Source organism: Phasianus colchicus, chromosome 3, assembly GCF_987193195.1.
Source record: "Phasianus colchicus chromosome 3, bPhaCol1.hap1.1, whole genome shotgun sequence".
In the NCBI taxonomy this organism is placed as follows: domain Eukaryota; kingdom Metazoa; phylum Chordata; class Aves; order Galliformes; family Phasianidae; genus Phasianus; species Phasianus colchicus.
This window is the reverse complement of record NC_143438.1, coordinates 50,116,918-50,227,635: the sequence shown is the minus strand read 5'-3', so window position 1 is coordinate 50,227,635 and position 110,718 is coordinate 50,116,918. Positions and strand designations below refer to the sequence as shown.

Sequence of the window (110,718 nt, the reverse complement as noted above, 5' to 3'; positions counted from 1 at the left end):
TTGTTATAGTTTCCTACAACCTATAAAAACCATCTAATATGCTTCAGTGTTTTAATCTGTCAGTAATCCTCTTCACAAAAGTTGTATTTTTTCTCTGATTGATAAATTATCAATTATGTACAAGCAGTGAATTAGCTGGAATAAGAAACTTTTAATATTTGCCTTAAGCCTTTCTTAAATGACAGACCTGGAAGCACTATAGAATTAAATTAAGCATGTAAATGCAAAACAAGGAAAAGAAATACTTGTGACCATTTAATCTTGTTTGTTAAAATAGATTATTTTAATGGAAGAAATGAAAAGGTCATATCTAGATTTACCATGAAACATGCTTAATATTAACAAAGAAGATGAGCTCTTCAGGAAAAGATGCTGAAAGAAGTGAGATACCGTAGATAAGACTAATAAGAATCAGAGAAGAGAAAATTTCACACCAAATAAAAACAGGAAAGAGTGAGAATGACTTAGCTGGAAATTACTGAGTAGAAGATAGGACCAAAAAAGCTAAGTAATGGGATAACTTTTGCAAATGTTAACTTTTTTACTAATGAAAATGGCCAAGTAAAACTATGACAGGATGTTTAATATCCATGACTTTACATTATGTTAGCGATTTCAGTAGATTTTTTAAAATTTATAGTCGGTGTCACAGTCTGCCCTATTTTTTTCTTGACTGATGATCTTTTATGGAGATGTCTTTTTCTTTTTGAACCTTCAGGCTGACAGATGCCAAAGCAAATATTGCACTTACATAAGTCAAACTCTTTGTTCCGTGAGGTACAGTGCACTACAGCTTTAAACCTCATGAAACATTCAGAAGTACAGCAGGAAGGTAGAACAAAAGATCTGGGCATATACTTGTATATTGTTCTAAGCTATAAAGTTTGCTTGACTATATTGAGTTAGTAACAGCAAATGAGCTTACTGAGCACTGAGCTTAGGCACAAGAGGAGCCACATGAAACAGAAGTAAGCTTTACCTGCAAGTGCATTGTTTGGTCTGGGGAACCCAAGGCAGCATCTTGAACCACAAAACATGGTCTGATGAGGTTGGATGATCAGGGAAGCACATGCATCTCACAAGCTAGGTTTTAAAGCAAATAACATTTTAAGAATTACATAGCTGTATTAAAAGGTCATAAAGGATACCACATGCTTTCCAGAGGAATTCACTGAGGGAAAGTGGTTTTCACCAGCTCCTGGAAAACATGTTAATAAATTTTTGTGGCAAATAACATGCAAGGAAAAAAAGAATAGGCAGGCCTCTCAACAGCGTAGGGTGAACAAGCATATCAGGATTAGCATAACTGCAGCTCCCCTAGGTTTCAAGAAAAATACAGAGCTCAGCTTAGGGAGAAGCCAGTTCATTCAGCAACTAAACGCACTGCAGACAGTTACTACCTGTTAAAATTTCAAAACCTTTATAACAGCCATCACAACTGCTCTGGGACTCAGGTATTTTTCTTCCTTTTCAGATTCTTTCCCCCTCTATTTCTGAAACTTTTATTTCAACATCATTTGTACTAAAAAATAGGAATAAGACAAAAAAAAAAAAAAAAAACAGTTTCCATATGCAGTGCTGTAATCTATTTATTCATTTATGTTCCATAGCAAAAACAGTGCTGCTAAATATTTGTGAAGCATTTCAAAATGATGCCAACCATCAGAATCAGATTTTCTTTATTTCAATATGAGAATCAGATGATGGTAAATTAAGATTCTGCCTGCAACCAACAGAAGAGTTACGAAAGAGACTAAATGGGACTACGTCTCCTTTCCATCATTAGCACTGTGCAGCAAGTGTAGTCTTGTGTTTTGCTGCAAAACAGTAGCCATTTCACTGAGGAGCATCCTAGTGCTGATGAAGCTGAGCAAAAGCTGTAACACACGTTACTCTGCTAATCCCTGAACTTCGGGTGCAGATAAATCAAAATTATTGCTGTAGATGGAAACAGCATGAACAATCCTAAGTTCAGATGTCAGTTGTAACTACATGCCACGAGGTACTTTCCAAAATTTATCTATATCTATTTATCTGTGTTTAATTGTGTCAAGATTTTTTTTTTTTTTTTTTTTTTTAACATCAGTAGTTATGCCAGCTATTAGACATTTTAATTTTAAAAATTTTAAGAATGTTCTGGTGAATATTCCAACTTGGCTGGGAAAATAAACCTACAGCACAAAATTATTTTCTCCATGTGAAAAAAAAAAAAAGCAAACAACAACAAAACCAACCAAACAACAACATCAAAAACCAACCCCCCCAAAACCCACTTCTGATTGGGAACATAACAAATCAGTTTTATCAGGGTAAATGATTAATTCTTCTTCAAAAAGCAGGTTTGTGTCCTCAAAACCATTAAGTTGCAGGAGACTGTTGGTGGTGTGGTGTGCTCATTTAACTTCCACTTTCCTGTGCTTGAATATTGTCTTGCATTAAGCAGATACATGGTTTTTAGCTGATCTGCTCACCTTCCATTGGCAATTCAGAATTTGGTTCACCATTAACACATAATGAATAAAACTATGGAAATACTCAATTTCTGAATTTGAACTGTGATCTTGTTTCCTCCTTTTAGACTCATGAATGTTTCAACTAAGCTAGACTTGAAAAAATAAAAAGAACATCTGATCTTAATGCATTGTTATTTTCATGAGGAAGGAAAAAATCTTTCTACTATTTGTTTTCACCTCACCCTCCACCACTTTTTATACTTGAAGGGATAGAGATCTCACTTTAAACCTCAGGCAAATGGGAAAACTAAAACATTAGTCTAATGTCAAAAACATTAATGAAGAGCAAATTAAGCATTTAACTTCTTTACATATTTGGAAAAACATTTAGTTATTGCTCCTCCACCCTTTTTCTCTATGCTATTTTCCTAAACATCCAAGTCACAGTCACTTACCATACTGTTTTAGGATCAAATGTATGATGAAATGCACAGCAGGTCTCAAAGCATACTCACTGAAATTTGTTACTCAAGCTGAAAGCCTAGATACAGTTAATGGGAAACCCCATGTACCTGTGTTTAGGCAGGGTAAAAATTCAGATGTACCCTTTGCTCCTGGGGATTGTCTTTCAAACAGCTAAATGAATGCCTGAGAGTTGCTGGGGAAAGAAGTGTGGTGAACTGGAACAATTAACATAGTTTTCAAGATGTTCTTATTTCTTCCACTATCACAGAATCTCAAGCTGAATTTGGAAGTGATCTCTGGAGATCCTGCTCAAGCAGGGCCACCGAGAGCATTGTGTTCAGGCCCATGTCCCAGCAGCTTGCAAAGATCTTCAAGAAGGAGACTCCACAGCCTCTGCACCTTTGCCAGTGCTCCATCATCCCCACAGAAATGCTGTCAGGTGTTCAGAGCAAACCTCCTGTGCTCCAGTTTCTGACTACTGATTCTTGTTCTGTCACTAGGCATCGCTGAATAGAGCCTGGCCTCTGGCCTCTTTATACCCTCCGTTCAAGCATATATACACACTGATGAGAATTCCCCCCAAGCCTCCTCTTCTTCACACTGAACACCCTCACCTTTCTATGCCTCTTCTCACAGGTCAGATGCTTCAGATCCTTTAGGACTTCTATGGCCTACATTCTTGTCCATGTCTTTCTTGTAGTGGGGAGCCCAGAACTGGATCCAGCACTCCACTCACCAGTGGTGTTAGCGGTACTTGGCCTACTACCATTAGCTTTCTTTGCTGCAAGGACACATTACTAGCCAATATGCATTTCCCTTAAACAGTCAAAATATTTTGTTTTTCACGTCTCATGTCTAGAGTGGGAGTTCTTCAAGACACAGCAGAAATATTTACAAGCTAAAAAAATAATTTGTCATTTGATACTGAGTTTGTTTAGTATCACAGTAAAGTCCTAGATAGCTCAGCATTTTATGTATTCTCTTTTTGTCACACAATATAGTTCAGTAGTGAAAATATAGCTCTTCCAAAAAAAAAAAAAAAAAAAAAAGATTAAAAACACCAAAACAAACTACACACATTCTGGTATTTTTAATGTTATTTTTTTTTAAATACATTTTAGAGTCTGCAGTTCCTACTTGTGATTGAAACAACAGCTATGAAGGGACCACAGCATATCAGAAATGCTGTGATACAAATTACTACACGATAAAACATTCCTAGTACTTCCATTATCTTCAAAAGTAATGATAATGTGTTATAACCAATGCAAATAGCATTGGTTGCCATACACCTTCCTACATTGCTTCCAGTACGAAACATTCCCAGCAGTGTCTTACTCTATTGTAAATCAGCTGTAATCACTATAGCTCCCAGCACTATCAATCTACAGAGACACTATAAAAGTCACCTAACACTGTACAACCATATGTTAGGAGAGATTTCATATTTCAGACTGAATGCACAGGTGTCACCTGGAATAACTGCCATGAGGTTTTGTATAAAGTTTTATACTTGTTTCCTACAAAGTCATTAACACATACCTGTAAGTGGCTGGTTGCTTGTTTTTATAGTAAGTTCAGTGTCATTTTCCACCAAATTTCACAACACACTGTACAACGAAATCATTAAACCAAGTAAGTTTACCAAGCATTTTACATTTTCATAATGGAAATAAATCCAAGCATTTCTTCAAGCATTTACCTCGTGCATCATACTACATTACTTACTTCTATCTTTGATAGTGTCCTTTTGAGCTTTCCTCTTCCAAAAACTTTTATACCACTTTGCATCACAATGGCTTGTGGAGTACAGAAGGGACAGTATCTCACCACAACATGAACAAATTTACCTGCTGTAATCAATCTCAGAAAGACTTGTATACATTTCATATTGGGATTCCCCTGACATCATGCAATATGCAGTTCAGAAATCGCGTCTCTCTCAGAGATTTCCCCTCACTACTTAAAATCTCATAACAGTTCAAGATTTGATATTATATTTATGTTCCTAGATACTCTGTCAGAACAGCAGTTCTCAACTTCTTCATGCCACACACCTTTTTCTTTAAATAGGAAACTGAGCTATTCTGTTTGCTAAAACAACAACTGATACAGAGCTAGGAGGACAGACATTTTGAAACTCTTTAACACTGTCCCGTGAGCAACACTTGAAGAAATTCAAATTCTCTTTATGAGAGAAGCATTCTGAGTAAGCAGGATGTAGAATACTTCACTAAGCAATGCAGAGCTATATTTAGGATTTTACAAACGCCATGGTTGATTTCTTTACATCTGGTTTTAAAAGTGTTAATTGGATTTTCCTCAAAAGGAATTCAAAACTTGTTTCAGTTTCACTGACATATAAATTACTATTGCTGAATTGAAGTGTGTCTGTGCAGTTTGATGTGCAAAGCTGGTTTCTATTGTTTAAACCATTGTATTTTCTTGCAATACCTCGTAAATAAATAATTGTAGTGATTCAAGGATTGTTTTGCCTTCTCTGAAGTTTAATAAAACCAAATAATTAAAATAATAAAATAGCATAAGTATAGTAAAACCCTAGCATTAGTTCTTTTACAAGGAAATCAAATGGCAGGCAGAAGTTTCACCCGAGTTTACGGAGAAGCTGATTACAGACATTTCCACCCATACCATTACTTCATCAATCAACTGTTGCCCAATTGCCAACACACCACTGCCAATCCTGTGGTCAAAGTTCCATCAACATCTTTGCAAATTACAATGAGATGAAGAGAATGTTCCTTGAACTATTTACAGTGGAACAAGTACATGGATCTTTTTCATATTTACAACACTGTAATTATTAAAGCAGTTGTTCGATTCTGTAAATTCTCAGCTTTTCTGGGGCTCATTCCTTGACCTATTTAATGTCTATCTCCATGCCCCAAAATTCTTGTCCAGTGAGCTAAAAACTCCTTTGAGGTATTACGGTAGCTCATGAGAGCAGTGTTCTGTGTTTTGGTCTAAGTTCATTACAGATGAAAGAAATCCACAGGACAGGGAAAAAGCAGATGGTGGCTAGGACTTCTCTGCTTTCTTGCTCTTGGGAATCAAGCAGAGAACATGAACTGTAATCCAATTAACTACAACTCTGATGCAAAAAATAGAGAATAAAAAGAAACTACAAAATGTTTCCAGCAGTACAGAGCACCAAAAACAAGGTGTGATAGGCACAGCACAATACAAAACAATAGAAAATTATAAAACAAAAATGCTACCACTTGCATCACTAAGTTAGCCCTGCTACTCACCCTGGGGAAAAAAATAAATAAAAACAACCATGTAGTAAGTAAGAAAGGAAGAAAGAAGGAATTAGTATTTCTCCTTACCTTTTGCCTGTAACTGCCAGGAGATAACGGTAACACGAAGAATAGCTACTACCTGACTTATGAAAGGTAATGATGTAAAAGCTAACTTCCTCCACAAAGTTTCATAAGTAAAGACAACATGAAGTGCTTATTTACTTGTCAACACTAGCAGCTATATTAAAGCCATCAGTGGCTTTAAGATGCTTTGGAAAAGGGCAAAAATATCAACATTGATAAAACTAGAATATTAACAAGAAAAACATGCATTAACACTATCCACTTGGAAACAAAGACAGGCCAGTACGTATGTGAAGGTCACTATTTAACTTTCTGTTTTTTTATTTCACTGATGGCCAGAGATAGCAAGAAATTCATGAAGTACACAGAAACATAAAGACAACTTGTGTAAGATTTTAAAGGATCATTGTGCCCTTCAGTCCTTTGCCTCAAAGTAAACATGATCTTTGATTTTTAACATACAAGTGTATGTTTGTGTATGTTGCGTATACATACAAGTATATGTATATAGGTCTGTCTAGGGAGTTTTAATCCATTTTACAGGGAATTTTTCCAGATTTACACACAACAAAGAACAGAGAGTATTAAAATATGTTGACTTACTATCTTTCTTCCGCCTCTTGTCCTACTAAGAACAAAAGATACCTGTATCATAATGTTCAATAGAATTAAACCTAGGCGTTCTGAATAGGTGGACATTGCTTCTGTCTGTGGTGGAGAGATCAATCTGTTGCAGCAGCTTTCAGTCACCTATGCCACAAAAGTTATCAATCCATGGGTCCAGACACTAAAGCTGGATTATCTCTATTGCTACAGTAGTTTATGGCATCCTTTCATTCAGCCTAAGTAGTCCTCCCCCAGGCAATGCCTGATCCACAGTCAGGAATAGTTAGATAGAATACAGATGGTGGATTCCAGAGATAAGGAGAGCCTGGTACAAAAGCATGCTCTTGGGGACAGAAATTGGCTGTTGGCAGTCTTGTTCAGTAATGAAGATGAACCCCATGAGCTCATGCACTATAAGAGCCTTCAGCAGCCAATAGGCAAAAAGCCAGCCATGAAGTTACTCCAGTAAATTCAAGTGGTAAATAATTTGAGCACAAAGTATAGGCTGTAGCCAGGTGTGACCACTCCTTTAGTGCCAGAGTGCTTCCTAAACCCTACCTCAGTCTGCCTTCTTTTAATAATAATTAATAAAATAATAGTCTTCGACACTGCTGCCATGAGTAATCAATACACTCAAGAGTTTCCATGTAGTTGGTCTAGAAACTTAAGTATAATCACCCAAATTAGTTCTCTCACTATTCTTTCCACTGGCACAGCTGCACCTCCAAAAGGGTGATCTTTTCGTTTACATTCTACATTCAAGGAAGCCTGCACCATGTGTCCCAGTCCTGCTCACTTAAGTTGTGAAACCCATGATCAAGAGCAAGGTATGACTCAAAATCCACTAGCACAAAACCTCTTGCAATATCTTAGCTGCTTTTGCATCCCTTCAAATACAGTTTGCATGAGAATTTTCAGCATCTACAAAGAAAAGTTTCTATAAAAAGCAACAAGTGAACAAAAGAATCACAAAGAAACAAATTTCAGAATCTACTTATTGTTTGCTGTGTGAACAAGCTGCCATTTCTTGAGGAGAGCATCAAGCTTTGTTGATCTTCTACAACTATTCATATATCTTTGCTGTAGCTTATTATAAATTTATTTCCAAATCCAAATACAGTTCCCTAGCTCACTTGAATTTTCTAATCCTGCTGGTTTTTCATTCAGAATTCATCATCCACCTTTTAAAGAAATGCATTGACTACCCAAACACTTTTATTGCACAGAAGAGATTGTCCATTTAGTCCATTTATGCATGTACATATATAATTGACACCTTCCAAAACTGTTAGGTACAATCCAGGACTGCCACTACTATCAAAATCCACAATCAAGACAGACATACCCAAAGGTCTACAGCCAGTGCTTTATGGCCAACACCATGAAGAGGTTGACCAGTACTAGCATCCCATAAAATTAAGATGCTGGCTCAATATACAGACAAAAAAACTCACAGAATTGAAAAGGCTAAATATGGAAGTTCACCACAGAGCTATTAATTTCTCATATACCAACAGATTATTTTTTATGATCAGCAATTAATTTGTAGATAGCATTCCAGTTGAGCAAATCCACTCAAGTCACACAGAAATAACAGAGGTAGAATTGGTAACCATTCCCTGTTAAAATCACAGAGACTACAGAAATTAAAGCTTAACCAAGTTATCCTTTAACAGGACCTCAGGCACAGATGTAAACAAATTCAAAGGAGCATCTCAGATGGTTGCAATCAATCAGCCCACTGCAGGTGTTGTACTGGTCTTCAACATCAGAAACTATCAATGTATCTACTAGTTTTCATTTCACTTTGGCTGTTCATGGAGCCCTCTTCTGAAAAAGATTTTATTGTTGTTTTTAAGTTTACAGTTTCAGCTCAACTTTTTTATACAGGAATTTTATTTGCATTATCACTTCTGGCTTACGCAAGAAAGCTCTCAGATAGATCTATACACAAGGAACAGATATGTTTGTTGATGCTCTTTAAAATAGCTAGTATTTTCTTGTGAAAACCAGTTTTTAAAGTCATACAAAGACAATTTAAACTGACTTCCTCTTTTTACAGATAAAAATAGAAGCAACTGATTTGTTTTCAATACTAAGGATCACCTGAAGCTTTTACACAGAAGACAAAAAGTGTTCAACTGCTTACCTGCAAGAGTTGCAACGTTGTATGAGATGTATTCAGTTGTTTCTGGATCCTTAAGAGATAGTTTATGGTGCTATAGATCGCCAGTCTAGCATTAGCTGACAATGTAAGAGGATGCTAAAGAAATCATGATGATTATTTTATTAGTTAAGAATAAGTCAAAATTCAAGAAGCAAATTATTGTAATGATTTCTTTAAGTCAAAAACTGCTGTAAAAGCAATACAGGTGAAGACTGAAACACAAATTTTAAAGGACATGTAGAAGTAACTTTGTCATTCTGAGAAATTTTAAATAAAATTCATAAACATAAAAGTTTTTTGTTGTTGTTGTTCGTTTGTTTTTAAGTTTAGTGAAAGTTCACTTACGGAATTAAATATGGACGTAGACCCTCAAAGAACACATTAAAAATATCAGGCTCCCTAATGTACCACACATCATGTTTTTTGTATTGTACCACTTCTTCCACCCCACTGCACCACAAAACTGGGCTGGCAGAATCACACAGAATGGCCTGGGTTGGAAGGGACCTCAAGGATCATGAATCCCCAACCCCCCTGCCACATGCAAGGCACCAACCTCCTCATTTAATGCTAGACCAAGCTGCCCAGGGCCCCATTCAACCTGGCCTTAAACATCTCCAGGGATGGGGCATCCACAACCTCTCTGGGCAGCCTCACCACTCTCATAGTAAAGAACTTCCCCCCAACATCCAACATAAGTCTTCCCTCCCTCAACTTAAAACCATTTCCCCTCATCCTGCTGTTATCTACCCTTTCAAAGAGTTGATTCCCCTCTCCTCTGTAGGTTCTCTTTAGGTACTGAAATGCTGCAGTGAGGTCACCCCGCAGCCTTCATTTCTCCAGGCTGAACAAGCCCAGCTCCCTCAGCCTGTCTTCATAGGGGAGGTGCTCCAGCCCTCTGATCATCTTTGTGTCCCTCCTCTGGACCCTCTCCAAAGCTCTCTGTCCTTCTTGTACTGGGGGCTCCAAACCTGGACGCAGTACTCCAGATGGGGCCTCACAAGAGCAGCGTAGAGGGGGACAATCACCTCCCTGTCCCTGCTGGCCACCCCTCTTCTAATGGAGCCCAGGATACCATTTGCTTTCCGAGCTGTAGGGCACACTGCTGGCTCATGTTAAGCTTTTCATTCATCAAGACCCCCAGGTTCTTCTCTGCTCTCCAGAACTGCTCCTTCCAGTTTGCATAGATTCCTCTGGCCCAAATGCAAAACCTTGCACTTTCCTGTGTTAACCTCATTAGGTTCACCAGGCCCACCTTTCAAGTCTGTTGAGGTCCCTCTGAATGGCATCCCTTTCTTCCACCATACCAACTGCACCACTCAGCTTGGTGTCATCAGAAAACTTGCTGAGGGTGCACTCGATTCCATCATCGATGTCATTGTTAAACAGCACATAAAGATGTTAAAGTAGCACCATTACAGCATGTAACAAGAGAGAGTTGCTGAGGTACATCCTTTTTCTTCTTCATTACAAACTACTCTAGAATATCCAAGGCAGAATTTCACATTTTAATTTGCCTAAAAGTAAAGCCAGTTGAAGAGGTGTATAATTTCCCAATTTCCTATTCAGTTATCCACTCACTGGCATAGTTCTTCATCCTCCCATTCTTTTGCAAATCTGCCTGCTTGTGAGGCCATTGAAAATACCGGATTTCCAAAATTAAAACATACATTTAAAAAAAAAATTGACTCATTTTGCTGAGCCAATTATTATAAACAGACAAAAATTTCTCCTGTCCCTTGGAATACCCTTCCAGGGGAGTAACTTGGTCAGTATCAGCCAACCTAAAATCACACCACTGTCAAGAGAGTAAATTTCCCCAACTCCTGTCCCTAACTGCACCTTCTTGTCCCCCTATGCCAGGAAAAGCTGTTCTGCAGCTGTAGACCCAACTCATAACTGATTGTTTTTTTACAATCTGAGTTTAGTTTTCATCTGTTTTGAAAGCAAGCTAAGAGGAGTGTTTCACATCCTGATAGCACCACCTAACTGGAGATTGCCAAAAAGCAAAAAGCAGCAGTTCTATTCTTCCCAACCAATTCTATATATACAGTCTATATATACAGCTTCCCCTGAACTAGACTTAACAACCATGAAATTTTTTTTATTATTATTATTTTTTTTTAAATGAATTGTAGATTTTGATGTATGATTGAGTTTTCTTCAGTAGCAGCTTGCATGCATGGTATTAAAATTTGCTGTAACATCAAAATGCAGTCTCAGTGAGCGATAGCAATGGTTTAGCCACTAAAAATGAGAGTTCCAAACTTCTTCCCTCACTCTCTTACCCTCACAGAGTTAGGAAGATTTCAGTCAACTCACAAGGAATCAGTTAAGCACCAGAGGCAGCACCAGGGAGTGCCTAGCTTAGAGCTGACACAGGAGGAAAAAGTGGCACGCAGGTGTGGGAGAGTGCAGGCTTACCTAAGTCAGTGTTATACAAGTTCCCTGTGTCTGAGCTGTCTCTTGCCCAGCCTGATTGAGACACTAGTGGAAAACATTTATTCTCAGCTTATTTTACTGCTGGTCTCACTTCTAGCCTGACTTACCATGCCTTAGTCAAGCAGCAAAGTCACTTCGATTATGACAGTAGGAGAGCATAGCCTTTGTCTTGCAGCAGCAACTAGCTACAACCACACAGTTTAGAAGTCCTATGAAACTTTACCTGATTAGCTTTGCTAATCAGTTTGCTGAGTTTCCATGCAGTCTTCCCTGCATTCAATCCTCATCTGAAGAAATACAATATCTAGGGAAACAAATATTCACAGGGATTACTTCATATATCGTGCAGGTGTTTCATAAATGAGAGGGTGTATGGGAATTGCTGAGTCACGGCCTGAACCTCTGATTAGTCACCTGAGGCGAGCAATGAGTCAGCCCTGGGAGCACAGCTGAAAGCAATTCACCTGTGCTGCAGGAAGGGGTGGAGCCTGGCTCCACCTCTCCTAGACCCATTTAAGAGCTGACTACCAGTGGGGAAGGATCTCTCTCTTCAGAAGATCCATTCCACTGGAGTTTCCTGAGCAAGTCCACAAGATGGGTAAGCATCCTATTTATTCTCTTTGTCTTGCTGTGCTTAACTCTCTTGCTTATTTTGTTACTATAACATCTTAATATTATTTGATTGTATAATATTCCTTTATATAATTTTCATTGCTTATACACTTAGCCAGGCAGGCAAGCTGAATATACTAAAACTTACACTATGTCCTTTCTTTGGAATTTCTGTAAATGGTTCAAGGGGGGGAATACTACCCCCCCTAGATAAAATGATTCCAGGGCAGATCCCAGGATTTGTGGGATCCCCTTATTATGAACTGGCAGTTATCATTGAAAAATGAGGTCCCCTATGTGTTGTGGGAAACATCTCCCCATATTGCCTAGCAGATTACTTTCAGGGACTAGGCGAAGATAAATTTTCTTACAAGAGAAAGGCAATTTGCTGCTTCTACAGTGGTATGGTCACTATTAAATGCTTTAAATAATGCTGAAATGAGGAATAATACATTAGTGAATGAAAATGAACTTTTGAAAGATCGTATTGAAAAATTAAAACAGGAACTTGGCATGTTAACAGGAAAAAAAAAAACCAATTCTATATCTTCCAATAGGTTAAGTTCGTAATATTTCAATAAACGATGACCAGGCTCCTGAATCAACAGACTGTGTTGATCAGGAAAATAAACAATCTAAATCAGATCTTGAATCTCCAATTTTGACGGATGCACTAGAAGTCTGTCCTGTTATAACTCAAAAAACAAAAAAGGTACAGGACAGACTGGTAGGGGTGCCACCTGATCAGTGGCCCCCTGCTCAGACCCACTTGCAAGTAACAGCCCGGCCATACATGGCAACAGAACTGATGGACTTAGTACAGTGATTTAGGCAGAAACCTAGAGAAAGTGTGCCAGCTTAGTTATTAAGATTGTGGGATTCTGGGACAGAAAGTGTTCTGGTGAATGGCCTGGAAATAGCCAAATTGGCCACTATGACTGTCCATCCTGCTCTCAGACAGAGGTTATATGCAGGTAATCAATAGAATGGTTAATGGCGGCCTGCCGTATGGTATGGCCCAATAAATCTGATATTCTTTTACATACAGGGATGTGGTCCTCCATGGAGGACCTTCAAAATTATATCCATGAACTAGGTGTAAGGGAAGCAATTCATGAGGACACATTTGATGGCCTGGATCTGGTCAAATTCTCAGCAGGGATGAGAGACCTAATTTTACAACAAGCTCCCTCCCATCTGTACAGTACTCTGGTCTCCATATTAAATCCCCTAATGGCCTCAGAAGCAGTTGTCCAGCAGGCTGCCAGTCAGTGGCCGACCTAGGAGAAACAACGCCTGCGGAATAGGCGCAACATTCGGTCACTAGAAGAAGCCGAGGTCTTGCTGGTGACTAAAACCAAAATGCCGGCTACTCGAGCTCCTCAATCAGGACCCATAAGGGTCTCCCGAAAACAAATGTTTAATGATTTAATTTGGGCTGGGGTCCAATTTGCTAAGATTGACTGCCAGCCCAACCATATCCTTCTCCAACTGTGGAAACAACTAAAGGACAACCAAATATTTCAGACCCACCCTAAGAAACCAAGGGTAAGGGTTATAGAGAGAATGCCAACAATGACATGGAACTTAGAAGATTTCATTGTTCCTAATAGGGAAAAAAAGCTGCCTCAGGTGTCTTGGGCTACAATGCCTGAGCCACCAGAAGCAAAAGAATTGGACATAGCTCAATTCATGGCGTGACGAGGGATGTTAGTCCCCCTAGGGCCTCCAGATGGGACCGAAGGCCCTACGTAGAATTAACGATTTATTGGTCCTGAAAAAATATTCAAAGAGCTATGGCATTAGTGGACACTGGAGCAGAAACATCAATTATTTATGGAGATCCAACCAAATTTGATGGAGACAGAGTGGTGATTGGTGGTTTTGGGGGACAGACTCTTCCTGTCACCCAAACATGGTTGAAACTGTGGGTTGGGCATCTCCCACCCTAGGAGTATATGGTATCTATTGCCCCAGTCCAGGAGTACATCTTGGGCATAGATATTCTATGGGGTCTGGCTCTCCAGACAACTGTGAGGGAGTTCAGACTTCGACAGATGTATCAGTATCAGTGCAGTGCAGGCAATATTAAGAGGCCATGCAAAACATGGGTCTATTTGCCTGCTGAAACCACACCAGGTTACTAATGTAAGACAGTACAGACTCCTGGGTGGGCAAGATGAAATATCGAGAACGGTGCAGGAATTAGAAAAAGTGGGCATTATAAGACCTGCTCACAGCCATATAATTCCCCCATATGGCCAGTGCGGAAGTCGGATGGCATGTGGAGAATGACAGTAGATTACAGAGAATTAAATAAGGTCATGCCGCCTATTCATGCGGCCGTACCCAATATTGCCTCCCTAATCGATACATTGAGTAGGGAGATAAAAACCTATCATTGTGTCCTAGATTTAGCAAATGCGTTCTTCAGTATCCCAATTGCTGAGGAATTGCAAGATCAATTTGTGTTTATGTGGGGAGGCAGGCAGTGGACCTTTCAGGTCCTGCCACAGGTGCATTCACCAATGTATTGTCACAATCTAGTGGTGTGTGACCTGGCTGATTGGAAAAAACCTGATGATGTTAACCTATATCATTATATTGATGATCTCCTGCTGACATCCGACTCACTGGAGGCAGTAGGGCAGGTGGCAGATTCATTAACCGCCTGTTTACAACAGAGGGGATAGGCTATAAATCCCCAAAAGGTGCAAGGTCCGGGCCTGTCTGTAAAATTCCTGGGGCTGGTTTGGTCAGGAAAGACTAAAGTACTACCCAGTGCTGTCATAGATAAGGTTCAGGCGTTCCCAGTCCCTACAACATTGAAGCAGCTGCAAGAGTTTCTAGGTATATTGGGTTACTGGCGTTCCTTTATACCTCACCTAGCGCAGCTGCTAAGGCCACTGTACAGACTCACAAAAAAGGGGCAGCTATGGGATGGGGAAAACAGAACAGGCTGCTTTCCAACAGACAAAACTGGCAGTTAAACAAGCCCAGGCATTGGGTATATTTGATCCTACCCTCCCAGCTGAGTTGGATGTTCATGTTACTCGAGATGGTTTTGGTCGGGGCCTGTGGCAATGCCAGAGTTCTGTTCGGACCCCCATTGGTTTTTGGTCTCAGGTCTGGCATGGAGCAGAAGAAAGATATAGTATAATTGAAAAACAGTTATTGGCTGCCTATTCAGCATTACAGGCAGTAGAGCCAATAACCCAGATGGCTGAAGTTGTTATAGTTAAGACCACTCTGCCGATTCAGGGGTGGGTGAAAGATCTGACCCACCTTCCTAAGACAGGGGTGGCCCAAGCACAAACAGTGGCACGATGGGTCGCCTACCTCAGCCAAAGGAGCAGTCTGTCTTCATCACCCTTAAAAGAAGAACTTCAGAAGATCCTAGGCCCAGTGACCTATCATTGTGATGCACCAAAAGAAACACTGGTCGCTTCACTAGAGAAGAGTCCTGTTCAGGAGGGGAAATATCCTATCCCTGAAGATGCCTGGTATACAGATGGGTCCAGCAAGGGCAACCCGAGCAAGTGGAGAGCAATAGCATACCATCCTTTGAATGAGACAGTCTGGTTTGACGAGGGGGATGGTCAGAGCAGCCAATGGGCAGAACTGCGAGCCGTGTGGATGGTTATAACCAAGGAACCCGGTGATGGTATTCTGAATATCTGTACAGATAGTTGGGCTGTGTATGAGGGGCTCATTCTTTGGATTGCACAGTGGGTCACCCAGGAATGGACCATCCACGCCTGACCAATCTGGGGCAAAGATGTGGTTAGACACATGGTACAGTCAAACACAGGACTATACGTGTCTACCATGTTTCTGGTCATCAGCCCCTACAGTCACCAGGAAATGATGAAGCTGACACGCTGGCCCGAGTTTGATAGATTGAGAATTCACCATCTGAGAACATCGCCCATTGGTTACATCAGAAGCTACGGTATGCAGGACAAAAGACAATGTGGGCAGCTGCTAAAGCATGGGGACTGCCCATACAGCTACCTGACATCATCCAGACATGCCAGGATTGGGATGCTTGCTCTAAGATGAGACTGAGATCATTGCCTGAAACAACAGCCCATCTTGCTAGAGGACACAACCCTCTCCAGCGATGGCAGGTCGATTACATTGGGCCCCTTCCTCGGTCTGAGGGGGTGAGATATGCCCTGACCTGCGTCAACACTGCAAGTGGGGCTACTGCAGGCCTACCCAGTACTGAAAGCAAATCAGGCATATACCATCAAGGCACTGACTAAACTGATGTCTGCCTATGGGACATCTCAAGTCATCGAGAGCAACCAAGGGACTCATTTTACTGGTGCAATGATACAGCGCTGGGCAGAAGAAAAAACAACATCGAATGGCGATTCCACCTGCCATATAATCCAACGGGGGCAGGCCTCATTGAATGTTATAATGGTATTCTTAAGGCTGCCCTGAAGACAGACTCCCAGTCCCTGCAGGGGTGGATGAAAAGACTGTATGAAACCTTGCGGGACCTGAATGAAAGACCCCGAGATGGCAGACCCAGTGCCCTGAGAATGCTACGGACAACATAGGCCACCCTGCTTAGGATCCAAATTAGGGGCACTGATTATCAGGTAAGACCCCAGATTGGTAATGAAAATAATCCTCTGCTCCCTGCCCCTGAGAACTTAGAACCAGGCACCCATAGAATAAAATGGCCTTGGAAGGTGCAGGTAGGACCCAGGTGGTGTGGCCTACTTGCACCTTGGGGGAGATTGTTGGAGGTGGGAGGCTCAGTAGTTCCTCCAGTAATAGGTACGTGGCCTACTGATATCACAGAATCACAGAATCACAGAATGACCTGGGTTGGAGGGGACCTCAAGGATCATGTAGTTCCAACCCCCCTGCCTAGCAGGGCCACCAAACATACACCTTTACTAGATCAGGTTGCCCAGAGCCTCGTCCAACCTGGTCTTGAACACCTCCAAGGACGGGGCATCCACAACATCCCTGGGCAGCCTGTTCCAGGACCTAACCACCCTCCTAGTAAAAAACTTCCCCCTAACATCCAACCTAAATCTTCCCTCTTTTAACTTAAAACCATTTCCCCGTGTCCTGCTATTATCAGCCCTTATGAAGAGTTTACTCCCCTCCTGGGAGTAAGTTCCCTTCAGATATTGAAAGGCTGCAATGAGGTCGCCCCGCAACCTTCTCTTCTCCAGGCTGAACAAACCCAACTCCCTCAGCCTGTCCTCATAGGGGAGGTGCTCCAGCCCCCTGATCATCTTCGTGGCCCTCCTCTGGACCCTTTCCAAAATCTCCATGTCTTTTTTGTACTGAGGGCTCCACACCTGAACACAGTACTCCAGATGGGGCCTCACAAGAGCAGAGTAGAGAGGGACAATCACCTCCCTATCCCTGCTGACCACCCCTCTCCTGATGGAGCCCAGGATCCCATTTGCTTTCCGGGCTGCCAGAGCGCACTGCTGGCTCATGTTAAGTTTCTCATCTATCAGGACCCCTAGGTCTTTCTCTGCCGAGCTGCTCTCAAGGACAACTCCCCCCAGCCTGTACAGGTGCCTGGGGTTCTTCCGGCCCAAGTGCAAAACCTTGCACTTTGCCTTATTGAACCTCATTAGGTTCACCCGAGCCCAGCTTTCCAGCCTGTCAAGGTCCCTCTGAATGGCCTCCCTTCCCTCCACCGTATCGACTGCACCACTCAGCTTGGTGTCATCAGCAAACTTGCTGAGGGTGCACTCCATTCCCTCATCGATGTCATTAATAAAGATGTTAAAGAGCACCGGTCCCAAGACAGACCCTTGAGGGACACCGCTCGTTACCGGCCTCCACCTGGACATAGAGCCATTGACCACCACCCTCTGTCTGCGGCCTTTCAACCAATTGCTTATCCATCTAGTTGTCCACCCGTCAAATCCACTTCCCTCCAGTTTGGAGATGAGGATGTGATGGGGGACCATGTCAAAGGCCTTGCTCAGGTCCAGGTAAATGACATCAGTTGCCTTCCCTTCGTCCACCAATGCCGTCACTCCATCATAGAAGGCCACAAGATTAGTTAAGCATGACCTTCCCCTGGTGAAGCCATGCTGGCTATCTAGGATCACGTGCTCGTTCTTTATGTGATCAAGCATATTATATATTGTGGTCAACACTCCAATCTTCATTACTAATGCCCCATTGTGTCCCTATGGCAGATCAGGACACCTCCTTTGGTGCCTCACATAGTTATGCAGCCACAGATATCTGGCCAGAAGGTGGGGTACAGGCAGCCGGGACGTGCCCCAGTACAAGCGGAAGTGTTGACCCAGGATAGAAATACAGCCTGTATCTTGCCCTGGAGGGCAGACCTTCCCCTCCTGGTACCCCTGAAACATCTGTATTACTCCCTGTGAGTCTTCGAGCCTTCAGGATCACCAGAAGGAATTAAATGCCATCAAAGCGTTCCAGTGTTACAGTCAGATCACGTGCAACACCTGGTGATGGCCTATATGGGACTGATGGAACATAAGATGGACCTGCATCTGATGACCGCATGTCTCTAGTAACTTCATCGAGCACTGGCCCATACAAGAATATCAATGTTCACCATTTGTCACTTGTCTTGAATTGTACCAACATGTGTCACGATGGAAATTGTATAAGCGTCGTGATATAGTGGGTCTCTGTATTAGGAAAAGCTTACCCATTAGTCAACCTGATCACTGGTTCATGCTGTGAAGGGGTGGAATGTATGGGAACTGCTGAGTCATGGCCTGAACCTCTGATTAATCACCTGAGGTGAGCAAGAAATCAGCCCTGGGAGCACAGGTGAAAGCAATTCACCTGTGCTGCAGGAAGGAGTGGAGCCCAGCTCCACCTCTCCTAGACCCATTTAAGAGCTGACTACCAGTGGGGAAGGATCTCTCTCTTCAGAAGATCCACTCCACTGGAGTTTCCTGAGCAAGCCTACGAGATGGGTAAGCATCCTATTTATTCTCTTTGTCTCGCTGTGTCTAACTCTCTTATTTCATTATGATAACATCTTAATATTATTTGATTGTATAATATTCCTTTATATAATTTTCATTGATTATACAGAGGGAAATATCAAGAAGTAGTTCCTAGGGCAGAAGAGGAGGACAACAACACAGACTCAAGCCCAAACTTATTTTTAGATTCTCAGTGGGATGATATTTCCAGTGTTATCCCAGTTTTCTCTGCTGAATTTATTCCCTGGGTTTGCCTTTCTCCACCTCTTCCCCTCAGTCTGCTTATTGCAGTTGCAGCCAGTCCAGAGCTGCTTCTGTTCTCCAACAGGCTTGTTCAGGCTGATGAGATGCAAACAGACCTAAGATGTTTTTAAAAAAATAACAAGAGATCAACAAATTTTAAAGATCAAAACATTTTGCACAGGTCTCATACGAATCCTTCTGATACTCTTAGATCAGTTATGTAGGAACTCAAGGTCCTTTCCAATCCCTGACATGACTCTGATTTCCTAATATCAAGCTCCCAAACCACAGTGTCCATCTCCACAATGCTCTTCACAAGAGCAGCCTTTAAAGGTGTTTTTCGTATCACAAACCTGCAACAGAACATATTGTAGAGTAATAAAACCAGGAACAATACCTGCAAAGGTCAAACAGACATGGTCATCAAGAGTATACATTTTTCTTACAATCCTTTTCTTCTGAAGGATGTTGACAGATAATGTGTGCATCCAACACAGCTGTATCCAGCACTAAATTTCCAAGCTATTATATCAGAATAAAGGCATTGTTCTAATTTTCAATATTAACTTATTATTTTGAGGTGGTATAATACTAAGCCTTTTCACAATGATCTAGACATACAGTTCTGTGAAGGCTGTGTCATCCTCACCAAGCAATAAATAGTAATGTCTGGGATCTGTTAGGAAGGAAAAAACATACATTGTAGTAAGCATAACAGCAGAAACTTGCAAAGTTGCAAAACTTGTGGTTTACAAAGTCAATACAGATGCAGCCCCAGAACAAAACTCTTACAAAGTAGAAGATAAAGGAAATGAGGTGGTTACAGACACATGAGTGCGGGGAGATAAAGACAGCACAGATCAGTGTGATAACCAGTGTTCTCAGTGTGATAACCAGTGTTCTCAGTGTACTATGTGCTTATCTGCAATCATGCTACACTGATCTAAAAGTTAATTGCTGACAAAGAAGGGCAACTCTGCTCAATTCTTGTGCCCCTGTAATTGCCTTCACTTACTTTGACACTGAAACGCATCTACTCCTAGTTTGTGAAATACAACAGGCATAAAACTACTCATAAAAAAAACAATTGTTTTTCTGATATTTTAGCTTCCAACTCATTACAAGATCAGATGAGTAACAGTGATGGCACAATAGACAAAGTGGGAACAAGTGAGTGTAGAGTGGCTGTAGGAAAAAAATTGCTTTTGAGAATAACTAGCTGTGAGGTTTACTTTGCTACAGAATAATGCCAAATCACGGCTTAAGTGCTGTCCCTGGTTTCATGGGTATTTCAGCAGGGAACAGTTTTGAAGGTAGACAGTGATGTACTGCAGACATTTATGAGAAGCTCCTTCCACTCATGTTCATAGAAAAAAACCAAACACCACCACATGAGGACTGCAGCTTTGAAAATTTCTAAGAAAGACTAATGGAGAGGATGCTAGAGTCAACAGCTGATAAGAAGATAAAGTTGATAAAGAGCATAAAGTTTTTTTTAGTGGTTGATTTGAACCTTAGTATTTCCCCTCATAAAACTTTTTTTCTTAGAAGATACAAATCTATAAATTCTGGAAATTTTGAGCAGTGCTTTGTCAATGAGCTGAAGAAAATAAATGAATGACAGTGACCAGTGATTAACTCACGATTTTGAGCTGAAAGTCTCAAGCATGACTGAAATAGCATATAAGCTTCCCTTTCCCTTTCTTCGCTTTCTCAAAATCTGTTTGTATGCACTACCCGCTTTTCGTAGAGCTGACCCTTCTCAGCACTTTTTGGTGGGCCTGTTCCTGCAAGCACACAGGAAGGTCCTCCTGGGCAGGCAGGAGGACAGCTTGCACACCAGGGCAATACCCAAACAGTTTTTCCTCACTGGGATGTGAGGAAACAGCCTCAAGTTGTACTAGGGAGGTTTAGATTAGATGTTAGGAAGAATTTCTTCATGAAAGGAAATATGGAAGGCAAAATATTGCCTAACCAATACATATTTTATATATATACATCTGTACAGTAACACAGAATGGAGACATTACTACTTCAAACAACCATTCCCTGTTTCTGCACAGTCTATGTTAGAAATTTGGACTAGGTAAAGGAAACATTTCAAAATATCTTAGTCTTTTTTGGCTCTTGAAAATACATACCTACTCTGTTTGCACTGATGATGGAACTACTCAATACAGAAAGCTATAAATGAGCAAGCTTTCAAAGAAAACATGATTTAGCCTCCAGTGAGTCCTGTGCCTTACATAGTCCTAGTGACTAAATTACTAGTCGTGTATGAAATACAGAAACGGGGCCAAAGGGAAACAGAGCCCCTTCTGGAAGGATGAATACCACGGTACAAACAATGATGCAATATGTCTTCAACATAAGTTTATCTTTGTTTCTTCTAAAATATTATAATTTTTTTAAAATTTATAATTATAAAATTATTAAAAATTATAAACATGAATATTCTGCATCTCTTCTCATTCCACTCTAAGAGTGAAATGTATATGCAGTGTATGTAAGAAGTGTTAAAGACCCTCACCTTGCAACTGGATCAACAGTCATAATAATTTTATCCTTGAAAATACTTGGAACATAGAAAAAAAGCAAGCAGCAACCAGACATTAAAAGTGGAGAACAATAAATGTACATTCAATACAACAAGTTTTCAGTTAGTGTGTATTTTCCCAAATTGGTTTCAAGCACAATAATACTCACAGATGTTATTTACAGGAATCTAAGTATACTGTTTTTTTGCTGTGTTTTGTTGTCACTGAGGTGCTGTATAGCAGAAATTACACTGCTGGTTATTAAGAGTGACAAGATTTTCCCTGTAATCTATTTTTGGACAAATAAAACTGTATTCCCTGATTTGTATTTTGTTGTATAATTTATTGCTTTTTATTTACCAAAAGAATTAGTCTTGAAGAGCTTCTGATAAGATACATGGCGAGTTTGAGAAATCTTACATATAGAAAGTGAAAAAACACTGTTTTAAATGACAATGCTATTTTTCTTCTATAATTTAAAGAGCAATATAGAGAGGTTATAAAAAATGAGCTGAGATAAGAGAACAAAAACAAATGCTGTTTATGTGAGACCACAGCAGAAAAGGAGTATGGAACTCTGCCCTGGGATGGACAAGGAGTCAACTCAATTATATTTGCCCAAAACTAGATTAGAGACAGTGTTGTCACCATTAATAACCAATGGTGCCATTTCTCTTATACAGCACCTCAATGACAACAAGTGGTGCAGAAAAGCACTAGTGAACTTGTTCTGTGTGTCTGTATTCATTTGGGAAGTACAACTAGTGCTCTACTCTTCACCAGTACAGCCTCACCTTGAGCACTGTGTGCAGTTTTAGGCATCACAATATAGGAAAGATATAAAACTATTAGACAGCATCCAAAGGAGGGCTACATAGATGTGAAGGATCTAGAGAGCAAGGTGTATGAGGAACAGCTGAGGTCCATGGGTTTGTTTGGCCCCAAGCAGAGGAGGCTGAGAGGAGGCTATGTTGTGGCCTGCAGCTCCAGTGCTGAGCTCTGCTCTACGGTGATTGTGACAGGGCCTGAGGGAATGGCATAGAGCTGCATCAGGAGAGGGTCAGGTAGGGGTTAGGAAAAGTTTCATCACCAGATGTCGGTAGGCTGCCCAGGGCAGTGGTCACAGCCCCAAGCTGCTGGGGTTTAAGGGGTGTTTGGACAATGGACAAATGATTTGAATTTTGGGTGGTCCAGTGTGGAGCCAGGAGTTCGGTCCCATCCAACTTGGGATATTCTATGGTTCTATGATTCTATGATCATACGTAGAAGGCCTTCTTCAGACAGTTGGTAGAAGTCTCACATTTGCTCTGATCCTCACGGAGGACTTTAGTGCTCCTGCTGCCTGATGGTGGTGCAACACAACAAAGCACAAGCCACGCAAAAGGCTTGGGAAGCACACTGATGACAAATCTCTAAAAAAGATGATCAAAGAGCCAACAAGGAGAGGTACTTGCTGAACACGTACAAATGAGGAAGGATTTGTCAGGAATGGGAACATCCTGGACAGGTTTGGCTGCATTGACCATGAGATGCTGGAATCCTGGAAGGATGGAACAAAGCAAAAAGCAGGATTACAACCAAGATTTTAGGAGAATCTGGATTGATCAAGGACCTACCTGAAAGACTCCCCTGGAATATGGTTCTAGATAGAGGAGGGATCTATGAGAGATGGCCAATTTTCAAAGATCAGCTCCTCTAAACTCAATAATGGTCCACCTTGACAAGCACAAGACTGAGCAAGGAGGCCTGCAGAGATAAACAAGGAATTCCTAATAGAATTCAAATATAAAAATAGTTGAAGCAAGGACAGAGGAGGAATCTTGGAAGAATATACACACATCTGAGTATGCAGGGAATGAGTTAGGAAAGCCAAAGTCAACCTGGAGTTTAATCTGGTGTGGGATGTGAACACAAGAAAGACTTCATGAGTTTATCAGGAACAAAAAGAAAACCAGGAAAAATGTGAGCCCAGTGCTGAATGGGGCAGCAGCCTTGTGACAGTGGACACCATAAAAGCTGAAGTATTCAGTATGTTCTCTGCCTCAGTCTTTAAGACCAGCTTTCAGAAACAGCCACTCTTAGAGACATGGGATATTCTGGAGCAAGGACAGCTTGGTGGAAGAGGATTAGGGAATATTTAAACAAAATAAACAACATAAGTCCATGGGGCCTGATGGGAGGCACCCATCATCAAGAAGGACAAGAATGGTCAAATATGAACATCATTAAATTCAGCACTGGGAAGTGCAAAGTACTTCACCTCAATAAGGATAACCACATGTATCAGTACACGCTAGGGGCCAACTGGCTGGAAAGCAGCCCAGCATGAAAGGATGCGGGGATCTAGGTGGACAAGGTGAGTGCGAGTCAGCAATATGCCCTTTTGGCAAAGAACAAGAGCATCCTGGGCAGTACTGGAAAAACTGACAGAGGAATGAGGGAGGTCTTAATTAGGTCATGAGATTACTCCTTCTTCAGAGAAAGAAAACTACACGTGATTTAATTATTTTTCTGTATTCCTTCATCAAGTGGTTGATTAGAATCCCAGTGACAAGGCAGAAGTACTATCCTGTAGCTGCACAGTCTGCTTTCTGCTTTGCTTCTGACATTCAAAAAAAATGAAGAAATCAGGAACTATAGTACTTTGTTTCCATGTTCTAAAATAAAATATTAACATCTAAGAATTCTTGAGGAATTTTCAGCTCCAAAGAGGCTTAGATAAGATGTTCTGCTATTTTTTATTTATAGCATACATTCCTACTAGCTGGAGATTCCCTTTTGAAGAATAAAAGCAGGACACAGAAAGATCTTCTCTATTCAGCTGCTGCACTTACTCCCACTAGTGCAAACTACTGAACATGATGCGAGTGCCCTTATTCTAAATATTTACATTTTCAGACTAAGATGACAGACACTAAAATAAAAATTTAGCATTGCATTGATTTTTTGTGTTTTTGTTATTGCCCCACTGGAACACAGCAGAGCCACCAATATAATTGTAGTGTGCAATGCTATCTGAGTAATCCACTTTTTATCAAAATGTAGAGGCTTGCATTTCAGGTGCTACTTATTAATATTCTATACAATGCCAGGGCAAAAAACAAATGGCAAAATTTAAAGTATCAAACAAGAAGCTGAAAGAATTAATTCAAGACAAATTTACCATTAGTGCAATCCCTTTTAGGAAGCAAGAAAACTATAATCCACCCTCACATGAATATCGCCAAATTTTGATAACATTACTGCTTATCAAATAGAATCTAAATCATTTTTGAGACTCTGCCATTTAAACAGACAGACGCTAGCTCCATTTCCAGCAACATCAACACCCATGGAGACTGGGGATGTAGGAAATCCCACTAAAGTCATGAGGTGACACCAAGTTCAGTTGGTAAAGAAACACTAAACCAACAGTAATTCTTCCTTCTGCTGTCTTCCATCTTCATCTATCAAAATAAAGTGCTTACTTGGGATTTGCTGTAACTGTTACCTGATTGTGTTGCTGATGTTACAAAACACACACAGAAACACCCTGATGTGCCCTAAAAAAAAAAGGCAGTAATTCAACCTATCATCCTACTAGCAGATGGTTCAGACTTATCTTAGTAGAGTAAGGAAAGTGTTTTTTTTTTGCACAAAATGCACAAAATATAGTTCTATCACCAATATGTTAAAGGCTTTGAGAAAAATTAACCTCAGGAATTATTCTCAGGAAACATTCTCAACTGAGATCTTTAGTCAAGCAAGTCTAAGTAGACAAAGCTACCATAACATTTTTTGCTGTCCTTTGTCTTGTGACTATCTCAGTAAACATCAATTATGAAATCTGAGATTTAAAAAATAATGATTCAGCATTCTCTATTGGCCTGCTCATGGAAGGGCATGTCAGCTAATTCCTTCTCTCACCTTTACTTTCTATTCCAGAGAATGTACAGGAATTCAGGCAATACTGCCAGAAAACATAGCTAGAAACTGGAGATAGCTTACAATTTTTTTTACCCTCAGAATTGTTTAAAGTGTGGATCATTGCAAACATTGCATGTTTCCCAGAAACTAACTGAAACGCGATTCCTCTTGTGATGAGGAATTTTGACTTAGTCCTGAAAAGACTAAGTCCACTCTACTTTTATTCCCTTCACTTTCTTTCTCAAGGAACAAAATGTTAATACTTTCCAGACTCCAGACTTGGGGCCTGTATCTTTACCTACTACTTACCATTAAAAAGTATGAATTGGAAGCATGGGAAAAAGAATCTTTTGGAAAGGGGCCCATCTTTCCCTGTGTTCTTCTATCTCATAAGAAATAAAGAATACTCAAATGCACATTGTATAACCAAAGAATATTAAGATAGTGTATAATCAAGGAAAATTGTATAAAGGAACATCGTATAATCAAATAATATTAAGATGTTATAATAATGAAACAAACAAGAGAGTTAAGCAAAGCAAGACAAAGAGAATAGATAGGATACTTACCCATATCGTGGGCTCACTCAGGAAACTCCAGGAGTGGATCTTCAGAGAAGAGATCCTTCCCTGCTGGTAGTCAGCTCTTAAATGGGTCAGCTCTTAAATGGAGCCAGGCTCCACCCCTTCCTGCAGCACAGGTGAATTGCTTTCACCTGTGCTCCCAGGGCTGACTCATTGCTCACCTCAGGTGATCAATCAGAGGTTCAGGCCGAGACTCAGCAGTTCCCATACACACACAAACAAAAAGGGTAATACATTGATGAAAATTAGAACAGAAGTGGAAGAAACATCTGATTGAAATGTATTTGTATTTGAGGCTCTTGGTGATGATCTAGATTTATGCATCTAAATTACAATTAAATAATGTTAAAGTTGTGAGTAACTCACAAGAGCAAATAAATATGCAATTAAAGAGAAAATATACCATATGTCCTTTGATATCTAGGCATATTGCAGTGCATTAAGAAAGTCATAAAAGAGACACCCTGTTGTGGTTATGTGTTCTGAGACATGTGGCACACTTCCATTGTAGCTATCTATTTCCTTACTTGTATGCGTCTGTGCCATTATTTACATGTTGTTTTTTAAAGTAGAGCCGTGGAGTCTTTTTCCAATGTATCTTTAGATCTGTTGCTATTTATGAATATAGAAGTCCAACATTTTAAAAATAGGAAGGAAAAACCATCCCAAAGAGAAGGGAAATAAATTGATTTAATTTAACTACCTGACAAAACTAGGAAAAAGATGTGGTTTTAATTATTAGGAATGAATGATCTTACACACATATCGGTTGAATTCTATATACCAATCTCCCATATTTTGTGTGGAAATAGGAAGGCACTCAAAAGTTTTTCATATTTAATTTGGACTATTTTTGCAAAATACAATGGCCAGATACTTTGTTCATTTTATGGTTTCTCATCTGTAGAATCTCATAAGCCTATTTTTTCTCCTCTACTCATCATCAAGATGAAAATGTGGGAGAATATGGAGCAACATTTAGATCTTCAAAGCAGTACTTCTATGGCTGACACATAAGCATTATTTTCTCCAATACTGCCATCACCAAGATACCCCTATGCAGAATGTTCTGCAGACAGCAGCTGGGTGAACAGAGAATGAGAGCAAGATAAGTTATACTTGTAAGAAAACATTTTGCTGAGTTCTTGGTGTTTAGTGTATTTCATGAGAACGCTTACTGTCCAGTTAATGAAGGGGCCTGCTGCCTTGGACACATTCACACACCTCACCAGCTCCTAAGAGCCATGAGTATACTTCTGCTAAAGAGTGAAGTCCTTGTTTTTCTACTTGCAGCTAGCTAAGAGATGGCACTTTCTACAGCTATCTTGCATTCTTCATTTCTAGAGGGCTGGAGGACCTGTCCTATGAAGATAGGTTGAGGGATCTGGGCTTGTCTAGCTTGGAGAAGAGGAGGCTTTGGGGAGACCTCATTGTGGCCTTCCAGTACTTGATGGGAGCTTATAAAGCCGGAGGGAGATTGATGTTTTACATGGTCTGATAACAATAGCACAAGGGGGAACAGTTTAAACTAAAAAAGAGGAGATTTAGGTTAGATGTCAGGGGGAAGATTTTCACTCAGAGGTTGGTGAGGCGCTGGCACAGCTACCCAGACAGTCTGTGGGTGCCCCATCCCTGGAGGCGCTCAAGGCCAGGTTGGATGGGGCACTGGGCAGCTGAGCTGCTGGATGGCAGCCCTGCCCATGGCATGGGGTGGGACTGGGTGGGCTTTGAGGTCCCTTCCAACCTTGTGATTCATTCTAAGGATTGCTCACTGTTTGTAACTTAAAAAAACCTCATCAGCTTAAGCAAAACTGTTGTGATTGAGCTCACTCAAAGAGCACAGGATGGTAACCATGAGTCACCGTGATAGCTATCAACTTGAGCAGAACAGGTTTCTTTAATCTCCTCACTTTTGCTGCGCTACCAGTACGGTAGCCACGATGACGGTAAAGCGTGTGGGAGACGGAGGAAAATACCCTGTTAGTACAAACGGGGGCTGGGAAAGGAGCCAGCAGGCCCCACACAGCCGAGCCGCGCGCACGCAGCAACAGCCGCTCCCCAGCAACTTCTTTTTTCGTTCCTCCACCTGTCAGTTCAGGCAGCGCTCCGAGGCGCCGCTCCCCGCCCCGCCGGCAGAGCGGGCTGCCCGGGCGCAACCAACTGCCGCCACGCGGGGAGCGGCGCAGCTCCGCGTAACGCGACAGCCGCCCGCTCCCACCTCCCCCTCTGCCGGCCGTACCACTTCACCGCCCGTCCGGCGCTGAGCAGAGCGGGGTCGGAACGTACCAACGCCGCGACAAAGAGGGGGGCGGCCGAGGAGGTCGGCGTGGCGCGGGGCGGCCGCGTTCGAACGGCGCGACCCGCTCTCGGCCCCGATGCTTCGGCCAAGATCCTGGAAGCGCCCGGCCTTCCTCGTGGCTCCCTTCTCGCTGTTTAAAAGCTCCGGGAGGAGCTCCCGGCCCGCTTTAGCCCTTCCCCGGCGGGAGCGGGCTGTGCCGCCCCGCCCCGCCCCCCGCGCAGCTCCGTTCCCGGATCGCGGCCGCCTCCCGCCGCCGCGGGGTGCGCGTGAGCGGGCGGGTGCGGGTTGGGCCCTGCTGGCGGCAGCGGCGCGACATGTCGGTGGCGTTCGCGGCCCCCCGGCAGCGGGGGAAGGGCGAGATCACGCCGGCCGCCATCCAGAAGGTGAGGGAGCGCCCGGGGCTTCGCGCCTCGAGGGGACTACGGGGCGGAGCGAGGCTGAGGCCTCGGTGCGGTGCCGTGTAGGGCTGCGGGCCCGGCCGCGCTGATGGGGGCCGTGCGAGGCCGTCGGGGAAAACGAGCCGGGCCCGGCGTAACTGCGGGCTCCGCGGGGCGGGTGCTGGGGCCGCCGCAAAGTAAGGCCTTCTCCCGCTCTGCCCCTCCTCTGAAGCTTAAGGGAAGCGCTATGGCCGGCGGCCGTGACGGGGCTGCTGCGGGAGGGAGCAGCGAGAGGGAAGCGTGCCTGGGGTGCGTTCTGACCTCGGTATGCCGTGCTGGCGGAGTGAGGGAGTGTGCTTCGGTTCAGCGCTGTGCTGTGGGACTTAACCGTACGCCCTCGCTGTCACCAGCACAACTCTTGCTCTGAAATCTCTCCCACTCGTGATGGCAAGCTCCTCGTGCGGGAGCTCGTCAGATGCAATCGGCTTCTGGCTTAGGAAGGAACGTGGGTGTCGGCAGGGAGGGTGTTGCGGGCTCAGGGCGTCGCGGAAGACCTGGGGCTACGGTGTAGCCTTACACAGTAGCACAGCAGTCTGTGCTTCAGAAGTGAGGGTGGGAAATGCGTACCCACCGGGTAGAAAGCTGTCTGCAGGCTGCAGGTCGCTGACCTGGTGTTGAGAATGTAGACAGTTAGGTTTTTTTTGTGTTGTAGTCAAGCCACTAAGTCGGTGTTAGTGTACTGGCACAACTCTGCTATAGCTGAAGTTGGAGAATCTTTGTAACTGGCTCGTGTAAGTGTTCAGAAGTCTTGGAGGTGTCTTCATCCGGCTAGAAACGAGGCTATCTTGTGATGGCAGGTATCTGTAACTTCTTCATAGAACTTCTTCGGTTTTCCATCAGCAACAGCTGATAAAGATGGTATCAAACAGTGCCTTCAGTCCTGTCAGGCATACTGTTGTATTCTTTCTTGTTTGTTTTCCCTTGCTTTCCTCTTAGCTTTATTTATTTATTTTCCTCAAAGATGTCCAGCCTGTATGGCAGCAGTGAGGAGAACAACCATCTTGCTGGCACTTCCAAATTCTACCTGTATTGTAGAATGGCTTAGATTACAAGGGACCTTAAAGCCCACCCAGTCCCACCCTGTACCATGGGCAGGGCTAACACCCAGCAGCTCAGCTGCCTAGGGCCCCATCCAACCTGCCTTTGAGCACCTCCAGGGATGGGGCACCACAGCTTACATGGGCAGCTTGTTCAGTACCTCACCACCCCAGGTGCTGCCTTTCTCTAGACAGTTGGAGACTTTAAGAAGAGCCTTCATTCAAGGCTTCCCTTACTAGTACTCTATATACTGTATAAATTGCACTAATTGCTTTTTCCCCAGGTCTTTTTCTGTTGAATTTGGCCACTACATTTCCTTAACACTTGATGTTAGCATATACGAAGTGTGCTAGTGTAGGAGTGTCCAGGATCCTCTTAGGTGTGTGCTAATGTAGTTCTGCTTAGTGTCAGGAGTTCAGAAACTTGGGATATTGTGGTTCTGTCTGTGGTTCCTACTTAAGGATGGTGTTTCCATGTACAGCAATTTTGGGCAAGAATAATTTCTCACTGATTGTTCTACTGTATTTTGGTGCATTGCTTGTTTGAATTTAGGAAGACTAAACTGTTTGTTTTCATCTTATCTGGATGTAAATCATTAGTGGACTAGGTTATAAGGTTTATGACCTTCTTTGGTGGTGGATTAGTCAAAAGGAATTTTAAAAAGTTGTCTTTTTTTTAAATTTTTTTGGTAGAATTTGCTGAAGTTGGATTCCTAGGGAAGTGAAAGTGATGTAATTACAGTGCTTGTGTTTCCCTTGTAGAATCATAAACCTGTCTAATCTCAACCAAGTTCAAACTTGAGATGTTTTGGTGTACGGAAGAAGGGAAGAGCCTTGAAGATGTTTAAGATTGTATTAGCTTTGTGAAATTCAGTAGCTGAATGTCATGTCCAAAACGTAAGGGGAAGGAAGAGGTGACCAGATTTGCAGATTTAAGATGTGGTAGTTGGTAGCCTGCAAGGATCTAAACCAGTCTTCCACTGAGAAGAACCAAGAAATTGATGTAATATTTTCCATTTAGCTGAGCAGACTTGGGTAACTTGGTTGGTAGTTCAGACTTGTCATGGTTTTACTTAACTCCTGTCTGATCAGAGCGCAAATGAGGGGATTAAAACAAAGACATAAGCGTGAGGATGTGCAACTCTACGAAACCAGGCTGTATGTTTTTTCCTGTTTGTTAGTGTGGAACATCTTTCTTTCCCATACTTCCTGCAGAAGGCTATGAGACTAACAATTTCCCATGGTTTTAGAACTTTATTTTCCCCAGAAAAGTAATTAGCATATGTTCATATTCCCAGACACTTCTGAAATATTGTCTGTTGTGGCAGTTAAACTGTGTTTTAAGAGCATGTAATTACACAGAACATTTATAATGTAAATATGGCCTAACTTTTCAATGCATTTCCTTGAAACAGTCTTGTCTGTTTCTATCAATTAACCATTACAATGCCTTTTATTATTGAACTGTTGACTTCGGAGGGAGAAGAAAAATTTATGCCCCGAGTTTTCAAGTTTGTTCTTCACTTGAGATTACATGAAAACTCAGAATACTTCCCATAAACTTCTTGTAGATGGAATATAGGTATTTAAATAGTAAATGTAATATAATATGTAGAATATAATTATACATAATATGTATAAAATGTAAATGTAGTTATAATAGTGACTTAAAACCCTTGTACCAAAACCTGTAAAACTTGGGAGGAAGAGCAAAAGGATGTAAGTAATTGGTTGAAGTAGGGCTTTCTGGAATATTAATTTTGTTTGTTTTAAAAAAAGAAATCAAAATTTGAGAATATCCAGACTCATAATTGTCTTCACTTATTTTTTTTCCCATGAAGAATGTTACACTTACCTGAGACTTCTTTATTGTTTCAGATGCTGGATGAAAATAACCATCTTATTCAGTGTATAATGGACTACCAAAACAAAGGAAAGACATCTGAATGCTCTCAGTAAGACATTAATCCAAATCTACTGTGGACCGGGTGAATTTCCATCTAGATCAGTTGATTTATTTAGCTCACCTTGAAAGAGAACCACGCTGAGAAGATTAGAAAAAATATTGCTGCAAATAATGTGGATAATTTTTTTCTTTGCTGTGTAACTATCACTTCCATCACTGAAACATTGCAACTTGAGTACTGCAAGTTGATAGCATAATGACAAAAAAAAAAAAATGGGGACTGTGTAACTGAGAGATCTACCTGTGTGTTGTAATTACAGTTTGGGAAGGAGGCAGTTTTCTTCTCAGACCTCTCAAAATGATGCAGTATTTCTGCTGTTTACCACTTGCCCTAGAACAAACAAACTCCACCTTAAGTTTGGCTTGCCAGAATATACCATGTAAACCTGTTGTCTAGTGGGGTTTCTGGAGGGTGAGACAGCTGTGGACCTGGTCAGATATTCCTCCATGTGATGACAGATAGGTTATCACAGTGTGGCTGTTGAGGCCCTTTCTAAGAGGCTGGTAATCTGGGGGGAAAGCTGGGGTGACAAATGGTAGGTATTTTTGTTTCAGGGGATTACTTCTATTGATATGAGTAGAGTGTAGCACACAGTTACTATATTAAGCTGTATGCAAGCCTGTAGTTACGTGCTTGTACTCTGCTCCTGCTTACAAGGTTGTTCATTTGACTCTGGGCTGGATGTTGATACTCTAGAGTCTGGTTCTACAGCAGAAAAAAATTCAACAGCAGACATTCAAATCTCAGGGTCCTGATGGAATGTTTATGCTGTTCTTGGTCATGATTCATATTGATATGATACCTTGCATCTAGGGATATGAGAGCTCTCTTTCCCTAGCGTTTCTGTTGGAAATAACATCAAACAAACACTCATACTCTAAATGCCTCCTAGTGACTTTGCTTAGGGTAGGAAGTGAAACAGTTGAGGTCACCATGTTTTAGATTTAATTTGCAGTACAGAAACTGTAGAGGACAAGCCAGCCTTGGCAGAGAAATTGGGAAAGGTCGGTCAATAGGGAGATGTGAGGAAAGGATGTAGGATTTCTAATAATGGTACTCTTGTAAGTTGTTGGATGTTGTTTCTTGACACGTGTAGAGTTAAATTCCAGATTGTCACTGTGACTTAAGGCCTCTTTTCCTTTGTTTGTTTTGGTAGATACCAGCAGATGCTACACACAAACTTGGTTTATCTAGCTACTATAGCTGACTCCAACCAGAACATGCAGTCTCTGCTACCAGCAGTAAGTACAAAGTAGCATAAAACCAAGGTACTAGGTGTAATTTGGATTCATGGGGAGGGGGAGATGTTTGAAAAACTGTCCAAATAGTCTGCAATTTACTACGCAGTGAATACAAGATGGAATGTCTCTTCATGTCATATTTGAAGTCTCGTTAGCTCACTGCTTATATTATGCTCACAATCTGAGTTATTTAACTGAAGGCTTATAAACTGGGATTAAACATGCTGTGCATGCAGGTTGTCTGGTTTGGCTTATAGATGAGTTTGTTTTTTCTCAACTAAGAAATCTCCTGATGTGGCTCTTGATCAGCTCCTACAACAGTACTCTCTTTTTCCCCCTACGTCAGAGAAAAGTGAGGTGTTTAGTTTTATTTTACTTCTTGTTTTCTGCTAGAATATTATCCATTCTTGAGCCTTCATGGAATGGGGTTGGGTAAATATCAGCTTTGAGGTACTTTAGGTGAGTCTCTTAAATTCTTTCCTTCTCTCCTTTGTCACAAAGCAACCTGTATGCCTTATTGATTGTGCTAACGTGTGAGAAATAAGGTTGTGTGGGCTTATCTTGAAACACTGCATAGGTTTAGAATTGAAGCATTTGTTGGATAATACTTGCTTCTTTTAAAAAATCTGTATTTTCTCTGAATCTGTATTGCTGAACTTTTTATTTCATAAGATACCACCAGTTTTTCCCCTATTTTTTTTTTGTTTATACAGTGGCAAGGAAAGATGCAATAAGCATTAAAATAACTTGCTATCTGGTTGTAGTTCTGTGTTAATAGGAAAGCTCTGGGAGTTCACTGCAAGTAACACAAGGAAGTTCTTTTGTTTTTTAGTCATAAGACTTTTCTTGAATTAATATAGTCTTGATTCATTTCTGTAATATGAAGCTAAAAAGAATGTCTATAAAACAGCCATTCCTAGATACTAGTTCTTACCAACTGAAATTGAATTACTTTTTCTTTGGTCTCTGGAGAAGTGTTCTCCAATCATTGCTACTAGCAAAGCATCTTTTCAAGTTGGTACCTAGAGGACTATAGAAATGGTGCTTCATTATGTCCAACCTGTTGTGCCTATAGAGGCTTCTCTTTATAAATCCAAGCTTGTAGCTGTGGGGGAAGGGAAGGAAACCTTTAAGAGGGCTGTGTATGTTACTCATCTAATATGGTCTTGGAGGCTTAATTCATATCCTGGTTCTGATGACAACTGGAAATGAATTTGACCTTATTCTAGTCCCTTGTGCACAGCCCTGTTGAGTGTGGTGACATTCTCTTCTTAAGGAAAAAGTGAGGATAGGGCCATGAAAGGTTTTCGCAGACCAGGACTGAAGTGCATTTCTGCTCCTCAATGTAAGGAATATTTTTCAGCAATGACAAAATAGTACAGTGTTTTTTCTCCTTTGAATAACTGGATAGGGAATACAAAGGTAATACAAAGTTAAGTTTAGATGTTCAGTCTTAGTGAAGTGTAGACATTTTCACCTACCAAGTAAAATCTTTGAAGATTTGCTTGAAATGGGATAACTTAATCGGATTAGAACAACTTTTTGTTGAAGTTTTTGGGAAAATCATTCTTTAAACAATCTATCTTTCCAGTGAATTTTAGCCAGCAGCATTTGGATACGTGTGAGCTACTGCTTGTTTAATATAAGATAAATTTCTTCAAGCTTGCTTCATTTAATTTTCACTTAAGATCTAAGGAAGCTTATGAAGTGTTATGTTTCAGTTCACCACACTTCTGTGGCAGCATTTGAACAGTCTTTCTAAAATTCAAGTTTTGTAGCTGACACCAATGAAAGTTGAAGGAAGACAATGTGAATGCTTTTTTTTAAAGTAGTAGAATATAAAAATTTCATGGTATTGCTGTTGCAGTAGCTTCTCATATAATTTAAGAGGGCTAGCCTCTGGGCAACTTCTGAAGTTAGGTTGTATCTGATCTGTTCCCATCTGGAGGATCATCCTCCTAGTAAGCTACATTTCTTTTGTTATTTGAATTTTATCTTGTTCTCATTTTAATCAAATACGCTCTCATAATTTCAGAACTTAATATTTACTTGCTATAACATATTTTGTGTGTCAACATTGCTGCTTTTAAAATGAGCAGAAGTCCTAAATGACTAGATTCATGAAAACTTAATGCTGGGTCCAAGTTGTTTTGCCTTGTAACTTCATTTTATCCTCTCTTAGTTGTCTGTGGATTTAACATTTCAGTATTACTTGAGAAAAATGTTTGCACTGTGTTCTTTTTCACACTTTGCCTGGACTGTTAAAGGTAGTTACTGCCTTTTCCCTGCCTTTTGTATTGAACAGATTGGATTTTATTTAAAAATGATGAAAAGCTGCTTTGCTCCTTGACTGTCTTCCAGAATGCACTATTGTAATAGAATGATTGTATGTCTTTTCTAAAATGAGCTTGATATTGCATGCAAGGAACAAGATAAGTCTTAATGTTAAGCAAAATTACAGTGAACCAATCATGTTGCACAGAGAAATGCTTTGAAGGGCCTGGATGTAAGGAAGAGTAACAGATGAAGTAAGCATTGCGGGCTGTGAGTAAAGAGAGCAGGAAAGACTTTAAAGCTCCGATGTCGTAATAAAGTTCTCATTGAATATTATACAACAGAAACATTTATGGTGCATGACTTCTGTTACAAGACAGCTTCCTGCACATCAGAATACAAAGGAAATGTGAGGTTAATTCTCTTGAGTTGACGAGCCACAGCAATGTCAAAAGCAGTGTTGCTCAGGGTAGTGTCTTCTGAACAGGATGGGAGTGGTGGCTAAGTCTGCTGTTGATGCAACCTTTTGTTGCCTCTTACTAAGTTTACAGGTGATTTCCTTGGGCAGCAATGGAAAATCTGTTTACCATCATTGGGTAAGCTTCCCCAAAAGAGCTTGTGTTGTGTTCCTTGCTTTACACATGTATTTGGTTTCCTTTGCTCTAAGTTTAAGGGAAGTAACAGGGAAATACTGGTGTCCTTGAAATGCAGAGAACAAAGATGCAATTAAAGGTCATTACTAAGGGTCTAAGACAACCCCCGCCCCAAAATAGTGGTGTGCATAGAAGTAATGTGTCCTGAACCACGTGATATCTAGCTACATCTTGCTCTCTCCAACCTTTATTTTAGTTCTTATGTTTTCTTGAGAGAATGGCATTAAAAGTTATTGCCAACTGTTGAATGAAAATAGACTTACCTGCTCAGGCCTTTTTCCTCTCCTGTCCTACTGCTTTTTACCAGGAATTCATAACAGAGCAACTCATGATGATAACTTTTCTGAAAGAAAGAGAGGGAAAGTTTTGTTCTACATGCGTGTGCATGTTAGTGGTTTTTATAACCACAGATACAGAGATCTACAGAAATTATTAGATAGGGAACTTTCTTTTTAGACACAAAAGTTTCTCATATGCAGTGCAGTTTGCATTCAGCCAGTACACAGAGCTCTTGATTTCTGTGCATACTTCCGGATTGTGATGAAAAGGAAGGCTAATGATTTTTTTTACTAACTTTCTTATAAAAGTGAGTTAACTCCTCTAGCAAACCAAATTCTGTGCATGTAGTGACTTGCAAGAAAGCTCAGTGCTTGAGTTACAGGAAAATGTATACATATCATTAATTTTTTTTCTTGGTATCATAGTATTGAGAAGTTCATTAATAAAATTAATAAAGTGATTTTTTTTCTTGCTTGAGAAATTTTCTTAAAAATAAAGCTGCTTCTAGGACTTGTGTGATTCTTCCATCTGTTTTTCACAATGTAGCTCTGTCTTGTCACAGTCCAAATTATTATTTTTACTAAATAGTTCTAATATAAAATGGTGGGTTTTTTTAAATAAACATACATTGTCAATAAAAACTGAAATGCTGCTTGCTTCCAAGGAAACAGAACAAGAGGTAAAAATTAAGTAACACTACCAGCACCTGACTAAACTCTTCCTCAAGCTTCACAGATTTGCAAATTGACTTTGAGTGGAAGGGACCCCAGACTTTCTTATTGGGAGATAGTTGGTTTTTTTTAATAGTTAAGAGTGCAGGTGGCTGAAAGGGAGACTACACTTCAGTACTTTTCAGATGGGTGCTATTCAATCTATGCATCTAATATACTTGGGGATGTTATTAGCTTACAGAAACAAAGTGGAGACCTAAGAAATACTAGTGCTTTGAAGTTGCTGAGTATGCTTTTTTTTTTAAAGTATCCTTCATTCTGGACATAAAATTGACCTTAAATAGATGCTCATTAGGAAAAAAAAAAAAGATACCATCCATAACAATTTTAATATCTTAAAGTAAAATCTACAAGTGCAACTGAAGTTCCTAAGGGTGAAAGGGATACTGAATTAATGAGACATGTGTCCAGTTATACAATAAATGTTTGAGACAGTCTAGTCTCTATTGTATGATAGTGGAAAATCTGTTAGTGGTGTTTTCTTTCCTCACTAGCACTACTGGCATCAGTCTTTGAACTTTGGGCTTTATTCTTTGCATAGTGAATGATAGGATTAAATAATTTTCAAAATAGAGACTGTAAGCAGTAAGCGTGTTATTCTGGATGAGCCTTTCAGAACATAAGTCCATGAAGAACTCAAGTTCAATTGTGAATTGAATTAATAGGCAACAGGGTGTAAAAGAAAGATTCAGTGTTTCCTGTCATGAGGCAAGTGAGTTATTGGTTGGAAGTGGAGCATGAATTTTGGAGAAAAATCACTCCTATTAAATGTTTAAAAAATATTTTTCAAAAATACAGTAATTCTGAGAATACTTTTTGAAAGACAAACCCTAGATAGGAGGTGATGATAGGAACAGTAATCAAGCTAAAAATCTCTGAAAAAAGGAGGAATCGTGTGGCATTTGTATTCTTTATACTTTGCAGATACACTCCAAGGAGTATTTCTGTCAGTGTTTGTGCTCTTTAAAACAAAAAAATTAGATGCTTCTGTTTGGTGTGAAGTTTCACATTAGAGTGAAAACAGTTTCCCAAACTGTTCTTTGAATGAGAGGCAACCTGAGCAACTCTGTTTGGCATAGATAAATTAAGCTTTGTGTTCTGTGTTGTTACTAGAAGTTATCAAGCTAGTGGAAATCTTGAATTGGTAATAGCTAACTTATTTGTGTCAACAGCCTCCTTAAAGAGAGTTGTTAGTTCATCTAATTCTTTTTGTAACTCTCAAAAAATATTTGCTGTTTTGTGAACCAAAGGTGTAAGTGGTATGACCCCTTTGATGATGTCTGTACTCTCTAGTAAGGCTGTCTTCATTAAGGAATGAAAAATTTGGGAAATTTAGGCTTATTTTGAAGTATCACAATTCTAGTAATTCAGCACTGTCCCTTTGTTTGCATGATTTTGGAGACTAAATGCTTTCAGTGGAATGGCAAAAGAGATTTTTCCTGAAGTGATACAGTATTATGGGTCTGTTAGAGATGAGATGTAATTGTTCATCGCTGCCAGTAGCCTAGTTCTTAGGCATGACTGTAATAACCAGCCATAAACACAGTCTGCTGTGATCTAGCTGTATGAGCCTTACAAAGAGGTCTGGTGTGTCTGCATCAGTTAATTGACTTTGCTCCATTGCCAGCACATAGTATCTGTTTCCATTTTCTTCACGTGAGGTTTTGGATGTTTTTGACCCCTGCACGAACACTGATTGCATATGTTCATCACATGTAAAAACATGGTTGTGGGATATTAGGCAAAAGAATTAGTTTTACAAATAATCAGATTTTATTCTATTTATTTTACTCAATACATGGAAGAACACAACTAAGAACCTTCTATTTATGAGGAGGAAGTCTTGTAAAACTATCAGTATTACAAGTTTGTTAGAAAACTTATGAGCCAAAGAGTCAGATTTCCTGTAGCATGGGTTTGGTGAGCTGTTCCTCACCTGCTTGGTTTGTTGACTTTCTGTAACAACAAATCTGTAAGTTGGGCTATATCTTTTGGGGCCAGTAGAATCATCCTTCTTAAGCAAAAGCAAATTATATGCAATACATTTCTAAAAGAATTCTCAGATTGTGGATCCCTATCTTACCCACTTTCCTAGGAGGTTTGTTTTACTGCAGAGAGGCCTTTAACTGTAGGAAAAAGTTTTGGCTGTTGGACAAATTTCCCGTTCTATTTATCTGGTTAAGTTGATACAACCAGCACTGTACTGTCCTCAGATGCAGTTCTGCTGTATGATGTTTTACTGTTTTTGTTTGATTAATCTATCTGGAAAAATCAGTGGAATAATTATGGAAAAAGGGGGATATTCTCATTCTGAATTAGGTCAGGTTAACTACGGGACTGTGTAAGTGACTGTGTCAGCAACACCAATAGGTTAGTATCAGGAAATGGAGAGCAGCTGCAAGGAATGCCACCAGCATGTATCAGAAGTTCTTACTAGAATGTGGGGTTTTGAGATGTTACCATGTTATGGGTGGATTCATAGAGTGCTTGAAATAAGAGGATGGCTGTAGCTTCTGTAAGCTACTTTGCATGTATTGCTAATCAAGTGTGTCCACATGGGGAGCTAGTGCACCATGCACAAAAAACTACTTCTGTGGCTGATGTAGAAATCACTAAAACACGATGACCAATTTGATTGAGGTTATGCTCTAAAATGTAATTCTTGTGCTTGAAGATGTGATTTGCCTCCCTTCAGTACAATATTTGTACAATACATTTCTGTCTCAGCCCAAGACAGTTTGCTGAGAGCAAATACAGAGTACAAAGCACACTGGTAATATCAATGTTATTTGTACAGATGCAAGTCATTTTGACTGTACGGCTTTGCTGTTCCCTTAATGAAACTTACATCAGGTTCAGCAGTAGTCTTTGTGCTTTAACTGAGTTTTCTTAAGGCTTGCTAGCTGAAGTAGAGATGGAATTTTTTCCTTATGTTAATAAACACAGGTGAAACCTGTAAATATTGGACCAGGTCTTAAAGCATCTTAAAAAAAGTCATGAGATTAATGGTTATGAAACAAATCTTCTGATATAAAAAACATTTTATAGGGGAGCTACAGAGCACCTCTTAGTTTGTCTGGTCCCAGTAGCTGAAGGTTCTCTGAGCTAATGCCCATACTTAACCTATTCCTAGTCTTTCACAACAAAATCTGAATTTGTACCAGATTATTTAGCTTACGATTTAAATGATTTCTAGTTACATCAAGAGTTAAGAATTCTGTGATTACTTTTTGAGCATCAGAAGAGCTATTATTGTCTAGACAAACTATTTCAGCGTTAAATTTTCTGGTCCTTTGTATAATCAATGAATATACAGATGTTATAATTAAGAAATATACAAGAGAGTTTGGTTAAGCAGATTATTACACCAAAAAAGAATAGATATTGGGCTTACCGTTGTCCTGGGCTCCCTGGAAAACTCCAGAGAGAGATCTCCAGAAGAGATCCTTTCCTACTGGTATTCAGCTCTTAAATGGTTCTAGGAGAGGTGGAGCCAGGCTCCACCCCTGCCAGCAATAAGGTGAATTGCCTTCACCTGTGCTCCTATGGCTGACTCATTGCTCACCTCAGGTAATCAATTGGAGGTTCAGGCTGTGATTCAGCAATTCCCATGCACCCTTAAAATGGGGTTAAGGTATATTTGTACAGTGAAATAGTTTTAGGTTGTCATTTACAGTTTGAAACAATTGAAGATTCCAGTTTCCTCTAGAACAAAATGCATAATTGCTACGTTATAAAATCTTGTAACTTTTGATTCACATATTAAGTCAGAGTATTTCTGATTGTTGAAGATATTTATGTAAATTGAGACTTAGGAACTGGTTGTCATTCTAAATTTAGAATTCCTTTGCTGGTGTCACAAGTACTTCCAATAATGATACAAATTACATCTGTAATTTACTTTGCAGTTTAGATACAGTTGTAGATGTTTTTTCACAGGGAAGTCTCCTCTGCCCACAAGAATTACACTTTCTGAGAATTTATAGAGTTTGCTTTTTTTTTTCTTTTTTTTCCCTTCCATTTAAGATATTCTCAGTACAAGAATACTCTGCTTCTAGTAGAAGAGTCATAACCCAATTAAATGAATCTGAGCATTTTCAAATCTTGGAAATCTATTCCTTTATGATCCTATTTCCCATTCTGGCACCTAAGTATTCTGCTGTGTCATCACCACATATCAACAGGGTGCTGTTCTCTGAGGCTGGGACAGGTGCTGTGCTATTAGTGATATCCCAGAGTACCTCCTGGGATAGGATATTTTGCTTTGCAGAAAATGGTATTTGAGAGCTGAAAACAAAGGTGATCGATTGAATCCTGAGTTAGAGCTCCTGTTAGAAAGATTAGAAGACTTTTATATTGGTGCTGCATGTAGCTTGTAATTGTTATTCTGAGAGAATTTCAAGAAAATTGAATTTGTGGTAGTGTCCTTTAAATATCTATTGCTATGTGTATTGATTAGCGATACTTTGCTTCAGCATATGCTGAACTGTGTTTCCTGACTTGTACGTTTTTACTGCTTTAAGTTTTCTGAGTGTGTATTCCATCATTTATGATGCATAATCAAAACTTTCAACCTACTATTGGTGGTAAGAAAAATCTGGTATTTTGGCATAGGGCAGGAAAGAAATGATAGGTAGAAGTTGTACAATTCCACCATGACATGCATTTGATTTCTTGCATTTGATTTATTTTATTGCTTGAAAGAAAATTGCCAGTAAAAAGCAGATTGACTGTTGTTACGAGTTTTTGCTTTCAAATAACTTTGTAGATTTGTTTGCTGAAAACTGTCAGCTAGAATCTGGTGTTTTTTTTTCTTGTCTCTCTTTTTTAACTTATGATTGTAGGCCAGTTTCAGTCTTTCTGTAGTTTAGCTTTCCAGAATTACAACGTAGTTTAAACTTTTTGTTATGCTCTGATAAATAATAAATGCTTATGGTGTCTGTAAATTGCAGTCTGTTTTGACCCAAAAATCACTGTTTAGCAAGCGAAGCAATGTTTAATGTTTATCTTACTTCTAATTTTTTAATTTACTTTTTACCGATAGTAAAATGTTTAACATTTTCTACTTCATAATTGGAATAAAATTGGGGGAGATTTTAATTTTCATTCCTTTTTGTCACTTATTCAGAAGAATGAAGGAAGTAACCTTTCCTCTGTTTTTTTCAACTTAACAACAACATTTGGATGTGATCTTACCCAAATGACTGAATGCATAGGGTTCAAGTTGAGTCACTTTGCTTTCACAGTTTAGGTGTTTTTTTTTCTTCTTATTTTCATTTTTATTCAAGCATTTAGCTTTTGAATATTACGATTTTGTACTTCAGAAGGTCTTTATCGTGGTTACTGCATATTACCAGGGACGGTCAATTTCAAAAAAAGGCTAAGTGACCCAGGTTTACTTCCTTTTAATTAAAGATGATTTAAAAGAAGTGTTATTACCTCTGAAAGCATGGAATAACTGTGATAGAAACAGGGAAATTGCCATTTTAAAACAATTTTTTCTTCTTTTTCTTCTGTCTGCGGCAAGCAGAAAGATGCTGTAGAGGAATTTCACAGGGGAATAATTATATCTGCTGGAGACACTTCTTTTTAATTGCTATCAGGTAGTTGATTGGTTTATGACCCTGACATGAAAGCTTACAACACCCTTTAAAAATATTGTATATAATGTAACTCTGTTTCTGTCCATACATGTATGTGTAATTATCTCCAAATCCTATTTAAACCTTGTTCTGATGTCTTGTGTTGATGAATTCTTCAAGTTTATGTGATTTATACAGTGTCTCATATGTTTAATGTTATTCCTCAATTTATTGACCGTTCTCCTGGGGTTCTCTTTGTTGTTAAAACATAAATTGGATGATCTGTTTTTTCTGTAGATCATACATTAAATTGTATTTCTGACATATCCTCTTATGTTCATTTCCTTTCTCTGTAAAAATAAAAATCTGTCATTTTTGATTTGTTTCAGGTAAAAGAAATTCAAAGTCTTTAATCACCGATTGCCTGTCTTTGGAGTCCTTTTGCTTTTATAGTATCTCTTTGTGATTGCTTTCGCTGAACCAAACATATTATTATCACAAATGCCATGGCATTTTATTTCTTGTGTTTTATAAATGACTTTTGTTAAATCAAGCACTGAAAATGATCAGAAAGTAGATCTATGTATTTTGAGTGGTTTTAACGGAATTTTTCTATTTTTGCCCCACAAAACTCTCCAGGTAGTTGTCATTTTTTCCCCAGATCAGTTGCAGTGTTAGTTCTTTCAGAAGAAAGAGTGGTTCAAAATTCAGTGTAATTGTCTTAGTTTTTTTCCATTTGAATTTCACCCAGCACTATTCTACTTATTTTTTTCTTTCATAATATTGAACAGTTAATATTGCAACATCTTCAAGTGTTGGCCCTTAATATTAAATATTTTCAGGAGATCTCTGTTCCTTTATTCTTTGACCTTTGTGTATTTTCTTTTTTCTTCTCATTGGGTAGTTTCTAGTCAATGAAAGGATATATGCACATACAATATTTAGCCTAAAGGCTTTGTCAAAAAACTTGTATTAAGAAGGTTTTGTTGCATATACAACTAAATGTTTTTTATTTTTATTTTTGAAGAATTTGAATGAAGGAAAAAGACATAACTTCCCTGTATTGATGGTTTACTAGCTCATCTCTTTCATTCTTGGAATTTTATCATTCTCTATTTGGTTTCGTCAATGTTCTTGTAGCTTGAAGAGCAAGGTTCACAAATCTGATTCCTAGAATCAGTCCTACTAATTTTTATGGAAAGAGTGTAGAGTTCACTACTTTCTGGTTATTTCATGAAGTAGTTTATATTATTTTCATATAATATTATTTATTATGTAAATAATAGTTTACATTATTTTCAAGAATCTCAGAGGGATTCACACAGGCCTTTGAGCTGTTGGCATACACAGATGCTCCTCTAGATAAATTTTGAGGGCTGCACCAGAAGTAACGCCTCCTATTTAATTATGTTGGCCAGTGGCATCAGAGGCAGATGTTGGTGATATTTTTGGTTGGTAGGGATTGAACCTTTCCACCAGTATTCTGTTACATTTTGTTACTGTGTCATAGGTGGCAGCAGGGTGATCTGATGGAATGGTGTCTGACTCCAAAGTGTGTATGAAGCAAAAGTGTGTCACTGAGTTCCCCTATACAGAAGAAATGGCACCCATTGATGATGCTTGCTGAATATTTATGGAGACCAAACAGTGGATGTGAGCACAGTGAGGAGTGGGTGGTGTGTTTCATCAGTGGTGATAGCAACATGCATTAAGACAAGGCATGTTGCGGATGGCCATGCAAAGCTGTGACACCATGATATGAAGAGTGTTTTGATTGATTCATCTACATAAATTGGTGAATTATGACCAGGGAACTGTACGTGGAGCTGAATGTTGACTTCAGCTTCTTGGAAACAACAGTGGCAACCTTGGAATATTAGAAAGTTTGTGCCAGCTGGGTCCCAAGAACTCTCACACAGGAACAGAAAGAACACCATATGCAAGTTTGTCTGAACCTATTGAACCAATGCAAGGCTGAAGATGACTGTTTTGTGGATCACATCACATTGCCAGTGATGAGATCTGGTGTCACTACTGTGAGCTGGAGTCAAAACAGCAGTCCATGGAGTAATGAGATGTGAATTCCCCACTGAAAAAAAAGGTTGAAGACGCAGCCATAATTCTGTAAAGTGATGTTCTCTGTCTTCTGGGATAGGAAAGGAGCAATCTTTCTAGATTTCCTGGAACCCGAGCAAACCATCAACTCTGACCGCTCCGAGCTGAAGGCTCAAACTTATGGAGTCAGGCCACAGAAGAAGAAAGCCTTTCTCTTGCAACACAGTAACACCAGGCCCTATGGGCAACATTTTCCTAGCAACAACACCATTATAGCAGCTATGAAACAGTGGGTCACCTCCACTGGTGTAGATTTTTACGAGCAAGGCATGCAGGGTCTTGTTCATCACTGGCAAAAATGCAGGACTATTAGTGATGACTGTTGAAAAACAGTGTTTCGTAGCTGAGAATTTGCTCTGTCAAGAATGTTACTGTGCTCTTTGTAGTTATTGTAGTTTCTGTGGAAATAAATAGGAGGCATTACTTTCAGAACAACCTATGTACTTATTTACATTTTTCTTCATCTTCTTCCTTCCTCCTCCTCAGAAAAGCCTTTCTGTGATTTCCTGAGATATTTTAAAAAATATTGCAGGGAAAATAATACTTGCTTGAGCTATTTGAAAAATGTTGAGAGAATAAATCGGTGCTGTTCCCTCCTCCTTTCTCCAACAAGTGAATACATGTCTGTTACACGTGTGTATTAGAGCCATACAAAATCTCAAGTTAGAAGGGACCCACAAGGGTAATTGGGCCACCCTCTGCTCCACACAGGACCACCCAAAATTCAAATCATATTTCTGGAGGTGCTGTCCAAATGGTCTTTGAATTCCAGCAGCTTAGGGCCATGCCCACCACCCTCCAGGTGCAGAACCTTTTCCTAACCCCCAACCTGACCCTCCCCTGTTGCAGCTCCATGCTATTCCCTCAGTCCTGTTGCTGTCACCAGAGAGATCTGACTCCTGCTCAGTGCTCTCACTGCAGGTTTTGCCATTTTCAAGGCAAAAAAACAGGTTCTGCTTTACACTCAGGTATAAAGAGTTTCTCTTTTTACCATATTATGCTTTATCATGAACATCTTTATGAGTAGATTTAGTGATAAGTGGGGCTGTACTAAGTAAGGACTTGTTTTCTCGCTCTGAGTTCTTTCTGTGAAGAGAATTCGGGAAAAATCCTCCCATCATTGTCTTGCAGGAAGGAATTTTGCATGAACTTTTCAGACAGGGTGCTCAAAAGCCATGGGCCAGTGTTTTCACTGACTCAAATAATTTTTTCTTCCCCTGAAAGCATTTGGCTAAGGTGCATGAGGAGAATAGTGCAGTCTCACAGGAGATTTTAATAGGAAAACGAAACTATCTACTGGCAGTTTCTGTGCCTCCTTACATTGCCGAGTGTAGAACCTAATAGTAAATTCCCCCTTGTATTTGTTGTTTTTCTTGCTCTCCCTCTTTGAACTCTCAAGGTTATTCAGTTATTTTCCTCACAATTTCATTAGGAAATTTGCCAAAAACATCCTTTCTAGGCAGCTGTCTCTGGACCTTTGGAGGCCAGCACTAATGTGCTTCCAGTCTGTAGGGGGTGTTTGGCACAAAATTATGAACTAGGCCTTCAGTGCTTCAGGGGAGAGAGGAGAAGAGATCTCAAACATTTTACCACACCCAGGTGCAAATTTCTGCTTGTCTATGAGCATTCAGAGGCTTTCATCTCTGGTTGTACCTGCTTTGTCCTGGCACAGGGTCTGTTAACAGCAACAAATTGTTGATAGGAGAGAATTATAACAGGAGAATTATTTTTCTTTTGAGCAAACGCTGCTTTGAGGGAAAGCTTTGTGTGGGAAGGAGTAATTCTAGCAGTCTTAGGCTATTCCGATATAATTTTTTAATGAGGCATTGATTTGGTTTTTATTTATTTTAAAGCAATGCTCGAAGGTACCGTGGTGCTGCCCGCTTGCAATACTTCATGTAAAATGGATGGAAATAATAAATGTTTTGCCCAAATTAATACCGAGTTAAACACACCGGAAAAAGCAAGAAATGCTTTTCAGTGCTTTTTCATACGCCGCTTAGCGATATAGGCAACTGTCGTACCATATGTACATATAATATATTTGTCAGCCTAACTGCTTCTCTTGTTTGACTAAACTGTCTCCTTCCAGCCACCCACACAGAATATGCCTATGGGTCCAGGAGGGATGAGTCAGAGCGGCCCCCCTCCGCCCCCGCGCTCGCACAACATGTCTTCAGATGGACTGGTAGGTGGGGGCCCTCCTGCGCCACACATGCAGAACCAGATGAACGGCCAGATGCCTGGTAAGTTTTTCTCCTCTAAGACATTAACACCAGCGTTGCTTAGCAACTGGAACGACATGGGGGCTCAGGGGATACTAGATTGTTGATGACAAAACTGCTTTGAATGCCCCCGAGTACGAGCTCTCTTAGAGTTTGTTAGCTACAGAGCTACGTGACCTGTATTCAGTGTTTATCAGGCTGCCCTTGGGCTTTGATGTAGCTGACACACAGCATTCCTCTGATGAACAGAACTGGCTAAATTTAGTCTGTTTGAAACCATGCAGTACAGCTGGCTTTAGAAGGCTTACTGGGGAAAGGTATTGGCCTGTGGCTGAGTGAATGCAAATCCTTCCATAAAAAGATAATGTGAAATCATCACAAGTAAATAATTAGATAATAATAAAATAGATTCTTTTTACCCACGTTCAAAACTCACTCCATAAATATAAGGGAAAAAAATAATTAGTTCACTTTCGTACAGAAAGTCACCAGTTGCCACTAATCCTCTGTGTTCTTTATTATTGAAGACATGTTGAACAGTAAGGGATTTGTAAAGAAATAGCCTCCAGATTATTGTTCTAGGTATAAATTTTAAGTCTTTTTTATGCCAACCTGTTTTGTAATAAAAAGAAAAGTGCTTGAGAAGTCAAAAACAAAGCAGTGAAACAAGATGATAAAATTCCACATTATGTCTACCAGTACTGGCTTTGGGCTAACTATTCCCCTCAGCAGTCAGATCAGAAAGGAGGGAGTCCTGGAAAAAGCATGCTTCTTTATAGAGAGGCTGTTTTCCAGAATTTCCACTCATAAAGCCATACTGCCTCTTCGGTGAGAGTTGGCTTTCAACTTAAAATTACATTCCCAGGATTGCTTTTGTTCAGGACCCCTTTTATTTTTTTGTACGGAGGAACTTTTCATACAAAAGCTCTTCAGGGTATTGATTCTTCCAGGAAAGGAAACTGCTGTCAAAGGATCTTTGTATATTCACCTCTCACTGGTCACAAGGATAAGCTCCGTGACAATCAACACAGCTTATAACTATGCTAAACTTTAGCTAAAATATAAAGATAGCTATGGTTTCTAATTTGTGTTCAAATCTTGATAAAATGGACCCTGATAGTGGCAGCTTTTCTGAAAAGAGTAGCTTAATAGCATCAAAAGATCTTGTGAAAGAAGTAAATAATAGAAGATCTAGAGGAGAAGTCAGTTGCATCGTATGTGTTGGTCAATGTTTGTGCTTGGAAGTAGAAAGAACAGTATATGCTAGCTCCTTAAATAGGGCAGAGATATTATGGTTGAGGAGTCTTCTATCCATCTAAGAACCATCAGCTCCCATGGAGAATAGCATTGCTTCTCACAAATCAGTCTCTTTGACCCTCTAGTGTAATCATATTATTGTTATTATAATGATCTTTTCCAAGGAGAAGGATTACTAAGTCACAATGTGAGCATAATGACTTCACTGCAGAGCCACAGGGGAGGAAAGTCACTCCTTAAACACACATATTTTGTAATTAGATAGAATAAGAAAAGAGTGCTTATGAAGATATGTGAAAGGTAAATAGATTTGTTTGGGTATTCACCTAGACAAATGCTTAAAAATAGTTTCCAACTAAGCTTTAATTTAGCCCTTTCTTCCCAACATATACCTTTTTTGAATGTTTGTTCCTTCCCGTCTGTGTTTAAGGTTGTCTCTGAGGATGTGAAGATAAACAGCTTAGGATAAGGGCATCTCTAATATTGGGAAGGCATGCTAAAATTGCTTCATAGTTACACTCTAGAGAAGGGGAAAGAGAATCATCTCATTAAGTGGATATCTGAATGTTGTTTTTTCTTTAGTGTTTACTAGTTTGCCTGTTTGTGAGTCTTTTTGTATTTTGTAGACACATACTTGCAATTATTTATGTATACGTTTCTTTATAAGGCACTTAGTGTAAAATTACATAAGATGCTTTATGGTAGAAGTCAGATGCAAAACTTTAAATAGCTGAAGAGATGATCTATCCTGAAGGAGTTCAGTGCAAGACATGAGAATCCAGGGTCAAAAATCACAAGTTGCCTGGAAGAAATAAAATTTAGGCTTTTAAAATTGCTAGCTAAGGATTTCTGGTAGGCCTCATCAGAGTAGGGGCTTCCCGAGGACTGAGTATGAGTGGAAGGACAGATGGGATGATTAAAAGAAGTCTCTAGTAACAGTGCATGAACTGCTGAAAAGTTCTGCCACAGACCTCTCCCATTACCTAAAGGGCAAAGGGTGATTTTTCTTACGTCTGTGTCTGGCTAATAAAGAGCCTGAAGTACTGCTGAGACCCTTAATTGCTTCCCCTGACAGATAAGTGTCTGTATTCTCTTACTGGTGAAGACAGTCAAGGCAAGCCTTTTTTCTGCCTGTAGTGGAATTCGATGCATCTGTACCTGTGACAGATGATAGGTTTTATCTGGAAAAAAAAAAACAAAAAACAACCTTGTGTGAAGAATTCTGTTCATTGAATTTGTGATGCAGATTAAAGGTAGTGCATAGATTTGGAAGGAGATGATAAAAAGGTTCTTGCTGATGTCAAATTTTCTCCCTGATTTCTTCAGCATGTTTGATAAGTAAAAAGTTGAAAGATAAAATGAGCTGTAAGATTCTCTGACCTTTACCTTGGCAGTGGTAGGTATCCTTCCTGAATAATACGTGCTTGTACATCTCCATCAAGTTCTTCCAAATTCTTCTTTGCTTCCTAAAAATGTAGTCTCAAATGCACTTACAGGTTAGTCTCAGGACTGAGATGCTATCTATTAGCATTTGAGAGTTAACTTCAATTTCAGTTAGGTAAGATACTTATTCCACTAACTTTAGTTTAACACAGGATCTAATTAGTAAAGCATTTAAAGCAGTTACTTTAATGACAAATAGACACATCTTGTCTCGTTCATTCATATTCCTCTTTTTATGTTCATATTTCATTAAGAAAAAATAACTGTTGTGTCCTTATATGCAGGAGAACCTACTGAAGTATATTGGCAGTGATTTCTCAAATGTGTTCTTATTTATAATTTGCAAGGTTTTTTCCATACTATTATCTTAGCTTTACCCCTGTCCTTTTCCTCTAGCTCCACGCTAACAAAATTCTGGTTTTGATTCCAGAAAATACACATGCCTGATATTGCCTCTGCCCACTGTTTCTTGAGTGCTTTCTTCTGTTTTGATGCTACCCTAGACATTAAGTGTAAAATAATTTCCCTAAGGGGCTGGTTTATGTGCTCAACAACTTCTCTCTTTCTGTCTTCCCTGTTCTACTTCCTGTATTACTGTTTTTCAAAAACATATTCCACTGTGTACTTGGTGAGCTCTCTAGTATCTGCTGTAGACAATTTCTTCCTTTAAGAAGAAATTTAAAAAACAAAAACAAAACCACTTCCATGCCCTTACTTTCTGACACTAATCCTGCGTCTTCCTTTCCTTAGGAAATAAATAGAGGAAGAAGTCTTCTCGCAATCCTCTAATAGTTGTTTGTTACTACAGTCTGGAGCTTTTTTTTCACCTTAGCTTTACTTCAGCACGATGATCAGATGGTTAGCAATGATCTCCTGCCTTTCTGTTGTCTGTGTAACACAGTTAGACAGTATTGAATGGACAGTATTGCTAGCTGTTCTTTGTCATGGTCATCATCCTATTTACTGACTTTCCTGCATTTGTGGTGGATCAGTCTTTGGACAATTCAGCAATCTCTGCTTATCTTGTTTTGCAAAAGCAGTGAACCTTTATTACTCTTTTCACTTTCCTTGATAAAATAAGCTTGATTGTTTATTCCAGCAAGGAGTCTTGGAAGTGCAAGAGGACAAACATTCTTAAACGTGCTGCATTTAATAGCTTTTTTTTTAGTTTTGTAATTTGGTGCGACTGCATTTGTCTGTTGTATAATGCTTAATATAGAACCCTTTTTCTCCCCCTGCTTTTCTTTTTGAAGGACCTAACCATATGCCTATGCAAGGACCTGGACCTAACCAACTCAATATGACAAACAGTTCCATGAACATGCCTTCAAGTAGCCATGGGTCGATGGGCGGCTATAATCACTCAGTGCCATCTTCACAGAGTATGCCAGTGCAGAATCAGATGACCATGAGCCAGGGACAGCCAATGGGCAACTATGGTCCCAGACCAAACATGAACATGCAACCAAACCAAGGTAAATGACGTGCTTGTTTGCTTCTGCCAAAAAGGAGGCTTCTCACTCAGACTTTTCTTAACAGAACTTTTCTTGTGGATTTCCTTCCCTAAATGCACATGTCCCATCTTTGTAGGACTCTACATCTCAATTCTCCAATGTGCCGATGAAATTTTGTATTTGCAGACACTGTTTTCTGGTGTTTTCTGAGAAGATGGGATTAAATCTGCTTTCATAGCTTGTAAATTTGAACTACGGTTTGACTTTCCCAGACTTTACACTTCTAACTGTTATTATTGCTTGAGTTGATAAAAATATATCTGTGCTCTTCAGTCTCTTGGGTGAGTTGAAAAATTGAAGTCCTCACATCTTTGTACCTAATTAATCTTTGTTCTTTCCTGCATGCTGTTTTAGCTCAGAATATCTGTTAGTTGTAAGAAATAAAATTCAGTGGAGAGTAGAGGATTGTTCCTGGTTCTGTTTTCAGAAGATATCCTCGTGTATATAGTAAAATTCAAAACTAATTTTATATCTAGGATATTTACATAGCACAAACTGTTGACAGTATGGTCTCTGGTGAAGTGCAAGGACATCACAGAATTAAAATATTGTATTAGAGTCACAGGAGACCAAATTATTAAAATGTATGTATAGTGCTTATTTGTACGAATGTCTTCAAGTCAGCAAAAAAGTGGTATTTTCTGCTTAGTTGTTTGTTTCTACACAGAATCTAGACATACAACCCAATAGAAGACATACTGCAGAAGCAAGACTTCTGCTTACAGCGAGTGGGTTTGGGTTTTGTGTGTCGTTTTCCCTTTTCAGTCTGTATGAACTTACACAGACTTATTAGCTGACATGTACGACTTGAGGATTTTTGTCTCCTGATGCGGTAGAATATTTTTTCCTATTTTTGGGATTCTCTTTCTAGTCATTTGGAGGAAAAAAAAATACTCCAGTGATGTAGGTTCTTATCACAGTGCGGTCTTATTGGAGATGTAGGCTCCACTTCGTTACATAGATGTCATTTCTTTCCGACGTGTACAAACAGAGCAATTTGCTCTGATCTGTTTGATCATTACGTCACTGAGTGGTTCAAAACAGAAGAAAGATGAAGATGATCTGAAACCAAAAATGAGTCAAGATAAACCAGCTATTTCTGCAGCTTTCTTACCAATAGTGAAAGTGGGAAGTCTGATAAGTCTTCTGTTGCCCACATTCTTACTGACATTTTTCTTAAATTTTAATAGTAAAACCAAAAAAAGGTAGGTACGTAGCAGAGGAAACCATTACAAGTGTGAATACTTTTGACTCTCAGAACTCTCAAGTTACCTGTGTATTCTATGCAATACACAATTGAGCAATTTTGTAACCGTTGTAGGATGCTTTATAAAAGCCCTGTATATTTTGTTGAAATTTCTTAGTTGCAGGGCGTTAGCAATAAATATGCAGCTGTTTTTGTGAAGGAGCCATCAACGAAGTTGCTCCACAGGAAAAAAACTTACTTTGTGTGACTATCTTACAGTTTAGGACTAGTGATTATTCTATCTCAAAACTGTGTTCTTTACTCTTCCTTGTAATATTCCCCTGTTGTATTTTCAGTATTCTATCAAACATGGAAGTTGCTCATTAGAAGTTAAGCAGAAAAATACTTAAAAGGTTTCTGTTCTGAACAGATAATAACACTGAAGTGGCTTTTGGGAATAAAGCAGTGTCTAACCAAATTATAGGTTCAAGAAGAGCAAAATATCTTGTTAGAACATGAGCTGATATTATTGCCTGCACATAACATCACAGGAAGTCCTTCCGTCTGTTTAGGCTCATGGTTTTACATCTTATTTAAGGCTGTAATTTTTGTGGAAGCTCAACAGAAATGGAGAGTCATTTGGGAGAATGGGGTGAAAAACCGCATTCTTTAAAATATTAGTGTCGCACAAAAACATTAGTAAGTAGAGCATTTCTTGTGTAAACCATGAAATGGTTTGTGTTGGAAGAGACCTTTAACCATCAGCTAGTCCAGCACCCTTGCTTTAGAGCAAGGCTTTGAAACTGGTTCATTAGTAACAGAGAATAATTTAACAGGAAGTTTGTTTTGCTGTTTCAATGAAAATACTGTTCTAAATCAGTCAAATTTCAAGTATCAGTGAGAGAAAATGCCCTTGTGTCTGAAGTTGTGGATGCTTGTAGTGTACTGGTAGTTCAGTTTTTTGATGCAGGAATATTCCCAGACAAGTTTACTTAACGCCTTTTCTCTATCTTCTTCTCTTGTTGTATTTGTTGTGAGATTTTCTGGCAAATTAGTGGACACATTTTTGTATTTTCCCTCTCTTTATGGCTCCTAGACAGGAGGGAAAAAATAGCAGGCAAGTCTGGTGTAAGTGGTGAGATAGTAATAGATAAAAGTAGGTGGCCAAGGTCCAGTCAGGCTAAGCACAGGGACTCAGCCAAATGCAGTCACTGCAGGCTTCTGATTTAAGTGAATGAGCAGTTAGGAAATGCATCAGGATGCAATTAAAGCAAAAGGTACATTCTGCTCACAAAGAATCAAAAGTGCTTCTGGTTCTTGGTGATACCAGGCACAGTATTTGCAGGTAGACCAGCAGTCATGTATTGCTGTATGTGTGTTACAGCATGTGTATGTCAGTATGAGAAAGAAGAGTTAAACTCACACAACTAGCAAAGGGTCTCTCTAACCACACAACACCTCTTTCTTAGGAAGTATTCCAGGTACAAAAGCTGCTTTTCCTTCAGTGGCTGGCTCTTATATGAGTGCAGCCTGGCTCCACTCTGGGTCTATCCCTTCTTGTCACATGGGGAACACAGGTGCAAGCAGTGTGCTCCCTGGGCCAAGGCACAGCCCTTCACCGGGTGCTCAATCACCAGTTCAAGCTGCAACCTAACAGTTCCCCTGCAAGTTAATAAGTGCATTGTGACTTCCCGATTTCTTCGTTAGGACTGTGTGCTGCCATTGCCAGTAGAAATGAGGCAAATGTTTTGAACTTTGGTATTGCTGCTAGGAAGCATTTTTTAACCCATAATCACATTTTGCTTCTTTTCTGTTGAAAATAAGAGATTCTACTGGTTCTGTCAGTTAATAACAGCACTAACTCAATATAATGCTAAATATTCCAGAAGATAAAGTCTTAGCATGTCAAGTTGGCTATTAAAAATTAGTAGATATTTTTGACCATAGTTTTTCCCTGTATGGATTCCTGATCTGTTAAGGACTGAGTTGGATGATGAGATTATAATAGCATCTGATATCACAAGAGTGTTGTTAAAGTATTTCATTATGAAGATTTAGGCACTTTAGTTATTAATACTATAAGAAAGCCGTGAGTAAATCAATAACTCTGTCTTCAGAGCAGTATTTGAATTGGCATGGCATTTCATGCTGAAAAATTAGGAGGAAACAAAATACTGAATAGCTTTTCAGTGAATAATATCTATTGTTACTGAATGAGGCCAGGACATCTAGAAAAAAAGCCTGCTATCATTTAATAGAAGATGACACTATAATACATGAAAAGGTTTGATCTAACTTTCGAGTGTTTTTAACATAATGTTTTTTGTGTAGCTTCTAGCAAAATGTCTTCCTGTATGTACACATTTTGAGAAATATGCGGTTAGTAGGAAAAAACAAAAAAGTGCTAATTAAGGAATTGAATACTTAGTACAGAAGCCATTGTGGGATTTTCTTTTGGTCTACTCTTTGTCGATTTAAACTAGCTTTATAAAATGCTAGCCACAGAAATGTATTAAATGAGACACAGTTTTCACATAGGTGGTCAGTCTACTTACAAAAGAGTTTTAGTCGTTTTGCTCTTAAGAAGCGGAATATTCTGCGGGTGACTTATTCAGAAAGCTGCTGTAGCAGCCTGGGACATCTGCATGGAATATTGTCTACCCTTTCAGAGAGGACAGGAGGCAACAGGAGCTGATTGACTAGGGGGAAGCTTCCTTTTTTAAAATGCATTTCTGCTTTGGTATAGGAAGCTACTTATGTTGAATGCAATTCTTTAACTCTTGTCAGTTTTTGACTTTTCAGAGGGGAGGAAGAGGGGTGGCCAGCAGAGACAGGGAGGTGATTGTCCCCCTCTACTTTGCTCTAGTGAGGCCCCATCTGGAGTACTGTGTTCAGGTCAGGAGCCCCCAGTACAAGACAGAGAGCTGTTGGAGAGGGTCCAGAGGAGGGCCACAAAGATGATCAGAGGACTGGAGCACCTCCCCCTATGAAGACAGGCTGAGGGAGCTGGGCTTGTTCAGCCTGGAGAAAAGAAGGCTGCAGGGTGACCTCATTGCAGCCTTTCAGTACCTAAAGGGAGCCTACAAACAGGAGGGGAATCAACTCTTTGAAAGGGTAGATAACAGCAGGACAAGGGGAAATGGTTTTAAGTTGAGGGAGGGAGGATTTAAGTTGGATGTTGGGGGGAAGTTCTTTACAGAGAGAGTGGTGAGGTACTGGAACAGGCTGCCCAGAGAGGTTGTGGATGCCCTGTCCCTGGAGATGTTTAAGGCTAGGTTGGATGGTGCCCTGGGCAGCCTGGTCTAGTATCAAATGGGGAGGTTGGTGCCCTGCATGTGGCAGGGGGGTTGGAGATTTCATGATCCTTGAGGTCCCTTCCAACCCTGGCCATTCTGTGATTCTGTAAAATGGAAATTCCTTTTGTTTATATTGAAAAGAACTTCCACAGTCATAGATTCATAGCTCAAATGCTGTAAGAGTAAGGACCAACAAAGTAATAGTTTGACAATCTCAGAAGTGTTGTTTCTCAGATCATCTTGCTAGATCTGTTCCTGTGCTTGAAGCAAGTGCCAGACTCCCTCGGGTATTATTTAATAAGCATTATACATTGCTTGGGGTGAGGGAGCAAGACTGGTTTCCTTTTAACAGCTGAACCCTACATGAGAATGTTGTATTGACTCAGTCGCTTGTAAAAGACCAGTTGTGTAGTCTGATGCTGAGATATTTTTAATGACAGTTTCATTGATATGAATTTAGAAAAATTCCATTAAGTTTTAGAGCTCTTTGAGTTGCAGACAAATACGAACAGATCACAGAGACAGCTGACTAGGCTGGTGTGGAATCCTGTATCTCCTTTCATTGACCATAGAGTGAAAGGAGTAGAAGGATAGGAACACCAGTGTTATCTGAAATAGAAGCATATTCAGGATATAACAGATCAGGATAAAATCTTTTGTGAGGTTGAGGATCTTTTATGAATTTCTTGCTGTCTGTTCATTGCCACGGAAGAAAAGTCTGTTTGTTTCAGTACCTGAACTGCTTTACAGTAGCTTTACAGGTGCCCTGAAGCAAGCAGGACAGTCATAAAATTTTGGACATATAAGGTATTCAGGAAAAAGAAAACTGCTTCTGAATTCTGAAGTGCTGGTGTGCTACAGCTGGCTTTGTAGCATGTCTAGCTGTGGATGACACTGCAGTTCTCCTATCATGAAAAATAAGACAAACAAATGTCACAGTTCTATCATGTTTGTTCCTTAAGAGACATGAAAGGCAACAGTAGTAACTAATGGATTTTTTTTGTTGTTTACATTTCTATCTTTTTTATTTTCTTTAAATGACTCCTTAAGTGATGGATCAGTTTAGAAATAACTTTGTGGAGAAAGCAAGTGTGAAGAAGTTTCCACTGCCTTTAATTGCAGGCTGATATTAGGAGTAGCAAAAATTATCCTGTGGCATAGAGAAACTAGACTTTGTCAATAGTCTTGAGAAAAATGAAAGTTAAATTTACCCTTTGCTAGATTTCCTCACCTAGCTTTTGCAAGAATTATCAACATATATGTTTTAAAGTAAGTATTTACTGTAATTTTTTTTTAATCCTAAAGGAAAACAACAACAACAAACAAAACTTTGCTGAGGGCTGCTGCATTGCTAGGTTTATGTTTTGTTTCTCCAACAGTGGACTCCAAGGTGAGATTTAGCTCCTGGCATGGTGTGTTTTGCTAATACTCTGGATGAGAGTATCCAGTAGCTTTATTGATGCCATAAGAAGAGACTTTTTTTAGCAACAAAAAGTATTTAGTTTTGAAGACCAGAGAAACAACAGCTTGTTTTACTTTTCTATTATAGACAGCCTTTCCTTCAGCTGTTGGGTTGCAACAGCAGAGTCACTGGAGTGTAGATTCTCATTTTTCTGCTTCTCCTGCGGAAGTTTCAACTATGCTAGCAGTTATTTTTGCCCTCTTGTAGCATTTGCCATCAGTTGTTTGTGTTCCAGCAGAAGACAAGGGCTAAGCAGATGTTTTAAACTGCTAAACTTTTAAGCAGCTCATTCATCCTTAGTGCATTTCCCAAATTTATTAGGTTTATCTAGGTCCCACTTCTAGTTTGCTTTTCTTTTTTCTCTCCATTTGCTTTGTGTGTCCAACAGCTAGGTTGTTGGATTCCTTAGGTAGTTTGGTAGTTTCTTGTCAGGAAATAGCCCCAAGATTAACTTGATTTTTAAGAAGATCTGGAACCAACCTATTTTTACTTAAATGGTCACACCTTTTCTTTCTTGTGTATCAGTCCTTCTTAAACAGTGTCTGGAACAGGAGCAGGTTTTTTATTGGTAGGCACAGAAGACTATTTGAGCTGAGCAGCATCTTACAATCACAGAATCATAGAATGCCCTGAATTGAAAAGGACCATAATGATCAACTAGTTTCAACTCCCTTGCTGCATTCAAGATTGCCACACAGTAGACCACTGTGATAATGTAAGCTATTTTTGATTAAATTTTTAAATTAAATTTTACAGGGAATAGTTCAGTTTTCACCTTTTGTCTCACTTCTTTTATACATTCACTCACTCTGTAAGCATGATATAGATCTACGTTTGGCATTTTTCAAATTAGTCACATTTTTCACAGGCCCTACAATATTATTATTTCCTTGTATCTCTTTATTCAGGCTTTTCTTTCCCAAGAAAGTTTCCAGTGTATTAGCATGTGAAGGCTATCTCTTTAATATACAGAAATATTTGTAGTTTTTTGAGTTTTTACAGCCAAGTTAGTTTCTTGGAAAGCCCATAGTCAGCCCCTGTTCCTGCATATTCACAGTGGAAGCTCTATACAATATTTTCTTGCACTCTCTTTGGGCTCTGTGCAAATAAGATATTTTGTCTCCCTGAAATTAATAGTCATGATAATCATGTTTAGATCATGAACTGATGGTCTTAGGCCATTGACTTAAGCTTTGTGAAGGGGTTCTCTTGTTACAGTTGTGCCATGTAAGCATTGCATGATGAATAAATATAGCTTCATTTTAGGCCTTTCCAAAAGAAAAAGCAAATTCAAAGTTCCCCTGCCCCTCAAAACTTCTGCATTAAATGTTTTTGGTGTGTGAGATGATGGAGACCGTGGTTGTTCTCCTAGTTATCTTCGTAGTGAGAGGGAGTTGTGAACCAAACTGGAAGGAAGCCAGGCACTCAGTTATTAACACAACACACAGTCTTATACAGGGCAGTGAATTCTCATTGTGGCTCTACAAAGCGTTAATGAAGTTCTAATTTAAAAAGCAAACAGAAAACCTCTACATTGCACCATAGGGACCCAACACATTTTATCACATTGTATTGTGACTAATATTAATATTGTTAATTAACAAGCTTTCTTGAGATCTAGGAATATTATGGCAAGAAGTTTTTATTTTTTTAAAGGCTGCCTCATCTTTCTCAGTACCTCTAAGCAGAAAAGCAGTGAAACGGAATGATCTAAATTACCTCCTTATTCAGCAAATCAAAATGAAACATATTTTTAAGTGAAAAATAATTATAGTATCAAAATATAAACCTTCTTTTTAAACTTTAATATTGGAACATGGAAACTGTTACCCTGAAGAGTAGAAGCAGAACGAGATCATTTTAAGAGTGGCCAGTATTTATCTTTAGAAGAAAATTAATCTTAATGGAACTAAGGCCACTTCACTTCTCACTGAGAGATTACACACAGGGGTTTAATGGTTTTAACTAACACTTTGAATTCATACCATTAATTTGGCTTAACTTTCTCTTTGTAACCCCACACAGAGAGGACCTAAGTGTATTCCATTCCATCTGTAAACCCATTGCTGGTACTGACTGTACCTAGCTAGTTGTGTAGCACTTAGGTCTTACATAGGACTTACTAGTGCTCTAGCACCGTGTTCATATAAGAAATAATAAAAAAGAAATGCAGTAGCATAAACTAGCATACAGTACAAGTAGATGGCAGCTTTTTTCTCTTGGAATGGAGACAAGGCGTGGTTGTTCTGGTCTGATGTTTTGATTTGTTTCGATTTTTTTTTTCAGTGAGACTAATTACTTTCTCTTCTTTGTTGAGTAGTTAAATGTGCTATGTGATTTTTTTTTTTCAGTTGGCATGTTATAGAAATAGATTGTTTGAAAATTTTAGCTCCTTGTCACAATTCTTCTCATATTTTAATAGTGAAATAACTCTTCTGAGGAAGTGAAGAGGCTATTCTTTATTAAAAGTTTTATCAGCGTAACCTACATTCACATGAAATGGCTCAGTCATCATTTTCATTGCTGTATTGTGTCAGTGGGTCACTCTTTAGCTGTCTGTTTTCATTACTGGTTAGCATGACTACAGGTTTAGCCTTAACCAGGTTTTCTTGGTTGATAAAACATGGGCAGTACTTGATCTCTCTTGTTCTTTTTCTGTGGCTCATAGAAATTCTCAGAAGCTTGGTACTGAAAGATTTTTTACTAGGCTATGTGGGACTATTGTGTGGTGGTCAGAGCGTATGTTCCTGTGGGTCTTTTTGCATACTGTCTGACTCAGTTATGCAAGTAGTTTGTCTTTTCAGGCTAAATAAAATTGTTTATTTTGTGATAACAGCTTAGGTGGTTTGTTAATGGACTATTACAACAACTAAACGTGTATTAAAATTATGCTCCAAGGAGTTCATAATGTTAAATAATGTTTCCACAACTTGTCAAGGTTTCACCATCAGGTGTTCATTTACATTTTCTTTGCAGATTCTTTTTTAAACAAACATAGAAAAATGAGGAACATTTCAGTTATTTGTGTATGAGTAAAACTGTGTCTGTAGTTCAAAAAAGACATCTAGAAAGCAGTCCTATGTAGTGTGAGTTCTATTTCATAACTTGGTTACTGAATTCATTGTGTACATTTGCGTAGGTGCAGAAACAACCAATCTGCATGAAAGAACTGAAAGTAGGGACTTTTGATCTGCTTTTAAGGTGGAGTTACGGAAGACATATTTGTTATTTTTCTTTTATAGGTCCAATGATGCACCAGCAGCCTCCTTCCCAGCAGTACAACATGCCACAAGCTGGTGGCCAGCATTACCAGGGACAGCAACCACCTATGGGAATGATGGGCCAAGTTAACCAAGGCAATCACATGATGGGTCAGAGACAGATTCCTCCGTACAGACCGCCACAGCAAGGTAGGACTTCACTTCAGTGTTCTTACATTGATTTTAAATATCCATCTTTAAAATTATTTTAAGTCACTTTCTTGCTTTCCAAATCTCAGTGAAATCATTGGGTTTTCCAGTTACAGACTTTGCAGACCCTTTTTTTTGTTCCTTGTAGCAACAGGTTACTGGTATCACAGTTAAACTTGAATACAAGTGTTTGTTTTGTGTTCTTTCTGACAGAAAGTATCTGAAAATATGCATCTCATGCTGATGCAGATTCCGTTTCAATATTAAAACAATAGGTATAGAAAAAGAGTGAAGTACCTACTTGGTTCTGACTTTGCTCGGTTACAAAAAAAGGAACGGTGTTCTGCAGCCTTACTTTTTTCTTTTTTTCCTTTTTTTTTTTTCCTCCTCAGTCCTTTTAGAAAAAGAGTATCTTTATTTTTAATGCTTGGTGCTGTTATACATGTGTTCCTAAAATGATCTCAGAACTGAAGTTTGATATATATATGCTCAATGTGATGCAGCCAAACAACTGTATGTTTGTGTGTGTAAAACTATATAGAGATGTTTTTTTTTTTTTTTTTTTTTAAGTCAAAGAGATTACATATGTTGTCTGAAATACAACAATATGGGTGGGGAGTACATTCGAGAAATATTTCTCATAATAAAATCAGAAAATAGCAGGCTTTATAATAGAGAAAACAAGTTATTTACGTATTGACTGGTTGTGGTTTTTCAGGCCCACCACAGCAGTACTCAGGCCAGGAAGACTATTATGGGGACCAATACAGTCATGGTGGACAAGGTCCTCCAGAAGGCATGAACCAGCAATATTACCCTGATGGTAATCTCTCATAAATGTTGACTTTCCCATTTTCTATACCTGCCCAATATTAATGCAGATATGCCCAAAATTAGGGAATGGGGCAAGAGTAGCAATGGAATATTGTACCTCACATTTACAAAAGCTTCCAAATTCAGAATTGTTTATACAGTTTAAGTTACTATGAGTAGTTAATTTTACAATTTAGAGTATGTAATTTGTAATACTCCCATTTGAAACTATAACAACAGTTTAGTATTTCAAACTAAAAAATCTGTAATTGGTGTATCTAAAAGGAGGGCTCTTTAGTATGTCTAGTATAATTGAGATGAATTGAGTCATAACTTCATTATGAATAAAAGAGGGGGTGATATCCTTTTAATAAAGATTCTACTGAAATGGAAGAACTTGCTTAAGAAATGTGGGTTTTTTTTCTGTAAATATTCTATTTTTTTAACTTAGTGCTTAGTTTTCATGTCGCACAAATGTGTTCTTGTTGCTATTGGTATGGGCCTTCAGTGTAATTTTCACAAAGGAATGGAATGGTCCCTGCCCTGAGGATCTTGTAATTGTGAATCCTCCTTAGAAGTCCCCCCCAGGGCTTTCAAGGCAAGACCAAAACTTTGAATTGCATAAATCTGTCCTCCTGCCTCGTGGAATTTAGAGTGCTAAAGGCTATTGCATTGTGTTATAAGTTAGAAAAGTTGCAACTGACCTGTTTTTAGACTGACAGAGACTGGGAGAACAAAAATGTTGAGTCATGACTACTGTGAGAATTGTGTGTGGTACATAATGCTTTTGTAAGAAGTTCAAGGAATGTGGTAGATGTTAATGTCTTTAAAAAAAAACATACACAAAGCTAAGCAATGTAATTGTTAAAGCCATTACTCACTGCATATAAAAGGGCACAAGTTAGTTATCCGCATTTTCATTTCTATTAAATTGATTTTAAGATACAACAGGCCATGCTTATATAAGTTTACATGCGTTATTTTTGGAGATATATGTGTGAAGTTCTTTTACAGTGTGCATAATTCATAATTATTAAGCTTTCATTTTTGAACTTGCATGTTATAAATGTGAACTTTAAATGATTACAGTATATTTTCTATAGTGAAGGCAATTGGACGTTACCACTCACAGATCTGTAGCAGCACAGAGGAATTCACTGAGAATTATTCCTTCTAAAGATTCATTCTTTATTGCTACCTCTTTATCACGCTTCTATTGAAATAGAGATTGTATTATTAGACTTGTGTTAATGATTGTGTATTTTAGTAGGTTACGTCCATGAAGTGTTGTACACTTCCAGAACTAATTACAAAGACCACTTATTTTTATACTGTTTTCTCCTACACTGGCTACCTGATCTAATTTTATTCAGAATTTAAACAAAATTTCAGCTTCATTTCTTGACCAGAGTAGCAACGCAATATGGTTTTTTTTTCATCTGTAAGATGTACTTACTCTTAATGCAGCAAACAGGTGGGATGCTTACTGCATGTATTGGTTTCATAAACAGAGATAACTACTGTCTCTGAATAGAAAAGTACATTTGTAATGATTCTGCTCAGGACTGGAGGAAGAGAAAAAGTTCACTAAGGCTTGTAGGAATTATGTTTGTAGGGAAAAATCGACCTTGAGAATGTTATTTTTCTGTCACTTCAAAGCAAAGTTTAATGTAGACTGTAATTCATAACTTCATTGAGCTTTATTTGTTTTATTTCACACTGCTTTTAGCATATGCTTTCAAACTGGAGATCAGCAGAACAGGTGTTAGACAAAGTATGATAATTGCTTTCTTTGTTCATTCTAATTTAATTCAGGTTATTTACATGTGAAAGGCCTAAATGCTTTTTTTTTTTTTAAGTGAAAGATAAAGTACTTTTTTTCCCCAACAAGAATTAACAGAAGGTTAAGATCATCCTTTGCTGTGATGTTGCTAAAACTACTGCTTTAAGCTTTTTTTTTCCTGTCACATGTTAATTCAATATGAAAGAAAATCATCTTAATGAAACTTTGGCTAATACAATTGAAAAATATTTTTCATGTATATCCAGTTGAAATTTTTTTTCATTTTTCTGAAAAATGAAATATTCTTAGGGTTTTCACTCAGAGGCCATTAACGTTTCTTCCTGTCTCTTGTCGAATTGATGTAGGTCATAATGATTACGGTTATCAGCAACCGTCGTATCCTGAACAAGGCTACGATAGGCCTTATGAGGATTCCTCACAACATTACTACGAAGGAGGTATCTATATACCTTCACACACATACGCACATACATTCCCTTTCCTCCCCCACCCGCAACGGGAACAAAAATTCTTGCACAACACAACTTATACCCATGCAAAGCTCTTGTAGAATACTAGTTGCTGGCTGTCGTGAGAATTGCAGGGAACTCGAAGCATTCAGAATAATTTCTTGCAAACACCTAAAATATATAACCATAATTTGCCATTTCTAACAACAGTAAAATGACTAAAACACTTCAGAGATTTTTTTTTTTTTTAATCTCAATGGAAATTTTTATTTAAACATAAATTTGTTGGTTCAGTTCTAAATCTTTTTGTGCGTGTATATATTTTCTATAATTATAGTGCCGTTAGGAAACAGCTTGCTGATCTTGTGTAGCTAGTCTGTGCTCTGTAGCTGTCCTTAATTTTGTCTTTTTTATTTTATTTAGTATAGTCATGATCTTATGACTGTGATGTTCCAGTAAATGCAATGCTCCTTTGGCAGAGATGCTGAAAATGCTGCAGTTCAACTTTGCAAAATTGGCTTTAACTGCAGTTTGTTTGGCCGAATTCCTTCTGTTTGGTTTGAGTTTTCTTTGTTTTGTTCAGTTTTTGAAATCAATATTGCGTTTTCATTTTGTTCTTGTGTTGTTGGCTGTGCATCTTAAAAGGAAAAATATTTAATAAAGTAAGCACCTTCAGTTGTTTCTTCTTTCTCACAATCATCTTACAGGAAACTCACAGTATGGTCAGCAGCAAGATGCATATCAAGGACCACCCCAACAGCAGGGTTATCCACCACAGCAGCAGCAATATCCAGGCCAACAAGGCTATCCTGGACAACAGCAGGGTTATGGTAAGAACCTGATGGTGCAGGCAGTAATAAGAGATAATGCTCAGAGGTCCTTGTATGTTATTCCATCTTGGTTTTACTGGGTTGAAAGGCCAGGCTTGTGCAAGAAAGCTGTATGCTCTCAATTTCAATGGAGCAAAACAAGAAAGTGTAGAGAACAGGATCTGTTTGGAAGTAGATCTGTTGGCAAGCTTGGACGACATGGTTGCACGGAAAGCTGAGCAATGTCTAGATACTATTTTCAGAAGTATCTGTAATTTAGAAAAGCTCTATTCTGTCCCCTTGGTGAATACAGTCTAGAAGGCACAAAGTTGGCAAAGAGCCACTTACACCACTTCATCTCTGGACTTGGCGTTTAGAACAAAATCTTTAAAAACAACAAACAAACAAAACCTCTTTTTAAAATTCGTCCAACATAGATTAATCATTCCATTGAAATTCTTGTACTGACTAGTAAAGAAATGAGCAGTAGCATTACCTATAATGTTTTCTAAGGATTTGTCTTGCAAATGCTTGCGCTGATAGAGCAAACCATGTAATGTATGGCAGGAATGAGAAATGTGCCACAAGTTAAATGATGAATTCTTTGGATACAAGGAGAACTCCCAAACAGGAAACTTAAAGTAGTAGTATGTAATTTTTGTGCACTGTTTGCACTGTTTTGCACTGTTTTGTGATAACTATAAGTCAGCAGATAGCACTAAAAATATTGCTCTTGTTTTATTGTTGCGTATTGTAAAGCTGTATATACTTATCTTAAAAGATGCAACATCTAGAAAGAGATGTCTGAAATCTCATTACATGTATTTTAACTTTAGTTTTCTGGTAGGTTTATATGCCAAGACTTCCAGCATTGTGGGAATGCATGGAAGTCCATAGGTGACTACTGTGTAGACAAATGCCAGGTTTGCCCCAAATCCACTTATGTTGAGATAATTTTAAGGAAGATCCACTGGCATTTATAAAACTTCCTCCTTTTGGATGTTATGGAAAAAATTATAGTTCTAAAATAATGTTTGTGTGCTTACATTCTGCCAAGCTTAATATAGGAACAGAATGAAGATCAGAATGAAAGTCTATCTAGCTCTCTATTCTGATTAAGTAAAGAAATCTAATATTCTGAAAATTTAGGTTGAGAAATACTAGAACAAAAGGATGAGATATCTATGGGAGCTACTTCTTTGTAAATGCAAAAATCATGCTTTTTTAGTTTTTTTTTAAGTAAAAATAGACATTGAAGCTCCAAATTAACAGATTCCATTTCATTTTATAGGATTTATTACTGAATATTTAGAATTCAACCATAAAGTATTACCATGAATAAATAAAAGCCAAGCTTCATTTGTCAGATGAACACAGCACTTTTTAGGATATAATACCCTTGCTCGATTTAATATTTAATTGCTTTCTAATTTGCAAAAATAAATCAGCATCTCAGTCATTATTATCAATCTTTAAGATTTTCCTCCACTGTTCAAAGCAGAAGCTGCATAGTTCAAGGAGATGTGAGGCCTGAGGAGAATGGTAATACGCTAAAGAACTTGTCTTCGCTAGGTCATCTTTCTGACTGTCTCATAGATCCAAAATTACCAGAAGAGTTACAGACTGATGTGGTTTTAATGTCCAGTGCCTGTAGTTGGAACAGCCTTTTCTTGTACTGAGTCATCTTATTGATAAAACATAACTTGTTTTTTCTGATTTAAAAAAAAAAAAAAAAAAAAAAAAAAAAAAAACACCTGTTTTTTCTAAAATACTTCTCTGGAGTTACAGCTCTTCTCGAATCTGCCAGTTCTTAGCAGGTGGTGTTGAAGTATCAAGTATCTCTGAAATATACAGGACATCACATCTCCCAAGGTAGATGGGGATGAATTTAATTTTCTTTGAAAGGTGTCTTCAGTGCCTGATGGTAGTAACATACAGCTTCCATTGATTGACTGGCTTAGTCCCTGTGAACAGTGATAGAAGGTTTGTCTTGACAAAAGAGCTGCTTCCTTTTACAGCCAAAAGAGGCTGGAGCTGAAGTTCTTTTCTATCCTGTTCCTGTAAAGTTAAGGTGATGAGAGGAGGGGGATGTAGGCAGTGCCTTTTTTCTTCCCACAGTAACATTTGCCGGTTGTGACATCACATATTTTATGCATGTAACTTGCTTTCCTCTCATCCCGTTTATGATTGCCTGTTGTGATATGAGAATTGACTTTTTGGCAGTACAGCATTACTGGTCTCTTCAGAAAGTCCAAGCACTACATGCAATTGTTCATCTGGCTGTTCCTCACATAATGAAGTTGTAAACTGGAGTAGCGTACAATGAGAGAAGAGTGAGCCTCCCTAAATCATGGAAAGTGCTCTTGTTCATGATTTGTCACATCTTGCTTTTTCTCTGTTCTGAGACCTTATGTGTGGAACTGCATCTGTTGGTAATTAGGAAAAAAAAAAAAGTTGTTAATTTTCTATGGTTGGAGGAAAACAGGCATTGTCAGCTAAGGTGCTTTCTGGGGTCAGAATCAGAGAAGCATTGTCCCTGATAATGCTTTTAGATAAAAGACCTGATTTCATGGTAGAGATACTTAGCCTTGTGAAACCCAGTACTTGTACCATTTTCTTCGTGATTCTTTAAGCAGTCTTAATTTTTTCCCTTTTCTTTCTTTTTTCCATTTTAACGTTCTTCAGGTCCTTCACAGGGTGGCCCTGGACCTCAGTATCCCAATTATCCACAAGGACAAGGCCAGCAGTATGGGGGATACAGACCCACACAGCCTGGGCCACCACAGCCACCACAGCAGAGGCCTTATGGATATGACCAGGTATTCTTTCACTCAGTCAGAAAGTTGTGATTCCTACACGTTCACTGGATAATTTTGTTTTCTTGTGACATGTTAACTGATGAATTTAGGGATGTAGTCTCTCTAGCATGTGTGCACAGTTCTCAAGAGTTTATTAACAGTAGAGTTTATGCAGAAATGTTTGTCTAGAAGTGTGCTTAGTTATTCTTTTTTGAGCTTGCAAAGTTTAATGCAATTTTTCAAAGTGAGGCCCTCCAGACAATATTTGCAGACCTTAAAAATTAAGTTCACCTGTTTCATAGCTAACTATAAAATGACAGATCTGAAAGTTGAGGTTTCTAAATCTCTTAATCTCGTGCTGAATTGTTTAATTGATTTTCCCACAAACACAAATCTGGTAATCCTTGCAGCTGTAGAAGCACTTCTGCATACAGCTGAAGTCCGTCTTAATTGTATAGCTGCGTGGGGAGGTGGGAAACCATTTTTGCACAGGTTTACTCTAACAAGTAAAAAAGAATACATGAGAAAGAAATAACGTGAAAATTACCTGCTTCTTTCCCATCTCTGCTAAGATAAGTTTAAAAAAAAACAAGAATACCCCATCAAAACACTAGGCTGGAGTTGTACTGGAGGAGTCCTGTAAAAAAAAACCTGTTGTCTTACTGTTGAATGAAACATAGATTTTATTCCTATAGAACATACACAACTGTAAAAATAAAATTTTTGCAATATAAAAAGCTCAGAAATGTCATTGAAACATACAGCATTATTTTCCTTGGCATAAACAGAACTGAGCTAGCTAAATATATTTAAGATCCAGTTGAAATCTTAGTGTTTAAAAAAATCCTGATATGTCAGTAGAATAAGAATTGAAATCTTAAGAACTTTCCTTTGGAAGTGAGATTAACCCCAATTACTTGCGTTTCTAGTGGAGGACAGCTGGCTCCCTCCCTACAGAAACTGAAAAAGACAAGGAAGAAGAAACAGGCAGACTCTTTCAATGTGGTAGTTGAGAGACGCAGTTACTTTTCCTAATTATTCAAAAGATATACTAAGTACTCATGCACTAAAACAGTAACTCCCTCACGTAAAGTGTTAGCTGCATGAATATGCTTTGGTTGTGGCACATGTAGGGTCAAGGGAACTGAGTTTCAGTTTGCTGAGTTTCCTCCAACTTTCTTAGAAACGGAGGTAACAGATAACAGATAGATCTCTCTGTAGGTATGCTGTATGTGCAGTCTAAGTTTGACAGGAAAACTCAATTATAGAAGACCTCTTCACAGTTCTGTGCTAGCCATCCCAGAGGAATTCTGCTGCTTAAATTCTCCTCTGGCAGCTGTTCTGAAATTTTTCTTCCTGACTGATTGGTATATTACAATGGAAAAACTGACATTGCAACATAAAAATGAAATTGAAAGTATTGCCATATTGTGATGGTACTTAACATGAAATAGTGTTGAGACTGCACTTATGGAGGACATCCACTTCAGTAGTGCAATATTTGTTTCTGCAGACCTTGAACACTATGCTGAAGGATCCTATTAGGCTTGTAGGAGTGAAGCTTTCACTTCTGCCTTCTCTGCATTATGTGATGTTCTGTCAAAAGAAATAGAGAGAGTTGGTTAATTTTGTCAATTGGATGTACATAATAATTGATTCTTGTAAGATAAGTTTTCTAGTTGTGTTCACCAGGTTGTTCCTTGTTTTTTGAGCTACATGTATCACTCTTTTTCTGTGATTTTTGATAGATGAGCATTTTAAAGTGTCACTAAAAACAGGCTGTTCGAATTACTTGAATTTAGGTGACCTTATATTTTTAAAATACGTTTTGAAGTCTAGGTGGGCAGTAATTTCTGTCTTTCATTTTTTTGTAGTGTTCTGCAAATTTCACAGCAGTGTATTAAACTCAAAGTCATACTATTCTGATCAGATTTGATTGGTGGCTTTAAATTGATACCACGTTGCCTTAAAACACAAATGATCTTAACAGAGATGAAGCCCTGTACTCATCAACTTGGTTTGCCATTTGTTCTCATTTGTGTTCAACTTTTAATGTCATAGTTTGCTTGGAAGGAAGATCTTCTGATTTGAGCTTTTAATACGGGGAAATAGACCTTGTGGCCTAATTATGTATTCTGAATTTCTTTTTAGGGTCAGTATGGAAATTACCAACAGTGAAAAGTATTCACATTCCGGTAGGCAATATCTATTAGCAGCCATGTTGTCTTCTCAGCACTGTGGACATCTTCCTGAGATGAAAACCTCCCATTCCATCTAGTTTTCGGAAAAAATCTTGTGGCTGTTTTACAGTATACGGTCTTCATGGGTTAATTGTTAAAAGACTGTAGATTCTCAGAAGCTGATTTCACATCTCTACTCTAGATGGCAATATTGGACAGAAAATACGTGACATAGCAATTTGCAGTGAGTTGAGAACTGTGTATCAAAATGACTGTTACAGACTGAAAGGTGCGAACAGCTTTGTATGTTTATGAAGGTTATGGGAATTTAATATTTTTTCCACAGATTTTTTTTGTAGGGGGAAGGGGATATGCACACTTTTTACAGCAGCAATATTTTGTATATTATGTTTTTCATGTGGTGAATATGCAAGACAGTACACTACTCGCTGGACAGGATAAGAAATCTACTGTTAAAAATGGGTAGGGTCATGATAAGTGCTTGATTCTGTAAGTCTCAAAATGGTGTACAATAAAGATAACAGTGAAAAAAGATGAAGAGCATCGTACATCGCTGATAGGTTCATGTACAAAGAATGAGAATCCCAGTTATCTAAATGGGAGCATAATTGAGGACAGTATAATATAGTCTTGTGCAAAGATTAATTTTTTAAGCTTTCCAATTTTTCTGAGTGAAGCGTTTTTGTAAAAACTATTTCTAACATAGTTTGACAATTTTCTGCAACATTTTTTGGGTAACAGGATAAACGTTTGGGTTGTATTTCTCAAGTGTTTTGTCACAGCTTTGCATAAGCAAGCTGTAAATCCCTCTTAATAATTGCAATAAAAAAGAAAGTGACAAGTGTTAATTTTACCTGGCTTAAATATGCAAAGAATTTGAAAAAGAATATGGAGGACAGGACTGTATTGTATAAGTGTATTTTAACCTTTAGTTTATAATTTGTATGTATCAAATTAGCCTAGAAAACTTTGTAAAACCTATCTTAAACTTTCCTAACTGGGAGTTAATATCTTTAGAAAGGGGGGCATTTTTTGTGCGTGTCCATTTTTCTTATTGGTTAATATGAGACCAAGGGGTGTTTTATAACATAAAAAATAAAAACCTGTTGGTGAGGTCAATGCCAAATTTTGTTTTGAACTGCATTAACGCTTATAGTGTTGCATGCAAGGTAGAGGCAGCACCTTGATCAGTAACATAGTACACAAAAAAATTGGTTTAGGGACTGTCCTGCAACTGTATATCAGATAAATAAATGAATATTGTTTTGTTCAGGAATTCCTGGCAACTTTTTATAGAAATGACAAAACTTAAGATTAGCCCAGGAATAAAACTTTATTTTTTCAATTAGAGATCATGTTGAGGGGGGAAAAAAAAAAAAAATGTTCCTGACATCTCTGACAGTAGGGACGGAAAACAAGGTTTTCATTTTTTTCATCATTTTTTAAGAGAAAATAATTTTTTGAAAGTTGGTTGTTTAAAAAAATACACGTCAAGGTTTGAACAGTTACAGCATGAGGAGCATTATTATGAATGAAATGCTTGTAGGTTCTGTGCCAATTTTCCACCACTGTGTACTTCGTTGCTATTTAAAACTGTACTCCATCAGTTCTAACAGAAGAATAAATTATTTGTGATTTTAATTTTCTCATTTGTTTCTTTAAATTAGATCCCTATCACTCTGATGTCTCATCTGGAGACTCTGCTGTGAGTTTTTATTTTATAGAAATTTGGCCAGGATAACCAAGCTGTATTTGCATTCTAGGACTTTATCAAAATTCTCCTGCCATAGCCAAGTTAATTAGAATTAACTGTTCAGTAATCAGCATGTTGTGTAGGTTGTTTGTTACGAAATTCTTCCTCTGAAAATGTAGGTCCATGAGGCTATAATCAAGATGACTGAATTAGATAAATGAGTTGAGGAGGCAACAATGTGTTGAACCCAACCTGGTGTAGATATGTTATCTCATTTGAAATAAGCTCAACTGACATTAAGAAATAATTTGTCTTGCCAGCCCATCTTCTGTTGTCTTATTCTCCTTTTTAATGGAAACTAAAATTGCAATTTTAATAAGCAGAATTTCCTCCAGGGTTTCCCTCCTAGAGACTACTGCATTTGCAAGGTTTAATTGTTTTATAACAGTCCTGTTTCGTAAAACTTTTTAATTGGCGGTGACAAAAATTACCTTATTCCTCTGATATTATGCCAGCAGAACAACTCAAGAGGAGGTCGCTCCATTCAAAAGTGAGTGATTCTACCAAAGTTATATATTAAAAAAGAAACAGTTTTCCCTAAACAACAAAAAGCAGGAATGCACAACAGGAGCCTGGTGACGAAAAACAGCAAGGTGTTTTAGTAATTATTATTTATTAAATAAAATCCAACCAATGGCAAACTAATAAAAAAGGTTTTACATTGGGCATTTTGCATACAGAGTATAGAAAGTAAGAGCCAAGTGAGAGACTGACAGAGCATTTCTGTGTACAGAAACAGTACAGATGTCCAAAGAGTAAAGAGGAACACTTAATGAATTAAATGCTTTGTAATTATTGTAGTTCTGTGATTTTTTTTTGCCATTGTATTTCTTTTCAGGTGATTGTATTTCCCTTTCTGCTGTGTGAATGACTCAAAATAGGGAGAAGTTGGCTCACTGTTCAATATGAAATTGACTTCACAGTGTTCTAACCTAAGGAAGCAAACATGCTCCTTTATGAAGCAGGACAAATGATCTCTCTGCAAACAGTCCTACTGTAGTCTTCTTCAAATTAGTTCAAAATGCTTAAAGTAATTAATTTTCGAGAAAATATTGCTGATAAAGGAGGGCAGGGACTTGGTGCAAAGATATCGTATTTCTGCAGTTCTCACCACAGAGGATGCTGAAACATACTTTCATTTGGTTAAATGAATAAATAAATGGCCAAACAATGATTTCAAACAAGGAGCCAATGCTTGAATTTATAAAATGAGGGGAAATCGTTACATCAGCAAGTCCAGGTGGAATTCAGCTGGGAGCCCTAAAGAAATTTCAAGGGAATAGCTGATGTTTCTTACACAGGCAACTGTTGCTGTACTGTAAAATAAAAGTGAAATCCTATGAAATGAGTCCAAACTTACCTTGGAGAAGAGAAAGCTCTGGTGAGACCTCATTGTGGCCTTCCAATATTTGAAGAGAGTGTATATCAGAGACTGTTTATCAGGAGGGGGGACTGTTTATGAGGTTGGATAGTGATAGGACAAGGGGGAATGGCTTTAAGCTGAGATAGGGGAGGTTTAGGTTATAAAGAGGAAGTTTCTCATACAGAGGGTGGTGATACATTGGAACAGGTTGCCCAAGGAGGTTATGGATGCTCCATCCTTGGAGGCATTCAAGGCCAGGCTGGATGTGGCTCTGGGCAGCCTGGTCTGGTGGCTGGCAACCCTGCACATAGCAGGGTATTGAAACTACGTGGTCATTGTTGTCCTTTTCAACCCAGGCCATTCTGTGATTCTGGATTCAAACAACCCGTCTAGAATGAAAGGATAACTGGGTGCATTAGTAAATTAAATATATATTTATATAAAACATTATGCCAGATGATAAGTGTTTATATTTTAAAACAGTTTACTACATGTATATTTATTAGGTACAAAAGAATGCACATGCAGACAAAAAATGTAAACCTATTAATCCAATAAAATTACTTTAGGAGATCCATATTCAAATAGAATTATCTTGATTTTTATGTTCACAAATCCTGAAGTTCTCTGAGAAGTTGCCATGAACATGAAGTGTGCAGTAAGGTGGACTGTGAAGCGCTGGAAATCAGATAAGATGGGAGGAGGGGGAAATAGGAATAAGTATTAAATATCAAAAAAGGTGAAGATTGATACAAACTATGCCAGAGCTCTGTTGGGACCGCTGAGTAACACCAAATGAAGTGGAGAAAAGAATGCATCTTCAGGTGTCACAGTGAGGTGGAAATAGTTCAGCACAGTAAATTGTTCAACACTTAAAACTTGGAGGAAGTGGAATGGGCTGTAGCAGAACTTAAGTCTGTTTATAAACACAACACAGTAGGCTTGGGGTGGAATAATGCTGTCTTCATCATATGCAGTTATTCAGCTGTCAGGAGAAATTCTGTGGGTAGTACCAGCCTATCTCAGTTCAACTGCAGCAAGTGTTGGTACTCTTCATCTCAGAAAACCAGAGCTGTAATAAGCAGTCTTGATTTTTGCAAGGGTGCAAAGAATGTGAAAATGGAAGACAACACCCTGAAAATCAATAATGAGGAACACAGTTGTGCGTGCACAACTGCGGACTCAATCTACTGTGTTGAGGCTAGGAGCTTAGTAGGATTACAAATAACTACTGCATGGTTATTTATATATTAGAGCACGCACAGTCGCATTAGATCAAATGAAGTGGTTTATTTTGAAAGAATATTAACACATGCTTCATAGCTTTATGCAAGAAGCAGCATGCTGGAGTTCAGAAGAAATTTCTGTTGGACCATAAGCGTTGGGAATATATTTCGTTTCCTTTTTGTCTTAATTTTCAGAACCTTGCTCTGCAAAGCCAGGTAGCAGGTATCACTAGCTATTCAGTTAGACTGTTCAGTCTAGTTCAGTTAGAATTAAAGTGAAATGTGCATTTGAAGTGGAATTGTCTTGTTCTGTTCAGAACTTTATTCCAGTTACAGCGTGTTCTGGTTTCAGCCAGCATCAAGTTAATTTTCTTCCTAGTAGCTGGTAAGGTGCTCTGTTTTAGATCTAGGATGAGAATGATTTTGATAACATACTGATACTTGAGTTGTTGCTGAGAAGTGTTCACATTAAGGGACTTTTCAGGTTCTCGTGCTCTGCTGCCTGTGAAGATGAGCTGAGGGTGCATGAGGTGCTGGGAGGGGACACAGTCAGGACAGCTGACCCAGTCTGGGCAGAGGATGTCCCATACCACACGGCATTGTAGTCAGCAATAAAACTGAGGAGAGCTGCTAGGAGGGAGTGCTGCTTGTCAGGAATTCACTGAGCATCAGTCAGCTGCTGGTGAGAAATTGCTCAGTGCATCACTTGTTTTGTATATTCTTAATTTTTTTCAGAGGTAGTTCAGTATGTAGGTGGCTTTGCAATTTACACTTCAGGTTTCAAGTGGGAAAGATCTGGGAACGAGAAGGCAGCTGCTGGAACAACAGAGCCATTATGTCTGTGAATTCTTCAGAACATTGCTTTACGTTCACTGGACTTGACACTTTTTAAACAAATGGTATAGGTGGATTGCCATGTAAATGCTTTTCCATTTTGGTTCGTAATTTTCATTTCATCTAGAAGTTAATTTTACACAGCATAAATTCTAATCACCTGCTGCGGTTGGCCTTGCCAGAAGTGCACTGGCACCTTGACACATCTCCATTGCAGCTAGGCTTTTAGAAAAATGCCATGTGCTACGGTGTTGATTTTGTGAAATTAAGTTCTATCAGTTCAATATCCAAACTCTTTTTCATCGAACTTTAAGTCAGGTGAGGAATTTTTGTCCAGTAGCCTTCTTTTACGCTTCTCCAGCAATAGCGCTTCTCACCCCAGAGCCTTCTCACTACTTTTCCACAGGACTACAATACGAACAACTGCCACTGTTCTTGGAGTTTCTGTCTAAATACTTGTTAATGACCTTACTCGTTAAGATGGCTTCTTGTCAAGTTGAAAAGGTGTCAGTCTCAAAGATTAATGATCCATGTATCTTTTTTTTTTTAATCTTCTTCCCCCCCCCCCCCCCTTGCGATGATATAATTTCAGATGGGTCTAGCACCTACTTAACTCCATCTATCTGTTTCCTCCGAATGCTATTTCCAACTGGATAAAATGTTTGCCTTCCACATTGAAATACCTTATTTTAAATCATATTGTTGGGTGAAAAGAGTTCTGCCTATAGTAGAGTGTTTAATTTCTTAAGCCCAGTGAGGGTACCCATGTGAATATGACCAAGAAGTTTCTACTGGTTTGATGCTGATTTCACATTTATCCCAATATTGCTTTGGTATTCCTGTAGGCACAGAAGAGAAAAACAGAGCAAAAGGCCAGGCAACTGTGTGAGTACCTCCCAAATTTTTGCTGATGGCAAGTGGTTGTTTGTAGGACTGTGAATGAATGGATGCCTGGTGGGCGCTAGGAAATCTGTAACCACTGCAAATACCCAATGTGCAGGCTGACGTGCCTAATGGAGCCTGATGTTCACTGGTGCTTGTTATGACTGTTGCTATAATGGCAGCACTGATACTTTATTACAGCAGAATCTTGGTTCTGCCTGTATTACTTGCCCTTTGCTTTTGCATGGGTTTGCATTTTCCTGCTCTGGACAGCAAGCAAGGAAAGTAGAAAACCAGGGGTCTTCCATGAGCTGCACTTGGCTGAGGAAGGAGAGAGGAACATGAAGGTGAACAAATGCAACTGCTTCATTAGCTAAAAGCATAGCAGACTTGAGGTCCATGGGCCATGAGACTATAGTAGCAACCTGCCAACTGAGTTTTCTTGATATTCTACCTTATTATCATTATTTAGATTTACTGACAGCTGGTCACCATTTGAACAAATACTTGGCAGAATGTCTGTACTACCAATTTGTAGCAGCTTTTGAAGTGAGCTTGTGCCAGTTGTTGAGCTGCTTGTTTCCACCAAGAGCTGTTACTGTGGGGTGCCATGCTGGCTCCTGCATCTGTAACACATAGGTCCAATAAGTCATTATCTTGTAGATTGCCTCCAGATTATGCCATTGGCCACACAGACAATTTGTGTATTTAGGTAAAAAATGAGTTCTCTTCTTTGTTTCTCTTACCATGAGACCATGTCAGTTGTCTTTCTCATATTTTGTAAGCCATGATAGCTCAGTTTTTGTCCACGTGTGTCTTCTAGAAGGACAGCAAACAAGACTAACCTCAAAACTTGATATAGTCACAAAGGTGCCATTGCTGATGGAGATGCTACAAGATGTCTATGATGACAGAAATTGTTTATGGAGCTGCCCAAGTTCATAAGCTCATCTGTAGTTTCTCCTTTGGTTTGAGCTGTTTGAGACCAGCTTCTCCGTTGTTATGAGGTGCCTCTGGGTCTAAGAATTAACTGAATCTTAACTGGATATTAGTGCTCTTTGTCATTTGGAAACAGGACTTTTGGATGAAGGTCTCTGTAGAGAACTGCTCCCTGCATTTCTAAAAGAGGAAACTGCTTTCAAGCACCAGTACGTGTAGGGGAGAGATGGGCCATTGTTCAGGAAAGGCTTGCTTCTGCTGCTCAGTGAATGATGGCTTTGAGATGGGAAGGTCTGCTGCAAGGAAAATAGGTATCAAAATCTGCCTTCTTCTGGCAAAATCCATGAGGTCGAGTGAAACTTCACTCAGCATTGATTCCTCAGTTTTCATCACTGTAGGCATCTTTGATTACATCAACAAAAGAGTTTACTCCTTTTCTTGCATGAGACTTCATGAATTTTCACGCATGTACTGACTGGCTTCACTGTTTCAGGCTGTGACAGCCATGTCCTCCACCATGTTCTGCAGGTGTTAACAGCATCTTAACAGCAGGAAACTGATAGTCCCTTTCCTCCTCGTATATGGATGTCCAAGGGGAGTACAACAGCCTTTGGAATAGGGTCATTAGCTGCTGCAGACAAGTATGCACGATATAGAGGGTCAATCTATCCGTGTCATTGTACACTGATGCTACTGAGAGCAGTGTTGCCTTTAAAAGCAAACTGCAAATATATATGTATAGTGTTTGAGTAAAGGGAGAGTTTAGCAAATGAGAAGAAGGAAGAGAAAGAGATAACAATGTTTAAAACCATCCACAATCATAGTAGCTTTCTATCTGTAACTCAGGAGATTTACAAGAACAAGAGAGGGTCTGTGTAACCAGTGCTAACTGGAGTGGGAGAAGATAGGAAAACTTGATGCTTTACCATGACTTCAGTGTCTGTTGGCATTCTCAGAAGGTTAAAAGTCAGATTATAGACTAATGCATATTGGAAGAGACCTCAGGAAATCTCTGGTCCTACCCCTTGCTTAAAGCAGGGTCGACTATGAAATTGGATCTTTTTGGTTATATCTTAATTTGGGTGTTGAAAAACCTCCACGGATGGAGACTGTGGGCAGTCTGTATGAGCAACATATTTCACTACCTGACTTCCATGGGTAAAAACTTGCTGCTTTTATCCAGTCTGAACTTTTGATTCAGTTTATGCCTGTTGTCTCATCCTCTTGTTATGCAGTGCTATGAAGTACCTGATGTCTACTTGCTGGCCTCCCTTTAGGTGCTGAGAGACTGCAGTTAGGACTGCTCTGAAGCCACCTTATTACTGGATTGAACAAGCCCTGGTCCCACAGTCTCTTCTGAAAGGGCAAATGTTCCATTGTGGTAGCCCTCCATTGTATCCATTTAATTGATTTCCTTTGAAGAAAGGGGTTGAGGAACAGGAGTGGATACAGTGCCACAGGTCCACACAGTTCCCAATGCACAGTCAGTCCCTGGCTGCTGAAGGTCACAGAATCTAAGAATGACTGAAGTGGGCAGGGCCCTCTGGGTCCATCAAGTTCAACCCCTGCTTCAGTAGGGACACCCAGAGCAGGGGTCCCAGGCACATATCCAAGTGGCTGCTGAAGGTCCCCAAGAAGGATATCCCACAGCCTCTGGGCAGCCTGTGTCAATGCTCTGTCTCTCACACAGCACAGAAGTGCTTCCTGATGTTCTGAGGGAATCTCCTGTGTTCCAGTTGTCCTCATTGCCTCTGGTCCTGACACTGGGCATCAATGAAAAGTGCCTGGCTCTGTCCTCTTTGCTCCCTCTCTCCAGGTATTTGTGGACATCAGTGAGATACCCCTGAGCTTCCTCCATGCTGAACAGCCCCATCTCTTCAGCCTCTTCTCACAGGAGAGGTGTGCCCCAGTCCCATCATTTATTTTAGTGGCCCTTTGTGTGACTTTCGCTAATGTGTCTGTGTCTCTCTGGTACTGAGAACCCCAGCTTTCCAGATGTGCTGAGTAGAGAGCAAGGATCACCTCCCTCGATCTGCTGGCAGTGCTTTGCCTGATGCAGCCAAGAGTACTGTTAGTCTTCCTAGTGACAAAGCACATTGCTGACTCAGATGTTTGTGCCTGGAGACAGAAAGCATTAGGAACTACAGATTACGTATATAAAAGATGCTGAGAAGGAGATAGAGGAGGAACAAGAATGAGGATAGTGAATCAATATGCTTAAAATTCCAAATGCTTTTCTATAAATGCAGTAAAAAGAAGAATAAAGTAAAAGAGGGGAAATTTAGGTTAGATTTTAGGAGGAAATTCTTAATCCATAGGGCAGTGAGGCGCTGGCACAGCTGCCCATGTAAGCTGTGGTGCCCCATCCCTGCAGGCGCTCAAGGCCAGGTTGGATGGGGCCCTGGGCAGCTGAGCGGCTGGGTGGCAGCCCTGCCCACGGCACGGGGTGAGACTGGATAGGCTTTGAAGTCCCTTCCAACCTAAGCCATTCTATGATTCTCATTTATTTATAAGGCTTGAATATTAATATATACAGAACTTTTATCCAGGAAAGACAAGAAAGTAATAAGACTTTTTTTTTTTGCCAGTGAATTAGGCAGTGTATCTTCTCTGAGGCATGTAGACGATAGATCAGTTGTGAGTTTGTGTCAGTAATAAATGGGAAGAGAGCAAATGCTGTCATTGTGGTGAGAGTTTGCTATAGACTTCAAATTAGACCTGCTTGAGGTGCACGAGGTTATTTTGTGACTAACCATGCTGAATCATCTGTGTTGATTTTAATGGAGAATTGTTGCTATGCAAGCATCTCCTAGGAAGCGAATTCAGCAAAATACAGGCAGGTTCTTAGCAGAGCTTTGATATGGAAGGTTTGGAGAAAGCAGCCAAATGGAAAAGGTCTGTGTTCATTCTCACCAGTGAATAGTAATCATCTCTCAGTGTGTGGCCTGAGTAAGACATCATGAGGTGATATGAGTTCACTCTTAGAAACTGAAGGGGAGAGAGGAGCAAGTAATTTTTGAAGAGAATGTTGCTTATTTTTACATAGTAGTGTGAGGAATTAAGTTTATGGTTGAGTTCTCTGATACCTACTGAGCAATAACAACAGGCTTTGCTGAATTGAAGTGTTTATCAAAACTTCTCTCTCCTAGGTGAGTAGGTTTGTGACCCTTACAGGAATGTAACGACTTGAAACAACTGTGTCAACATTTGGAGAATTTTGTCAAATTTGATCATAATTTATCATGGAATTCAGTTTTCCTTAATAAATCTAACAAATAGCAAACTTCTTCAAAGAAGACCTCTGTAATCTCAGATGATTAAAAGGAAACACGATACAGAGAAAAAAGTCTGAAGAAAAAGGAGTTCAGGAGAGGTGGCAAGTCCTTAAAGAAGTTATACTACAGGTAGGAATGCAAATTACCCAATGTGGAGGATGAAGTGCTTATCAGCATCTTCTAACAAAAGAGGAAGTGCTCCAAAAGGATAAGGATTAAGTTTAGAAAGATACTAGAACACAATGAAATGTAGACACCCAGAGAGATTGGTAGATAAAGAAGGGATGATCCATTACTACACAGAAAATAAAAGCTGTAGGCAATGTTGCTGCAGAGTATTCAAATTTAGGACATTAATCCCAGTAAAATCAGTTGCACAAATAACTGATGAGGAACAATTCATTAGATACATACATGTTTGCTATACTTGCAGAGCATGATTAGATTGTCATCCCTGTTTTAGGATCAAGGAGCTGGTAATATAATAATGATACAGTCCAGATTTGTTATTTTAGTGCCTATACTGGATCAATTCATGGCGGGAGGAAAGACAGTGGGCACGTTAGAGGTAGGTTATTAGTGGGGATGATTATCCCCAGATGACTACCAGCAAGAGGTGAGCATGTAGAAATGATGGTGGGTGAATGTCAGAGGGGAGTAACATGTATTGATTGTATTTATGAAACACAGTGAGCTGACCACAAGATCCATAATAGTATATTGGCTCATTATTGTACCAAACATATATTAGCTCTAACATAGATTACATCTTTACTTTTAATCCCCACTGCCGCTGAGGGAACCATGAATTTCCAGCAAAGGGTCTGATGGGAAGGGATTAAACACATCTTCTTGCACAGGAGCTGCCAGCTCCACATCCCAGTGAAATGGATATTTTAGAGCCTGGAAACCAATAAGTGAAGTGTATTATATTCAGATGGACTATTATATGTTCTTAATCTCAAAATATTCTTTGAGGTCATTATGATTCAATGGGGCCCATACTCCTGAATGATTTTCTGAGCATCAGTGCACATTTCCCAATTGGTGTTGAGAAACAGGCTTTCAGAGAATGAGAGAATCCAAGTTCTCTACTTAACAGAGTGTTCTTAAGCACCACTATCTTCTATGTTTTTTTTCTATTCTTGTTACTGAGAGCCCAGCGGATGGTCACTGGATACCCTTCCTCCATCTTCAGCTGAACAGGAGACATTTAAGCTAGTTATTTAATTGCCACACCTACTGCCTTGACCATGCTAACTAGTGCAAGCACCAAAGCAAGCCCAACTTGTCAAGAATACCAAGAAAAAATTTTTTGACCATAGGTGAATATGGCCTAGCTAGTAAACACAGGAACTTGGAAATGATGTGGGGCAACATGTCCGGCACAACCATGTTATGCATATTTTGGAACTCCTTGGAACATCCAAGACCAGGATCAAAACAACCATTTCCACGTCACCTACAACTCCGTAGCATTTCTAAGAAAACCACTTCAGACACTCATTGTAGAATTCTCTTCATAAACCTAAAGATTGCACTGCCTTCAGCAGCTGAACCGCCAAGACCTCATACTTCAATTTCAGCATTCCTCTCTCTAGCAAATAGTTGAAGTTCCATAGCAAAGTTGAGTACTTCAATTCCTGACAGTTAGAGCTCAGTCCTCATTCCCACATAAACACAACCATTTTGCAAACATGATCTGATATTAATTACCCCCCTGGCACCAAAAGTCAGGATTTCCTGATGCAGCCTGCTAATGTAAAATGCATTAGTGAAAATGCTGGCTCCAAGGGGTTAGGTTCTCTAAATAAACATAGCAAAGTTCTTCTTTATTCACAACTCCCAGGCTATTCTGAAAGACTGATTTCTCCAACATGGTTTTTTTAAAAAAAAGGCTAAAATCTTCCTTGGGTTTTTAATAGGTTATAAATGCCTTTTTTTCTATTCAGATGCAGGAACTGAATGCCAAGCTGTAGATCAATGAAACCCAACTCTTTCTTGCCTTAGAATGAAGTTTGCCCAAGATCCTCTCTGCTGTCATGTACATTTTTTCCTCTTTCCAAAGGCAAACAATGGAGCATCAACAGGATTGTACCTCATGCTTGTAGGCAAAGATGACAACATTGACATCTGTAGGTACAAAGTTTGTAAGAGGAGAGGTTATTATGTAAAAGAAAAGAACAACACACCTTAACTTCTGAGGCACTGACTGTAGAATAATTTTTCTTCCACTGAAGATAAGAAGGACTCAAACAAAGCCAGCTTGCAATGAATGAGAAACGTTCAGCTCTGTTAACAAAACATGGCTGTAAGGCCAATGATTTCCATCTGAGAAATTGTCCGTGTCCTCATTGGCAATACCAGCTGAAGGCATTACTGCTTACTGCCAGTACCACAGTGCATTGCTGCCTTCTTGTTTGCGCCAAGGCTTGAAACATAACTAGGAAATTATTCTTTCCCTAGCAGAAAATAGAAAAAACTTGTGTTGCTTATCTGTTGTTTGTTATGGAACAAAGTGAGTGCCCACACCCATTCACAAAGCAGTCCCATGTAGTGTCCTGGGATACCTGACAGTCCTGATGAGCAGCAATAACAGGAGATGGCAGTGGGAAGAACTCCCTTGGGTGCGATTGCTCTGAGCTGCTCGCTGTTGGGCTGCCGCACCCCAAGTGCCAGGAGCAAACAGCTGGGGCTGTGCTGGACAGGAGAGCATTGAGGAGGGGAGAAATCAGTTTCCAGATGTTCTCTCCTGTGCTGCACCACTGGATTTGTGAGTTCCAAAGTCCCACGCTGTAAAACTTCTGCACTGACTAGTACAGGGTGGCCTTAAAATGACTGCATGAGACATCAGACCACCGGGCTGTAAGCCAGCTTGGATTTACTGGGTGCTCCCATCCTGTGTGTCCCTGGGGATTTAGGGGTGTCTTCAGAATGAGTCTCAAGATACACATCTGTGTTCCACCCCTCCTGTTCTTTGCACTTCCTGGCCTTTCCGTCCTTAGGAATCAGGGAAAGGATGACTGCTGAAGCCTTAGTCTAGCCTTTTTTTTGGTACGGTGTGATGATGCTGGAGCAGTAGTGAGGATTGTAATCCATAAATGGCAAGCACAATATAACTAGATTGTCTATATAATGTGTACTCAGCCCTCTTCTTATTTCAGAGCAGCTAAAAATATACACACTCATATGATAAGATCAGATACCAACATAAGCATCTCATCCCCACCTGATTTGAAACACAAATGCCTGTTTGTTTACTTGCAGGGGAGTAATATTAAATTTGTATCTGAAATGCTGTCCAGCATGTACAATAAAACCTATTCAGCTAATGGTCCTGTCACATTTATAAGAAGGGCTGAAACCTGCATGAGATTAAAAGAAAATTCAATTACAATTTCAACAGAATACTTGCCCAGATCAAATTTTGTTTGAATCATCTGACGAGGCATACTTAATCGCTAGAAAACTGCATTTTTTAGAACAGTTTCCAAAAGCCAACTCTGAGCATAATGAATCTTTTTGTTTTAACAGCGTGGGTATGCCACTGTTTATGTTCCTTCCAACTCAAGCCATTCTTTGTTTCGAGGTTGGTTACGAGTTTAACTTTCTTAATTCTTGCTAAAATGAAAGGCTTTTCTGTCTTGGTATTCTGGCATTCAATATTGTAATTTTTTGTTGAATTATGTCGTGAAATGTTGTTTTCCTTTTGTCTTGAACACTTGCAGAGGGAAGAGTGAGATGGCAGCTTTGATCTACACCAAAAGTTGTTCTTAATCCAAAAAAAAAAAAAAAAGTTTTCTGACAAGTTTTCTGCTGGGGTCAAGATCTGGTGGAGGAGAGGCTTCTAAAAGTTTGAGGCTGAACACCTCTTTTCTACCTGGAGTTTCCAGAATTTCCTCTTTGTTGTGTAGGTCCAGAAGGTTAAAAATAACTGTACCTCCTGAGGCTTCTCCCTGGGCACTGCTCTTCCCCGGGATCTGGCGAGCTTTTCCTACCAAACTGGGTCAACCTCAGTGCCTAATTTTAAAAATCTCTGGGATCCAATGCTTTATAAAAATCTATGAGAACTTTCTCATTATATAATCCTAGCAGTCACATACAGCATGCTCGGGCCTGATTCTGATGAAGCTCTATTTTATTGAAATAGTGATTATTGGTTTTAAAGAGCCATGAGCTCCTTGTGGAAAACTATGGGGAAGATTCTTCATTTGTAGATCCTTTCCCTGTCACTTTATGCAGACTCTTTCCTTTTTGGACAGTAAGTGCATTGGTATTACAGTTGTAAGTGTTTCCACTCTGAAATTACAAAACTGACTTTTAAAGTAAAGATTGAGAAAATACATTTTCTCATATTCTCTCTGATTGTGCTTGTGATCTCTTTTACTCTCTGAAAATGTAATTAGAAGAAGTGGTAGTGGAGATCATAAACATCTGTACCATCTGTTTTTCTGGATGTTTTGATACCAGAGTTGTTCATGCAGGCAGCCTGAAAGGTCTGGGAAGAACTCAAGCAATGCTAAATAATAAAAGGGACTTTTATGATCGGATAAATGGATAAAACAAAATGATTTAGGTACTTACATAAAAGACCTCATTGTTTTTCTAGTCTCTCCTTAGAACTCTTCTTTGCTGTGATGCCTACAAAACGTTTGACAGCACTTTGACCACTCAACCATCGTACTCACCTGTAAGGCCTCTTTCTGTGCTGAGGCTTTCTGGTGATACCCCTCTGTTCCCAAACTCGCACTCTGCGTTGGGCTAAAATTTTTCTGAGCTGTGTTTATGCAGCACCTAGCACAGTGACATCCTGATGCATGGCAGGGAACAGAAGATTCTTCCACAAAGCAAATTAAGAGTGTCTTAGGGATTTGGAAGTGACATGAAGAATTATTCAAGATTCAGTTCCAGAAGGTAAATCACCAAGTCAAAATTGTTAATGATGGCTGTGACAGGCCGCTTGGTAACAGTGCATGCGATATTATTGTAAACAGTTTGACAAATACTTTAGATAATGAACAAAGTAATAAAAAATCAATGTCTGTTCCTAGATAATTTGTGAAAAGGAAAAAGGAGTATATTTATCAAATATATTGTTTCTACAAATAGTTCACCTCATGATTTCAGAGGGGAAATAGGTAAGAAGAAAAAGTGAACTCCACCAAACAAACATTGGTTTATATATCAGTATCCTTGTAAACAGCAATGACAGAAGGGAAGTGCAGCTAATACAAAATGGGAACAAAATCCTTTCTGAACTGAACATCTTTTGTGACTCTTTGGAATCTCACCACCTGCATGTGACAAAGGGCTGGGGCTGTGCTGCTGGGCACTCTTCTGAGCTCGTGTTCCCTCAACCACCACCAAAATATGGTAGTGAAATGCCTATGGAGTAAAGTTGTGGATCAAATTCACTTCCTGTGATTTTGGACATGTTCCTTGTGTTGGAGAATAAGAACAAAGAATTTGGAAAGCCACTACTGGAGGGATTGATTTCAGTTTGTTAGGGTTGCACAAGTTTTACCCTGATTGCTCTTGTTCTCCAGAAGGCCAAGTAGTTATCCTATATGTGAGGGAATCTCTCCAGGTGCAACAGCCAGCCAGGCAACAGCAAAGATCCAGTTAGGATGCTGAAAAACATGCAAACGAAAACCAAGGAAACACAGTTCTGATCCACCCACCCAGAAATATTTTTTTTTTCTTTTTTTAACCTACCTGACCTGATAAACAGAAACCTTATTTACAATATTAGCATTTTCCCTTCAGAGAAGACTGAATTTCCTTCTATAGACTTCAGCGTGCCATCTACATTCTGTGCAGTCTGAATTTACTCTTCCAGAAAACTGATGAACATCCTACTTGAACAAAGACCAGATAGCACAGTGCTGGGGAAATTTGGCAAACCTACTCCTTCTGATGGGTGAAGTACTATATGTCACTGTACCTGATAAGAAACTTCACATTTTGTTAATTTTATATGTTAAATGCCAGTTTAAAAGGTGGCACAGACATTGAGGTGGCTATAACCCGCTGGAAATCAGTGCTAGATGGAGAAGTTTGAGCTTTCCATACAGTTTTCATCTTTGCAATTCTTTGGGCATTTTTCAGATGGTTTATCAAGTAAATATTGGTTTTGTCAGCAGCTGGTTTGAAAGTCCAATCTAAAGTCTTTAAGATCATATAAGACCTTCAGCTGAGCTTCACAGCCTTTCAGAAGATCCACGATGCCTGGAAGCTGGATAGTACAGTGTTCTTATGCAGTCCATCATGCAGCCCGGACTGACTTTGCCCTCCCAGAGCACCACGTTCTCCCTGTCCTTATTCCTCTTCAGGTGCACTGGAAAAGGAGAGAACACAGTGGTGAACTTTGCAAAGGGTCTGAAAACCAAATATTTCTTAATCTGGCTGATACTGGATGTATATGGAACCAAGCAGAAGTCACTTCTTGACCTCCAGCAGGAAGATGTCTGCCATTTTGCTTGGACCTAAACTGGACATCCTCTTGCTATAGGATGCTTCCCTCCCTCTAGGACTGTAAACTATGAATGATCAAAAATTCTGAGTAAGATTTTCTCAAGAGAATCAAAGTGAAAAAATGTTATTTACCTAGTCATTATATTATGTAAAAATGTAATAATACAAATTGTTTTTTCAAGCACTTCTCTGCTTCCTTCGTGCTATTCATGTGTCACCTTGTAGTTGAAAAAGCAACATTTAACACATCTAGAAATGGACATCTCACCTTGCCTGTTCAAGCAGGGATTCTGCCTATGCCAAATATTAGGGAAATCCATGTCACATGACGGTCTGGACTTTCTTCTGTTCTGTGGCCTCTCTTCTTTCCTATTCTTGTTCATGCACAAGTGTTCTAAAATGAAGATGGAGGTATACTCTTCATGTACCTACTGTGAAATTATTTTTCAATACATATTTATGTGAACTGCAAACATCTTTAAATGTAAAATTGTCATTACAGTGTCAACCATCTTGCTAACTGCTGGAAAACCCCTAACTAAGCAGTGCTTTTTATAACTCGGCACATTAATTATATTTAGAATCCTTAATTATCTCTTTTCCATAGTCAACTCTAATAAATTCCAAACATTTAAAAATAATTTTAAATAATGCTGCTTTCCTTGCATATTTTCAATCAACTGCACAAATATCTAAATTAGCTGGTGATTATACAACATTTGGTTTGCTTTAAATCTGGTGCTTAATTGTCCAACACAACACTGTCTCAGTTTCCAGCATTCTCCCACCTTGCTGCCCAGGAGCTGCTCACTGGTGCTGGGATGGGATCCTGCCACCCTCAGCCCCAGAAAATGGTGCTGTCGTGGTGGCTATCACTTCGGGATTACGCTCAGGGAAGGCCACCACTGCTCACTATTCTGCACGTCTCCACTGATTGCAGTGCAACTACTCATCATTTAGGAGTGGGTATGACTGGCAGAAGGTGCAGCCTTTTGGTAGGGTTAAGCTCTGGGTCTTAGTTCACAAGACTCAGACCAGGCATCTTCTTCTTGAGAATATCTTGACCGTATTAAATCTAACATGCTTCAAACAACAGTAGACGGAAGAGGAACGTAAGTTACAAATGGCATCACAAACGGTGAGCAGCAATATGACTAAGAATCGACTGTACACATATACCAACCCTCTCACTTGTACACACTGTTGTCAGTCATACTAATGAATCAGAAGGATACAAATCTTTTAAGCAAGACTTTAAGCCAGTGTTCTGTTTTCTTTTAATTTTGCAAAATTCTGCCTTAAAATTAGCTTTAAACAAATCTTTATTTACCACAGATTCCAATTAAAAAGTAAATATTGAAAAGAATATCTCAGTTTTCTTTTTTTTTTTTTAAAGATACCTTCATGTTTAACTTAGAAATATATTATCCCCCAACAGATCTATAAATGTTTTATGAATGATTCTTGTGATGCCCAAAAAATATCCGTGCAATAAAATTTTGTCCAGTTGAAGACTTCTAGGGAAGAAGAATCTCATCCTATCTTCATTACAGAAATAAACATTTTTCTATGCCTTTTTTTTTTTTTTTTTTTTTTGGCAATAATTTTTCATTTGCTTTTGAACTGGTTTTCATTGATTTATTTTGGTAGGATGTAACCAGTCTTGAGAGAGGTGGGTGAAAAGAAGACTGGGAGCATTCAGGGGAATTATTCAAAAAGAATGGGAGAGAAAACCCGAAGGAAACAATAGCACTCAACATTTTCATTGAAGGATTCCTTTCTCCTTTAGCCCGGCTGATGCCCATAGCATCTAAGCATCTCCATCCTGCTTACATCCTCTGACTCCCCAGGGGATGCTGAGCACAGTGCCTGTTTAAGCAAAGCTGTGTAAGGTTCCCACAATGAAAGTCACTCCATATAAGAAACTGTCTTCAGAGAAACAGGATGATGGCAGGAAGGGAAAAAATACCAATTTAATCACAGGATCACCGAGGTTGGAAAAGATCATTGAGTCCAACTGCCTACCTATCACCAATATTTCCCACTAAAACATGTCCCTTAGTACAGCAGCTAAATGTTTCTTGAACACCTCCAGAGACTCCAGGTAACTCAAGATGACTCCAGCACCTTGTTCCAGCTTGTTCCAGATCCTGACCACTCTTTTGAATAATCAGTTTTTCCTAACATCCAATCTGAATGTCCTCTGGCACAACCTGAGGCCATATGATATCTTTCTTGAAATCAGAACGAGCAGCTCATATCCTTTATAGGGAATTTCTTCCTGAAGAGCTATTTTGACAACACTTAAGTCATTTGTCTGAGGAAGACCACCTTCCCACCTGACTCTCCTGTTTGTTCTGGCTTAGTTTACAAATCTCAGCTTGGCAGCCAAGGAGTCACCAGTGTGAGGGTGAGCCGTGCTGCACCACTGCATGGCTGCAGGCATGTCACTTAGCTTCGCTCTGCAGTGGGACCCCCGTTGCCTGTTTTTCTTCCTAAAGCACTCCTTTGGCAACTTTGGATGAAACAACAGTGCTTTTATTTGGAGAGTGCTCTACGCTGCCTCTGCGGCAAAAAAAAAAATCGTAAAGAATAGGCGATAATAAAACAGGGACTGAGATTGCCCTTGGGGTAGTCAAAAAGAAGATGAACATTTGAAGGTAGTTGAAGAAATATTTTCTGGCAGATCATCTCATGTGAAAGAAGGGAAGCAAAAGGGAAATATGCCTAACAGAGATTTGTGTCTTGGGGCTTTCTGTTCTGTGCGAGGACTTCTGAGTTGCAGGTCTCCACCCTCTTACCATCCTTTAAATTGCTCCGTACAGGGGATTTCTCACTGTTATTAGAGTGAAGTGAAGACTCTCCCAAGGAAACGTCTGAGCAAACTCTCTCAAAAGCTGACAGGCCAGAAAGCCTCGCTGGCTCCTGTGCGTGGTGAGCCTGGAGCAATGCAGAAGAGAGCCAAGAGCCGAGAAGGAAGGAAATCAAGCCATGCATGCAGGCAGACAAGAAGAAAACAGAACTGCACACAGACTGTCTTCGTGTCTGCCTCCTGCTGCACTGAAGAGGCAGCATACAGCCAGGAGCAATCAGGATGCCCTGCAAAAATCAAGGCAGATCCCTTGATGGAAGAGAATTAGGAAAACTGGTAGTCAGAAAGAAACCACTGATCCTGACATTATGATAAACCTAAGACATTTTTTCTATTGAAATGACTGAGAATAAAGGACAAAGTGCTTATTTAGAAACAAAAGTTACTTCATCTCTATTAGCAGGAAGGATATCTACAATGTGTCAAGAGCTCCTTAGGCTTTTTCACTACTGACTATGAGAAAAATAAAAGTTTTATAGGTGGGCAAACTAAATATTAAGAGATTAAAGCTTCTGGCTGATATCCCATTATATACCAATCATAACAAAGCATGGATCCGTATACATCAAGTAACTCCCCTGTCAATTTGCACGTCAGTTATTAAGAACATACTTTGATTATAAAGAAAAGATACTCAGTTCACTCAGCAGAAGATGATTACAAAGCAGCCATGCCATCCTTCTCCAGTCAGTCCATTGCACCATTGGGCCATCCACGTGAGGAATTCCAAAGGCTGGTATAGAAAAGCTTCGTTCCTAGCCTGAGAGAGAGATTTTTCAAATTCTGATTATATCCCAGAGTTATCTCATTATGTAGCTCCCTCATGAACAAAACAGTGGGTACACCATTTGTTTCCACTTTTCACATCGTGTAGCCACTGAAGTTTGCACAAAGTGGGCAATAGTGTGAATGTTCCTTTCTGGATCTTTCATGGTTTTCTGTGTGTTCTGTTCTCATTCTCACTGTGTTAGTAGGAAGATACAAGGCAGCAGAGACTTAGACCAGCTGAGTATCTGTTCATGTACAGGCATCTCTGCATGTTGCTTTTTCTGCCTCTGATTCCTATAAAGTGTGTTTCCCAGTAGGATTATTTTTTTAGTTGTGTTGTGTTATAAAGCTGATGCACGTTTCCCCTATCCCAGGGTTATTTGCACTGGATTGCAGCTGTAGAGAAAGCTCAAAGGATAGATGTGCAACTAAATAACTCGGACGAGATACAGACCGCTATGAAATACATTATTAAGTAAAATGACATTTGATTTGTAGCTGTGAGACCAACCCCTTTTGACATTCAAGGGAGCACAGCTATGGGCTGCCTTGAAAGCCTGCACACATCGATAGTTTTTCTGTTGCTAGGAGGAAGGGTTTTGAAGTGGGAAGAGAAACAGAGACCCTCTAGTCAACAGAAGGATCCTCATGTAAGGGTCAAGAGGGAGCAGAACTCAGAGTGAGAAAGAAATACAGCTGACCATACTGTGCTATTCTCTATTCACTTTAATACCTACACCTAATGATATGATTTAAAGCTAAACCTCGAGAATGTCAGGAATTTTTTCTCGTGGTGACATCCCATGTAGGAGGGGTCTCCAGAGCTCTCTCCTGAAAAGCAGAAAGATGAAAAACTTGCCTTGGAGAAATTTCCTCTGGATTTGAGCTTGCTGGTGTATTGTTTACTCAAATGATTTATGGACTGGAGATTAGTGAAGTCATAGCAACACAGAAATTGCCAAGTGAAAATAAAACCAGCCCTGTGTACTCTTATTGAACATAATCAAGGAAGCAGCTGACAAACTGGGTAGGTTTTTTTTTTTTTCTCCCCCCGTTATGCAGAGACTTTGTATGAGACAAAGCAGGTTCTTGCCTTTCAAAACTCTTTGAGCAGTGCTTGGCATTCTAATCACCGGTGTGATTAATTTGACTTCACCAAATAATGGAGTATTTTGTGTCCTGCTGTACACTACACAAAGACTTGTTTCCTTCTGGAGAAATGCATGAAATGCATGCATCCTAGGAGGAGAGGGCAGGAAGGCCTGCAGCACTGCTTGTCAGAGAGAGGTCCAGGTACTCACTTTTCCCCTCTCATTTCTTGCTTTAATTTTCTACCTACTTATTTGGCAACATCACTTGACTGTGCTGATATGTCAGTGCAAAACATCAAAATGACAGTGCCACTTCCCAGTAAGGGAAGACAGAGCAGGTAAGCATACACTGGTTAATCTGGGTGTGGACTCAACTTCTGAGTAAGACTTCTTTGCTGTATCTCTTTGTCTGTTCAGTTTGTTGTTGTTGTTGTTGTTGTTTTTGTTTTTTGTTTTTTGTTTTTTTAATCTATATAGCCCTGAATAAGAGGATTCTCTTATGTTATATTTTATATTTTTGCACAGCAGTGTACACAATGGGATGATGTTCATGGTGGCTGGAAGCTGATGTTGATATGCGGTTAGTTTGCTCTATAAAGTCCCATCTTGAAATATGGCCTCAGGAGTGCTGTGACAGGGAGGTGGCACCTTTTCCATTTCTTTCGGCTTATTCATGAGTAGCTTTGTGAGCATACACAAAGCTTTGAGATCACTTAGATTAAGGTAAAATTATTTATTTGCTTGTATACACTGACAAATGGGTAGTTTCCCCTTTACATAAATCCGATCCAGTCAAGGTAGGTAAGTGAAGAGGAAAGAAGAGTGCCTGTAGACCTGGAAACCAGCAGAATAGATAGCTGCATCTACAAAACCTGCCAAACCGTAGCCAAGTCCAAGATCAGGAGAGACATATGTCAACAGCAGTGAGAAGAGCAATTTGTCGAGGTGGCAATTTAGGTGCAGAAAGATCAGTCCAAGAACAAAATTGAAAACGTACATCAATACCTTCCTGGTGTTCCTATATGTAGCTGAGTAAAAAGTGCATCACCTGAAAAGGAGAGATGAAGGACAACACTTTGACAAGTTGGGGTCTACAAAGATTTTCTGAAATAAGAAAAGCACTATGGTTCTTTAGGTGATGGCCACAGCTTCAAAGTCAAGGGTCCAACTGAAAGGTTGTGTGGGGGCTGTGAAAGACAAAGTAAAAGTTTGTGTGAGGATGCAGGTAGTGGATAAGAAAGATGATGGCTGTCCATCAGAGATGTGGTAGGAAACAAAAGCGAATGTCCAAACAGAACTCTGTGAAGAAGGGCCACCTTGTGTGTCTTAGAATCAGCACTGAAGGCAGAATTCTGCTTTGTAAGCCTCTGTATTTGCTAGCAGGTCCACTGATGCAAGGCTCCTGAGACAGTGGATTATCCAAGATCTAATCACTCAGTGTTGTCTGGGAGATAGCCCTTTCCTCTGCCAGTGGGTATGAGCTGTATCAGTGTGTCTGTCCCAAACAGTTTACTTGGAGTTCACTCCCATCACGTATCATTTCTACGTCTCACACTGTGGTTGTTTTGGTCAAACAGCCTCTCTGCAGATGGAGTTCTGCCAGGATGACTCAGAGAAGTGACATTACCTTTACTCAGTTCTTACTGTAAAAAGAAGGAATAACATCTTTTTTACTCAGTGCTGACACAATGGAATACTGCCAAACCCCTGGAAAGCCTCCAAATCAGCACATTTCTTCTGCCCATTAAAAACTAATACAGTAATACCCAAACAGAGTGCTGTTGACAAAAACATATTTTTTCCACCATCTAAGATCCCACTTTACATGTAAAATAAACATTGAATACAGATTTAATTCACTTTTTACGTCTTCTGATGGTGTGCAATAGGAATAACACCTCTTTGAAAGCAAGCTAGAAAAAGGCAGACTTTCAGGCACTGAATAAAGATCTCAGCTCACAATTTTGGCTTCCTCGGCACACAGCGCTAGTTTAGTTCCTAATTTCCTCTCGAGTGACTTAATGGTACAGCATTGCTTAATTATAGCAGTTGCAAGCTCCATCCTCTAAGAAATATCACTGGGACCCAAACATCTGCAAGGTTTTGAGGGAGGAAGATACCACATAAAATACTCATTTTTGTATTATTTTGTGTTTATTAGTCTGTCATACATCACATAGCTACTAAGCAGTTGGAACAATGCAACATTTAAATTATAACCAATGGTAATGAAATATAAGGCATTACACAAACTCTCTGCATCCCAGCCCAAGGCTGCGGCAGGGAGCACTTCCATGTCAGGTGAGTTCTTTAAAAGCAAAACACAGGTGAACCAGAGATCCTGAAGGTGGAATGCATCTCCTAGATCATCCCTGCCTATTGCTCCCTTAGCTGCAGAGCATTGTTCTCGGCTGCATAATTATTGCTGTTTCATCACGTCTTCTTCTGAATGTCCCAGGCGATATGGCTCTTACCCTTTCCCTGTGGGAGACCTTCATGGCCTATTAGAGCTCACTATTGGGAAGCCGTTCCCCTGATTTTTCAGTGCTACTTTTCCTTTCTGTACTTTTATTCCCTTTCCAATCGGTTATATCCTTTTTATTACCTTTAATATTTCGTCTTCTCTCCAACCTTTTCTTCAGCACTGCAAGCGAACATTTGCATGTGATAAAATTAGTTGTTCCCCATCCTGACATACAAAGGAATTTGGGTTCTCAGAGAAGGTGAGAGAAGGCAGAGCAGGTATCAGCACAGATAGCACTCTCATGCCTGTTCCAGTGTTTTTAGCAGCACCATTTGTGGTACAGCCGTGACATGGTGACCACTGAAGGCACCACTGCAGAGAAGCAAGGTGTGAGTAGTAGCCAGCACACAGCCAGCTGTGGAGCCAGCTGTTCTGTGGTGGTGATGCTGTTCATGGGGAGCAGCAGCAGGCAAACTCCACACTTCCTGTGGTGCAAAAAAAGCAGCCTTCTCAACACAGGTGGTTTTGATGATAGCAGCACAGAGATCTCTACAAAGGAACAAACATTTGTCCGTTCAGAGTTTTCCCCGTCCCCTTTCCCACACGTGATCCTGAAGCAGTCCTGTTTCAGAAGGTGGCTTTGGTTTTCCAAGCAGCATTTATGCCACAGCAGAGAGGTCAGTGAGGAGCCAGGCAGTGCCTGTCAGCCAGGAGGTTGGAATATTTCTTTTGTCTTACCTGGAAGGAAAACACTAATGTAGTGCTTACCTCTCAGCAATCGCATTTCTTTAGGGAATGGATCAGAATCTGAATGAGGAATGAGGAAAAGAATTTACACATACACGTCCTATTAATTGTCTGCTTAGGCTGTAGGGGCACCAAAATTTGCCTAGGCTTGTTTAAAAAAGTGAGTCCTACAGTCAACAGTGAAAGAGTGCAGTTCACCCACTTCAAAGAGCAAAAAAGAAATAAATAAATTAGCAAATCCCCACAAATAACTGAAGACATTCTAACCCCACTGGGGTTCCTGCTTCACCAGAACTGTCAGCTAGACAGAGGGAGCCTGTTGCTGCCAGTACCACTGCTGCTGGTCTTTTTTTGCCTCCCCTCCTCCCTCCGAAGGCTTCCTCTGTAACAGCAAACTGTTTGCATGAGACGTATTGAATAACTGTCTTCTGAGAAACAGTTTCTATTCCTTTCCACTTCTTAATAAAACCCACTATGGTGAGGCACCTACACTCTGCCCTTTGCATTTTTTTAGGGAAGTCACCTAAACGTTCTCATTGTTCTTCAGAATTGTGCTCCTCCTGCAAGGAATTTAAGATTAATCTGCCTCCATAAGAAAATGTTCTTACGTATCAATTATTAATGAACTCTTTAATAGAATTTCCCTAGCTCCCTCCTGTATGCCTGCTTTGGATGTCCCAGCTGTTTTTCCTGGTGGCTCTGAAAAGATTAGGGTAAAATGTTGTCTTATAGACTTCCACATGAAATATCGAGTACCATAAGAAGAGTTAAGAGAGATTTTTGGTTGAATCTACTTTATTCCCTGAAAAATGCTGTTATGGCTTGTCCAGAGCTAAGATTCATTGCATGAATATAGCTGAATAGGACTGGAATTAAGAAGACAAGTTTTGTCCCGGTGTTTCTAAAGGCAGGCAGGCTGGCCTCCATGCCATGTGAAGGACAAGAGGAAGTGGTTTTCAACTGAAAGAAGGAAGATTTTAGATAGGATATAAGGAAGAAGTTCTTTACAGTAAGGGTAGTGGGTTACCAAAATGTGATGTCCTGAGAGATGGTGGATGCCCCATCCTTGGAGACACTCCAGGTCAGACTGGTCAGGGCTATGAGCAACTTGATGTAGTTGTAGGTGTCCCTGTTCATTGCAGGGGAGTTGGTCCTGGCCTTTATGGTCCTTTCCAAGTCAAACGATTCCCAGCTTGGAGAACTGGGACCCCGAGTTTGGGGCTGAGGCTGGCCCAGGAAGCCATGCCCACTTAATGTCCCCCTACAGAGATAGCAGGCAGTGTTTTTCTCCTCCATCCAGCTGTTCATTTTTATGAAACCCGTTGGAACTTAGTATCTTTGAGACTTCTATGGATCTTTCTATATTCGTCTGAAACTCGCTAATGGCTTGGAGAACTATTAGGGGAGGACTGACTGACAGACAACGTGATTGTGGAAAGCTCGCTTCCTCCTGGAACTCTGCTGAAAGCAATGAGGTGGTGGGAAAGCTTCTGCCACCTCTTCTGATATGGACTGCTTGTATGTCGTTGGGATCCCTGCCCTGTTCATTTATTACATGGTTAGATTAGTTGCACATAAATCTGCAACCTGTTCAGCCTATCTTCCAACTGTTCAGAAAACATTATCAGTGATAAAAAGTAGAGTTGTTTGAGACTTGTAAGTCAAATTTGCACCAACTTTCAGCAGAGGTTTTTCATGGATCTCTAAAGTGAGTGTGGCTTCCTCTGTTTCCTACACTGGGCATTTCTGCTTGAGTTGTTCTGAATCATTATTGGTATTAATTTTGTATAATTATTACTACTATTGAAATGAGGCATTATTTCCCTCTAGTCTTTTTGCAAAAAAATAATGATCTGTTTGATTTCTGTGTGCCCTTCTTCAGAAAGTGCAGCAAATGGATTCTAGGGAGTGCCCTGGCAAAAGAGGGACTGCACTGACTGTGGTCACATAATGTCCTACATAATGAAATAGTAGGTGTGAATTTCCAGTTTTTATTAATATGAATTTCATTTCACTTGGCTCCTAAGGACAAGAATAAATAACTTCCTCATTTTTGTTGGAGATCCATCCCTGTAGGTGCTCAAGAACTGTGTGGATGTGGCACTGAGGCCCTGAGGTTAGTGAGCATGGGGGGGATGGGTTGGTGATTGGATTAGATGGTCTTAAAGGTCTTGTCCAACCTATGATAATGGTTAATACAGACAACGGATCTTGTATAATTAATATAATATATAATATAATTATATATATATATATATATGCATGTAGGGATTAAAATATCTACATTGTTTTCAGATGCATTTTTGCTCTTCCAATTGCTGCACCTCAGCTATGACCACCTGCAAAGTGCTCAGTGCGCATGGCCTGTGCCTTTTATTCTCTCCCACTTGGTCACTCGCAGCTGACTTTGCTTGGCTTCCAGGTTACATTGAGGCTTTGGGCTTTGCTGCAGTGGGGACAAGTCTCAGCACAGAGTGGAGCTTAGCAAGGGAGGGCTGTGAATAGAGTTAGCCAGAAGCACTGACCACGAGTCGGGGTGGGCAGTAAGGGAGAGAAGGAGTGACGAACTACTAGTGAAATCCAGGATTAAAAAGGTACCACTGGAAAAAAAAAGAGCTGAATATGAGATTCTCTGAAATACTCTATGACTTAAAATCAGGACCCCAATAAAAACTGAAATAAAAAAGTTTTTACTTTCTCTTTTTCATATAAAACTCCCTCTTTGCCTTTCAGACACGGATCAGATACTGGGTGTTTCCTTTCCTTCTGTTCTTTAAAAGCCACATTTAATCCACGGTTGTTTTATAGAGAAAATTGTAAGCTAGGGGGGTTTATAAAAAGATCTATGGAATGAAAGGTTTAGTCTTCTGACAGGGAGCTAACAGGAGTGCTGCATACACTCAGCCATTGCAGCCTTTCTCCCACAGTAATTTTTCCTGACCTCGGCTCCAATTTTATGCTCATTACTCAGGCAATCGGCTCATTGTTTTCACTGGCAGCTTTGCTAGAGTATGAAATTCAAGAGGAAGCTTTGAAACTGCAAAGATGTTGTAGAAATCTGTAACTGCTGACTTGATTCAAAGTGAAAGCCTGAGCAGCGACACCGCAGCGTGTCTGAAAGCCCGAGACAGCAAAGACCTCTGTAGTCAGATGAGTACATGGCTGAGCATCCTCAGGTCTGATCTGGGCGTCTTACCTAAAATGCTAAGGGAAGCCTGTGACATTAAGAGCTACATGTTAAGCGAATTTGCAGCATTAACACAGGCAGTGCACGGGTGAAATTTGCAATAAATGAGTGCCTTTGCATTTCTGAATGTAAAACAATGTGTTGGGGCATAAGTGATTTGCATCAACTGGGATGTGTCTAGCATAGAAAATTCATGTAGTGAAGGATTTTTCTCTGGAGTTCAAGAAATCATCACAGTGAAAAAGGACAGGGCTGGGGCTTCTCCAGAGCTGCTATCCTTGGGTGAACAACCTACACCAACCTTTGAAGACTAACCTGTTTTGAAGATTTTTAAGGAACAGCTGTTAACAGAGATACATCTCACTCCCCCAGCTGACACCTCTGTTAGCTCCTTTGGAGAAAAAAAACTACCAAAAAAAGAAGCTGGAGGGAGAGAGCTGGAGTGGCAGCAGGAAGCCCAGAAGAGACCACAGAACATCCTCCAGATGGCACAGGCTGGGGGAAAAGTGCTACGTCAGGGGAAAAGCTGGAGGGAGGGAAGGGAATTCAAAGAACGTTTAGAGGACACTGAAGTGCGAGAAGAGGAACCAAGAGCAACTGCTATTTTCTTTTTTTTTTTCTTTAATTTTTGTTTTGCTAAATCAAAGACCTCATCACTGAGGTGGTTATGCATGAAACTGTGAGGTGTATCCCTGCTATCTGGCTATACGGGAAATTTAAATGTTTTTGGAATCTTTCTCAGTGTCTTCACACACTGAACCAGGACTAATAGGTGTGGCATGAGGGTGTGAGCTCTTCACATTTGGCATCTTCACAAAGGTCTCTTTGGGCTGAGGACAGCCACAAATACAGGAGTCCCTGTCCCCAGGTAGGGGTCTATTTCTGTTGAAACACAGAAGGGTCACTTGGGCTGTGTTGGACTGAATTCTCTAGAAGAAAGAGGAACACTGGAGCTTCTCGAGCTTGTTTACTACCTGCTTGTCCCACACACCAGCATGTTCTTCAAGAAGAACCAACTGCTGGGCATTTGAAATCATTGTAGACCCTGAGACCTAGTGCTCTTCCACTAGTAAATCCTGTCTCCTCAAGTGCCCTGGCCCAGCTCCTCCACTGAGGCAGCTTCCCCTTTATCTCCAGTGGCTTTCCATGCAATGCCAACAGCAGTGGCACCAGTGGACCCCAGGACAATAAATACTCCTGATTTTACCACATTTTTTTGTCTCTGGCAAGGCAATCCCCCTGAACCACATTCTTCCATCAGGTCCTCTTCCCCAGGATGGGAAGGGATCTTTCAGAGGCAGCAGCATCTGGTGGAAAGCTGCCATGTGGAACCAGTCACCACTCAGTTCCATGTGTTTTACCCAGACAGGATGAGGTATTATTCAAGGACTGACATCTGCAGATGATGATTTAAGAAACAATGCTGTAACAACCTTTAAAAGGGAGATCTTTCTCTCTGTGCCAGGGAGAATGTACGTCTGTATGATACACACCTTCAATTGCCCAGGGTTGTCAGAGGGACCTGCTGAGTCCACCTGCTGTCCAGTCCTTCTGACTTCTTTGGCTCTCTGCTTTTCACCAACTGGACATGGGGAATGATCTGAATGCTCACACACGCAGAAAATAGGACTGTGTCAGCTATATATAGAGATACCAGCTGCAGGTACGTACCTGCTTCTGCAGCTGACATGGATGTGCACATCCTGTATTTTTAACTGTTTTAGAGGGAAAAAAAGATGACAGGAGTTACAAGAAAAGGCCACAAATACTGACTCAGATTTGCTTTTATTCCCTTCTGTGTGTGCTGAGCTTATCATCAAGGAAAACAAACCTCCAAGTGCTGCCAGTTGCAGTAGCAGGTTAAGCGATTTGAGGTATATCATCTCACAAAACCCATCAGTTACCAGACAGGATAGTGATTTCTTCCTTCGTCGTAGGGTTACTGTTTTTGTTACTGTTCATCACTTAAAGGTACTCCATAACAATATTTTTATAAGCTGCTGGGCAATCAAGAAGTACACAAAAGCCTGCGAATTGTGTGTTTAAGATGGCCAACAACACTGTCTTGTACAAAACTCTTACTTAGAAGTTTGTGATGTTTGTTTGTTCTTTCTGTCCTTCCTAGACATCAATTTTCTCCCACAAGCTCTTGATTTTATTTTCTGTAAGCTTTGATGTACTTTTGCAAGCTCCTACCACTGCTTCTTAGACCTTCACTTCTTAACTAAAGCCATTTATTGATAGACTACGTCTCTCAGCGAAGTAGTGCATCAATAAATTAAAGATCAGTTCAGTGTGTCAGCTCTCCCTGAGCATGCTGGGAACCACTTGCCACTTTGAATGGCTGCAGAGGCCACACAACACCCTCACACAAGGAAGATAATAAGTCTGAAAGATTTAAGATTTTTTTTCCACAGCATCTCCTCCTGCTAAATATTATTTGAAAGTCACCTTTTAAACAAATTTGTAGATTCAACTTACTACTAAGCAAACAGGTGGCAGTAAGTTTACTGTAAAGAAAGACATCTAAACCAATTTTTAGCTCTCTCCTATTGCATTTTGCTTTTCTTCCTCTCTGATCTGATTTTATGCACGTTATTAAAAGTGATAAACAGTTTTGTCCTGCATTTAAGCACATTATGTTCCCCTTAGGCTCCTGTTTCAGACAATGTTTCACTGCACCTCATTTTTTTGCAATGACGTGGACTGAGGTGCAGTACTACCAAACAGGATGTACGTAGTCTTAAGCATCCAGAAGAGTTCTTTTGTTCTTTATTACACTTTTTGCCTTGGCACTCATTCATTCATAGAATCATAGAATCACAGATTCTTTAGAGTCGGAAGGGACCTTTGAAGGCCATCTAGTCCAACTCCTCTGCAATGAACAGGGACAACACAGCTAGATCAGGTTGCCCAGGGCCTGATCCAGTCTTGCCTTGAAAGTCTCCAGGGACAAGGCATCAACCATTTCTCTGTGCAACCTATTCCAGTGCCTCACCACCCCTCGCTATAGAAGACTTTTTCCTTATATCCAACCTAAATCTATATTGTTTACTTATTAGATTTTATGCTGTCAATTTCTAGAATATACTTCAAACAAGATTTGCAAATGGGAGCCAAAAATTAGTCTTGAAAGCCAATATTTGCATTCCTAAATAGATGCTTTATGCACAAATATTCTGATGGCAGAGCAGATCCTATAAATTTGACTGAGGAGATGCAGAATACTCTGCACTTTTGCAGGCAAAATCTCAGACTCAGTGCCCTTTTGAAGGCTTGGCTCCAGTCCTTTCATTTTGAAAACATCATCTCAATGCCTTGAACTCAAAGCGTGTTCTTCACCATCAGTGTGCATTTTGCCAAGGATGTATCCACTTCCATGGGCTTCCCTCAACGAAGGAGATAGGCATGGACTGGCAAAATAGAAGCCCTTGTTAGAAGCAAAAATGGTGCCAGTTGGCTCTCTCTCATATTTTGAATCAGTTCCTTTCAGAATATCTTCTTTTTTTTTTCCTGTTTTCTGCTTAGTCAGGATTTTACTGTGGCTATGCTAGGATGGTATTTGGAAATGGCCACAAAGGACCGCGATTTAGTTGTGTTAAGTGTTGTCATAAAAGAGTGTTGCGATTGCAAGGGGTCTTCACAAATTGTTTCTTCTTACCATTCACTATTTGTGCTGAGTGAGAGGTCACTGAAGTCTCTTGCTTGGAACGGGGAAACATCTGAGATGGAAGAATAATGAATGATACATAGCAGACAGGCCTGTAATGAATATTTTGTTGTGCACAGACGCCCACGTTAACATATGAATGTGGCCATTTGTATGAAGAGCAGTCAGTTCTCCAAACCTTCAAGGAGAACAAAATCCTGTTTGCACAAAGGTTCGTGAATAATGAATATAAACAGGGACATGAAGAGGGCACTTAGATACCATGGTGATAGGTATAGAATAATGGTACATACATAGCCAGATGGCTGTACGGAGCCAATCGGAATTGAAATGAATGAATGCCGACAAACCCTCCTTGAGTGCTCACCCCAGGCTGTACAAGAGATACAGGTAAAGTCATCTTATGAAAAAAACCTCAAACTATCTAAATATTTTGTGGCAAAATCCTTAGCAGACATATCTCATACCGGTTTGGAGCCTTTGGGAGCTGTACAATCCGGTGAAACTTTGCACCGTAACAGTTATTATGATCTTTACTGCCTCCTAAATGCAGGCTGACAGTAACTGGCGTGCCCACAGGATGGATGTCCGAGTTCAGCTGAGGCACAGTTTTCTTGAGACTCAGTCACAGTGACTGAGGTTGTGGTACCGACACTCACCCTGTGTGCGGAGCCAGAGCCTTCAGCTTCCCCAGGGCTGAGGAGTAGCAATGAAGAAGAAATGTCTAGATTAATTGCCTGCATGGCACTCAGCATTGAGGAGGTTTCCTTCTATTGCTCGCGGGTGAAATAACAGAAGGTGACTTTAAAAGGTGACAGTGCTCCTGCAAATGATTTTTCTGTCATCACTGCACAAATACTCAGTGCTGTTCTACCTGTTCCAGGAGGTAAAGAGTTATTGTGCACTGAACTCTGGTGGTGGGACTAGACAAGTTCATCTCAGTGCCAGCAGGGGAGCTTGCCTTGTGAAATTACCTCTGATGTAGGTAATCTTCATCTGGTTGAAAATTCCACTTGGAGCTAAATTTCTCAGCTGGAATGAGTGTACTCATGTTAAGGGTGTATGGAGACTTTGGACTAAGTGTCCAGGGACACGTTCTTGGTGTGCCAAGCATCGTTCCAAGGAATAAGTGAAACCATTTCAGGTGACCCCAGCACGACGTGCTGTACATCCCCTGTGTACACAAGAAAGTATCTGGGAACTGATAAAATATTGCCTCCCTGAGCACAGCACACATTAGCTATGGTGTTTAGCTGCGATACTTTCCAAGAAATACTGCAAAGACAGTCCATTGGTCTGTGTTTCAGCAAAGCTGAAGTGCAGGAAAAATGAAAAGTAATAGCCACAAGAAATGCTGACTTCTTTACCACTGATTGCTAATCCTCGGTTACAAAATTGGGATACAGGCACTCATAGGAAAGGCTTTAGACATTTATCCAAATGAATGCTCCTGCTAGCTAGTTCAGTGTGAGGTAGTTTATGTTATGGTAGCCAGTTACAGTACCAGTCACCAATACAGAGGTCATTGGTGAGCTTCTGTTAAAGTGAAGAGTAAAATGTAAAATGTCAAACAACCATCTCTGACTGACACTTGGGAAACTGCGTTGCTGATGATTAGTATCCCATTTACAATTAAAATCTGGACTCCTTTTCTAATTTTTGTTGACGTGCTGTTGGTCTGTGGACTCCTAATAGACACCCTGGATTTTTAAACAGACTTTGCTTTGACTTACAATTACCATAAAATTAACATTTCTAAAAATGCTGCCTTTTAATTTTGCTGCTCATATTCATTTTAATGTACGCTCCAAATCTGCTACCCTGACATGCCTCTGGTAGTTTATTCTATCAGATGTCTGTATTTCTACTCAGATGCAGAGGCAGCTAGTCAATATATCTATATGCGATCAATTCTTACTTCTGAACAAAGGAAAACTCCACATAGCTCCACAAACTACATCTCTCCTTAATTCTCAATAACTCACTCAGCAATGCCAAGCTGAGTATAACGTAATCATGGTGGTTTTGAGACAGACAGCCTTGGCTGTGGGTATCTGTGCCGAAGGGCTGCCGTGCCCAGCTGGGTGGCACATGCAGCACTGTGCCATGTGCAGGACACGCTCAGGTATTTCAGAATGTGGTGTGCAGCTCTTTGCTGTCCCCTTCAGCATCTCTGGGAACAAAAGGCTTAAAATTGCTCACAAACCCAGTTGTTGTCTCTTCTTTCAGCAAGTGCTACAATAAGGAAAATGCAGCATTGAATTGGAAGCAATGAGTTCCTACATTTTTGAGGACCTACCCTCATACGATGCTGATTCCAGGCATCTGTTCCTCTTCTAACAACTGCAAGGTTTGGAAAGTGGCTGAAATCTGAGGGAGAATGTAGGGACACAGTACTCAGTATCTGCAAGGGAGATGGTAGCTCCTCAAAAAACATGCGTAGGGCAAACCAATAGCAGCAGGATTTGAGTACACCTTGTAGATAAAATACAGGACCCTGGAAAGTTTTAACATGGGACTTCTCCATTTTAAGAAGAGAATAACACAAAGTTGTTGCTTGCCATCACCTGGGTTTGCACTAAATGGCTCAAGAGGTCCCCGTAGCCCATGGTTTCTACAGACTGCAGAACAGTCAGAAAGCACTGTTCCACTCACCATAAGTTGGGATTTGTTTGTTGCTGTGTTTTCTCAAGTTGATGTTATATTACTTTTCCTCCTAACACTGTTATTGTTTCACACAAATGCCCAAAGTTTTCAAGAGAAGTATTACTGATTAGTGTGCCCAATAAAGGTATTCAGTAGTACTAGGTGCTTAAAGTGGTAATTTAACAGGTATCTCGTGGGGTGCTTAGATTGGAAACATTTGTTTATTTACAAGACTTCCCAGTAAACCTATCCTTCTTGCTGCTGCTAATCCCTGGCAGAAGGGATACGGAAAGATTAACAGAAGCTGCCTGTAATTTTGAGGACCAATTCAGTCTCCCGGTACCTTCCTGATCTCTTCATTGCTCTGTTGCAGCAAAAGGCCCTTGATAGCCAGAAGGACATTGGTTCCTGAAAGGAATTTCAAAAAGTGCATAAAGTTGGTATCTGCTTACAAGTAACACGAAACAGGAGCATCTGCCAGAGACAGGAGCATGTTGCTGGCTTAGTAAAACAGCAGGGGAACCTGCTGTTGACCAGATTTGTCCGTATCGGTGCAGGTGTCTCTGCAGTTAATAAGAATTACTATTTACACTTGTTTTCAGAGACTGGGAGACATGGGGATAATATAGATAGCCCGTAAGTCATAAAGAGCAAGTAGATATGACACATGTTCCCATTAATGTATAGTGTTACTCCTTGGAGTTTGTGATATTGAGACATTATGGAGTATGGTATGAAATGCAGATGGCTCTGACTCTTGTCTGTTTTTGTTTAATTAAAGCAGAACATATTTCAAGATAGATTTTTTATCCTGAATTGAAGGTGGGGAAAAAGGATGAGCAAGGTTATGTATAAACTGAACGCTGTCAGAATTACCAGGACATGGCAGTATGGTTTAAGATATTTGCTCTTCATCCTCAGAAAAAAAAACAAAAAAACAACACATTGTGAATGTTTAAGCATATGCTGTCATAGAATTGTTAAGGCTGGAAAAGACCACAAGGATCATCCAATGGTCAATCCATCACCACCATGCCCACTAGCCCATGTCCCTCCATGCCATTCAGTGCCACCTCACTTTGGCAGAGCGTGTTCTTATGAGTCAGTGGATGTGCTAAGCCCTTGTTTCAGTTGGTATCAATCAGTTAGTTAATTTCACATTCCATGAGACACAGCAGCATGACAGGACAAATAGCCCTGAATGTGAAGGAAGGCAGAGGGATGCCAGATTTTTCCACACAATCCTTTCTGGCCAGCGTGGAAAGTGGAAACAGGATTTGCATGTGTTTGCTTCTTTTTGTGCTATGGGAAAACAACAATAACAAAAAACCATTACCAGGTGTGGACAGTTTCTGTGAAGAAATATGCTCCAGTGGATATTTTCTTTTTGGCCCTACTCTCAAGAGTAGAATAGGATCACTTTCACTAAATAACACCTTTCTGTGGAAGGCTGACTGCATTCTAGTTCTAAAACATAAAACATTATCATTATTATTATTTTGCAATATCAGATGTGAGCACAGCACCACCTTCCTTCCGGGAATCTGTGATCTGTGTAACAGTTTCTTTCAGGAAACATGGTTTCTTACCCTGTGGGTTAAATCCCATTCTACTAACTAGATGCTGGGAGGCTGCTTGGCTGGCTGTGCCCCAGCAGGGAAGGAGCTATTCTAGCACCTATGATAACATGGTAAGAAGCTGTCTTTTTTTTCTGGACTGTCCATGAATGGTCACCATGAGATCTGTCACCCAATGGCAGGGTGGCAAGAGTGAGGGGGAAGGAGGAAAAACAGCACTGGGAAAGGTGAGTCATGCAAGGACAGCTTCAAAGAGAAGGGATTCTGAGCGGGATTATGAATGTGAGGGTTTTTTCACTTAATGGTCCTCTGATTTTAGAAACAGCTTAAAAAATAATAATCTGTCGAGCATGTGAGAACATGTGTGTGCGTAGAAGAAGGGGAAGGGTCAAGAGAGAAGCCTTGGTTCCTGTTGGATATTTACTACTTCAGAACACTGGAAAGGGATGATATCTTTCCTACTTGATTTCTGCTGAAGTACAAAGCAAATCCTCTCTGCATTAAGCAGCGAAGAGCATTCTTGAGAGTAAGGACCCTTAAAGACACTTGTGTCTTGTTTTTTTTTTTTTGGTTTTGTTATTTTTTTTTTCCTTCTGGGCAATGACTGACTAGTCCCTTGACGCCACTAACTGTTTATGTAGAAAAGCTAATTTCACTTCTGACAATAAAGTTCTCTTGCCAGCCTGAGTTTCTCATTAAAATTAATATTCTTATTGTATGTCCCCGTCTTTTCCCCTGCTGAGAGAGAAGCTAATAATCTTTCATTCAGGGCCAAATTCCCACCTCTTCCCCATCCCAAAGCAGAAGAAGGGAGAAGGTAATTGCATGTGGAAAGATACATTGGCAGGAACACAGTCCTTTGGAGATGTGCTTCATTTCATGGCAGGGAGAAGTATCTCAGTGTCTGTATGGCTGTTGGGCTGCAGGAGACCTTGGTTCACTTCTGTACTGGAAAAAGCTACAAGCTTACATCTCATGGGGGAATACTGTAACTAACAGGGCGGGGGCTGCAGGGGATTGTTCCCAATTTCTCTCCAGTGAAGAATCTCCGTTTTATAAGAGAGAATTAAGTAGCAAGGGAGAGCAAGTACAGAGGCATGGCAGGGGGATTAGGGCATTCAGCTGAGATGTTGCAATTTCTGCTCTGTTTAAAATGAAAACTTGAAAGAGTCACGAGATGAGAAGAGGCATCACTTCCTCTGCTCACACTGCCTGGTGTGATGCTGGGGCTGCTCAGGGGGTGCCCACCAGAGCATCCTTCATTAGGGATGAAACATGTCCTGAGGAGCATGCTGGCACCCACTGTGAGACACGTGGCACTGCCTCAACATTCCACCTGCATGGCATCTGACTCTGCACGGGGATGCATTGTGCAAAATGGGAAGAGCTGGGAACCGCACAGCTTTGTGCTATGTGCATGAAGGCTTTAGCACACCTAAAGGAAAAATCAAGTGAGAAACTCCCTGTAGCTGCAGCCAAGGAGGACGCTGTGCCCAAGCAATTGTTCACACCTGGGACTTGCACAAGTAAGCAGGTAATCCTCCCCCAGCCCTGATGGGGGATGGTTCTGCCCTCGTACAGCTGAATAGCGTCACCACGTGCTGTCCTCATGCTGCAGGGGAAGCTGCCTTTGCCTAGGCAGACAAGCTCACACTAGGGGTTTCCTTCCGCACTGGTAAAATTAAAGATCTGCTTAGGGACAGCAGGATGGATACAAGCCCAGACATAGCAAATCATCCTGTCTGGTGGGACTATAATACATGGGAGCTTCAATTCCTTTTCCTCTTCTGCATCTTCCTGCTGCCTTTTATGCTTGATTTCTGAGAGGGAGGGGAATGAAAGGCTGGGCTTATCGTGTTCAGTGGGTACCTCGGAAGTATACTTTCAAGTAACACCCAGCCTTTCAAAAAATGTCTAGGAAAGCAATTCCTAACAACATTGAGAACATCACTAATGCTAAATGTTCCTTTAATTCTAATTTTGAGTTAGTTGGCAGTCTTGCAAATTAAAGATTTATTGCCTAAGAGTGCTCAGATCGCAACCTAACACAGGCTTAGCTGCTTTGTTCCATCCTGTTTGGAGTCATTCCAGAGGCTAAGCCCCTGTATTAGAAACATCACCAATGCAAAGATTGAACGATCGATCAAAGCGATGCAGATTATGAATTCTCCTATGCACCCTTCCACAAAGAGAGTCTAGAAAAGCAGCTGTTGTTTTTTTTTTTTTTTTTTTTTTTTTTTTTTCTGTTTATTTTTGGCAGACAGCTTTATGTCAAAGATTCTGTGAGACTGTTTTCTAACAACCTGTGTCGTTGACTCAAGGAGGTAAATTTTGCTAGAATAAATATTTTTCAAGTGAATGAGGAAATGGCATAACTGAGATGAGACAAAGAAATGAAATGTTCTGCACAGTTCGTCAGGATAGATCAAAGATAGCAAAGGGAAAAGGTATTTCTAACTTCAGAAACTCCAGAATAAATAGACTGTTACTGATGCAAAGTCCCTCAAGAAAACAAATAGGATGCACTTTTGCTCTGTTTTGAAATTAATTCTAAGTCCAAGGAATGGAATACATAATGTGTGTAATAATTTCAATGCGAATCCCAGGGATATTAAACATTAAATCTGGGCAGAGATCTCGCATTATAAAAATTACTGAGAGCATGTCATTAACATACATCATTCAGCTACTTACTGTACTTGAAGAGGCTAGGCTTATACAAATACATCAGAGTTGTACTTTGCATTCCAGGGCATGACCAAATAATCAAATTACAGAGAACGAAGTGGTTAGGGCTTGAGATAGCATGGTAAACACTACAACTCAAAGGATCCTCTGTTGTGGAACAGATCTTGCTCTCTGTAGACTGCCTGTGAAATAAAGGAATAAATAGGTGTGACATCAGGGAAGCCTTCTTAAAACTGGGCCGATATCATCCAAAATTTTAAAACAAAGAGCAAACCCAGCAATACAGTAGGAAAGAAAGCAAGCCACAAAAAGTGCTGCTCCTCTTGTTCAATATGCCTCACAGACACTCAATTTGAAGTGTGTCTGATTATTGATCATGATGTTTTCCTCTTCAAAATCCTCTCTCTCTCCTCTCTCCTTACCTCGTTGCCCTAGTTCACTTTTACTGTGTCTGGGACTTTTCCCCTGCTCTAACACATTGCTCTCTAGATTCTGCAACTAGGAAAAAATGTGTTTAAATCTGGATTAATCTCTTGAGAATTAAACTTTTAATTAACTCATGGAAGAAATTTGTAGGAAGCCTGGCAGAAGATTCTATTGAGTCTGCATCTTTGTATTTTGAGTTGCCTGCTAGAAAACATTACCTTCTAAAACCAACTTCTTTACCTTACTGCATCTATAATAAAGGAAACTGTCTAATTACTTCTAATGCAAGTGGGTAGCCAAAAGTATATATTATTCCACCTAGGAGGAGAAATTGCTGATGGGGACAATGTATTTAATAAAATTCTGTTTATTTTTCATTCAAGGCCAGGCTAGATGTGGCTCTGGGCAGCCTGATGTTGTGGTTGGCGACCCTGCACATAGCAGGGGGATTGAAACTACATAATCATTGTGGTCCTTTTCAACCCAGGCCATTCTATGATTCTATGATTCTGTTTACAGAAATGTACCAAATTCTACTTTCTTGATGCAAGAAGGATCCAGAGACAGGCAATTTTCTTGCTTGAAGATCCTTTGCAACTTTTTCTTATCTCTGCTGCTATGATGTCATACATGTTCTTTCAAAAGTGGCTGATGCCTCTGTTTTCGTATCAATCTGTGTATTTTCTACCTTCTTTCACTTCCACCCCCATGTTTTTTGTTTTTTGTTTTTTAATACCAAGAAAAGGCCCTCTTATCTGTGCTGCTGTTCTCTATTGTTGGTGAAAACACGTGGTCACCTCTCTCTTACATTTATCTTAAAGACTGATGGCTAGACATATCAGTCTGAAATGGGTTTAACATGATGTATGTCCTTCTCCACAACTCAATCCACTGAAACTATCATCCTATTGCAGTCAAAGTCAAGTTTATTGAGACTTTAACAGTAAAATTAAACACTTTAATGTCTCCCAGCATTTTTAAACACTTTTTATTAAGTCAATTTCACATCACCAGGGATTCCCAGTGCCTTGAATAAGTTTGACTTGTTTTCTTCCAGCTGCCAAATGGAAGGTTATCTCTAAAGAATCTCCTGTGTAATCCCTGTATCCTGTAATCCTGGGTCTATACAGTCTTCCAGACGAAGCCACTCTCACCTTTTCCAGTATAAAGGAATTTTCAGTAGTTGTGTTAGTGGCTTCTAAGCTTGGAAATGCAACAGCTTATTTACCGCAAACTAGATAGGAAATAATTTGTTTCATTTGTTTCAGCTAGTCCACATCTTTAAAAGGATCTTCTGCAGTAAACCTTTCCTACTGTTACTAGATATGATAAACTCTTAACTCAGTTATTAGCTCATCTATTATCTCAGTTGCTCATACCTCTTGTTCACATTACAGAGGTCCTCCTGTTGCAGAATCTGTTTTCCCAGGTTTTGGATGTTTTCACACTCCCCAGACATTCTCTCCGTTTGAAATCAATTAAGACATTCCATTTTGCATCTCCCAAATCCCTAGTCTTTTTTACTTGTCTAGTCTAATAAATATAAAGTTTGAAACAACATCTACAATTCTTTCACATTTCACTGATTCTATTACACATTCAATTGCCAAAATTCCCCTTCTTATTGTTAGCCGTCCAGCCTGATATAAAACCGGTGTGCTGGTCCTGTGATACGTTCCCAAGTTTTGATTCTTCAGTTTGGTGTCCTTCCATTTCCTGAGCTGAAAGAGTTCTCTAAGAAGTAAAGATGTTCTGCCTGTGGCAGCCTTGTATTAATAATAAACATTCTTTTCACACTGCCAGATTTCAAGTTAAGTTGACACTGTTCTCACTTTAATTTTACTGGGCCAAGTTTTTTTGTTTTTATTATTTTTCAGTAACATTGCAGGACAGACTTGTATCCTATTTCCCTGATACAGAACTGTACTTAGGGAATTTGTAGAGCTGGTCTTTCACCCTTGTCATCAGAAACTGCTTCCTCCTTTGGTCCATGGCTGCAACAGGAGAATCACAATTTCCTCTGCAAACCCCAGAGACCTCGTGGAGTGTCCTTGGCTGCTATTCACTGACCATAGTGTTAAAGCTTAAGTCCAGTTGAGCACCTCTGAATTGATCCATTGCCAGTTTATCCTGAAAGCCTTCGCTCACATCTGCGCATGCAGGTTCTCTTGCTGTTCGGGTGGGATTTTCTTTTATTTTCTCCTTTCTCTTCTGTTCGGCTTTGAGC

At 39.8% G+C, this 110,718-nt stretch overlaps 1 protein-coding gene and 1 long non-coding RNA gene across 4 annotated transcripts; one reads left to right on the top strand and one right to left on the bottom strand.

Annotated features, from left to right (window-relative positions):
• Positions 1-19,085: 19,085 nt before the first annotated feature.
• On the bottom strand, positions 19,086-28,693 carry LOC116242261 (uncharacterized). Its single transcript, XR_016465142.1, has 5 exons — positions 28,614-28,693; positions 25,328-25,379; positions 23,303-23,377; positions 19,922-19,976; positions 19,086-19,653 (listed from the first exon to the last, which is right to left on the bottom strand). It is a non-coding gene; the product is annotated as an uncharacterized LOC116242261 (long non-coding RNA).
• A 146-nt stretch (positions 28,694-28,839) lies between these two features.
• SS18 (SS18 subunit of BAF chromatin remodeling complex) lies at positions 28,840-71,250 on the top strand. Of its 3 annotated transcripts, XM_031612944.2 has the most exons (11): positions 28,840-29,009; positions 31,979-32,055; positions 33,224-33,308; positions 47,035-47,188; positions 51,121-51,342; positions 60,568-60,735; positions 61,454-61,558; positions 63,697-63,789; positions 64,509-64,631; positions 67,296-67,429; positions 69,560-71,250. In XM_031612944.2, exons 1-11 carry the CDS (start codon positions 28,941-28,943, stop codon positions 69,584-69,586), a joined length of 1,257 nt encoding a protein of 418 aa, XP_031468804.1. In that variant the 5' UTR covers positions 28,840-28,940; the 3' UTR covers positions 69,587-71,250. The 3 variants fall into 3 exon arrangements, with proteins under 3 accessions (XP_031468804.1, XP_031468806.1, XP_031468805.1); XM_031612945.2 differs by lacking the exon at positions 63,697-63,789 and having other exon boundaries at positions 28,842-29,009; XM_031612946.2 differs by lacking the exons at positions 61,454-61,558; positions 63,697-63,789.
• The last annotated feature ends 39,468 nt before the right edge of the window (positions 71,251-110,718 follow it).

Coding starts and splice junctions, on each gene's coding strand:
- SS18 (XM_031612944.2), top strand. CDS start 28,941: ATGTCGGTGGCGTTCGCGGCCCCCCGGCAGCGGGGGAAGGGCGAGATC. Junction 29,010..31,978: donor CGCCGGCCGCCATCCAGAAG/GTGAGGGAGCGC, acceptor TTATTGTTTCAG/ATGCTGGATGAAAATAACCA. Junction 47,189..51,120: donor GATGAACGGCCAGATGCCTG/GTAAGTTTTTCT, acceptor TTCTTTTTGAAG/GACCTAACCATATGCCTATG.